At 45.6% G+C, this 144,179-nt stretch overlaps 2 protein-coding genes and 1 long non-coding RNA gene across 5 annotated transcripts in view; 2 read left to right on the plus strand and 1 right to left on the minus strand.

Annotated features, from left to right (window-relative positions):
- The window catches only part of GADD45A (growth arrest and DNA damage inducible alpha), a 4,375-nt gene extending 1,646 nt beyond the window's left edge, over nt 1-2,729 (plus strand). The window contains exons 3-4 of the mRNA XM_069981413.1: nt 380-593; nt 2,041-2,729. Of these exons, the coding sequence (XP_069837514.1) occupies nt 380-593; nt 2,041-2,154 (328 nt within the window). The 3' untranslated portion in view covers nt 2,155-2,729. The remainder of the gene's footprint in view (nt 1-379; nt 594-2,040) is intronic.
- An 11,344-nt stretch (nt 2,730-14,073) lies between these two features.
- Nucleotides 14,074-67,082, minus strand: GNG12 (G protein subunit gamma 12). The gene is made up of 4 exons (XM_069981414.1): nt 66,903-67,082; nt 39,026-39,080; nt 14,558-14,662; nt 14,074-14,340 (listed from the first exon to the last, which is right to left on the minus strand). The coding sequence occupies exons 3-4, from the start codon at nt 14,648-14,650 to the stop codon at nt 14,215-14,217; spliced, it is 219 nt and encodes a 72-aa protein (XP_069837515.1). The 5' UTR covers nt 14,651-14,662; nt 39,026-39,080; nt 66,903-67,082; the 3' UTR covers nt 14,074-14,214.
- On the plus strand, nt 66,910-89,967 carry LOC138799791 (uncharacterized). Of its 3 annotated transcripts, XR_011364312.1 has the most exons (5): nt 66,910-67,074; nt 74,623-74,781; nt 77,785-77,923; nt 78,079-78,216; nt 89,233-89,967. It is a non-coding gene; the product is annotated as an uncharacterized lncRNA (long non-coding RNA). The 3 variants fall into 3 exon arrangements; XR_011364310.1 differs by having other exon boundaries at nt 77,785-78,216; XR_011364311.1 differs by lacking the exon at nt 66,910-67,074 and adding an exon at nt 67,085-67,153 and having other exon boundaries at nt 77,785-78,216.
- The last annotated feature ends 54,212 nt before the right edge of the window (nt 89,968-144,179 follow it).

Raw genomic sequence — 144,179 nt, forward strand, 5'->3', positions numbered from 1 at the left:
CTGAGAGTTGTAGTTGTGCTACAGCTTGGGTGTCTGTGATGCAGGGTGTGCAGTTATCCAGCTGATTATCAATGTAAGCGCTATATATATATATATATATATATATATATATATATATATATATATATATATATATATATATATATATATATATATATAATTAGTTACTTTGCTCATAGTTTGCCTCAGTTGTTGCTCCCTTTGAGCATTGTAATAGTAACTAGTTGCAGCTTTTCAGCACTTTTTCCTTCCTTCCTCTTTTTGCATAGATAAGTGGGTCTCAGTGGTTTTTCTATGAAACAAATCTTGTGGTTTTGCGCTGTCTGCAGCCCCTCAGTCTTGTGCATGTTCTGATCAGATCTTGTTATGTATGTTACAGGGACCCGGACAATGTGGTGCTTTGTCTCCTGGCCACGGATGAGACGGAAGATCAGGATGTTGCTTTACAGATTCACTTTACTCTGATCCAGGCGTTCTGCTGCGAGAATGACATCAACATCCTGAGAGTGAGCAACATGAGCCGGCTGGCGGAGATCCTGGGCGGCTCTGACAAGGCCGGGGAACCTGCTGATCTGCATTGTATTCTAATCAACGTAAGTGACATTCTCTCCGGGAGGATGAAAGGGCGGGAGCGGGGGTGGTTTCTGCCAGGCACATTCCAGGCTTTCCACCTGAGAAGGGGATTGTTGTGGGTTACGGCGTTCGTACAACGCTGGGAGGGGACAACATTGCCTTTGATGATGGCAACAGTCTGCCCCATACCTGTCTTGTAGGTGTCGTCAGTCTATGCCACCTGTTTCTGCAAAAGCTGATTATCAACTATTATGGACTTCTATGTCACTTTGACACTAGTTTAATAGGTTTGCATTTTTGCACACTTATTACAATAGAGTACCATCTGCACTGAGGCAAACTGAATGCATGATTGGTAAAAAGGCTGTGATACCAGCTGTTGCAAAACTTCAACTCCTTGCATGCTGGGAGTTGTAGTTTTGCCACAGCTCGGGGAACACTGGTGCTAAGTGGTTGTCGTCCATGTTGGTTGTCTAGCTTTCCTGGAAACGGCCATAACTACAAAATGGAATTTTTATGAACCTGATGAACAACTCAAGAATTTTATTGGATATTAGTAGACTATTTATAGAGGCTAATGCTAAAGTGCAGGTATGTGTATTGGTGGTGATTTTTGCACTTAGGGCCCATATTCCCCCTCAATCTTTGCAGAATCCTGTTTTCCCATAGGTATAGGGTCACGCATAGTGAAAATGCTGCAGATCATTCACAGTAGCAATGAATAACATTAAGTGTAAGAATCTCATATACACACGGTGGGAAATTCTGCACAAAATCCATGCAGAAATTGATTTCATATTTCATTGACTTCAGTGCGATAAATCCAGTGTATAAAAGTTGTATGGGAACCTTCACAATAGGCACCTGTGCTATCACCCTACACCTACGATTTTTACCACACCCTGGTGGCAGCGCTTCCTGCTTCTGTATACCCCCCCAGCACAGAACAATTGATGCTCAGAGGGTATTGTGAGCTTGTCCTGCCCAGCCCTTCACTTTCTACTGCCAGCTCCCTGCTCGGTTCCCAAGCTCCCGTAACACTGACTCACTGCCACATTCCTAAGCTCCCTGCGTCGGCCCCCACCCCAGCAAGGAGTTTCGGTAATGCAAGATCATAGTGACTTTGCTCTCTCTGTGCTACAGTTGGACTCTGGACAACTGCATGTGATCTCACCACTGGGGCATTCCTGTCCCTTTACTTGTTCCGACATGTCCCTCTGCTAGCGGAAGTAGCAGGTAGAGTAGCCTTTACTGTAACAGGTGCTTCTACACTTGCTGGATTCACTGTAAAGGGGATAGATGAAATTTATTTTTGTTTCTAAGAACAGTGCCACTCTTATCCATAGCCACTTAAAGGTGCAGTACCAGACAAAGCCATGGGAGACGCTGTTTAGGGAAAGGCAAGCTAATAAGATCTAACTATATCTTAAATAGTTGACTGAATTGTCTATTTCTTTTTCTTTCTAGAATCCACATGCCTCACAGCTGAAGGATTCCGCCATCAATAAGGTGATCGGCTTTTGCAAAGAGTCTCGCTTTTTGGATCAGTGGGTGCCTGTGATCAACCTCCCCGAGCGATGAGCTTCCTTGGATCTGTATCGGACACTTTCTGTTTAAAAAAAATAATATATAAAAAAAAAAGTTCTTTGCGGCCGCGGCGCCGATTCTCTCCAGAGGACGTTTCCACGTGTAAAGAGGGGCTTCATACCTTCTGTCTGATAAGTGGACTTGACTGGGCGGCTGCTGCCTCCTATGTTTCTTGGGAAGAGAGGAGAATATTGTGATTTTTTTTAAATATGGAAAAGGAGACTAACAGCGTCCATTGAGACAACACCTCGCGCTTGGAGGCGACTGGATTTTAAAGTTTTCTTTTGGAAGAGGAGGAGTCAGGAAATTCCAGATGTAAATGGACTGTAACGTCCGACGTGTTATATATAAGATACTATTTAATGGAGAAGAATGGTTGATCCTTAAAATTCTCAGTATGAAAAGTTAATTTATTTCTCAGTTATTTATGCAACTTTTACTTGTTATATGAATTCACTAAGCTGGTACTATCTGCTTCATATACCTATTGGTTAAGAAAACCAAATTTTACTTTTTTTTTGTTTGTTTGTTTTTAATTCATATTAAATAAAGTTTTTAGAAAAGACAAACCTGAGTCTTCTCATTCGTTCATCTTCTCCATAATTGTGGGGTTAAAGTTTTTACATTATGTTAGGACACTGTATGAACACTGGCCGTTATTTGACCCAGCCGGGTCAAACAACGGATGATGTCTGCGAATCTCACCCGGCCGATACTACAGTACAGCCAGGAGCCGTACTTTACATTGTGTGCACAGTCTATCTTGTATGGCCATTGTTCACTGAATAACGGCCGCACAAAATAGACCTGGCGACGGCCATAGTGTGTACAGCGTGTATACACTACAGCAGTTCTTATACAATCTAATGTAATGCCACACTGTCAATAAACAGTGGGCGTTGTTGCAATCTGCAACAACGACCATTGTTTATTGGAAATATACGTAGTGTGAACGTGGACAGGATTCATAGCACTCGCATATGTTCAAACCTCTTTCACTCCATATAAGTGGACACAGACAACATGCAACAATCGTTTTGCACATGATCATAGCCTAATGCTTTGATGTGCGAACCGATCGTCTCTATCTGTGACCGCTTATATGGAATAAAAACTTTGAACATGCTTGAGTGCTGTGAATACTATCCGAAAGCTCCGGTTTTGAAGATTCAGTTGGTAAGTGCTGATTTAATATTGGTTGCGGTGCAGACATGTGACCTGTGGTGTTGCCGCAGCTTTATTTCTTAAATTGGGCTATGCTATGAAGCATTCCACTCCTGCTCCACATCAGATAACCTCACACCTGCCCAGCAGCCGCCTCCGGTCACCATCCTCCTATCAATGGCCCCGATCCCTTTTATCCATATCACTATCTCCAGGAATCCCAGTAACTTAATCCACATTCCCAGTCACCCACTATTTCCTGTCTTCCCACACTCCATAAAAGCTGTGGCCAAAAGAACTTTTTAAATATTTATTCTATTGGGAAGCGCACACTCGGCCGGTGACTCTGCCCGCACGTTCTGTACTGCAGGCTCTGAATCTATTATAACTTCCTGTTCCTTATAAAGTGCCAACATAATCCCCAGGACAGCGGCCTGCAGAAAGAGAAAGGTGCACCACAAAACCGCTGTATAAAACCCACCGCTCTAATAATCCTACTTATTTGTCCATACTGCTTGCTAAAAATAAACTGAACATGCAAGACCCATCCGGAAGGGCTGGGGGCATGTATTATAATCAGGGTATTATGTGCTAGAGGGTTAAGGGTATGGTCACATCTCATTTTTCTTTGTGTTTGGTCAGACAGAGTACGTGGCTCGTTCTCACAATGGGAGTCTATATGTGATACCTGCAAACTTTTGGAATTTGTCGTGTCAGTCACATTACTATGATCACTTAGTGATGTCAGCAGTGTGTAGCTTATGAAGTCTTGTGCTGATCTGACTTGGTGGTGCGTCTGCACACACGTCCCTCATTGCCGTCATGGGTAAAGAAGGCAATTGACCAGAATTCCAGAAGGGATGAAGGGGGGGGGGGGGGGTATTTCTATTTTAACCCTGTTATGTTCTATGGTGAAAGAGTATGGTGAGAAGGCAAATGGCGCCATTTTGAATAGGTAGTGTGAACACTGCAGAGTACCATGTGTCATCGATGGATGAGTGTCTGCTATGGAGGTGCACAAGCATGATCCCACACTACAGTGGAGCAGCCCTCCGCCATGATGACACAGGGGCCGCTAAACGTGTCCGACACAACAGATCAGTGATCCCTATTGTGTATGGGGCTCCGAAGCAGACGAATGGTACCTGCACGTCTCATGACCAAGCCACATCAAAAGAAAAGGCTTTAATTTTCCCGACAGTATCGGAATCGGACCCGACTGACTGGTAGACGTTTGTCTTCTCTAATGAGTCACTTTTTCTGCTTAAATTAATGGATGAACATTGGCGTGTCAGGGCGAAAAAACATCAGAAAACATTGGTCCGACATTGGTTGGAGAAGCTGAGACAAGACTTCCAAGTACCCTGTCCACTAATTCCTCAGACTTGATAATTTGTGGGACCACCTCAATGGTCATGTTGGTTCTATGGACCCTGGAGCAGCTGTAGGATGCAGTCAGCAGATACCTGTGTCACCTACCAGGACCTTATACAGTCATCCCTGGCCCATGTAGCTGCTGTCTGTGCTGCACTCGCTGGTTACTCTGGATATTAGCTGCTGATCATAACAATGGGAGTATAATGATCCGTTATGTAATGAATGTTCAGTCTTTGGAATGTTCGTGCCCTACTGACATGGTTCTAATCCATTGTAGCCGCACCCAGCACTTATATACATACATATACATGCATTATTTATATCGCTGCCCTGCTCTACGGCTTGTTACTATACTTTTCTACATTTCTGCAAGAATGTCTGCTATGAAGGTGCACCAATATACTACAGTGGAGTAGTCCACCAGTATAATGGACCAGGGGGCTACTGGGCATGTCCAACACAAGAGAACAGTGATCCCTACTGTGTATGTGACTCTGGAGCAGACGCTTGGTCACTGCACCTTCGTTAACCAAGCTACATCAGTAACAAAGCCTTCAGTATTCCCAGCAGTATCGGGATTGGACCTCCAATGAGCCTTATTGTCATTGCTGGAAGGATACAAGCTGGTGGGGGCAGTGTTATGGTCAGTGAGATGTTCTCTGGCTATGAATCCATCCCTGTAGATCACGTACACCAATACATGCTGATTGTCTTCCCTGGGGCGGATGGGATCTTCCAGCAACACAATGCGTCACGTGACATGAATAGAAATGTCCAACATTGGTTGGAAGAGCATGACCAAGGTTTCCAACAAGTACCATCATACTCTCTAAGGGCGGGTTCACACTACGGAATTCTCGCGGACAATGTCCGCGGTATTCCGTCAGCTGTCCGCCCGCACGGGCACGTGCTTTTCCGCCGGCTCCATAGACACCATTCTATGGGCCGGCGCATTCCGCGATCCGCTGAAAGAAGTGACATGACACTTCTTTCAGCGTACAGCGGAATACGCCGGCCCATAGAATGGTGTCTATGGGGCCGGCGGAAAGGCTCCCAGATGTGCGAGAATTCCGTAGTGTGAACCCGCCCTAACTCTCCAGACTTGAACCCATCCTATCATCTGTGGACCACCTCAATGGTCATGGCTCTATGGACCCTCCAGCAGCTGTGCAATCAGCATGGCTCCAGATACCTGCCACCTACCACGGCCTTATTGACTCACTCCCAGCCTGTGGATATCATCACAATGTGACTACTGTGTATAATGACCCATTATGTAATGAACCTTTAGCCTTTGGTATATCTGTACCCTACTGACATGCTTCTAATCCATGTGGCCGCACCCAACACTTATAAAAAAAAAAATTAAAAAATTATATTTATATATATATATATATATATATATATATATATATATATTAGCATCAGTGCCACACTTCAGTCCACAGCCCGGCTCTATGGCTTATTACTATATTTACTTTTCCACTTTGTACTTTTTTCAGTATGGTATTTACATGTAATGATGTCACTGGCTCATACAGGCCTAATGCCAGAGGCTCCTGTTTCCCCACACATTGCAAAAACTGTCAGCAATATAAACTTTAACTTCAATGGGCTAGTACAATTTAGCAATAGAATTTGTGTAGCCTGTACAGTTATCATTATCTTGTCTCCAGTTCAGGTGCATTATGCAATTAAGATCCATTCACTTCAATGGAACAGTGTTGCAAAACTCCATCCAAACTAGAGGCAAAAGTGGTGCTGTCTTTGGAAGAAAGTGGCCATGTTTTTCTAAGGCTGGATAATCCCTTTAAGGGTGCGTTCACACCTACAGGACCGCAGCAGATTTGATGCTGTGTTCAGTTATTTAAATGAAATCTTTATTTCCGCAGCAGAAAATACGCGGCGGATCTGGTAAGTGTGAACGTACCCTAAGGGTAGCTTCACACACACCGTATCGCAGTGGATTTTCTGCTGCAGATACGCAGCTGATTTGATCTAAATAACTGAACACAGCATCAAATCTGCTGCAGATCTGGTGTGTGTGAAGGTACCCTTAAAAGGGGTAGTGCGGCGCTAAGAAATTATTCACAAAATAACACATTAAAAAGTTATACAACTTTGCAATGTATGTTATGTATGTGAATGGCCCCCTTCCCCGTGTTCTCCGACCCCCGCCCGTGTACCCGGAAGTGTAGTGCAGTATACATACCTGATCTGTGTCGACCAACCCCGTTTGTAATCTTGTCAAAGACGTCATCTTCGGGGGGCCGGCTGACCCACTCCTGCCGTCTCTCATGCCAGCCACCCTCTGCCGCATCATAACTGTGCTCAGCCGCGATTGGCTGAGCACAGTTATGCTCAGCCAATCGCGGCTGAGCAGCTGATGACTGCTGAGCAACTGCCAGAGCACAGGACAGGGAGTTTTGTTATGGGGACATGGAAGCAGTGGAGTTATAGACTTGGTCTGGGATGTCAATCAATAAGAACTCCAACTACAATAGGGTTCCTTTAAGTCAGGGATGGGAAACCTTTGGCCCTCCAGCTGATGCAAAACTACAATACCCATCATGCTAAAGCTTTGGCTGTCCAGGTATGATGGGAATTGTAGCTTTGCAGCGGCCGGGGGCCAAAGGTTTCCCATCCCTGCTTTAAAGCAACTTGTACCATCGGATAGCTGCTTTTAATCCAAGATCTCTGTCCTGCGGTCCGTTCGGCAGGTGATGCAGTCATTGTCCTAAAAAACAACTTGGAAGTGGAAGCCCCGTGCCCAATGGGCGTGGCCTAGATTGTGTATACATTAGGCTTGCACAACCTCTCTGTCCCTCCTCATCATTAGGAATGCTCCAGGCAGATTGCCTCCTATTCATCAGCTGTGTTAGCCCGGCACATGGGCTGGATCGTTAAGCAGCTGTGCAATGTTCAGACAGCAGAAAATGTTTCAGTGGCATTCCTTATGATGAAGAGAGTGGGGAGGAGGGACGGAGGGTTGGTGCAAAGTTAGGGCACAGATACTCCCGGTTGGCATGGGCTACAAGTTTAAAAGTAGTTTTTTAGGACAATAACTGCATTACCTGCTGAACGGACCCCAGGACAGATCTTGGATTAAAAGCAGCTATCCGAAGGTACAGGGGGTTTGGGGGGGACAGATTGTGGGTAGAGTCGCTTTAAGTAATGTTATATAACCAGTGATCTGTGACCAGTTGCAAAACTACAACTCCCAGCATGCCCTGACGCAGCATTTTGTAGTTGTAGTGCAGAAGCCACAGGTTATGGATCATTGCTTTATACCAGGGAACGGGAGCCTGCGTCCCATCTGTTTCATAACTACAATTCCCATCAAAGCTTCGGCTGTCCAGGCATGATTGGACTAGTAGATTTGCAACAGCTGGAGGGCCGCAGGTTCCCCTTCCCTGCAGTACGCAATGGCCAACCACCAAGAAAAAGGAAGACCCCCCAACCCCCTCCCAATAAGGAGACACACACTGTAAATGGCTACAACATTGATGTATTTGCATGGTAAAGTTTTTACAGAGTCACAATCGAGAGCGATCTGCTGCGTCTCACAATGCGAGAACCATTCTGGTAGAATGAAAAACAAAAACAAACAAAAAAAAAAAAAAACGTACACTGACAAATCATATGAAAACATTTCACCCACAGTCGGGGATACGTCCCGTGGATTGTGGATTCCATCCGGACACCTTACAGCTCATAGAAACAAATTTTTTTTTTACATTTTTGTTGTTATTAATGGTATAATTGGTCAAAGCAAACCGGGCCACGATAGACGATGAATCGGAGGGCAGCCATTTCCTGGACGGAGGCAAGATTTACAGTGATTCAGCCTTCTGGAAAACTGCCTGCTTTCTTTTAAGACCAGCACTATACTTTTCACCTCAATGGGGCCAAGCTGTAATACCAGACCTAGACACTGGACAGGTGTGGCGCTAACTTTGGATAAAAGTGGCCATATTTCTTTTTAAACTGAACAAGTAGGCAAAATGATCCAAATGTGGAAGCAGGGGTGTAATAACATAACTGGAGGGACCAAATAACCACTCTGCCTCGGCTGGGGTATTTACCTGCAGAACTAGGGCAAATCCATCTTTACCCCGAGTGAAGCAAAGCCATGAAGCCATGATGGGGTTGTGCCCAGCCAATCAGATCCCATGTCTTGGTTAGAAAATGAAAGCAGTGACCTGATTGGTTGCTATGAGCAACAGCTTCCCCATCTCTTTTTTATATAAGAAATGAAGGCTGTGATCTGATTGGTTGCCATGGGCAACACATTCCCTTACAGAGGAGATTAGAAAATGAAAGCAGTGGCTTGATTGGTTGCTATGGGTAACGCATTTACTAATACCACCTCAACCAACAAAATGGCTGCCGCTCCTGTGCCCGGGTGCCAGGTTCACTTGCCACTAACCGTTTAAACAAGAAAACACAAGGGGGAATTTATAAATGTTTTTGGCTTTTTTGTATAGGACTTGTTTAAAATTGTTGCAAAGTTTTGAGCAATCGCTTATTTGCTCAGAATTTAGTGACTTTCTAGTGCACTGCGCAAAAGTTTTCTGGCGAAACCACTAATAAATTCCCCCCCAAGATGTTCTGCATTCTCAGTACAAATAGCAATTACCCCTCGTCTGCCAGTGTGGCGCCCCGGCCACGCTTCTGCCAAACCCCCTCCCCCCCACTGGCATCCGATAGGCTGATATAAAACAAAAAACAAAACAAAAAATAAAATAAAACATAAAATACAAATCCTGTTGAAAACTTCTAAATTTACTGTGAAACTGTCAGTTTAGAAAAATAGAGATTACAAAAATAGCTGAAGAATAAAAAGAAAGGAAGTTTCCTCTAGAAGATCAGCAGATTTATTTTAGTTTTTCTTTTTTTTTTCCTGATGAAAAATACTCGCTAAACACAATGAGGATGAAACACCATGTACGCCACCCCCCCTCCCAGGAATCGATCACCCGTTACCCACAATGCCATGCAGCACCACAGGTTCAAGTCAGAATAATACGAACAATAAAGACAGAAATCCACCAATCGCCTCACAGGGTAAAGTCGGACTGAACACTATGAATTTAGAAAAATCACATTCAACTTTTTTTTTTTTTATAAGCTTAAAATGTGACGCAAAAATATATAGAATTTTTTTTCCAACATGACAAGTAGTGTTTAAGACATAATACATAGATTGCCGCTGGTGGCTACAGGAGGAATGTGTCATAGGAAAGGTCTTTGTCAAGATGGCGGCGGTCTGTACTGGTAGAACGTGGAGACAATCAGTGGCCGGTTGCTGGAGTCCATCCTTGGCATTGGCTGTGTGGTCAGGGATCATTATCATATGTGGCTTGGTGACTGATCAGCGAGGTATTTATGAATTCTCAGACCACCATGATGGTGCGATACAGTCCTGGTTAGTGGCACTCACATAACAGTTGTCTGGTTTAGAGGGATTGAAAGAGTGTCTCTCTCTCTGGAGGACCTGTCCTGTCCTGCATTACATAGACAACCTACTGAAGTGAACAGGAAATGTGTAATACTTTATCTGACCTTGTGGTGGTGCTGCAGAGAAATTCAACACTTACTGCTAGGGTATGGCCGATCACTTAGTGATCGGTTTATAGTGAATGGTCCCTTCTAACAAGGTAAATAACCTCTTTAAAATGTGTCAAATACAAATGATGGCACTAACAGGAAGAGTTACTAGAGCAGTGGTCCCCAACTCACAGCATGCTGGAATCTGTGATTGGTGTGTGATTTGTTAGATTTTTTAATAATATATTGTGTCTCATTACAACACATTGCTGACAATGCCAACCAGCCTATAGGTCCCAATTCACAGTGACCCTACGACATCATGTACTGGAATGACTGGAATGTTCCCCACTGTGACATTCCTAGTAAGATAAAGATATGTGCCTCCACCTGAAATCCCACCGCCCCCGTCCTGGAGGCCGGTTCCTGGTCCCTGTCACTACAATCAGCCATTAGCACAATGCCGGCTATCAGGGATGTTTACACGAGATATGTGGCCGCACTGATTACACCACAAATATAGAAGCGGCCCCTCCATCCAGCACTTTCTCACACACCGTCCTCCTCCAATATCTCCTCTAATTCCTTATTAGGATTCATGTCACAAAACACACAATCCTTATCAGTACAGCACGGCTGAGAAATGATACAGCGATTAACCCGGAGCTGTGCGCCGCAGCCATTACTACAGCTGTACAGCAGGTTTCAGGCTGGGGGAGGTATGGCTTACGTCCTATGGAGTTAAAATCATTGCGTGTCTTGTGTACCGGCCTTGTTTCCTATAGAGAACAATCAAATTTAGATCAAAAGTGGCTAAACTTATTTGGGGGGAAACATAATCCAGTCAATGGCTATAGGAAACAAGGCCACAACGTAAGTGCCCCTGAACCCCTGAAATACTACTACATATTCCAGATATTTCTATGTAGTGGTTCCATGCCCAGTGTAAAACTAACTGGAGTAGACCAAGCCACACGTCACTGAGCAAACACCAGGGTTTCAACCTACTAACTGAGCCCCAAGTTAATGACATTGACCAGGACCCAAGTTTCCAACCACATACCCAACTGGACTACAAGCTATGAACAGAGCCTCGAGCCAGCAACTCGAGCCAGCTATTGCATAAGGTGTTTCCAGCTGAGCCACAAGCCTTCTACCAAGCCCCTGACAGCCCCAAACCACTAGTTGAGGCCTGATTACCAGAGTCCCAACCAAGCTTAGAGACTGTGACTGAGCAACATCTGAGCCAGTGACCAAGCCCTGAGCCTTTAACCAAACTATTAGCCACTAACAGAGATGAGCATGAATCCAGCAATGCTATGGCTGTATCCATGTTTTTCCAGACTCCCCAGGGCTGCATCCAATGATAATCAAATGTCGAATGATCGGGCTCCAGTTGCGTTCATCTTTAGCCTCTACGCTCCAGATCACACCCCTTGCAACCCACCAAGCTCCTTACAACCACTCCAAATTTTCATTATGTCAAAGCAGATAAAAGAACCTGATTGGATTTGGACAACTGCTCCCCATGAGGATATGATAGTGGTCATCTCTCCCCTACTCCATTATAATGGATATAAAATTTTTATTATTATTATTTTTATAAAGTTCCATGGATCCATCAGACTACACAAAGTATCCCACTCCTACTAATGTACCTTCTCCTCACACACCACTGGCAGCCATTCCGTGCACTGAAGTAGCAGACAGAAGGGGTGTGGTTTGACAAAAGGGACGTGTCATAAATGGGTTTCGTGATCGGCCTTGATGAATACGGAAACCCCCCATAAAATAATGGGTTCCCCCCCTGCCTTGTTAGAAGTGAGTCCTTGGCTAATACAGAACAACCCGTGGTGTGCAAAACACCTTGGCAGCCATTGTAAAATACAGCCTATATTACATGAAACACCAGTTTATCCACAGAGTGCGAGTAATAACAGTGATTCCTCCCTAACCGGGAAGCTTTGCAGGTGCTTGACTACAGCACCCATCATCATGCCCGATAGTGCCCAAGAACTTTACGTAGAGTACGTTACCCCTTTTTGCTTTGAGGAGCCATGACTATATACACAACACCCATCACTATGGCACATTAGGAGTGTACTAGTAATTCTCACATTGATAGAAATAACCCCCCGCCCTACCCCATACACCCTCCCCCCCCCAAGAAATTAAATTGTAGTGTCCCGTACAAAAAATCCCACACTTTGCATTTTGCTACGTAATAAAATACTTCACCTTGGTCACGAATTAAAAATACACACAAAGGAGACGTTCTATTAAAAATATACCGAGTATATGTCGCCACGTAGGGAGTCTCTACAGTTTATGGCGTTATGTCGAAGCACCAGCTGTAACAGTATCGGGAGATTGGTGGAGAGAATATATATATATATATATATATATATATATATATATATATATATATATATGTTGCCGAAATGCAACTTTCGGCACAATTTTCTTGGCTGATTTCCAGAATTTTTTAGGTTATCAGAGGAAGGGGGAAGGGGTTCTGTAAAAACAGGTGACCAGAAACACAATCTGCAGGGGAATAGAGTGCAAAACAGTCCTTTGGCTTAATGGTTTTAATACTTGGCTTTAAAACACTGAAGATGAAACAGGATGAGTAGGATGGAGACGTCTTGGGTGATGCTGACCCCCATGGCGGGACCAAGACTTAAGACTGACTATTTAGACACAAGATGTGCGGCCCGGGCTCTGGGTGACTCTGGTGGAGCCGTTGCACAATTTTCCAGCCCATTTATTCACATGGACTGTCCGGCTCCACAGCAGCCTACCGGCATTGATACACAGCCTGGGCCTTAGGGATCCGTAACTGATGCTGCAATAATCTTACATTGTGCCCATTTCTGAGCAGTGTGATAGGTCCGTAATGCAAATCTGCACGTCAAGGCTTCCAGGCGTAAGATCCTCCCCAACGGTGAGCACTCCCGTAAGTGTGCAAACATATTAACAGTGATGCAAATTCAGCAATTTCTTTGGTGAAAAAAAAAAAAAAAAATCACAAAAATACAGACAAAATAAAACCGTCCCTCACTCTACATGACTCTTATTACATAAAAGTGTTTGGGGACGCCAATGGGTCAGGGCCTGTATGGACTTTTCAAAGAGGTCTTTGTCCCCCTACCTCTCCGCAGTGGCGCTAGCACCATCTAATAAGACTGGGCCAAAGTGGCAACTGTAGCTGAGGGACCCTGAAAATGACTCTAAACATGGTGCCCTCCACCCTATACATGGGTCATGTGACTTTTTAGTCTGAAAGATTAGGCGACACCATAGTTAAGAGTTGTGGGTGCCTTTAAGTACCTCCACTACCCGCACAAAGCAAAGGCAACCTATGAACCAAGTGCCACCGATTCACTGGTTCTGCACAATGGCCACCTAGTCTAGCTGGCAATTGGAATTTCGTGTTTTTTTTTTTTTTTTTTTTACGGATTCAGGATATGTAATTCAACATAGGTAAAGGCCTTGGAATAGCAGAATTTGGTCTACGTCAATGGCCCCCTAGTTGCACCTTTCGTCTCCTGCAATGCTAATCTGTGCAGAAAATGGAGGCAACTTTGGTCTTGATAAGGTTTTTCCTAACAATACTAAGACTAGATGAGTAGACGCTGCACATTATTAGAACAAAAAAGAAAATCATGAAATACAGCTCAACAGAAATGCTGAAAAAAAAAAACACTACCCCCCCCCCCCCCCCCCACCCCCAATCCTGCAAATAAGTTTGGTTTTAGAACTTTTTTTTCCCCATGAATATGAAATCTACAAAAAAAAAAAATAAGGAAAAAACAAATAAAATAGAAAAAAAATCATTGGTATAGATTAAAGATTTTTTTTTTCTTCCTTTTTCATATGGAAAACAGAAACCCTTCGTATCATCTGCGTAAGGATCTGCTTGGTGTAAGTGAGGAGAGAGGGCGGAGATGTTCGCTATGGATACTACAAGATGATGCATGGCTTTTTATCCTTGAAGGGGTTTTCTGAAGCGGGAATGCCATTGAGTAAAGGGTCGTTCTTGGCGTGTTCATCGCAGTAGCGCATGAGATCGGCCGATGCTTTGGAAACCTGAAATGGGAGGGGAGGAAAAAAAAAAAAAAAGAGAAAAGAAGATGAGTAATAGGACTGTATTTTCCAGGTGTTTGGGTTTGTCAAGCAGATTTTTACAATGACATGTCAGGTAGAGATGAACCCGCCCCTGAGGAGCAGACAAGTGTCTATGATATAGGAAACCACCAAATCATTAGCCAATATTAGTTAATATTTAGTTATTATCGGACATTACCTTTATTCTTTCTATGGACGCCTCCACTTTCAGTTGCTGGACGGTTCTCCGTGCTTGTGCTATGTTATTTGTGCTGGTGGTTTTGGTAGACATCTTTGGTGAAGTCTATAGATACAGAAGAAAGAAAAGACCCATCAGAAATGAATCATTGTAATCATATCAGCTACTTGTCGCAATAAGACCTCCCCCTGACTTCCGATCCTGCTTCCTTCCCTGGTTGTAGGTCTGGATCAGATCATGGAGATTTTTGTCATGTGAATGCATCTTGTATAACGCTTACTGCATGTGTTACCTACTTCCTACACAGCTGGAGGGGCATCACTATAGGGGGCTGGAGTGACGGCAAGTGCAGTGATAGAGTTTACACAGCTATTACAGGGATCATGAGAAGTTGGCAGATGTACTTGTGTGTAATCATAAGATATAAAAAAACAAAAACTATTTTCCAAATAATCTTAAATATTGTTTTGTGTCTACAGTATCTTGTGTCTCCTCTGCAGATCTATGTCTCCATGGTAACAGACTACAAACTCTGTGTAGTCAGATGCTGTTGGATTTAGTGGGACAGGCCAAAAAACATGTGTGTTTAGGATTGTCTTCCTGTCTTGAAAAAGAAAGATCGGGCAAGATGAACATGAACACAAGACCCTTTTGTTAGGTGGGGAGATGCTGCAAGAGTTGCTCGACAGCAGCTATTACCTCTGTTACTATTGAGAGCACGTGCACACTCAGTCGAGCTACGCATGCATACTTATTGAGTGTTGTTCAGATTTATCTACAGACAAACCTCAGTTACAGTAGGACTCTACTCGGCTAAACTCGGCTGTCCAGGCATGCTGGGACTTGTTGTTCTGCAGCAGATGGAGAGCCACAGGTTTGGGATCACAAAGCTGCTCATAAAACAATGTGTCCATACAGAACATACCAGAGGTGTCACACTCACGGCCATAGCTTTGGCTATCCAGACATGATGGGATTTATAGTTTTCAAGAGCTGGAGGGCGGTGAGTTTGTCACCCCTGGTATCTACAATAAGAGCTGCTGCTCTGTCCGGGCCTAATACAACTGGTCATATAGAAATTAGGACAACGGCACACGACAAGGACACAGGAACCTTTACCACTTATAGTCTCATAACATAGTAACAGTGCAAGACGGGGACTGGATACTAAACATCATTATGCAGCTGACACAGGCAACATGGGAGTGCTGCCAAATAGCTATAGATGGCACATAAAATATATAGAGATCTCCGAGCGGTGCCAAAGAGGCTGGAGCCTCCTCTATGTCCTCTTCTCTGACTATCAATGTCATCTGTGTGTATCTAGGAGGGATCAGGAGATCTGCCATGTCTCTGGGTGTCACCGGCAGGGCTGCACAACGTGCACTATGCACTAAGCCCGGCTTTTCAAAGCACAAGTGTCAGCATTGACCAGAAATCACACAAATCCCTGGGCGGTGGAGTCAGGCCAATCTCTCAACACTGCAGAGCAAATGGCAGGAAGAGGCCAGTGACAGCAGAGAGACAGGAGCTGTGGCTAAAGATGGCGGCTGTGTCGTATGTTGCGTCTTGTCACTTTCCTGCCACTTGTGACGTGAATACAGTGGTGTCCTATGGGAGAGAAGGCTGTGGATGCCCTGCGTGTCAGTATTACATTCAGCCAGCGACGCTGCTGACCTTTTGGCGGCGGCTTCGTCACTACTTGACTGAATGGGAGCATAAAAAAAACAAAGTGGTTCCACCTGTTTGAGCAGCGAGACGTCACAACGCGGCTTGAAACACACAAGGTCTGAGCCGCGGCTTTGTCAACAGCTTTGGTTTAACTCTATATGTGGGAGAACGGAGGAGGAGATGCTCTGCACACGTGATGACATCTACCAAGCAATCAGATGCCTGAAACGCGTCGGTAGGCACAGTTCCACAGACTAATGCGGCATCTGAACCCAACTGTAAACAAATGTAACCCAACAACTATACGGGATGGCTAAGCGAGGGGACAACTGTATCTAACCATGTATCACCGTCCTGATCTAGACTAATGGACATAACTAGGAAACACTTCACTCGTCACCCGTCCTTGGCATCGCATCTACGTCTCGCGCACAAGGCTGTACTATGGCCGTAACCCTGAATGACCTCATGATTTACGTGTCTCCCCACTGCGTACGTCTGAGGCGGATGGCTGGAGGACACCAGTCAAGGTCGAGACCCCCCACCCATTCTAGGGAAACCCTTAGGAGTTATATCACCTTTCTGACGGGCATAGACAACTCAATGACAATGTGTAGATAGACGACCGTGACGGTGTCATACAGCAGCTTGTGACTCATCCTCCAGGCATAAAAACAAACAAGGAGGGCTCAGCCCTTAACCTGCTGAATGTGCGCAGCATGGAGGCGCAGGGTATATCGAGGAATCCGGTATTGTGACGTGATCCAGAGAAAGTCCAGATTGTTCGCATGACTGACGGATTAAAAAGAGAGGAAACACGACAACTCGACGCGATGTAACGGCACACCTACTAGGCGGCTTTTATGCACTGTCATGGAGGACGCTGCAACCTTTATGCATGATCGACGCAGTGCGGCCCTGGATGAGCTACCTCCGATAGCTGCAATACTGTGATGGGGGCCGGTGACCCCCAGCTAGTACACAGGAGTCTAGTCATTGCTGTAGCATTACTCATAGTGGTGTCTCACTAACAATATACAGTGGTGCCTTGGATTACGAGCCTAATTCGTTCCAGGACTGCGCTTGTAATCCAAATCCACTCTTAGGCTATGTTCACACTACGTATCTTTCTGGCCGTAGTGCGAACCGCGAATATACCCCCGTAGTTTTGAGGTTGATGCGTTCGCTTGAAAGTATACGATATACGGCCACACAATTCACACTACGTATGAGCTTACGACCATTGTTTGAGGATGGAAATGTTCCAACTCACGGCCGTGGATTTCCATGCGGTCCCGTACGAAGTACTTATTTCAGCCAAATTGAACTTGATTTTTAGATCCAAAAGGTTCTGTGTGGTTTACGGGGCTGGGCGAAGATTTCCAAGTAAATGACCTGCCTCAGATCGCTTCGAAACAAGCTAGGGAAGCATAACTGTATGTTCGAGGTTCGCCCGCATGTTCGAAATCCGGCCGCATGTCTATTTTTCCCACGGCCGTACTTTCAGCCGCACATGTACGGCTGCATACGAACTACGTCCGGAATCATACGTAGTGTGAACATAGCCTCAAACCAAAGCAAATTTTCCCATAAGAAATCACTGATATGAAGGAATGAGCAGGGCAGATGTGGGCACATACATGCAGCACTCTGTCCGGGGAGAGAGGGGTTACAGCTATGATTACCTCCACAGTCCTGTCCCCTGATGTGAGCCCCAGCCTAAAGTGGATCTGCTATGATTTGGAAGGTGAGGGAGACTTCCTGGGTCAGAGTACCGTGCTGTAGACAATGCCCCTCCTTTACTCGCGCTCCCACCCAGTACAGGGAGCTCTTAAACCAAAGCAATGTTCTCAAACCAAGTCACAATTTAAAAAAACTGTGAGCTCTTAAACCAAAGCGCTCTTAAACCAAGTTACTCTTAAACCAAGGTACCACTGTACATTACTTTTAGGCTATTTTTGCACCTATGAGTGGGCGACGCACCCCAAAACTTCTAAAAACAAATAATATGCTGCAAAAAATCCAAGTCCCAAAATAAACAGTGATATTATTAATCATTCTGATGCCACTTTCACCACTTCCCTATAACTTGCAGCTGGCGCGGTGCCCACTGTGCCACAGCCGCCCATTGACTTGTCGGGGCCAAACATGCCCTGGGGCGAAGCTGCGGCAGAACAGTCAGGGCTTCACACGTCTTACGGTGCAGATCCCTCTAGCGTTTCCTGTTGTGCAATTACTCTAATGCCCTGCAGACCAGGGATCCGGGGGAAAGAGTCAGCCGAGTTTACAGGTCTCAGGAAGTTGTGCAGGCGGCCGGCCAAGTCATTCACAATCTCCAAGAGAGGTCGGTCTGGGCAACTTAGAGAGAAGTGTAGAGACGGGCACCGGAGGACAGGGGGAAACAAGGGCAATTCTTGGAGGAATTGGGAGAAATTCATAGGAAATGGAAAATAAAGAGTCTAAAAGAGGCGACTGTGATGGACGACATGTAACGCCAATCTGCAACTTATAACATGATGCTTAGGTGCAAAATTGTTATATCTCTAAAGTATCTTCATGGGAGTGTTTACAGGGTATACAGCCCCAAATCTGTTTGGTTCAGGGCAACTAAGCATCAATGACCAGTCAGGAGTAAGGAGACTGTGCCGGATAGCGGGACACTAGGCGACTGTAGTCCGGAGTACTCATGGGTGATCGGGGTCACTCCCATAAACAGAAATAGACCCCGACCCCCCCCCCCCCTCTTCCTCCCACCGCTGACAGGGAACGCTCTCAGACACAACACATAGTAATGCCTGTCAGTCTAGGAGGAGGAGCAGCAGCAAGTTGGGATCTTTCTTGCAGTTTCATCAGCTCACGTGCCTCCTCTTCCCCATCACCTGCCCCGTGCTGACACCACACACAGGTCCTTTACCCTACATTCACCCGCCCCGTGCTGAGGCTGACCGAAGGCCAACAAACCAGACTGAGAAACACAGAACTCAGCTTCTCCCTGCTCCAGGTGGCTGATAACAGGGAACAATACACTGTACTCATCACACAGCAAAGGCTGTAGTGTCAGGCTCCTCTTAAGATCAACTGAAGAGCTTGTATTGCTACACATGAGGTAATAGTAGGGGAGGAGGAGGAAGGGGGGGGGGGCATCACTATTTGGCAGCTACTAAGGCAGCACAATTATGAGAAAATCCATCTCAATAGACTCGTATATTATATCTGTCAGCGAGTGTAATATCTGTGTAACATGAACAAAAGATTCAGTGAGAAAAGGAGGAAGCGGAGAAACTACCCAGCGGCTTCCTCTCCCGTGTCCGATCCCACAGAGGACACAAAGGTGTCTGATCCCTCGCAGCTGTACAGCTGATCATGTGACCCCGACCACCACCGAGAGGGTCTACAGTGGTCACAGAGCGTCAGAGCTGGACTATGGAGCAATGGAAGAAGGCGACTGGTGTGATGGATCACGTTCTCCATTATGTGGACGGCCCAGTGGGGAAGAGATGGCACCAGGATGCACTATGGGAAGAGGACAAGATGGCGGGCAGTGTGATGGGCAATGATCTGCTGTCCTGGAGACCAACCCCATGTTGGCCATTACCCGGCTGTCCCACATACAGACAGAACAAGCAGATGGACAACCTGACAGAAGATTAGATATATACACATATATACATACAAACACACACACACACACACACACACACACACACACATTATATACATGTGGGCAGCCAGTTATGTTACGGCCTCTGACGTCGGCTCCTCCAGCACAATATACCTCTCAGTCTGGATGACAACACGACCTGTAATCAGGTTATACAACGGCGACCTATAAAACCCGTGACCTACTCCGCCTGGAACTTCACAAATCCACCTATAGCTATCGCCTGCGTAATACATTAACCTCTTCACAGCCCCACAGGAGCCCCGGATAAGCTGAAGCGGCTATATAAGAGCAGGATTATCTAAAGTAGCAGAGGCCTGGAGTGTCACAAGCTGGGAAACACTGCAATATAGGCCTCTGGGACTGTCAGGGCATGCTGGGAGTTGTAGTGTTGCAACAGATTGGACACCACTGCATCCCAGAAGCCCCCTTTAACCCTTTCATCCCGCTGTCTACATCTCAGTGTGACCCCACCATTCAGATTATGAGGCAGCATTGTGCACCATGCAAGGTGACCTGCCCAGGACTGGCGAGGACCAGACCCTTAAGTGCCTCAGTATTCTTGGAAATTCAGGACTTCAATCCAGGTCCCAACCCCCCCGAAAGGTCATATACACTGTAGACATAGAAGAGACTGACTGGAGCAACCCGATGCCTGACACAACCGGAAAAATCAGACAGTGTCAACGGGGGGTGGCGATCCATCCTGCAGGCCCCGAGCTGCTCTGTTTATTGTGTGTGTTTAGTCCCTGGGCCCCTGCCAGTCACACAACCACCATGATTACAGTCAATACTGGCTCCACACACACCCCAACCGCGACCAGACCGCCCACACTTAAAGGAGTAGTTCAGCAAATCTTTCAAATCAACTGGTGCCAGAAAGTGATTTGTAATTTACTTCTATTTAAAAATTTCCAATCTTACAATACTTATTAGCTGCTTTATGTCCTGCAGGAAGTGGTGTATTCTTTCTAGTTTGACACAGTGCTCTCTGCTTCCACCTCTGTCCATGTCAGGAACTGTCCAGAGCAGGAGAAAATCGCCATAGAAAACCTCTCCTGCTCTCCGGACTGGAAAGAATACACCACTTCCTGCACAACATACAGTAGTTGATAAGTACTGGAACACTGTAGTTTTTTTTTTAAATAGAAGTTACAAATCTCTGGCACCAGTTAGTTTGAAGGAATTTTTTTTGCTGAACTACCCCTTTAATCTTCGGCCCTCCAGCGGTTGAAAAACTACAATTCTCATCATGCCTGGACAGGCAGAATGGGAATTGTAATCTTACAACCAATGGGGGGAATAAAGCCTACCCATCCCTGGCTTAAAAGGGTACTCAGGCGAAAATATTTTCTGACACCAACTGATGTGAAGACAAAATAAGTTTCGCCGGAGTGCCCCTTTTGCTCTTCAGGAGCCTGGGAAAGCTGAATGACCAGTGTAATAGAGCCAGGCTTTTCTAGACACAAGGCTGGATGTACTTTCTTACAAGCCAAGCCGCTGCTGGTCCCCAACTCTGCTACTTTACATAAGGCTCTTACACCTCTGCCGCTACATCAAACACCTCAGAGCTGGTGCAGTGTCTGGGTGTTTGCGATGTGTTACACAACCGCTATTCATTAACCCCGTCAGAGAACAATTGCTTCCTCCTGAAAACGTGGGAACAGGACGCAGAACATCTGCATGGTCAATGATATGGGGGATCTATAGCAGAACTACAACTCCCATCATGCTTGGACAGCCAAAGCAAAGCCTTGGCTGTCCAGGCATGATGGGAGTTGCAGTTTTGAAACAGCTGGAGATACTCATGTTGGGAAGTCTGGAATCTAGCCACCAAAGGCTGTTGGTGCATGATGGGAATTGTAGTTCTGCAACAGGTCGGAGAACACTGACCTACACAAACCCCATAACACGGATGACGGATGTGTAAAAGTTCATCACAAAACTGCATTGAGATAGTAGTGTGAACTCATCCCAGCACACAGGGCACTTATTGTGTCCCCATCACTATCTGTGGCGGCAGCAGCGGGCGCTCAGTCGGGGGCTTTCTCACCAGACGACCACCTGCTGGGATAATAAGGAGACCCCCCCCTTCCTCCCAAGGACTCAGAGACCTGCAAACAGTCAGATAAGACTCAATTAGCACATGGATGCCGAAATGCAGACTGCGGACCCCCATAAGTGTTATATAATACAGGGGTGGGGGTGGGGGGGTTGTGTGTTATCAGCACAGAAGTGCCAGCACTGATAGCAACTACTCAAAGGAAAGCCCATCCATCTAAATCTCCATCCATGACCTGTCCTGTGCAATGGTCATAGGGTCCTATTCCACGGGACGATTATCGTTCACATAATCGTTAACGATAAACGATTTCAAACGACCGCTATTGCGTTCGCCTATTTACATGGAACGATGATCGTTACTTATTATCGTTCTTGCGGTTGTCTTGTCGTCGCTATTGTGTTTGTCGCTACTGTGAATGACGTCTTATTGCATGCGAACGAGCAATGATAAAAATAGGTCCAGGTCTTAAAGGAGAAGTCCGGCGAAAATTTTTATTAAAGTATTGTATTGCCCCCCAAAAAGTTATATAAATCCCCAATATACACTTATTACGGGAAATGCTTATAAAAGGCTTTTTTCCCTGAACTTACTACTGCATCAAGGCTTCACTTCCTGGATAACATGGTGATGTCACTTCCTGGATAACATGGTGATGTCACTTTCTGGATAACATGGTGACATCACTTCCTGGATAAAATGGTAATGACCCGACTCCCAGAGCTGTGCGGGCTGTGGCTGCTGGAGAGGATGATGGCAGAGGGACACTGAGGGACACAGGGCACTGGAGGGACACTGAGCATCCCTCTGCCATCATCCTCTCCAGCAGCCACAGCCTGCACAGCTCTGGGAGTCGGGTCGTGACATCACCATTTTATCCAGAAAGTGACATCACCATGTTATCCAGGAAGTGAAGCCTTGATGCAGTAGGAAGTGCAGGGAAAAAAGCACTTTATAAGCATTTCCCCTAATAAGTGTATATTGGTGATTTGTATAACTTTTGGGGGGTAATAAAATACCTTAATAAAAATTTTTGACAGACTTCTCCTTTAAGCGATCAACAATTTCTCGTTTGTCGTTTAATTGTTAACTGCTATTTAACCGAACGATTATCACTTCGTTCCAAACTATTTAATAATTGTCCGAACGATAATAGTCCGTGGAATAGGGCTCATAGTCTCTGGGTGGGGAGCAATGTAGGGATTTGTTTAGCTGTACGAAGGAAGTTGTAGTTTCTTAGCTATTCTATAAGTTTTTGGTGATGTTACAGGGCGGGGGAGGCGGGACGAGTCCCGGCTACCAGCCACACACAGGCCATGTCTGCGGGGTATGATAAGAGCCTGTACAATCTGTCCTGATAGATATGGGGGTCCTGACCTACAGCTTGCAGGTCGCTGTGCTCACGCCTAGTCGGAGTGTACGGGTTTAGTAACCAATGTGTGTAACACAGACTAACATTGCACCATTACTTACCAGAAGAGGCAGGAAGCAGTTCCTGCAATGCCACCTCCAAATGGACTGCAGCTCAACTACAACTCCCATCATGTCCTGAGAGCGGAATGGTTCTCCAGCTGTTAAAATAAAACTACAACTCCCACTATGCACTTGCGGCCAATTAGCTGTTCAGCTGTTGCAAAACTACAATTCCCATCATGGCTGGCCAGACAATGACTGGAGAGTGTTTTGGCTGGCAGGGCATGATGGGAGTTGTAGTTTTGCAGGCAACCATAATGGGGGTTGTATTTGTGCAACAGCTGGCAAGCTATTCGGCTGTCAGAGCATGTTGGAGATTGTAGTTTCTCAACAGCCTAAAAGCAAAAGGTTGGGCAACACACCGTGACGTCACATAGCAGCGCATACAGGGGATTGTCAGCCACCTCTCACAGATCCTAGGAGCGCTGCTATATGACGTGGACTGTGTAGCCCAACCTCTCTCTTTCAGGCTGTTGAGAAACTACAATCCCCAATATGCCCTGACAACCTGCAGCGGAGATTGCTTTACAAAAGCTGCAGAGTTGCTAACTGTCAGGACATGGTGGGGGTTGTAGTTGTACAACAACAGGGGACGCTGCAGGTTATCAGGGTATATCGGGAGTTGTGGTTCCACAGCAACTGGGTAGAGACAGGCTGTGAATGCATGCTGGGAGTTGTAGTTTCACCGCAGCTGATAGAGACCAGTTGTAAATGCATGCTCGGAGTTGTAGTTTCACAGCAGCTGGGTGGTGTTAGGTTGTGAATGCATACTGGGAGTTGTAGTTCCACATCAACTGGGTAGTGATTGGTTGTGAATGCATGCTGGGAGTTGTAGTTCCACATCAGCTGGGTAGAGAAAGGCTGTGAATGCATGCTGGGAATTGTAGTTTCACAGCAGCTGGGTGGTGTTAGATTGTGAATGCATACTGGGAGTTGTAGTTCCACAGCAGCTGGGTAGACACAGGATGTAGATGAGATGCCCATAACATTGTGCTCATGCCTCTTCTATACAGGTCATGTCTCCTTTAAGACAGGTAGTGCCCTCAGCTCCCTTGTACGTCTCTCTACGTCAGGCTGTGTGTGTGTTGGGCCGCTCCCAGCTGGGTTCAGCTCTTCCACGTGTGCACTCCAGGTGCCCGCTACCTGCGCCCATCCACCCACTGGGCACCTCTCATGTAATGTTCAGCCCCCCGGAGTCTATAACCACCAGCCTGCAGCCGTTAGGTCCTGCTGGGAGTTGTAGTACCACACAGATTTCCATTACAGGCACTGAGAAGTGTCAGGAGACTGGAACAGCAGGAAGTTAAGCAACGTGTGAGATAAGAAAATCCACTGTGTTAAAGTTTCACCTCCCTGTAATCCTGCAGGCGATAGAACAAGGATGTGAGTGTATGCAAATAGGAAAGGGATAGCGTTCCAGGTAAAGAGGACGGATCCGCTTCCTGATAACCTACAAAGACTGGATGAATCCTGAAGACTTCTCCGAATACACACACACCTGGCCGGGAGAGGGGGCTACTGATGAGATGAGACTATAGGGCACTGTTCACACACTGCAGATCTGCTGCAATTTACAGTTTCTGCACTAAATAAAACAGCTGTATCACAAAGCAACGTCCCCAGAGAGCAGGGGTGGGCAACCTTCGCCCCTCCAGCTATTCCAAAACTACAATTCCCATCATGCCTGGACAGCCGAAGGCTGTCCAGGCATGATGGGAATTGTAGTTTTGCAACAGTTAAAGGGGCGAAGGTTGCGCATCTTTGCCATAGAGTAAAGTGCATTTGTCACATGATTGATAGATGCAGTGGTGGTCTAGTCAGAAGACCCCTCCCCCTGCTCTGTATCACCCGGCCTCAGGGTGGCAGCGCCAGCACCGTGCCCTTCACTAACAGGTTTGGCCAAAGTCGACTGTTATCCAAGGATTCGTGGCAGATAACCCTGAGCCAAAAACTATTGGACGTCATTCAGATTCTAGGAAGGAGAGAAGCTTAAGGAGAATTGGCGTGTGTGAACCTTCTCCGTTATCAGAGCAAAATCTGTAAAAAAAAAACAAAACAAAAAAAACAACACACTTACCAGAGAAGCAGCCAGCTGAACAGCGCCCCCTGATGTACAGACTATACTGAAAAAGAAGAGCTCACAAATGCAAAACGCTGCCCCCTAATGACCAAACCCATACATAGCTTCATAGTGACCAGGAATATCTACATGCTTTGTATTTACACCATAGAAGCCAAGGTACCGGCGTGGCACTGACTACCAGGGAGCTGATGCCCGAGGGCTGTGCTGCCTCCTCTGCCCGCTCTGGGGTTGGCACGTGCCGATGCAGAAGACTTTATGCTAATAAGAAATTCTTTATAATCAGCATTCCAGGTCAGGAGAGTCACCGCCACAGTCTAGGACAGGGATACGGCAGACTCGGCTTTATGAGCCGTGTTAACCCCTTAATGGCCTGGTAATAAGCCATCAATAAAGGAGAGAGTCAGGAGCAGCAGTAAGTCGGGTTCTCATTGAGATGAAGGCTTTCCTATGGAATGCGTCCCATCAAATGCCTCAATTATCCCGCGGCTAAGTATAGTCTTTACTGTTTGCAGTTGTTTTCCGTATAGAAAAGAGTATCATAAAACAAGGAGCGGCCGGCCGGCAACAATCAGCCGGGAGGCCGCTGGGTTTACTCTGTGGGAAGGTTTCACTCCAATTCCCAGGGTCAGTCTTATGTAATTCAGCTGTGGGAAGAGGCCGGGACTGCAGAGCTGTATGCACAATGCTCCAGACTGATGCTGCGTTTACACAGAACGATTATCGTTTCGCAATAACGATCGCATTAGAGCGATAATCGTTCCGTGTAAAAACAGCAAACGATCGCGCGACCAGCGAGAAATCGTTCATTTTGATCTTTCAGCATGTTCTCAAATCGTCGTTTGCTAAAAATTCGCGGATCGCTTCGTCTAAACAGTCTTTCCAAGATTCACCCTATGTGAAAGACGGGCTTAAGCGATCTTAAAAACGATTGCAGTAACCATTTCTCTTACAAATTTTCTAACGATTTATTCGTCTAAACGCTGATCGTTATAAAAACCAAATCGTTGCCTCAAAATCGTTGAACGATCGATTCGGCGAATTATCGCTCCGTGTAAACGTCGCATTAGGGGGCAAGACACATTTTCTGCAGCCCTGACTACCTACTACAACTCCCAGCGTGCAGTCTCTGTAATGTCACAGTAACGACACTGTCCTGCACTATAGAGCCCCCCATAAGGTGAGGCTATATGATCCTTGCTCGGTATATGGCACCCCTATAACAGGGTGCAGGAGGTCTGTGGGGACAATGCTCCCGGCAATGAAGAGGTTAACCGGACAGCAGAGGTCAGCAGGGCGCAGCACCCCAGAGAGCTGAGACCTGTGGGCAGACATTCAGATGGCGCAGCTATACAAACAGATGTGAGGTTATAACCTTGTCTGGAGCAGCAGAGCCGAAAAAAGGTGTCAGCTCCTCGGCCCTCCTGCCGGACAGCAAACACGGCTCAGAATGTGACACCTCCGGGGGCCCAGGACACACACCGCTCCAGGACCCCCTACTCCAACACTGATGGGCTTGTCCTGTATTCTAGGGGCTTACAGCTAAAATGGTCAATCCATACACTTACCAGGCCTAAAGTACAGTATAGTGTCGGGGGGGGGGGGGGGGGGGGACCTTGGCTCTCCAGCTGTTGCAAAACGACAACTCTCATCATGCCAGGATAGCCGAAGCCAGACATGATGGGAGTTGTAGTTTTGCAACAGCTGGAGAGCCAAGGTTCCCCATCCCTGGTATAGTGGTAAGTGTATTTTCCACAGCGCTGCCCTGCAGGCTGTCTATAGTTAGGACCAAGAGGTGACCTGTAACTTTACAATAAGTGACTTGGAATGGTGGACGCTCAGTGCACATACATACATAGTGGTCACCACATGCGGAGTACCGGCCGTCTCTGTGGCTCATGTGACCTCAGTGATCCGGTATCCCAGGGACAGAGGCCGCTGCATTACATGCGATGACTCAGAGGGATGTTCTGCAGAAAGCGTTATGTCTACCTGTGAGGGCACCTCCAGGTCTGTGTGAGAGCGTGCGTCACCGGGGGATGGGCTGCGCAGCGTGTAACGCACATACGTGTAGGAGATGCCGCGTCCTCTGTGCGCTCCTGGGTTCCCGCAGTTCCCTGGCAGCATTTCTTTCCCACAGTTCCTGAGCCGGGGCCATGTGAAAAGCCAAAACACACTATTTCCTCGTAGTTCCCGGATCCTGAGACGTCAGGGCAGACGCTGTGTTTACCAGAGATTATATACACACACACACACACATATATACATATATATATATATATATATATATATATATATATATATATATATATATATATATATATATATATATATATATATACACACACACACACACAGAGCAAATACCAGAGGGGGACCCAGCACTGCGTCTATTTCACTAGATAACAGAATACAGATGTGAATGGAGACGACACAACACGAGACTGTACAGCAGGGATGGGGAACATGCAGCCCTTCAGCTGCAGCAAAACTACAACTCCCATCATGCCTGAACAGCCTTTGGCTTTCCAGACAGGATGGTAATTGTAATTTTGCAACAGCTGGAGGGCCAAAGTTTCCCCATCCCTGCTGTATGGGGAATTAAAAAATAAGGGTCTGTTTTACTTTCCTCAAACAGCGCCCCTCTTGTCCACAGGCTGAGGCTGGTATTGCAGCTGCAGGTAAAAAATGGAGAAAACCTTAAAGTTCTCTAAACACATGGGACATAAGGCATCTCTCTAATCTAACACCAGCCATACATACACATTAAAGCTGGTCAAACCAGATTAATTTAGCGGGATCAGCTGATCATCTAATGTGTACAGTGGTCTCCAGACTCTTCCCTGAGGACAGATGCTGGGGGGAGAGCAGGATCAGCTGATATTAATGGATTCTGGTAGCGGCTTTCTCCCCGCTCTGAATACATGCACGCTCAGCTTAGTGCAGTGAGAATAGGGGGGTATGGAAGGAAATTAAGAATCCATGGCCAGCTTAAAGGGGTTATCCCAAGAGTAAGATGTACCCCCTTATCATCCACCTGCTTAGGAGTCACTGATCACCAGAACAGAGGTCAGGTGACCTCCCCGGTGAATGGAGTTGGAAATACACATGCTCAGCCCGCACACTGCAGAGCATTATGGTGCATTTACACAGACAGATTTATCTGACAGATTTTGGAAGCCAAAGCCAGGAATGGATTTAAAAAGAAGTGAAATCTCAATCTTTCCTTTATGACCTGATCCCTGTTTATAGTCTGTTTCTGGCTTTGGCTTCAAAGATCTGACAGATAAATCTTTCTGTGTAAACGCACCATAAGCTTGTTGGGGGATAACTGACCTCTGTACCAGTGATGGTAAGACCCCGCTGATCAGCTGGATCCTATGCATAGAGGAGAATCCACTGGTTTAAGAAAGTTATACAGATCAGTAATTTAATTCTATTTAAAAATCTGAAGTCTACCAGTACTTATCAGCTGCTGTATGTCCTGCAGGAAGTGATGTATTTTCTCCAGTCTGACACAGTGCTCTCTGCTGCCACCTCTGTCCATGACAGGAACTGTCCAGAGCAGCAGCAAATCCCCATAGAAAACCTCTCCTGCTCTGGACAGTTCCTGACATGGACAGAGGGGGCAGTAGAGAGCACTGTTTTAGACTGGAAAGAATACACCACTTCCTGCAGGACATACAGCAGCTGATAAGTACTGGTAGACTTCAGATTTTTAAATAGAAGTAAATTAAAAATCTGTATAAACTTACTGAAACCAGTTGATTTGAAAGGAGAAGTGGCTCTTTTGCTAGAGTGCCCCTATAAGACTTCATGCACAGTGATGAAATGTGCATCTGTAATTTGTCCCCCACACTGTCACTATAGGGTCACACTGTGTCTAGCTTCACCCTATTACACTGTATTATGGAGGTAAGTGCATATTATAGAGGTAAGTGCATATAGTGAGTCCATGTGAGGACCGGCTGTGACTTGCTCTAGCACATGGATTTCTGATTATTGCAGCAGAACTGGGATGTGACTGAGCACAAAGGACTCCTGGTACTTTCCCCGGACGCCTGGACTCTGGTCTTATGACAGTGAGTGACTGCATGCCTGACATACCTCCGCACGATGAGCTCTGCACAATCTACATGAACAGTGCCGCACTCAATCACATGCAGTTATCATCAATAGGTCAGCACCAGGGATGGAGGTTACCATCTATAGCACCGACCTCCTTTGCAGCGATGTACACAGATAGCTGCAATCCAGCTGCAATGAGCGAGAGACCTGAAAGTAGTTTGATAACCTTTTACTATAGAGGGGACAGTGCCTCTGCAGGCGGAAGAAGGAAGTGCAGGCTGTCAGGTGGCAGGTAAGGTTACAGGACAGAACACTATGTCTGTTTGTGGCATTGGATAGGCAGCAGTGTTTACCCTACACCCGGCGCTGGCTGGCACGCCCTGCCAACTGCACGCAATATTAACACATCCTGGAAATCACTTGGCAGAACCGCAAACAGATCGTTCACCTGGAATCAGAGGAGATTTAAGGATTCGGAGAATTCACAATGAAGACGTCCAGGGGGGCCGACATAGTAAAAACTATCACCACGGCGTCCCTACTAACAATGACTCACCTGTAGTGAACCCAACAGAGTCTATCAGAGAACAAATCCTCATACTGGAATCACTCAGGGAACCTGCCAATCCCCTCCAGCTGTTGCAAAACTACAATTCCCATCATGCCTGGACAGCCGAAGGCTGATAACTATCCACCAGATATCTTACTGAGGGTTAGGGGGATTCAAGTGGAGAATATGGATAGGGGTTGTCACCATAAACTCCACCGATTCTTTTTTCTTTTAGAAAAGTTATATAGATTTGTAATATATTTCTATTTAAAAATCTCCAGTCTTCCACTACTTATCAGCTGCTGTATGCCCTGCAGGAAGTGGTGTATTCTCTCCAGTCTAACACAGTGCTCTCTGCTGCCACCTCTGTCCATGTTGGTAACTGTCCAGAGCAGGAGCAAATCCCCATAGAAAAACCTCTCTCCTGCTCTGGACAGTTCCTGACATGGACAGAGGTGGCAGCAGAGAGCGCAGTGTCATACTGAAAAGAAAACACCACTTCCTGCAGGGCATACAGCAGAGGATAAGAACTGGAAGACTAGAGATTTTTTTTTTAAATAGGAGTACGTTACAAATCTATATAACTTTCTGAAACCAGTTAATTTAAAAAGAAAAAAGTTTTTGTTTAAGTTCCAGGATTTAAAAATAAATAAATAAATAAATAAATAAAAATGGCTGCTTTCTCCCCCCCCCCCCAAAAAAAAAAAAAACAACAACACTCCCTCAGTTTGAAAGTAGTATTGCAGCATAGTACAATTGGAGTGAATGTAGTCAAGTTGTAATACAACACACAACCTGATGACAGAGGTGACACTGTTTTATGGAGAAGGCAGCCATGTTTTTCTAAGCCCCTTTAAATGACCCCCCTATGTGCCAAGTCAACGGAGAAGTGTCTGACTATGTGCTCTGCGATCTCACAACCTGCACCAGGATATCAAGGAACAGAACAATTCCTTTCAGTATATAGAGAGAAGTATAGAAGAGCAAGAAGAAGCAGCAGCAACCTTAGAATACAGCCTGGCACCTTCTATTACTATGCTGCAGCCGCCCCCCCCCCCTGCTATGAGAAGTAACTGGGTAGAATGGCAGCAGGGACGTCGGAGGTGGCATGTGATGGTGCTGGAGGCCAAACAGCCGCACGTGTGATGACTGCCAACAAAAGAATCTGGAACATTTCATCTGCAAACCGAGCGGATGGCAATGAGGGCAAAGACTAGCATCACCCGCTGAGCTCCTGTATATAGAGGCTGCATCCCCCTGCTGAGCTCCTGTATATAGAGGCAGCATCCCCCTGCTGAGCTCCCGTATATAGAGGCATCATCCCCCTGCTGAGCTCCTGTACATAGAGGCTGCATCCCCCTGCTGAGCTCCTGTATATAGAGGCTGCAATCCCTCTGATGAGCTCCTGTATATAGAGGCTGCATCCCCCTGCTGAGCGCCTGTATATAGAGGCGGCATCACCCGCTGAGCTCCTGTATATAGAGGCGGCATCCCCCCTGCTGAGCTCCTGTATATAGAGGCTGCCGTCCCCCTGCTGTGCTCCTGTATATAGAGATGGAATCCCCCTGCTGAGCTCCTGTATATAGAGGCGGCATCCCCCTGCTGAGCTCCTGTATATAGAGGCGGCATCCCCCTGCTGAGCTCCTGTATATAGAGGCTGCATTCCCCTGCTGAGCTCCTGTATATAGAGGCTGCATTCCCCTGCTGAGCTCCTGTATATAGAGGCTGCATTCCCCTGCTGAGCTCCTGTATATAGAGGCTGCATTCCCCTGCTGAGCTCCTGTATATAGAGGCTGCAATCCCTCTGATGAGCTCCTGTATATAGAGGCTGCAATCCCCCTGCTGAGCTCCTGTATATAGAGGCTGCATTCCCCTGCTGAGCTCCTGTATATAGAGGCTGCCGTCCCCCTGCTGAGCTCCTGTATATAGAGGTGGCATCCCCCTGCTGAGCTCCTGTATATAGAGGCGGCATCACCCTGCTGAGCTCCTGTATATAGAGGCGGCATCACCCTGCTGAGCTCCTGTATATAGAGGCTGCCGTCCCCCTGCTGAGCTCCTGTATATAGAGGCTGCCGTCCCCCTGCTGAGCTCCTGTATATAGAGGCTGCATCCCCCTGCTGAGCTCCTGTATATAGAGGTGGCATCCCCCTGCTGAGCTCCTGTATAGAGGCGGCATCCCTCTGCTGAGCTCCTGTATATAGCGGCCACATCACTCTGCTGAGCTCCTGTATATAGAGGCGGCATCCCCCTGCTGAGCTCCTGTATATAGAGGCTGCCGTCCCCCTGCTGAGCTCCTGTATATAGAGGCTGCCGTCCCCCTGCTGAGCTCCTGTATATAGAGGCTACATCCCCCTGCTGAGCTCCTGTATATAGAGGCTGCCGTCCCCCTGCTGAGCTCCTGTATATAGAGGTGGAATCCCCCTGCTGAGCTCCTGTATATAGAGGTGGAATCCCCCTGCTGAGCTCCTGTATATAGAGGCTGCCGTCCCCCTGCTGAGCTCCTGTATAGAGGCGGCATCCCTCTGCTGAGCTCCTGTATATAGAGGCTGCCGTCCCCCTGCTGAGCTCCTGTATATAGAGGCTGCAATCCCTCTGCTGAGCTCCTGTATATAGAGGCTGCATCCCCCTGCTGAGCTCCTGTATATAGAGGCTGCCGTCCCCCTACTGAGCTCCTGTATATAGAGGCTGCCGTCCCCCTGCTGAGCTCCTGTATATAGAGGCTGCCGTCCCCCTGCTGAGCTCCTGTATATAGAGGCGGCATCCCCTAGCTGAGCTCCTGTATATAGAGGGAAGCATCCCCCTGCTGAGCTCCTGTATATAGAGGCGGAATCCCCCTACTGAGTTCCTGTATATAGAGGGGAGCATCCCCCTGCTGAGCTCCTGTATATAGAGGCGGCATCCCCCTGCTGAGCTCCTGAATATAGAGGCTGCCGTCCCCCTGCTGAGCTCCTGTATATAGAGGCTGCCGTCCCCCTGCTGAGCTCCTGTATATAGAGGCAGCATCCCTCTGCTGAGCTCCTGTATATAGAGGCCACATCACTCTGCTGAGCTCCTGTATATAGAGGTGGCATCCCCCTGCTGAGCTCCTGTATATAGAGGCGGCATCCCCCTGCTGAGCTCCTGTATATAGAGGCTGCTGAGCTCCTGTATAGAGGCGGCATCTCTCTGCTGAGCTCCTGTATATAGCGGCCACATCACTGATTTTCCCCAATTCCTTCTTGATATCAGTGGGGTTCTAGACACCCCTACCCTAACCACTCAAAACTTTTCACCTGCCCTAAAGACCTGTCAAAAGTTATATGAAAACTATATCCTTTAAAAGGGGTAGTTCACAAAAAAAAAAAAAATCTTTCAAATCCAGTGCCAGAGATTTGTTATTTACTTCTATTAAAATATTTCAAGCCTTCCAGTACTTTTTAGCTGCTGTATGTTCTGCAGGAAGTGGTGTATTATTTCCAGTCTGACACAGTGCTCTCTACAGCCACCTTAGTCCATGAAAGGAACTGTCCAGAGCAGCAGCAAATCCCCATAGAAAACCTCTCCTGCCCTCCAGACTGGAAAGAATACACCACTTCCTGCAGGACACACAGTAGCTGATAAGTAGTGGAAGACTGGAGATTTTTTTAAATTACATTACAATTAAATGACAAATCTCTGGCACTTTCTGGCACCAGCTGATTTGAAAGAAAAACATTATTGTGATCTACGCCTTTAAAGATTCAAACAATTTGTATCACACGGGGGTATAAGGACATCACAGAGGTGTCTGGGACTCAACAAGACATTTAAGGTGCAAGGACACCGCAATGGATCAAGAGTGGCATGGCAAAAGTTTGTTAAAGTGACAGTAACATATTTCATTGTAGAATCAGCATAGTCTCATGTGAATATTCCAAAGTAGAAGCTTTGTTCATAACAAGTTATGTCAGAAACTCTGCAGAAAAAGCACAGAGTGTACATGGGCTTAAAGGGTTAATTTAAAGGGGCACAGCTTTAAACTTTCCCGTGTACTTTAAGGTGATGGAAACGTACAGTATATACTAAAAAGTGCTAAAAACCATAGTTCTGCTCCTGGACAGCTGTCTATGTATGGGGCTGTGCCTCGTGCCGCACAATTACTGTCAATTTCCAGCACGTGTCCTGTGGAATAGCTGACATCTGAATCAGCAAGGGCTTGGCCGGCCGCACTGTACGCCGCCATCAGGCCAGGGCTCCCACATCCACTTTCTTATGCAAGGACATCACATGCACAGAGCAAAGTCTGACAAATCTAGTGCAAGGCCTGCCGGCTGAGGACAGATGTGTGATGTGACCTACATTGCATCATGCTGAGACTCACATTACCGGAGCAGCCGCCTGACACATCGCCCTGGGGGGCTGGCAGAAATGGGATCAGAAATGCAAAGTATACCATGTATATATTATACAAGGAGATATAAGAGCCTGGAGATGTTATTGGGTACCCTAACAGTGATCCCCCCCCCCCCCGCGCCCCAGACAGCAGAGCCCACCATGTCCCAGAGCTCATAGGTTTCCACCATTCACGTAAAACATCTAAGTTTGTGGAGGGAGGGAAAGCAGACACAGATCTTGTAGAATGTCACACCTCCGGGAAGGCAAACACCAGGCCAGGTGGTAAGTGCATTAAATAGCCGGCATGGTGGCACTGTGGTCAGCACTGCTACATTGCCCTGGGGTCATAGGGTCACTTTACAAGCTCTGCAACAATCCAGAAGAGAGATTCTGGTAATAAGTAATCTGTGATAGGCCAGTGGTGAAGAACCTGGGGCCCTCCAACTTTTGCAAAGCCACAATTCCCATCATGCCTGGATAGTCTTTGACGCTCCAGGCATGATGGGAGTTGTAGTTTTGGAACAGCTGGAGGGCTGCATATTCCCCACAATATAATATAATATAATATAATATAAATATATATATATATATATATATATATATATATATATATATATATATATAAACCATTGCTATAATGGATTTTTATGCACGTAAGTTGTGTGTGAATGTGCATTATAAATGGATTACAAGTATAGATGTATAACTGATTACTGACCACCCAATCTGCATAGAAATCATACAACTGCAAGGAAGGAGCGATGCAAGACCATCGAGGAGGCGGCGGAGGGGGGCGATGGTAGTGTCTACCTTCCTAATGTATATCTGGTGATCAGGCAGCACAAACGGATTGCCTGATCGATCATGTGGTGTTGGGTGGTAGCAAATCTTACAGCGGATCTGGGTCCCTCAGACATGCGACCATATAGATGGTTACAGCATACATACATTCATACACGTGTAGGAAACAGGAATTATGACAAATGCAAAATAAACAAAATAGTAAATAAAAAGTAATAAACAAGGAAACCGAACCCCACAACTTTTAAACCAGCAAATTCTTGAAAAGGTAAAACGGTGTCCTCAAACTTGAGCTGCGTTCACACAGCAAAGTTTTTACCTTGGAGAAATACATGGGAGATATTATACAACCTCAGATGACTTTGTGTGTGTGGAATAAAGAGCCATAACTTGCTCTGAAAAACAGCATGAGCATAGCCTAACAAGGGAATGGAGCAGTCATAGAAGAGATCCGAACAACAAACACCCAAATAAAACCGGACGCGGAGTAAATATCACATTCCGGATAAGAAAAACACCACAACTCCCCATCAGCGCCGGCTGAGCAGTTACGTGAATTTCAAAGTTCAAATAATGCCACAAACAAGTTATTGCCAAACTCAGAGACCGCGACGGCGCCTCATAACAAGTAGCAGCAGCAGGGCGATGTCTCCATCTAGTGGTCAGTACACAGAATGCAGCACACAACACAGAGATGACGCTCACATTTAGGGCCCTATTACACCAACAGATTATCTGACAGATTTTTTTTGAGCCAAAGCCAGGAACGGACTATAAACAGAGGACAGGTCATAAAGGAAAGATTGAGGTTTCTCCTCTTTTCAAATCTATTCCTGGCTTTGGCTTAAAAAAAAATAAATAAAAATCTGTCAGATAATCTGTTGGTGTAATAGGGTCCTTACTCATACAGACGCCCTATAGACTTTCAACATCTGAACTCATCTATGGTCTAATCCAAGGAGATATTCTTCAGAATGGATGAAAGATCTGTATGTATGAGCGGCTACAGCTTCTCACTACACTGTCTCTTGTTGTGGAGATTACTAGCTGGTATAGGAATAAAGTATGTACTATATAGTATCTCTGGTCCTGAAGGAAGGAAATGGTCTCTAGCGCCATCTTTAGGTTGTTACCCTGCAGTCACTAGAGGAGCTGATGGGCAGATACTTCTAGGATCTTTATTAGTGATAAGCGAATAGTGAAATATTCGAATATTCGATATTCGTACAAACATCTCCCGAATATTCAATCCCATTAAAGTCTATGGGAAAAAGTATTTGATTATTGAAAAACATCTATTCGACCACTTGGAGGTAAAAACGGAAGCTGGGGGATTTGAACGCTTATCGAATATTCGGCGAACTATTCGATAGATCAAATATATAAGAACAACACCTGACATATCCACTAGGTGGCAGCATTTTCAACGCTATATAACAGGGAGAACAGACTTGCTTTGCACTTCGTATAAGAATGTCTTGTAGTATAAAGGAAGGAGTCAACACTCTTATAAACCATGTCAAGGGTTAAAGGGGTTGTCCAGCGAAAATCTTTTTCTTTCAAATCAACTGATGTCAGAAAGTTATATAGATTTGTAATTAACTTTTATTAAAAAATCTCAGGTATCCCCATACTTATTACCTGCTGTATGTCCTGCAGGAAATGGTTAATTTTCAGTCTGACAGAGAGCAGGAGAGTTTTTTCTATGGGGATTCATAGAAAACCGAGACAGAATTCCTGTCTCAGCCAGAGTTGTCAGCAGAGAGCACTGTGTCAGACTGAAAATAAAACATTTCCTGCATGACATACAGCAGCTGATAAGAATGGGAAGGCTTTAGATTTTTTAATAGAAGTAAATTACAAATCTATATAACTTTCTGACACCATTTGATTCGAATGAAAAAGATTTTCGCTGGACAATCCCTTTAACACTCCTTTAATGCTGCTTCACAATCCTAAATGGCAAATCTTTCTGTATAAGTAGTGATGCATGCAGATTCATCCCCATCTGCAACTCTCCAGCTGTTGCAAAACTACAGCCTTTGGCTGTCAGGGCATGCTGGGAGTTGTAGTTTTGCAACAGCTGGCGAGCCACAGGTTGGGGAGCTCTGCCTGTAACATCCCAACAGAACTGCAATACTACAATATATGGCTCGTTCTAATTCTTCTGTGCCTATAGGGTGCGAAATAGTGCTGACTCCTGGAGGAAGAAAGGCTGAGGACATGCAGGAAGAGTCTGGGCTCCACATTCAATGGATAACAAGTACAAGTGTTTACTCTCTGGTCACCATATTACATAACACCTGAGAGGTGACTAAGACTGGTATCACACGTCAAGTCACATTACAACATGTATAAAGTCTTATTTCAAGGGGTTATCTAGGATTACAAGAAGCATTGCGACTTTCTTGCAGAAACTGCGCCACCCCTTGTTCTCAGGTTGTGTGTGGTATTACAATTCAGCTCTGTTCACTTCAATGGAACTGAGCTACGAAACAACCTAAATGGAGTACACGAGAAGTGCGGTTTTCTAAGCCCGGATAACCCCTTTAACAAGGGGCACTGAGTCCCAAGCATTGTACACTCTCACACTTTGAAGAGGTCTCACAGAGAGTTGCTTTGATGGTTTTCAGGATTCTAGTGTTGATCAACAGGATCTTTCCTCCATTCTTTTCTGCATCCTGGCATGGGCACCCCCCTGGTGTTTCATACATGCGGTGCCCCCTGGTGTTTCATACATGCGGTGCCCCCTGGTGTTTCATACATGCGGTGCCCCCTGGTGTTTCATACATGCGGTGCCCCCTGGTGTTTCATACATGCGGTGCCCCCTGGTGTTCCATACATGCGGTGCCCCCCTGGTGTTCCATACATGCGGTGCCCCCTGGTGTTCCATACATGTGGTGCCCCCCTGGTGTTCCATACATGTGGTGCCCCCCTGGTGTTCCATACATGTGGTGCCCCCCTGGTGTTCCATACATGTGGTGCCCCCCTGGTGTTCCATACATGTGGTGCCCCCTGGTGTTCCATACATGTGGTGCCCCCTGGTGTTCCATACATGTGGTGCCCCCTGGTGTTCCATACATGTGGTGCCCCCTGGTGTTCCATACATGTGGTGCCCCCTGGTGTCTTTTTGATTCCCTCTCAGTGTCTAGTATTGGTGGTCACACATGCTCAGTAGGTAGGTTCAAGCCGGACCCTCTTGTACACAGGTGGCACAGTGATCTGTATAATGTGCAGGCAGCCGATGTGACTAAGCACTAGAAGTGTGGATGGTTCTCGCCAACACTGAATGGAGAGGGAGTCAAAGGAACATTGAAGGCCAGTGCAATAACAACAGTTATGTATCATTAAGGTGGCACAATGACAGCCATGTACGACCAGGAGGGGGGCACGGCAGCTACATACGTCCAGGAGGGGGAGGGGGGAGACGGCAGCTACGTATGTCCAGGAGGGGGGGGAGACGGCAGCTACGTATGTCCAGGAGGGGGGGGGGGGGGGGGGAAGACGGCAGCTACGTATGAGGGGAGCACCGCATCTTTGTATGACCAGGAGGGAGTGTCGCAGCTATGTATGTATGTATTATCTAAACATGGAACAATAATTTCCTAAGGATTCCAATTGAAAACTTAAATCTAATTAATAACTGATCACAGGACTATCCCTTTAACCAGCGCCAGCCTGGCTCGCTATAATGTACTCACAATGGTAGCACCCAACATACATAACAGATGACGATGATCAGGACTCACCGAGAAGGGGGACAGCTGCTCAAACCAGTGTAGCTTTTGTAGTCTTCCTGGAAATCTGCAGGAGAATAAAACACAGGTGTGAATAGAGCCTCAGAGATGTGTAAGCATAGTGTCTGCATGGCCGGCAGATTTCTATAGGGCAGGGGTAGGGAACCTTGGCTCTCTAGCTGTTGCAAAACTACACCTGCCATCATGTCTGGACAGCCAAAGCTAAAGCTTTGGCTGTCCAGGCATGATGGGAGTTGTAGTTTTTCAGCAGCTGGAGAGCCTATGTTCCCTACCCCTGTGACAGGGGGATATACTTTCTAATAGCATTCCCCACAACTATATCCATAGTCGGCCCCTCTGGCCATCTAATCCCCCCTGTACCTGTGCAAAGCTTCAACTCAGGTTCATGAGATTCATCTCCAGCTGTATACAGATCGCCTCCTAGTGGTGACAATCAGAAGCTGTCTACCAGGGATCAGTGCCCAGCAGTGCTGTCAGGACCTCTAAGCTGCTAGTTACTTATAGAGGACGTGTTCACTTTAAGAGAATGATCCTCCGCCTGTTACGGTATAGGAGACTCTTGTTTTCCCATGTTTGCTCACATCTCACTTTCTGAGCTCGGATTTCCATAGAGCTTTGTATATTTACAAACTTACTGTATAGTATTATCCTGGATTTGCATACGCCACGGCGAAGGTGAGCGACTAAGAGGAAGAATTGTCTGCGCTTATAACAATACAGCTACGGTTTCAAGAAAGTGTTATATGGCCGGTATGTATAATGGCCACAAGTTGTCATACACAATAGATCCCAAAGTGTAAACTTTACCACAGACCTCAACAGAAGGCAGATTCTCATGTAGAATCTTGCATTTAAACTGGTACTCCGGCAAAACTTTTTTTCTTTCAAATCAGAAAGTTATATAGATTTGTAATTTACTTCTATTAAAAAATCTCAAGTCTTCCAGTACTTATCCACTGCTGTATGTCCTGCAGGAAGAGGTGTATTCTCTCCAGTCTGACACGATGCTCTCTGCCACCACCTCTGTCCATGTCAGGAACTGTCCAGAGCAGGAGAGGTTTTCTGTAGGGATCTGCTACTGCTCTGGACAGAGGTGGCAGCAGAAAGCACTGTCTCAGACTGGAAAGAATACACCACTCCCTGCAGAACATACAGCAGCTGATAAGTACTGGAAGACTTGACTTATAGGAGTAAATTATACACGTATGTAACTTTCTGACAGCAGTTTGAAAACAAAAAAAAAAAGTTTCGCCCAGTGCCCCTTTAACAACCCATAGATTGAATGATGACATCCCATAACCCTGGAAGATGGAAAAAAAGACTAAATCTCCATCTATTATTCTATATCATCCGGACCCTCTCAATGCTTCCTCCGCCTTCTACACTTATTCACACACTAAAAATGGCAGCGCAGGAACAAATATAGAATATGGATTCAGTATTTTCCACAAATAGACGCCATTATGGCTGATGTGGAATCAGAGGAGATATTTCTGTATGGGCGCACAATTTCCTTTTGATTAATCACTGGGAAAATGGAGATGGACGGCGGCGGCCGAGTACAGGATGGACATAGAGGTCACTAGGAAGATTAGGGAACTGTGTATATAATGATCCCCAATCTGTATATCCACAGATAGTGCATAACTACAACTCCCATCAAGCCCTGACAGCCAAAGTCATAATGGGAGTTGTAGTTTTGCAACAGCTGGAGAGCGGCAGGCTGGGGATCATTGTCCAGAGAGCGGCTGTGGTGATGAGATGGGACCGGCCGCTCCTATTATGTGTGCACAATAGTCAATGGGACCTTATTTACTGTACATGCAAAACAGGCTGGAGCTTATGATACTGTTATCTGGTAGATATTATACCACTCCATAGAGATGGACGTAACACATTGGGGAGATGTATCAAACATGGTGTAAAGTGAAACTGGCTCAGTTGCCCCTAGCAACCAATCAGATTCCACCTTTCATTCCTCACAGACTCTTTGGAAAATGAAAGGTGGAATCTGATTGGTTGCTAGGGGCAACTGAGCCAGTTTCACTTTTCACCATGTTTGATAAATCTCTCCCATTATTTCTAGGAACTGTCGCAGTTCTCCCCCTGGCCACTGGGTGTCGCTATAGGTTGATACCTTCAGAGATCACTTCTCAGTGGTCTCCTCCTCATGGTCACAGGCATGATTATAGTGTATAGATACCACAGGATTCACCATAGGTGATGGTCACTTCTCCTTTACTTGCCATCCCTGAACAGGTCACAGAGCATGCCCAGATGATCACAGCTCCACTCCCTGCATACATCACACAGCATGTCCACAACACTCTCCCAGAGAAGTCAATAGGTGAAGCTCACAACTCCCTTAACATCACTCTCTGCACACATCACAGAGCATGCCCACAATACTGCCCTATAGAGGTCAAGAGCTGATGATCACACCACATACGCACCATATCACACAGTATGTCTACAACATTGTCCTAGAGAAGCCAAAATGTAAAGGCCCGCACTCCCTTATCACCCTCTTCACAGATCACACCCACAATACTTTTCCATAGAAGCTAATAGGTGATGGTCACAGCTCCCCTAGTCCCCATCCATGCACAAGTCACAGAGCATGCCCAAAATACTCTCCTATAGACGTCAATAGCTGATTGTCACAGCTCCTCTCCTTCCCCTTTCTGCAAAAACCACACAGCATGCCCACAAAACTGTTCCCGAAAAGCCAATAGGAGATTGTCAAGGCTTCCTTCACATCACACTCTGGTCAAAGCTCTCTCCTTTCTTTCACAGGTCACAAAGCATGCTCCCAAAACTTTTCCAACAGAAGTCAACAAGCCCAGACTATATCTTCCTAATGTTCATGCTACTATAATGCATATTTTTGATCTGCCGTAGCCAAAACAAGATGGCCACCCTCCCCCCAAAAATAAATCTCAGCTATATATTTCCATCAAGCTGAATTAATGCGCAATATTTTATACCAAAGATGCACTTTTCCCATAATCAGCACAGAAAACCAGCGGTGCATCAGCCATAAACTGGAGGAAACCAGAGATACCAGTATGGGGTGGGGGTGGGGGGATAATGCGGGACCCTCCTCTGCAGGAATACATCCATCACATCTATTGGAGCAGAAAAGGCTGGAGGTCACCGAAGAAAAAACTATAAAAAGTTGCTTCTGGGTACAGAGACTTGTCCAGTACAATGACTCCATTGTTCACATCTCGCCCATGAAAAGACAATGATGAGAGTTGTAATGAAGTCAAGCTTCTCGTATATAAATAAGAATATTAGCTTTGTGTATTAACATAATTCACGGACGGCTCGGGGGACGGAAAAGCTGCAGATTTGGGCAAGTAAGCCCTAAACCTTATAGCAGACAAGGCCAGAGGAGCGACTACAGATCCCATTCACATCAATGGGAGCGGAGCTGCAGTTACCTGGTGTATGGAGCGGAGGCTTCTGGTTCTGTACATTTCTTGCGCTGCGTTTACACGGAACGATTTTCGTTAGAAATTTCTCAATAGTGATCACATTTGAGCGATAATCGTTCCGTGTAACCACAGCAAGCGATCAAGCAACGAGCGAGAAAACGTTCATTTGGATCTTTCAACGTGTTCTCAAATTGTCGTTTGAAAATTCACAGATCGCTTCGTGTAAACTGTCTTTCAAAGATTCACCCTGTGTGAAATATGGGCTTAAGGGATCTTAAAAACGATCGCAATAACGATTTTTTCTTACGAATTTTCTAACTATTTTTCTAACGATTTATTCGTCTAAATGCTGATCGATATAAAAACCAAATCGTTGCTTCAAAATCGTAAAACGATCAATTGGGCGAATTATCGCATCATGTAAATGCAGGATCCTATTACACAGAGCGATTTTAAACAATTAAGAACTAATGCTGCGTTTACACTAAGCGATAATTCGCCCAATTGATCGTTTAATGATTTTGAAACAACGATTTGGTTTTTGTAACGATCAGCGTTTAGACAAATAAATTGTTAGAAAAATCGTTATTGCGATAGTTTTTAAGATCGCTTTAGCCCATCTTTCACATAGGGGGAATCTTTGAAACACTGTTTACACGAAGCGATCTGCAAATTTTTGGCGAACGATTTGAGAACATGTTGAAAGATCAAAACGACAATTTCTCACTCGTCGTTCGATCGTTCGCTGTGTTTACATGGAACGACCATCACTCGAATGCGTTATTGCGAAAATTTGAACGATAATCGTTCCGTGTAAACGCAGCATTATTCCTTCTGATCCCAGCAAAACAAAGGACAATGTGCAATTACACGGAACGATTAGTGAACAAATGCGGAACTACAGCGAACGAATGTGGAATTACAGCGAATGGTTAACGATAATTTTTGGTTTGGATCTAAAACAACAATCAAAGACCCACGAACGATTTTTCGATAGTTGTCTGCAACTACACAGAACGATTATCGTTTAAATTCGAACGATATAACGATTTTTCGCTCGATAGTCCTCCCGTGTAATAGGACCCTTAGACTTTGGTATTGTGGCTGCCAAATGCCTGCAGTTCGCCAATCATCCGCTATCAATCGCCTATCCTAGCCATATTACCCCAAGAAACCCCATACACTATGGACAAAAAAATAGCCCAACGTTACGATTTCAGACAGCTACCTTATGTGTATGGGAGGTCTCAAGATGGGGCAAAGGAGGATCGGGCAAAGAAGGATCGGGCATGCTGAATTGTTGTGCATGTATATGTTTTTTTTTTTTTTTTAAACTAGACAAGCGCTCGGCTGCTACTCAAGTAGTAAGGCTATGCTGGGAGTAGTAGTTTTGGCTGCATAGAGCGGCCCTCCCCATCAGTGGTCACCTCTGCTATGGTCAGGAGTACATACACACCGCCAGTCTGGTGGTCCTTTAAGAAAACAAGAGAGTAAGCAAGACAGTGATACGTCCGAGTGAGTCGGGTATCACGGCTGAGATGACAGAATCAATGGTGTATTGTATACAGTCATCATATGTCAGCTCAGCGCGGAGCAGAACAATGATAAATGGCCGTGTTGACTCTGTCCATCGATCGGAAGTGTGCTTCCCTATTGACTATTGTTTGTACAGAGAAGCCGCGTCCTGGTTATAGTAGCCACACACCGAAATGGGTAACTGGCATCAAACCTGTGCCCTGTAAGCAATATGGTGGAAGAATAGAATATGGAATATGCAGAATATGGTGGACGAAGAATAGAAAGTATCACTACACCAGCTATGGGGAACCCGCAGCCCTCCTGCTGTTGCAAAACTACAATTCCCAGCATGCCCGGACAGCCAACGACTGCAGGTTCCCCATAGCTGGTGTAGCGATACTTTCTAGTCAGTTTCCCATGAAGCATTGCTCCATACACCGGCTGGATCTCCTCAATAAAAAAAAAACAGTGCAACAATAAATACACTTGTTAAATAAACTAAAAGGCAAAAAAAAAAAAAAAAAAAAAAAAGTAGCACAATAGGTGTAGCTTCACTTCCTATCCACTAAAGAGGAAGATGAACCCACCTAGCAGGGTAATCTACGATTCAAGATAAGCGGAGCGACTTATGTTCCATACAGTTAAAATATTTATCTGATGGAGCTAAAAGTCAAGAGAGAAACTTAAAAACTCCACCACGCCTGCTGGGCAGAGCGCACACTGACCGCGCTTCACACGTCCGCACCACCAGAAAAAGCAATTGTCACCTCTGTGACAAGTATGTGTGCGCTGTGGCCTGAAAACCTCATGGCCTTGCTGACTTGACGCGTTTTAGTGTATAACAAAAAAAAAGGGTGGAGGAAATACGTCGAGGAATTTTCGAACGTGCGAGCCGTGCGGAGCCAAGACCAAAACATAACCTATGGACCGCGGCTGAGCAAGAATACTAGTTTTTCTACACGTGATATATAGAAGGAGGGCATGGACTAAGATCTTTGTGGTGGTGGGGGATATATATACACACACACATACAGTGGTAACTTGGTTTAAGAGCATTTTGGTTTAAGAGCTCACAGTTTTTCAAAATTGTGACTTGGTTTAAGAGCATTGCTTTGGTTTAAGAGCTCCCTGTACTGGGTGGGAGCATGAGTGGAGGAGGGGTATGGTCTGCATAGCAGGGTCTACAGCCCTGTACTCTGACCCAGGAAGTCTCCCTCACCTTCCAAATCATAACAGATCCACATCAGGCTGGGGCTCACATCAGGGGACAGGACTGTGGGGGTAATCTCTCCATAGCTGTAACCCCTCTCTCCCCGGACAGAGAGCGCTGCATGTATGTGCCCACATCTGTCCTGCTCCTTCCTTCATGCTCCCTGCAGTCTCTGTCCGCCCTTGTGTTTCCCATCCTTTCCATTACTGTACAGTTACTTATAATATTACATATTCTGCTGTTTCTGAATGTTTGTTTCATTAGTTTTAGTGTTCACTTAGTGTGGAACCAATTGTCTGCATTTCTATGATTTCTTATGGGAAAATTTGCTTTGGTGTGAGAGTGGATTTGGATTAGTAGCACGGTCTCGGAACGAATTATGCTCGTAATCCAAGGCACCACTGTGTGTCGGCGACTCTTCCCTCTTGGAAACAATATACATTGAGAAAGGTAGCTGCTGGATGAACGGGCGTTTGGCTTCCTTGATACATGAACCAGGAGGCTCAGTCTGAACATTTACATTTCTTGAGAATACGTGAAACACTGCTCTAATGTAAAGAACCGTGTAAAATGAAGCTTGTGGGGTGCAGCAACCCCAATACCAACATCACTGTTTCCACTCCCTTTCTGATCATCTCGGTGAAGCTGTAATAAAATACACACAGAGCCGATACGGTCATCCTGCCCCATATAATTATATCATTGAGATTTCACCGTCTAATCCGAAAATTGTGTGCGCTGTCATTTGGCGGGGACATTGGGTACAGTACAGGTAGATTACAGACATTACATCCCCTTCTGTTTGTACACAGCAGAAAGTGAAGACGTAATAAATAGGGCTCAGTGCTGAGCGGTCCCTGGCGGCTCCAGACGCCCAGACTACAAAGGCCGCTGCACGCGGGATCCCTCCTCCTACGCCCGAACGTCTCTCACCGCTGCCAAACGTGTCGCATTCTGCCAGAGCCTTGATATGTGTATGTGCAGGCATACATGGTGAATTAATGATATAAACTGTACTGAGAGCTGCCTGATAATACCACCTGCAACCTATATTGTCATATTTATTTCTTTGGATCAGCCAACAGCTAAAGTCAAAAGAGCAAAAGAGGAAGAGGAGTCAGGCATTAGAGATTTTAACTTCCAGATCATTTTGTTCTCGGGGAGATAAGCTCTCGCCAGAGGTGTACGACAGCTGTTTTCTCCTCTCCTCCCACATACACGTACGCACAACTGAGCCGAGTGTGCAAGTGTATACAGCAATATAAAGAAATAGAGAAAGTATATTGCCAGCTTTAGTTAAAGAGGTTGATTGTGCTTTATCCACAGGATAGAGTCCTCCATACCTTCATACTCCCTTGCTGATCTCCAGATCGGCCCCGGCTCCTTTGGTTTGAATACAGCCGTGGGTAAGGCACATGACCCACGGCTCTATTCATTCTCTATGGACCTGCCGGAGAGAGAAGAGTACAAGGCTCATCTTTTCCCGGCGGCTCCATAGGAATGAATCTGCTGAGTGTGTACGTGTTCTTCAAAGAAAATAGAAAGGAGGAAAAGACCAAATGGCCTGGGCATGTTGACGTCAAACACACCTGAATCTGACATTAATGTAATGTATATGGCTAACATAAAGGTAGAAGGCCTGCGTCTGTTCATCCTGATCTTCCTGGTTCATTACAGTACAGAGAAAAAAAGACAAATCAAGTATGAAAAGCTGCAATATACAGCAAAGCTTGGAGTCCCCTCTGCTAGGCGGCGCACACAGGAACGCCCTTGGGGAGCGTACCCAAAACCTGAACTTTCTGGATGGTTTTTATGAGAAACTGACAGGTCCTGTAGGTGGTCATTCAGGTCTTTCCTGTGACTCCAGATTCCCCAATACCTTTCATAGACAGACGGGACATTTATCTGTAGAACACATGTAAGATGCCAGACCTGTCACTCCTCATGCTGCAGACAGGACCGAACCAACCTCATTATGTTATGTGAGCGGTGAACCCCACTGACCCCCAAGATGAAGTCACCGGAAACCATCAGACACACTGGGCCCTATTCCACGATTATCGTTTAGATTATCGTTAAATCATTCAAATATAAACGATAATCGTTCGGTTGAAATGCAGTTAACGATCGAACGAGAAATCGTTGATTGCTTTATAAGACCTGGAGCTATTTTTATTGTTGCTCGTTCGCAAATCGTTCGCATTGAATAAGACGTCTTTCGGTCGTTCGCAATAGATACAAACGCAATAGCGAATAAATAGCGAAGGAAAAACTATCGCAATTACGATTATCGTTACATGGAAATGAGTGAACGTTTTCAGGTCTTTTGCAATAGCGGTCGTTTGAGATAGTTAATCGTTAACGATTATGCAAACGATAATCGTCCGGTGGAATAGGGCCCTTAGGGAAGGGATCTGAGAAGAGGAGAAATCTCAGTCTTTGCTTTATGACCTGTTCTCGGTTTATAGTCGGTTCCTGGCTTTGGCTTCAAAAATCTGTCAGACAAATCTGTCCGTGTAAAGGCAGCCTAGCTATGGTCAGACATGTGCTGCTGCTTCATTCACTCTCACGATCAGTGGGGGTGACGGCAGTCGAACCCCACTGATCAGTAAAGGGATAAACCTTTTAGGACCCATTACATTACGAAGAAAACGATCATGTGACTGCGTCTTTTGGTCCTGCCCATAAATAATCATATGCCTGGCACACAGCGCTACGTGTAATACTGATGTGTGGCCGACGGCTGATGACCATGTAAAAATAAATAAATAAAATAGAAAATAAACCTTATACATACCTCTCCATGCTGTCCTGGTGTCCTTCTCGCTTCTGCCCGCACCAGCCACTGAAGCTTCTACACTGGTCTTTGGCTGAGCTGCCTGTCACTTCAATCACTGACAGTGGTGCTGTTCCATCTTGGCCAGTGATTGGCTGAGCGGCCTGTCACTTCAGAGACTGGTGTAGAAGTTCCAGAGGCAGTGGCCAGAAGACCACCAGGGAGGGGGGACAGGTATGTATAATGTTTATTATTTTACACTTAAAGTGTCACTGTCATTTAAATTTTTTTTGCAGAAATCAATAGTACAGGTGATTTTAAGAAACTTTGGGAGGCATTTATTAAGTCCGGCGTTTTTTACGCCAGACTTAAAAATGCCCCCGCAGCTCCGGCGGTACGGGGATTTATGTAGAGGCGGACTGCCTGTACATAAATCCTGTGCGCGCCGGTGCGCACCGCCGAAAACCTACGCCAGCTGAGGACTGGAGTAGGTTTTCGGCGTACATTTGGGCGGAACGGATGATAAATCGCGCGGACTCTGAGTCCGCGCCCTCCGTTCCGCCCACTTCCCGCCTACTTTCCGCCCCCTGGCGTACTCGGCGGAAAGTGTCGATTTGCGATTATTTTATTCGCAAATCGGCCATTTGCGTATAAAATAATACGCAAATCGGCACTTTCCGCCAAAAATCATCCGTCCGCCGGATGATAAATGTGGCCCTTTGTGATTAAAGGGAACCAATCAGTCCGTTTGAGCGGATATGGTTCCCTTGAGCATTGTATAAAGCACCTGGAGCGGCCCCGGCACGTACCGACCACGGCCGCAGCAGGTGCTTTATAACGGAGAAAATGACTTTTATTCCCCGGCTCGTGACTAGATACGAGCGGGGAAGTAGTCATGGTGGGCGGCTCCCCGCTCGTATCTAGTCACTGCGCTCTGCCTGTCAGCGAGCTCAGAGGGGATGATTGACAGGCAGAGAGGTCTGTTACTGGCCTCTCTGCCTGTCAATCATCCCGCCGAGCGCGCTGACAGGCAGAGCGCAGTGACTAGATACGAGCAGGGAGCCGCCCACCATGACTACTTTCCCGCCCGTATCTAGTCACAAGCCGGGGAATAAAAGTCATTTTCTCCGTTATAAAGCACCTGCTGCGGCCGCGGCCGGTACGTGCCAGGGCCCCTCCAGGTGCTTTATACAATGCTCAAGGGAACCATATCCGCTCAAACGGCTGATTGGTTCCCTTTAAGTTTATTAGCCAAAAAATGCATTTTTATCATAAAAAAAGCAGTTTGAAGCTCTCCCCCCTGTCTTCATGGTTGGCTTATGGAGAGGGGAGGGGTTGAGGGAGATGAGGCACCAAAATAGGACAACAAAGAGTTAATTTACAGCTATATCTCCTCTGAAGTCAGCACTGACCCCTCTGACCTCTAAATACTGGCTTTCACACAGCTCCCAACTGTGTAATCCTTTGTTCTCTGCTGCCGACTAATCTACCTCCTCCCCTCTCCATAGGCTACACATGGCACGACTGATTTCCTGATAATGAGCAGTGAATGAGAGAGAGGAGGGGGGGGGGGTACCTGGGGAAAGTCTTTTTGAATGCAGATTATGGCATATTTGCCTAATAAACCCAATTACAAGGTTTCTTAAAATTGCCTTACTGCATGATTATCGAGCTGTGTAATAGGCTCTAGCAGATCAGTGCTCACTTATCTGGAATATCGGGCTGTACACTGCTAGCTGATCCTTGCACGAGCTGTGGATCCACACCAGGGCTGTATAAAATCACACGTGAGAGTGAACATCTGTCAGGGGACGCACCCGCTAGTCAGGTGAAGCACCCCCCCCCCCCTTATGTTTACATTTCCAGGAGCCAAATGATAGACTGAACTATTGCAGAGTCATATCACCGGATATTACCACCTCATAGAGAACACACAGCGCTCATCTAATACACCTACTCCAGCTAAGTACTCACCACGCCGAGGCCGCCATATGATTGTCCTAGAAACCAATCTTACAAATAGAGGACATGTACAATCTATAGCCAGACCAATACTCTATAGAGATCAGACGCAGAGCTGGATCAGTACAGAGCTGCAAAAATCACCTCTAAGAGGCGGAAGGAAACTTATCTATAGAGAACAGATTGTTACGACATGTAATATGGAAGGAGATATAACACTGCTACCCCATCTATTATCCTTACTGTATCCTTTATATTGCCGCCCGTCCATCAGTCCGTCAGTGTCCTCCTCTGGTGTCCCTACAGAGGGGCGGCTGGCATCAGCTCAAGGCTGTGCAGATTCCCATGCAAGCTATAGGGGGCGACTCTACGAAGGACACATTTGCCCCCCAGAGAAATCTGCAGGGGTATAAAATACAAGACAGATGGATGAGGTCATATCTCACCCACACACTGTGGAAGTTTTTTGTATGGAAATGACCTGCGGTGAGAATTGTGAAATCCACGACCTGTCAATTGCTGAAAGAGCAAAGATTTCTCCATAGATTACAACAGGGGAAGTCAGAACGCGCAACAAACTCTGCGAGCAACGTGTAAGGGTAGATAATCGGCAAATCTAAAACCTGACATATACCTATCTGACCCATGCCGATTTACACTACAGAACTGATCTCTAGCTAGTGCAAAACTACAGCTCCCATCAGGCCCTGACAGCCAAAAGCTGATGGGGTTGTAGCTTTACACAAACAAGCGCAGCTGCTGCAGAACTACAACTCCCATCATTCCTGGATAGCCTATGAAGGCCTATTCTACAGCGGTGCCCCTGGTCATGATGGGAGTTGTAGTTTTGCCATAGCTGGGGAGCACGGCTCTATATCATAGATAGGCGTAGGCGTATCTGTAGTCAATTTAGGGTTAAAGGAAATGTGTTGAATTTTCTTTCACTAATCAGAGTCAGATACTAAAACTTGTTCTTTTATTCTAATCTGTTTCTATTTTCTGACTAATTTTTTTTATTTCACATTTTGGACATGGTCATGGGGGCGGCCATCTTGCCTGAGACGTTTTAACAGCATTTAGTGACATGCTTTACAGCAGGACTCATGGACATAGACGACAATACACTGTCCCCTTGAGATGAATGTGAAACATTACTGTGCGCGCTCTGTGACCTGTGAAGAGGTCATTTCCCAGGGAGCTGCTATTGTCTCCTCTATCTACTGGTGTCACATGACGCTGCAATACTGTACAAATCACTTTACAGCAGCCTCCTCTTATCACCACAGATGGGACAGGAGGCCTCAGCTTAGTTTTAGCCCCCGTGGTGAGAATAAAAATGGCAAGATATCAGGATTATTTTATAATATGAACAGAAAAATTTAAAATGAGAAATAAAGAAGGTCACCAAAAATTCTTAAAAAATATGTTTGTTTTAAGTGTCACTGTCGTATTTTTTTTTTAATTATTAGTCCAGGCAATTTTAAAAAACATTGTAATTGGGTTTATTAGGCAAATATGCCATTATCTACATTCAAAAAAACTTTCCCTAGGTCCTCCCCCCCCTCCTCTCTCTCATTCACTGCTCATTATCACGAAATGTCGACTCTTTTACATCAGTCGGGCCCTGTGTAACCTATGGAGAGGGGAGGAGGGAGATTAGTCGGCAGCAGAGAACAAAGGATTACACAGCGGGAGCAGTGTGAAAGCCTCTATTCAGAGGTCAGAGAGGTCAGTGCTGACTTCAGAGGAGATAGCCCAGTGATGTAGCTGTAAATTAACTCTTTGTTGTCCTGTTTTGGTGCCTCATCTCTCTCCACCCCTCCCGTCTCATAAGGGAACAATGAAGGCAGGGGGAGAGCTTCAAGCTGCTTTCTCATAATAAAAATGCATTTTTCAGTTAATAAACTCAATTACAAGATTAGTTAAAATCGCCTGTACTATTGATTTCTGCAAAAAAATAAAAATTAAACGACAGGTACACTTTAACATAAAAACAATAAGTCATTTTCTGATGACACAATCCCTTTAAGGATCTTGGAGAAGTTGCACAGAGAGGTCACAGTAAGTAAAAGCAGGATTTTACCAGCTATCATATGGAAGAAATCCTGCAAAGCGTTGCAACAACTTGTGAGTGGATTTCTCGCCAACACCGCCGGCCTGCCAACATAAACACAGAAGAAGAGAACAATCCAAAGAGAATTACAAGCAGTAGGTAGTAAATCCAGTAAAGCCTGGCGATGGCGGATAGGCGTGGAGAATCACCTCGCTGTCCCAGTGACTCACTACTGGTAGAACGAGAAGAAGACTGGACAAATCCAGCAAGATTTTCTTCCTTTGAACCTAAATAAAACTCCTGTCAGGCACCCCCCCCCCCCCCCCCCCCCCCCCCCCGCCCATCCTCACCCGGGAACAAAGCCTGGTTATAACAGAGCTGGGAGCCCCGGGCAGCAGACAGTCACTGTTTATCATCATTTATACACTTCTCTATCATACGGACGGAAGTCTGCCGAGCAGCTCCGGTTCTATGCAAACATATTCAGGATAAATCTAAACATGGGGAGATGATCAGATGCAGATCCCGAAAACCGGAGCGGGGGAAGGGGGGGGGCATTGTCATTTTCACAGTATATCAGAATTACTGTGAGGCTAGGTTCACACTGCGTTTTCAGCATCCGTTTAACGCATCCGTTTTTTGCAAAAAACGCATGAAAAACGGATTGCAAAAAACGGATTCATTTGTGTGCATCCATTTTTCCATTGACTTCCATTATAAAAAAAAAACGGATCCGTTTTTTTTGACGGACCAAAACGGACAAAAAAACGTTGCTGACCCTATTTTTCTGGACGTTAAAAAAAACGGATCCGTTAAACGGATGCTGAAAACGCAGTGTGAACCTAGCCTGAAGTAAGCAACGCTTTAGCCAAGAGACAGACAAGAATCTATTGTGTGCCACCCTGGATGCGGGATGGTAAAGGTATGGGGGCACCCTACCACCCATATACCATTTAACCATTGGTTATGGCACAAACTCACGGCCCTCCCATTCCCATCATGTCTGGACAGCCAGAGCTAAAGCTTTGGCTTCCCAGGCATGATGGGAATTGTAGTTTTGCAACAGCTGGAGGGCAGTGTGTTTGACACGCCTGGGTTATGGTAACGGCAGTGGATCCTCGACCAGATCACCCAAGCGTCCACAAAGGAATAACTTATTACTAGAGATGAGCACAGCTCCAGCCTGCTCCACTCTGATAGTTTGGTATTAGAATACAGATGGCTGAAGAAGTTGGATGCAGCCCTAGGAACATGGCCATATGTTTGCTTGACACAAAAAGACATTTGGGCAACAACAGATTTTGCTGTAACCCAAAACAAAATAAAAGCTAAAAAATGTTTGAATCTAATGGTACTATTACATGGCCCGATAATACCTGTAAAAGAGCGCCGATCTGCTAGATCAGCGCACCTTTACTTGGCCTATTACACGGCCCGATAATCGTTTAACAAGGCTGCAGGGACATGCGGACCGCAAGGGGAGCCCTGGTCCACGGATGGGTAATGTATACACTTTGCAGGGCTCCTTTTGCGCTCTGTTTCTCACAGGGTCCTGCGCGATACAGCTCCAGAGCGCCCTGTCTCAGCTGACCGGCTGCTCACCCAATCACTGGCCGCAACGGTCCCGGCCTATGATTGGCTGAGCTAAAGCACATAGGACCCAGTGAGAAGCCCCGCAAGAGGAGCCCTGCAGCCTGGAGAGGTAATGTATACAGTTTGGAAATCGTCAGCTGCGAATCGCTATTACACGTAGCGATGCACGGTCGTCGCCCGACAATTATAGGTCCAAACCTATATCAACGATCAGCCGATGATCGTTATCATCGGCTGATCGCTGTGTTTATTACATGGAGCAATAATTAGCCGGATAGGGCCGATTCGGCCAATTATCGCTCCGTGTAATAGGACCCTAAAGCATATAAAAGATGTGTAATGGTGCATTTATACAGACAGATTTATATGACAGATTTTGGAAGCCAAAGCCAGGAATGGATTTGAGAAGAGAAGAAATCTCAGTCTTTCCTATATGACCTGTTTATAGTCTGTTCCTGGTTTTGGCCTCAAAAATCTGTCAGATAAATCTGTCTGTGTAAACGCACCATTAGAGTTTGGGGGTCTATCATACTGAAGTTAAAGAAAATGGATAAATTGGTCCTATTATCTATACTGTCCACAAGAAACCAAATAACCCTGGAGGCTTACGGCATGATAGAGGGGTCCCTGTTTATTTCCCCAGCAATGTGGAGTCACAAGTAATGGACAAGCAGAGACTCCTTCCTTTAAGGCCCTATTACATGAAACGATTATTAATTGTCCAGGCTGAGAACTGTTTCATGTAATAGGACATACTGAAAGATCCCGACCAGGTCAGCAATGGTCTGCTGCTCTGTATAATAGGAGCGGTGGCAGCAAACCGCCACTGAATTCAATGGGCAGCCTGTATAATCTAAGGATTGTCTGTCCGGGCAGCCCCTCCCGCCTCTCCACGTGTGTAATAGAACAGGCAGCGAGCAGTGAACGAGGGAGGAGACCACCTATACAAATTGCCAGTTTCTCTTTCCTATAGTGACCATCTTGGAATAGCTGGGACCCCTGCTTTGGTCGGCATTGAGGCTTCTCGTCTTAGGTCCTATGAGACATATTAAACCCTCTCTGGATCTGTGCCCACAGGTTGCACAACTGGTTTAGTAGAAAACATATCACTTCCTTACAGCTACTCTCTCTTCCTGTTACCATCTACTTGTATACTATGTACCGAACTAAGTTTCTTAGCTGAGACTATCTGGGACAGGTCCCCTTTAGCACAAGCGTCAGTGGGGGCAGGGACACATTGGCAGTAAGCAGTATATATTATATACACCTACTTGCAACCGCAGTGACGGAACCCACTTCAATAAGGGAGAAAAAAACAAAAAAAAAACCAACTTATTGCCCACAACGCATTTCGGCGCCCTATTAAGCACCTTCCTCAGGCATCCATGTACCATACTAAGATTATATAGGACTGGAGCACTAACTGCATCAGAACAGCAGCAAGAATCAGAGACAGGATACAACTTCTATATCCTTGGACGGCCCAGAGGATGAAAATAAGCGAAGCGATGGCTTAGCGGTGTTATTCTGGAGAGCAGCGTCTGTTTAGTTCAGGCGGTCCTCTGTATACACAATGAGGCCGGAGAGTTCTTCTCCAGCAGAAGCTTCTCACCTGTTTACAGAGGCAATGGCAGATAATGGATGAGGCGAGGAGCATAGTGACGGCTACAGGATCAAAGGCTCGGGCCACCCGGGAGGATCCCAGCCCTGGACTGGACCATATGTATCCTGTAGGTTCTCTACCCTCATAGGAGGAGAAATAGTCACCCAATGCCGACACACTATATCAATTCATGGAAAGTCACAGCATCAAGAATCTAAAGTAACTACACCTGTTAAAGGGGATTTCTGGGATTAGAAAAATATGGTTGTATTATTGAATTATTCGTAGTACTTTACCATTTCATTGTAGTTCTACCCACACAGCACACTGTATTCTCTACCTGTAACACCACGCAGCACACTGTATTCTCTACCTATAACACCACGCAGCACACTGTATTCTCTACCTGTAACACCACGCAGCACACTGTATTCTCTACCTGTAACACCACACAGCACGCTGTATTCTCTACCTGTAACACCACACAGCACGCTGTATTCTCTACCTGTAACACCACACATCACACTGTATTCTCTACCTGTAACACCACACATCACACTGTATTCTCTACCTGTAACACCACACAGCACTGTATTCTCTACCTGTAACACCACGCTGTATTCTCTACCTGTAACACCACACATCACACTGTATTCTCTACCTGTAACACCACACAGCACGCTGTATTCTCTACCTATAACACCACACAGCACTCTGTATTCTCTACCTGTAACACCACACAGCGCGCTGTATTCTCTACCTGTAACACCACACAGCGCGCTGTATTCTCTACCTGTAACACCACACAGCACGCTGTATTCTCTACCTGTAACACCACACATCACACTGTATTCTCTACCTGTAACACCACACAGCACACTGTATTCTCTACCTGTAACACCACACAGCACACTGTATTCTCTACCTGTAACACCACACAGCACACTGTATTCTCTACCTGTAACACCACACAGCACACTGTATTCTCTACCTGTAACACCACACAGCACACTGTATTCTCTACCTGTAACACCACACAGCACGCTGTATTCTCTACCTGTAACACCACACAGCATGCTGTATTCTCTACCTGTAACACCACACAGCACTGTATTCTCTACCTGTAACACCACACAGCACACTGTATTCTCTACCTGTAACACCACACAGCACGATGTATTCTCTACCTGTAACACCACACAGCACACTGTATTCTCTACCTGTAACACCACACAGCACGCTGTATTCTCTACCTGTAACACCATACAGCACACTGTATTCTCTACCGGTAACACCACACAGCACGCTGTATTCTCTACCTGTAACACCACACAGCACGCTGTATTCTCTACCGGTAACAGCACGCTGTATTCTCTACTTGTAATGCTGATATTGGAATAAAGTAAAAAACTTTTTGAATTTAATTTACATTTTTTTCTTTTCATCTCCACGCACATATTATGATCGGGCACCTTGTATCTTTGAAGTTGAGCCCCACAGTAAGAACCGATATTATCTTACATGGGATCTACTGTTTATGCCTCGTTTTTTTTCCAGGTGGGATTGGCAGTGTTGGCTCTTATGTTCTGTGCCGTTTAGCATTATTTAATTGTGTTACTGCATCATTTTTGTGAAAACGCTGCAGTACAGCAATGAAACTCAAACATGTGTGAACATAGCCCAAATTTCACTGCAGAATTTTGCACAATCAGCGACGTTGCAACAGGTGCTTCTGACCGGTCAGAGATGGTTAATCACTCAGGGGATTGGGGGATCCAGCCACGCCTCCTGTGACATCACGCCCTGCCCCCTGTCTGCATCAGCCTGTGCTCAGCAAACACACACAATGTGAGACAGAGGCATGGAAGATTTGTCTCCTAAGGTGGGAGAGCAGAAGGAGCAGGAGACAATGTGAATTGGCGCAGGGGCCATTTTTCTTCACCTCCTGGATGTTTATCAGCTACCAGTGTGGCAGAACCGCACAGGTATGGTAATATATTATATAGACACATCTATATAACTTTTAATGTAATTTTAATAGAAAACAAGTTTTCCTTATCTAAAGTTCCCCTTTAAGTGTTTTTACACACTATCCCACCCAGTCTGACAAAGGGGCGTGGCTTTAGTAAACAAGGCATGGCCTAAATGACCAAAAATTTTTTGGTGCACCATTGTGAAGTAAGCCAAATAATAGCTGGTGTCAACTTGGACTAAACAGTACTCAGATTCATCAATCTGCCTTTGTAGTCTACCTTTAGTCTTCCTTACTGTCTCTAAGTACGTACAGCAAAGATTGTTTCCTTTTTTTTTTAACCTGTATCTGTTTCCATAGGCTTCTATTTCCCATCATGCCCCAGTTCTCTCTTTCAGTCCAGCTCAGCACTCCAGCTTCCTCTCCATCCCATTGTACAGTATGATTCTTGGTGTGCTGTAAATAGGGGCAGTTACTTTATTTCACGCAGCAATTACTACATACCTGGCTATGCGCCTCTTCCCTACGGCTTCTCTTGTGACATGGAAAAAGCTGATTAATACTTTGCTCACCACTCACTTTACTTAAAGGGGTTGTCCAGTAATATTCAATTTTAAAACTGTGCAAGCTTGGATGAAAAAGAGAGGGGGAAAGAAAAAAAGAAATCTGTACACTGCTTCCAATGCAAGCAAGTGCCTGTTCAACCAATCATTGCCTGCAATGATGGTGGCCAGTGTCAGCGATTGGCTAAGCAGGCACTTCCTGTTGACAGCAAAGCAGGAAGTGATGAGCAGCAGGGACCAGGAACCTCTAGACAACCTCTCCAAGATGCAAGTTAAAGGGGCTGCGTATGTTTCTTCCAGAAAGAGCGCCACCCATGTCCGTATTCTGGGTGTGGTATTACAGCTCAGTTCCACTGCAGTGAATGAAGCTGAATTGTAATACCACACACACAATCTGAGGACAGGGGAGGTGCTGTTTTTGCAAGAATCAGTTTTCTTCCAAGCCTGTATACCCCCTTTAAGCAGACAGCTATTCCTCCCCCATACACATGCTTGTCCAGCCAAGCGTGCATGTGTTTTCAATGGGAAGAGATGAATAAGCCAACATGCCCCATTTCTCATAAAAGCTACATGACTAATTTATTTCTGGATGACCAACATGATGAAACAAGAAAAGATGTAAAAAAATATGGAGAACAATTATCTGTATGGACAATCACTCCCATCATTGTCAGTGTCTTGTAATAAAGCCTCCAGGAATGCCGGCTGGATCCCATTAAGAAGTATTAGATGATTGAGTGACACACGAGATGTAATTTCACTCATGTTTATTCCCCTGCGGGTGTGAAGTCGTACAGTGCAAGTCATCGTGTAGTTTCCTATGCCCAATAAAGTGCCTTTTACACCAAGGTTTCCTCTCTGGCGGCAGGGAGCACAGGATCTCTGTATACAACCACAGACTGAACAGTACGCCAGGGAAAACTAAAAGCCCAGATCCCACTTCCTGCCCCCTCCTTACTGCGCCCGAACATTGTTCTTATTTATATAATTGCATCCGCCATGCCGAGCTCATGTTGTAGCAAGTTCATGCACGGCGGCTCCGCACACTGTAACCCATGACAGAGTATCTGCTTCACCAGGAACAAATCCAATGGGAAGAGGCAGGATTCTGATATTGTCACCAAAAATACAGAACGTAAAATACTAAAAAGGTGTATTCTTAGGTTCCTATTACACGGAACGATAATCGGCCTTATCTAGCCGATTATCGTTCCATTTAATAAACACAACGATCAGCTGATGACAACGACCTACAATTGTGCAATAGCAATGCAAGGCCGGCGGCTGACGATTTGAAAAGTGTATACATTACCAATCCATGGTCCAGGGCTCTGTTTGCAGTCCGCTTCTCCCCGGGCCGCTGACAGGCCGCTCAGCCAACCACTGGCCAGGACCGGCACAGCCAGTGATTGGCTGAGCGGCCTGTCAGACGAGACAGGACGCTCTGAAGATGCAGCACGTGGGACCAGGGAGAATCGGACCACAAGGGCAGCCCTGGACCATGAACAGATAATGTATGCAGTTTAAGCAAGGGCTGCAAGGACATAGGTAATGATGTCCATGCAGCCCCTGTTGAACGATTATCGGGCCGTGTAATAGGTCCAGTAAACGAGCGCCGATCTAGCAGATCGGTGCTCATTTACATTTTTTATTGCGTTGTGTAATAGTACCCTTACTGTAACTAAAAAGAGTCCTACAAAACCAGTAACGTGCCAAACAGAACAAGATCACCACATGTGATAGGGGCAAAGATAAGCTGATCACTCAATTAAGACCAACTTAAAAATGATCAGCTGTCAGTTACACATCTCCTTGTGTAACAGGGGGGATGTGTGGGTGACAGCCGATTAAATCGAAGGGCTGTGTGAGGCTATATATACACAGTGTTTCATTAGCGTTAAATGCTGTGTGTGAACATAACCCAATAGACTCAGAAAACGAGCGCCGATCAACAAGATCAGAGCGCATTTACAAAGCAGCTTGGATCACGTAATAAAGGCTCCATTCATGCGACTGTCAAAGCTTCTGCTTGTAGTTCTATCATATGTGAAGACAAGAAGAAGCACAGCATTCTTCCTGGAAAAACAACGGACGAAACCTGACGGATCCCATTATAGGTGATAGGGGTCAGCTACCTCCTGCAGTCCCCCAAAACAATGAACTAGTCCACTGCTTTTTTCTGACAGGAGACTCTGAACCCTGTTTCATAAATTGTGTGCCCCCCACAATCATACGCTTCCACACCGTCCTGTGGTTGGAAAATCCCTTTAAAAGGGGATGTATAATGGGGTCCTGCAGATCTTCCCATTCTGGACCCTGTGTAAACACTACTATAAACGTGCTTAGAGCGTTCCCACTATTACATGATATAATGATCCCAGACCAAACATGGCGATTACCTTTAAGTGTGTTATTACAGGATCTGTCATAAAGAGACACATATACACATTGTATATAAACAGCAGGGTGTGTGCCGGGAACCTTGGGAGAGAACTGTGCCGCTCATGTCTGAAAGGGGATAATGATTCCTCCAAGTAATCCGATAATACCTGGATGAGCGCAGACTCTACATGACAACCTGAAGGGCAAGGTAGAAATCTGTCAAACTACAAGAAGACGACGGCCAAGAAACCGGCCAGACGGCAGAAGTGAGGAGCACTAACCCAGAGAGACAACAACACCCCTGAGCCAAACCACACCACAAGCAGCCTACATAGTGTATACACCTACTGTTTACAGATATAGATAGAGATATATATATATATATATATATATATATCTACATACAAGCTGAGGAACGTGTACACATACATTACTTATCCTTAACTGATCCCAAGTTATACCCTGTATTATACTCCAGAGCTGCACTCACTATTCTGCTGGTGGGGTCACTGTGTACATACATTATTTATCCTCTAGTTACATCCTGTATTATAATCGGTCACATGAAGGGAGCCATCATATAGCGGCATACAGTGCAGTAGTAGGACATCATAGCTCCTGTGGCTATAAAACAGTAAAGTAATACACTTCACTGATCTGCTCACATGCCCCCCGGGGCAGTCACATGACTCGTGCCTTCGTGGAAGCTTTTAACCATGGAAAGCAAGGAGCTCGGTTGTCAGAGACAACCTGGTAGCGTGACCAGTTTTGCACAAAGTGAGAGGTTCCCTTTAAAGGACATCATGTTCACTTACGAGGTGTTCTAAAAAGTGAAAGTCATCAATAAAAGAAAAAAATCTTAACCGTTTATTTACATAGAGGAGATCACCGCAGATCCTGACACTTCCAGAAGCTATGAACCCACAAATGGGGGTCGGAAATGCTTCAGCGAGCGATCACAGCGACTCAGCTGCCAAAGTACACAAGAGCGAGAACTTCCAGGGTGTTGTTCTAAGATCGAGGAAGTGTCAGCGCTGGAAAAAGCAGGAAAAGGCTCCTTATCTGCCACCGAGGAGAGTTAATCATTGAGTAGTCACTGCCCATACGTGAAACAGACTATTATCTACAGGATAGCGCGGGACGAGAGCCGCCGACTGTCAGGATCACAACACCACCAGGTAAATCCAACCTGCTAAACAGGTGGTATATTCTCATCTCTTATAACTACACTATCTGATTTCAAGGGTGAGAGGATTCCCACCCTATCATCTCATAGGTATCCGCAGATCTTAGGGTGAGGTCAGATGTGGTGCACACTTTTAATAACAAATATCTGCAACAATTTTCAAGACTTTACCCATCCAACCTGCTCATGTATCGACAAGGGCCCGAGAGGGCGACCGCTTGCCGACAAGGGCCCGAGAGGGCGACCGCCTGCCGACAAGGGACCGAGAGGCCGACCGCCTGCCGACAAGGGACCGAGAGGCCGACCGCTTGCCGACAAGGGCCCGAGAGGCCGACCGCCTGCCGACAAGGGCCTGGGAGGGATACAGTCTGCATGAGAAGCTACAGGCCTGTAAGACCTAGATGCTCTACTGATAGGGGGTCATATTTCTCCCCTCATCTAGCAATGATGTGTTTACCATCCTGGCTTCCATAAAGTGTAACTAAACATTAAAAAAATAAAAATTCTGACACGTCAGAGGTTTAGTATTGATGTCGGTCTTAGCACCCAGACCCCTACCAATGGCGGCTTGGTACGCAGTGCATGGTGTCTGTACTTCTTGTGGTTGCGGTGTCTACTATTTCCCCACTCTTTCACAGATGCAGAACAAATCCAGATCTTTTGCCGCTTTCCCTGGATCCATGTACTGTATATAATGTGACACTGGAGACGGCACATGGCAGCTGTGCAGCAGGGTGTGTGCGCTCAGCATCAAATTCACTAGTAAAAAAAAAAAATCAAAAAACCAAGAAAAAGGGACAAAGAAACCAAAGGGAGGCGGCTCCGTCGAGCTGTAAAATCTAATAACATAATAGGCTGCTAGTGACGTCTTGTTTCTCCTGTAACAGGACATTACCCGGGAGGCCCTGACATTGTGCTCCACCATTGCTGCCTTTACCGTCAGAAGCAGAATCTAGATGGTGCAGTAGCCCTCCGAGTGCTACGGCCGTCACTGTAATACTGCAGGGCCCCAACAGAAGGGGCATGGGATTGGTAAGGTGAATATAAGTGTATATGAGTCTAACCAGAAGATACACAAAGTCCTGCACCACTTTATACACACTACACGGCAAAAAACTTTCATTACTTGAAAAGGGGAGTATTCAATAGAGACAAACGGCGCTGCTCCGCAAAATTCTAGCGGCACTCACCCTGTCTTCTCTTCTATCTTTATTGAAGTGCAAACAACATGTAGTTCGTACCAGTCGGCACACAGGTGAGGGAGGACAAACACAGTGCTAAACAGCGACGGACTGTTTCGTGCGCATGCGAACTTTGTCTACAACTTACCACCTAAGCCATAGATGAAGTGCGCGTGCGCACGAAACGGTCCATCGCTATGTAGCACTGTGTTTGTCCTCCCCTCACCTGTGTGCCAACTGGCACGAACTACATGTTGTTTGCAATTCAATAAAGATAGAAGAGAAGACGGGGTGAGTGCCGCTACTCTATTTGTTCTTCTGTTATAAACAATTATATATGATTGTCCGTGATGATGAGATAGCCATGGTGATGTCTGTATAGCACCATCCCACAGTGAACCTGGGCGCTCACACTGGTCCCATTATCCTTCCATTGCCCACACTCTGCCCTTGAAGAACGCGGCGCAGACGGTGGGATAAGCTGGAGGGTGGGCAGCGATGGAGGAAGCAGCATGGAATTAAGATGGCCTAGAATCTCAGTGAGCACGCTAATACTTTTCACTTTTCATTTCCCTTTCTGACAGCCTGTGGCAAGCTTTTAATCGCAGCGTCCACGTCAACGCCAGGGGAAGAAGGTTACAGCTATATTTCTATTGTAAAGACACAGCGCACAACGTGTTAGATGAAAAGTCCAGTTATTTATTACGGGATTGGGGGTCTCATCTGGTAAGTATAGGGACTGTAGGAACCAAGACCGACCCCCACAATCACTAAGTGCTCGATTGAGTACTGTGCCCATTCGTGTCCGTTGTACGGATTCACAGACAGTCCATTCTTTGGGAGTCCTTTTTCTTGTTCTGCACTGTACCTGCTATTACAGAGTGATCAGCAGTACCAAGCACAGCCACTACTAGATGTACGGCGCTGTTCCAGGTAAACGAAGGCCGAAAAGCCTGATTTCAAACAATTCGGTGCAGCATTTTAGACCCATACTAAAATATGGTTCATAGAGGACTGAAATGACGCAGTTTTGTTGTGAACTTTCACAATGACCCTAAGGGCTCGTTCCCACTGAGGAAAGGTAGCGGAATTCCGCGACGGAATTGTCCGCCGCGGAATGCCGTTAGCCTCCCGCTCATAATGGGAGTCTATGGGAGGCGCGCGCTCCTGCCCTGTCCGCGCTGAAGAATGAACATGTTCATTCTTCAGCGCGGACAGGACAGGAGCGCGCGCCTCCCATAGAGTCCCATTATGAGCGGGAGGCTAACGGCATTCCGCGGCGGACAATTCCGTCGCGGAATTCCGCTACCTTTGCTCAGTGGGAACGGAGCCTTAATAGGGAAGTCAAAACCTGCACTGTAGTCCTCTGCGAAAGCATCCTTAACCCCTTCCTGCCTCTCAAGGTCCTTGTCTTCTTCCTCAGAAAGGTGTTTTATTCCCGCTTTAACGGCGTCAACGAGACCTGGAATGAGAGCCGCGATGCACCAGTAAATCTGTTTTGACGGCTGTTTGATTAAAGCGATCTGTAATTGGTTTAATATGTGCGACGTGGATTTCAGAAGTCACGTCAACTGCATGCTAATCCCGCTGTAAATAAATCCCGGAGAATTCACATCAACGACTCGGAAAACTGGATTAATTATAAAGGGGGGGGGGGGGTTTGCGGCAGATGCGTCGCTGGGACCAGATGTCAGTGTGAGGATTAATGGACAGCTACGGGTTGGTTACTGCATAGGCTTCCAGTGGTGCCCGAACTGCCGCCCTCCAGCTGTAACAAAACTACAACTCCCAACATGCATCGCCCCGTTCTATGCCCCAGAACCATGTCCTTCAACGTGCGGCTCTCTAGCTCTTGCAAAACTACAACTCCCAGCATGCATCACCCCATTCTATCCCCCAGAACCATGCCCTCCAACCTACGGCTCTCCAGCTATTGCAAAACTACAACTCCCAGCATGCATCACCCCATTCTATCCCCCAGAACCATGCCCTCCAACCTACGGCTCTCCAGCTATTGCAAAACTACAACTCCCAGCATGCATCACCCCATTCTATCCCCCAGAACCATGCCCTCCAACCTACAGCTCTCCAGCTATTGCAAAACTACAACCCCCAGCATGCAGCATGCTGGGGGTTGTGGTTTTGCAACCCTCTTTTTAACCTGTCATCACTTGTGAAACTTCAGGACTTTGCGGACATGCGCTCTCCCCTGACGTCTCGGTAATCACAACACTCAAGGTTAGAGCCTCACCAAGGAAGCGGCAACCTTCACTACAAGACAGGGTGAAGGAAAGCGAGATAATGACGCAAACACATGGCGGCAGCGCCCATAGCCTCTTCCAATATCAACTTGGCACAGGGAAGAGAAAGAAAAAAAAAGATAATCATAAATCTCTGCAGGATCAATAGGACACCAATAACGTGCACTGGATAGGGATCTGTTCACACTGAAGCGTCATTTACATCTTCTCATTCTTCATAGGAAGTAAAGGGACGCAGCGCCAGGTCCATTGATCCAATGATCAGAGATGATTAGTAATCCATAGATTATCTAAACACTGGCAAAAAGGGTGCCCCCAGATAGAACTGGATCTACATTACGACTATAAGGCTCCAAAGTGACCTACTGGATTTAAAGCAGCACTATAGCATACAAAGGGATTTACAGTAAAGTTTCTGTTACATGGGATCCACTGCATGACAAATACGAAAAGCCAGTTTTTAGGGATGAATTGTATGACAAGCGCAGGGATTACTATAACATAACGGGGTCTACAGGTTCAAGAATCCATGGGACATATAAGAGAATCTACAGATTTTTGTGTCCACAACATGACAAAGGGATCCATATAAGGGACCTACCATACAAGGAGACCTACTGTATTGTGGGATCCTCTACATAACATACAAGGAGATCTACTGTATTGTGGGATCCTCTACATAACATACAAGGAGACCTACCACATCATAGGATCCTCTACATAACATACATCACAACCTACACTATCATGGGATCCACTAGATAACACACACACACACAAGTCAACCTACACTATCATGGGATCCACTAGATAACATACAGCACAACCTACACTATCATGGGATACACTTGATAAAATCCAAGTAGACCTTCACTATCAGACGATCCACTAGATAAGATCCAACTAGACCTTCAGTACCATGGGATCCACTAGATAACATACGAACAGACCTACAGTACAATGGGATCCACTAGATAACTTACACTATCATGGGATCCACTAGATAACATCCAAGGAGACCTACAGTACCATGGGATCCACTAGATAATCTCCAAGTAGACCTTCAGTACCATGGGATCCACTAGATAACATACAAACAGACCTACAGTACCATGGGATCCACTAGATAACATACGAACAGACCTACAGTACAATGGGATCCACTAGATAACTTACAAAGAGACTTACACTATCATGGGATCCACTAGATAACATCCAAGGAGACCTACAGTACCATGGGATCCACTAGATAATCTCCAAGTAGACCTTCAGTACCATGGGATCCACTAGATAACATACAAACAGACCTACAGTACCATGGGATCCACTAGATAACATACGAACAGACCTACAGTACAATGGGATCCACTAGATAACTTACAAAGAGACTTACACTATCATGGGATCCACTAGATAACATCCAAGGAGACCTACAGTACCATGGGATCCACTAGATAACATACAAACAGACCTAGAGTACCATGGGATCCACTAGATAACATACAAGGAGACCTAGAGTACCATGGGATCCACTAGATAACATCCAAGGAGACCTAGAGTACCATGGGATCCACTAGATAACATACAAACAGACCTACAGTACCACGGGATCCACTAGATAACATACAAGGAGACCTTCAGTACCATGGGATCCACTAGATAACATACAAACAGACCTTCAGTACCATGGGATCCACTAGATAACATACAAGGAGAGCTGATCAGATCAGGCTTACAGTGTAGTGGAAAGGAGTGTACAGTGTCCTGACAAGTGACAACTATGGACCGAGACATAGCAGGGGATCTACAGTGTACAAGGTAATCCAGTAAATCTACTGCAGAAGGAAAGTGGATCTCCTGAGTGATCTGCTGTGTGATGGGAGGCAGCGCATGGGGTAATCCATCTGATCCAAAGACCCACTCCTCCCCAGTGACTCCGCTGTGATTTATAGGATCAGGAGGGATCCGCTCACACAGGTGATCCCGCCAGTAACAGGTAATCCCGCTGGATCCGGTAACAGAGCGGAGAGCCGGCGTGCGAGCACTGACAGCGTCTGACTCCCTGACACCTGAGCGGAATCCTCCAACTCCGAGCCGGGATCCAGCGAGTGACAGAGCGGCGCACAAGTGTCCCGGGGCCGGGACCGACTGCTCCCCACTGCCCTTACCTCAGCCTGAGCTCCTCCCGGTGACTCCGAGCCGCCGCCCGCTGCCTGGCTCGGTGTCTCTCCGCTGACCTCTCACCCGGCCGCGCCTCGGTCTCACTCCGCGGTTGCTAAGGCAGTGAATGCTCGGGAATGCTGGGAAGGATCGTGACGTCAGGAGGAGCCTCCCGTTAGGGTACGCCTACTGCGCCTCCGCCCCGCCCACATGAGGGCGTGGCCTCCCCAAAGAGGCGGAGGGGAAAAGAGGGGAGGAGGTGAGGGGACCAGGAGGGACGGGAGCACGGAGACCGCAGGGGGGACGGAAGTCACAGGACACAACGGCAGCAGTGATTTATTCCGTACTCAGGAAAGCTGCGCTGTGACTGGTTGCTATGGACAATACAGTTAATGCAGTGTAGCTGGTTGCTATGGGCAGCTTTCACCCTGGTTACTATGAGCAGTAAAGACAGTTGATGCATTGTGGTTGCTATGGGCAAGGAAGAGAATTGCACTGTGGTTGCTATGGGCATTAAAGAGTCACACTATGGTTGCTACGGGCAACAGAATAGTTGACTACTTGCTATTGGAAACAAATACAACTTTACTTTTAGGACCTATGTACAGGGTGACAAAAATTACTGTGGTTTTAAACACAAAATAACCGCACACATAGGGGGAGATTTATTAAACATGGTGTAAAGTGAAACTAAGTTGCCCCTAGCAACCAATCAGATTCCACCTTTCATTTTCCAAAGAGTCTGTGAGGAATGAAAGGTGGAATCTGATTGGTTGCTAGGGGCAACTGAGCCAGTTTCCCTTTACACCATGTATGATAAATCTCCTCCAATGTTCCTACTCCACATCCCGGCAACCAGAAGCCGTTTCCTCATGGATTGATTCAAAAATGTTTGAAGAAAATTTGCATTTTATTGCAATTTTTTTAACTTTCTCATTGAAGTCAATGGATAAAATCCCTGATACCCCCGCATTGTTACTGCAGAGGTGATTGATGTACTGCGGATCTGAGATGTGCGCAGTAGAGATGAGCGAAACCTCAAGCACGCTCAGCTTCGTACAAACCTGAATTTGATTACCGGTAGCGGAAGAAGTTGGATACAGCCCTAAGACTGCCGGGAAAATATGGATATGGCCTATGGCTGTATCCATGACTTCCAGGACTCCCTGGGGCTGTATCCAACTTCTTCAACCACCGGATAATCAAATACAGATCGGATTATCGGATTCTGATAATTTTTTTGATCATTTATAAAAATTTGCTGTGACATGTGACATTCTGTTCTGGCTCCTTCCATTTTTCTTAATCATATTTGAGATGTTTCTGCGTCCTGACCTGAGTCACCTGTGGTAAATTCAGCTGATTGGACGGGATCTGGAGAGACTCCGCCCCTGTCTATATAAGGGCCCATAGCTGGCAATTCATATCATGAGGAGGAAAGAATTGCCTGTAGAGCTCAGAGACAGAATCACTGGAATCTGGAAACATTTATGATTGAACATTCTAAATGTATGTAAGAACAATCATATGGCATCTGTAGGATAAATGGAGCCCTATAGATACATTTTACTTATACGTCCCAGCATATATACCAGGTGTAGAGCTCAGGTAGAGTGTGCCGGAAGCCATGCGTCTACACACAGGGGCCACACCTGATCGAAATAATAGGATAAAAATGTGAAAATCTCAATTGTGCCGATTGACCCTAAAGCTTTTGACATTGAAATTTCACACATCAAAAAGAGCATTGTACCCGGGGCCGTGTCAAGGTGATCAAGAATCCAGACAAGAGTTAAACAACTGGTTCACTGTCCAGTTTGGCCACAAACAAGGGAATCCTGGATTGGATGAAACACAAGTATTTGCCCCTGGAGCGGCACTGGATTACTTCCAGCGTCACGCGGTCGCGCAGTATGAACTCCAGGTGCGGACCGATTGCCTTTTCACATCATTTCTCCTGTTGATTCTATCAGGATTGTTTATCGAGCCTCAAAGGTTGTCTGAGCCAACGAGTGAAGGAAATGGCAGATATAATGACATCTTAAGTATCCAGCGAGGAAGGTCATGGTGCGTTTACACGGAACGATTATTGTTCGAATTTTCACAACAACGATCGCATTTGATCGATAATCGTACGTGTAAATGCAGCGAACGATCAAGTGACGAGCAAGAAATCATTCATTGTGATCTTTCAACATGTTCTCAAGTCGTCGTTGGTCGTTCGCTAAAAATTCGCAGATCGCTTTGTGTAAACAGTCTTTCACTGATTCACCCTATGTGTGAGATGGGCTTAAGCGATCGCAAAAACGATCGCAAAAACGATTTTTCTAACTGTTTTCTAACGATTTATTCGTCTAAACCCTGATCGTTATACAAAACAAATCGTTGCTTCAAAATCGTTAAACGATCGATTGGGTGAATTATCGCTCCGTGTAAACGTAGCATCAGGGTAGTTGTTGATGATCATTGATGATTGGCTTTGATCATTGTCATGTTATCAATGGGGTATATTGGCACACGTTGGAGTTTCATTGCGTTTATGCAGTTAGACGCGGCTGGAAGGAAATTAAATGATAGATTACTGCAATGAAATAATCAGTTACTGGAATGATGCATTCACATACTGCAAGTGTGAACACAGCCTAAGGGCCATATTACACAGCCCGATGCCTAGTGCAAAAGTGAGGGCCGATCTGCTACTGATATATACCGTGTTTCCCCGAAAACAAGACATACTCCTAAAATAAGACACCCCAACTAGTGTACCTACTAGCCTAAAGTAAGGCATCCCCCGAAAATGAGGCACCCCCACCCTAAACTAAGCCACTTTCCAAAAGTAAGGCCCTCTGCTGCCCCCTAGGACTCACCCAATCCCCTTGCGGACTGGGGACGTTGGAAGGAGGGGGCAGAGAAATAACATCCCCCAAAAATAAGACATAGTAACTCTTTGGACGAAAAAAAATGATCTAAGGCCGTGTGTTATTTTTGGGAATACACTATGGGGGAGACTTATCAAACATGGTGTAAAGTGAGACTGGCTCAGTCGCCCCTAGCAACCAATCAGATTCCACTTTTCAAACCTCACAGATTCTTTGGAAAATGAGAGGTGGAATCTGATTGGTTGCTAGGGGCAACTGAGCCAGTTCCACTTTACACCATGTTTGATAAATCTCCCCCTAAGTATATATAACTGTAAAATAATAAACTTTATTCTTACCTTTCCACGCTCCCTGTGTCCTCTAGATTCTCCCCACTTCCCGCAGTCGCCGCTCGCACTTCTGAGCCGGTCTCTGCAGTGACTGCAGTCTCTGCTGCTCAGTCAATCATTGGCTGAGGTAGGACAGTTCCCTGGCCAGTGATTGGCTGAGCGGCCTGTCACTGCATAGACCGACTCAGAAGTGCGAGTGGCTGCTGTGGGTAGCGCACAGAAGCTTTAAGGACACCGGGGGAGCCTGTACAGCTATGTATAAAGTTTATTATTTTATATATCTCTCAGCCATTGGCTGGGAATCGCTATAACGCATAGCGATTTTTAAACTAGCTTAAACTACACAATCAGCTGTTGCTCGTTGTCATTAACTGATTGTTGTCTTTATTACACTGAGCCATAATCAGCCAAATCGTAGAATAGGAGCTCTGTGTAGAGGTGGTGCTTGTTGTGGGAGTTGATCCAAGTAAATAGTAAAAAAGTATGCTGGCACTCACCAAAAAACATTATTGCTTGTTTATTAGTGTCACATCAAGCAGGTACAGGTAAACAGGACGTGTTTCGGCCTATGGTCTTCATCAGTTGATGAAGGCCATAGGCCAAACACTTCCTCTTTACCTGTACTTGCTTGATGTGACACTAATAAACAAGCATTAACGTACTTCGGTGAGTGCCGACATATTTCTTTACTATAATCTGACAAATTTTCCTGATTCAGCAGATTATTGCCCCGGGTAATAGCGCCCTAAGGTATATAGGGGGTAATTCATGAAATTTTACCATAAGATGCAATAAACATAGCAGTTTTATACTGATCCATTAATCCAGCATGATATAGATAATATTCATTACATTCATTAAGCAGTTCATTATTTGCGAATGCTATGAACAATACTAGAGGTGGGCATGCACGGCTTTTACTTTATATGTGTGCATGCTCAGCTCGGCTTCCCCCGGTTATTACTTTATATGTGTGCATGCTCAGCTCGGCTTCTCCCGGCTATTACTTTATATGTGTGCATGCTCAGCTCGGCTTCCCCCGGCTATTACTTTATATGTGTGCATGCTCAGCTCAGTTTCCCCCGGCTATTACTTTATATGTGTGCATGCTCAGTTCGCTTCTCCCGGCTATTACTTTATATGTGTGCATGCTTAGCTCCGGCTTCTCCTGGCTATTACTTTATATGTGTGCATGCTCAGCTCGGCTTCCCCTGGCTATTACTTTATATGTGTGCATGCTCAGCTCGGCTTCTCCCAGCTTTTACTTTATATGTGTGCATGCTCAGCTCGGCTTCCCCCGGCTATTACTTTACAGTATATATGTGCATGCCCAGTTCGGCTTCCCCCAGCTATTACTTTATATGTGTGCATGCTCAGCTTGGCTTCCCCTGGCTATTACTTTATATGTGTGCATGCTCAGCTCGGCTTCTCCTGGCTATTACTTTATATATGTGCATGCTCAGCTTGGCTTCCCCCAGCTATTACTTTATATGTGTGCATGCTCAGCTCGGCTTCTCCTGGCTATTACTTTATATATGTGCATGCTCAGCTTGGCTTCCCCCAGCTATTACTTTATATGTGTGCATGCTCAGCTCAGCCTTCCCCCGCTATTACTTTATATGTGTGCATGCTCAGCTTGGCTTCCCCCAGCTATTACTTTATATGTGTGCATGCTCAGCTCAGCTTCCCCCCGCTATTACTTTATATGTGTACATGCTCAGCTTGGCTTCCCCCAGCTATTACTTTATATGTGTGCATGCTCAGCTCAGCTTCCCCCCACTATTACTTTATATGTGTGAATGCTCAGCTCGGCTTCTCCTGGCTATTACTTTATATATGTGCATGCTCAGCTCGGCTTCCCCTGGCTATTACTTTATATGTGTGAATGCTCAGCTCGGCTTCTCCTGGCTATTACTTTATATATGTGCATGCTCAGCTCGGCTTCTCCTGGCTATTACTTTATATGTGTGCATGCTCAGCTCGGCTTCTCCTGGCTATCACTTTATATGTGTGCATGCTCAGCTCCCGCTTCTCCTGGCTATTACTTTATATGTGTGCATGCTCAGCTCGGCTTCTCCTGGCTATTACTTTATATGTGTGCATGCTCAGCTCGGCTTCTCCTGGCTATCACTTTATATGTGTGCATGCTCAGCTCGGCTGCTTCCCCCAGCTATTACTTTATATATGTGCATGCTCAGCTCGGCTTCTCCTGGCTATTTCTTTATATGTGTGCATGCTCAGCTCGGCTTCTCCCAGCTATTACTTTATATGTGTGCATGCTCAGCTCGGCTTCTCCCGGTTATTACTTTATATGTGTGCATGCTCAGCTCAGTTTCCCCCGGCTATTACTTTATATGTGTGCATGCTCAGCTCAGTTTCCCCCGGCTATTACTTTATATGTGTGCATGCTCAGCTCGGCTTCCCCCGGCTATTACTTTATATGTGTGCATGCTCAGCTCGGCTTCCCCCGGCTATTACTTTATATGTGTGCATGCTCAGCTCGGCTTCCTCCAATACACTTAGGGTATGTTCACACACTACAGGGAGTTGCTGTACAACAAATCCGCAGTGTGTGAACAGAATGATAAAGTGGCTCTATACTTTGCACAGACCTTACTTTTTATAAGGAACCCATGACAACCACAGACCGTCCTCCATCATTTATCAGAAATCTATAGGTAAACCTTGTAGTAAGCGTCCAGTTTATCTGCAGCGCCTCCACAGGAGAAGTGAAGCATTGCACAGTGCCTGGGTGATATTGGGTGTGGAGACCAAAATGGTCCCAGAAATTGTCACTGAAACAGTCGTTTCCAGATACGTCTTCACTTTATAGAAGGACTATACATTTTTTTACTTTAGCATTTACATATTACTCCACATTTGCTTCTTCTTTCCAGGCGGCTGAATATCTAAGGTTACCGCTTCATCATCCAGGGGACTAGTTACACATCTGAGACACAAGCTTTTCATTTGACCAGACTGACATTAATAGCATAGATTTTACTTCAGCTCAGTCCTATTGAAGTAGAATTTCTTTGATGCTATAAATATAAAGTCCTCAGAACTAGTAGACTGATATACAGCCGCACCATCCAATAGGTAGTGTAACCTCTGTGATACCATAGGTTATCATAGTCTTCACTATCCTCATCACTCCTGTTCTCGGAAAACACCAGCATCTAAAGGACAAAGTCTATCTATGTATCTATGTATCTGTCTATCTATCTATCTATCTATCTATCTATCTATCTATCTATGTATCTGTCTATCTATCTATCTATCTCCTATCTATCTATCTATCTATCTATCTATCTATCTATCTATCTATCTATCTCCTATCTATCTATCGATCGATCGATCGATCTATCTATCTATCTATCTATCTATCTGACTATCATCTATCTATCTATCTATCTCCTATTTATCTGTCTAGTAAAGGAAAGTGAACGGCATTCCAGGGGTTAACAGTAAAGAAAATTTAAATTCATCATGCAACACTCCATAGATGCAACGTTTCAGTAGCTTCACGCCACCATTTTTAAGCGTATGCTTGAAAATGGTGGCGTATGCTTAAAAATGGTAGCGTAAAGCCACCGAAACGTCACATCTATGGAGTGTTGCATGATAAATTTTGAATAAATCACCGTTTTCTACTCTATTAACCCCTGGAGTGATGTTGACTTTTTTTTATTACTATATTACTATGGTCTGAAGTCAGGACCTAGGCCCGCAGGCACCAGCGCTAACCCACTGAGCAGTGCTGCTTTTTTCCATGTATCTATCATCTATCTATTGATCTATTAATCATCTATCTATCTATCTATCTATCTATCTATCTATCTATCTATCAATCAATCAATCATCTATCTATCAAGCCATCCTGTCTCCCTGAAAATAAGACCCAGTAGAGGTTGTGCTGAATTGCTAAAAGTAAGACCCAGCAAAGTTTTCGTTTGGAAGCATGCCCGCCGAACAGACCAGGGCATACAGTTGTGACTCTTTTTAGCCCTCCGCCATTGTCCCCTACTTACATTGTCTGTTGCAGAGCAGCCGCATGCAGAACATGAAGAACGTCACTTGCCGCCAAAACACCAATGTTTTCTTTGGCGATTGTCACTTGAAAATGTATAGGCAAGGCATCAAGGCCTGTCGCCTGACGCCATCCTTTTTGTCCCCCACCTCCAGATGTAGAGCTGCACACAATCTACTGTTATACCGTCACCTGCCATCATATTGTACGCTGTCCCTGCTGTGCTGTACAAGTGTGCTGTGGTGAGCTCCCCCTGGTGGCTTGAAGCTGACATTTTGTGCATGTGACTTATGAATTATTTTTCATGGAAATATAAGACATCCCCTGAAAATAAGATTAAGTGCATCTTTGGGAGCAAAAATTAATATAAGACACTGTCTTATTTTTGGGGAAACACGGTATCTATCTATTTATCTCGTGGCTTGACTTTCACTTACTGTACTGTAAGCTTTGTGTATACGGGATCCTAACACAACATGTTATTATCTAGATGACTTATGAGGTTATGTCAGATCCAGGAGAGACCTGCCCTCTACCCAGACAGGCAGAACCAGACTTATGTGATCAGCAGCCAAAACAGCACTGTGTTGTTTATAGGTGAGAACAGGTTTCTGCAGCCAGCATTTTCCATATATCGAACGTCTTAAAGGTAAAGTTGTGATAGCAGATTGAAAAAATCTTCTTTATTATGCAAAGACAAATATTCTCATTCCAGGTGCTTTTAACATCAATGTATAGGTTAAATAGCCATACAGGGGGTAGATTTATCAAACATGGTGTACAGTGAAACTGGCTCAGTTGCCCCTAGCAACCAATCAGATTCCACCTTTCATTTTCCAAAGAGTCTGTGTGGAATGAAAGGTGGAATCTGATTGGTTGCTAGGGGCAACTGAGACAGTTTCACTTTACACCATGTTTGATAAATCTCCCCACAGTGTTCAGAAAATATGTTACTTTACTGTTTTGGATCAATTTTTAGTTATTTAGTTTCTCTTAGTTTCCGGCAACCACTACTAAAGGGGTAATGCAGTGAGAGAGAAACAATTCTTTCAAATAAACTGGTGCCAGAGATATACTCATTTACTTCTATTTAAAAATCTCCAATCTTTCAGTACTTATCAGCTGCTGTATGTCCTGCAGGAAGTGGTGTATTCTTTCAAGTCTGACACAGTGCTCTCCGCTGCCACCTTTGTCCGTGACAGGAACTGTCCAGCGCTGGAGAGGATTTTCTATGGGGATTTGCTACTGCCCTGGATAGTTCCTGTTTCGGACAGAGGTGGCAGTAAAGAGCACTGGAAATAATACACTACTTCCTGCAGGGCATACAGCAGCTGATAAGTCCCGGAAGACTGGAGATTTTTAAATAGAAGTAAATTACAAATTTTATGTCACCAGTTGATTTGAAAGAATACATTTTTCGCTGGAGCAACCCTTTAAAACCCAATGGGGGACATGTATGAAAAGGCGTAAATGCCTTTTTTAGGTGCAGATGGGGCAAATCGGCGTAAAAATATTTGCAAACTGTATTTTTGCGAATACTTTTTTCGCATCTGCCCCATCTGCACCACCTTCGCCAGTGGGGCGGAGAGGGGGCGTTACTGGGGGTGCGTGCGCCGCATTTATAATTTTTTCATTGAAAAATTGATAATGAAATCTACGCCAGCTCTAATAAGATGGATTATTCTGTATCTGATCTTACTGAATCTTGTATAGTTTGGCGTGCAGTACTTTTGTAGTGCAATATAACTAATATAACAGCGGCCTCAGATCTGTCACATGACTGACACCGACGGACTCCATTGACTTTTATGGTGTCTGTCATGGTGTTCGGTATCTTACCAGACAAAGAATTGCTGCGCTACGTTGTCCTGTATCTCTGAAACTGCTAATGGAACAAAGCCTCAGACATCTGGACGCTTCCCTATTCTTTCCCTATAGATAGATGTAATTTGATCGGCTTTTACCTAGAGGATTGTAGGAATAGTTATTGTTGTGTGAATTGTATATTTCTTCAGCGTCAGGGAATATTTCATCACGTTGTGCCTGTGCGCTCCACACTAACCATGAAATACTTTTATATCACCATGTTTGGTGAAACGATGCAGAGAAATACAGCAGGAATGACATTTCCTTTCTCTGATTCATGAGCGGGAGATGCATTACCGATCAGACTTACCGTACCAGACACCAGTAACGTATTATTTTGTCTGGCTCCTGGGAATACATTGTTTGTAGAGGACTGGTATAATTATGCCTTAGAAATCATACAACCACCCCCGGCGACTAGTTATAAGCATCATATAAAGCTAATATACAAAGAACAGGTACCACAGAGGTGCAATGTGAAAGGAACTGCGGCTCCGTCCTGTTGGGAGTCCTTGATCTTTTTACTATTGTTGAACTGTTCGGATTCGGCAACGTTCTCCGAATCTGAACACTCGCCATTTGACCCCCGGCGGCTGGAGAAGTTGGATGCCGCCCTAGGGCGGCATCCAACTTCTCCAGCCGCCGGGAGTTAAATGCTGAGTGTTCAGGTTTGGAGAATGTTCCCGAACTCAAACTGCTCAACACTACTTCTTACCTGACATCATGACACAACCCCCGATTTTTTGCAGCTTAGTCTACTCATAATTAGAGATGACCAAACCATCGTACGAACTCGAGCCATCGGTATTTGACTCCCGCAGTCTTCCTGTTCCGTGGGAAAGATGGAGACAGCCCGAGTTCCGCCTGGAAAATAGCAATACAACCTATGGCCCAGGCTGTATCCCTGTTTTCCAGGCGGGACTCGGGCTGTCTCTACCATCCCCACGGAACAGGAAGACTGCGGGAGTCAAATACCGATGGTTCGAGTTCGTACGAACCTGAATATTGGCGCTGTTCGATCATCTCTACTCATAATCATAAGTCACAGGCTACACCTCTTTAGGACAGGGCTACACTGTGATTTTTTTGTAGCGCTACATGATTTTTACCAAGCTGCAGGGCAATGCAGTACATTGAGTCAAATGCTGTCTCTCAAAAGTTAAAGGGTTTGTCCTGGCTTCGAAAAATATGCCTGCTTTCTCCCTGACCCCTCCTGACCACGGTGGTCTGAGGTTGGCAGAAACCATATTGTAAGCGTGAACATTTTGGATTTACTGGTTTAATGTACAGTAAATAAAGATTAAATGGGTACTCCAGCAATTTTTTTCCTTTTAAATTTATACAGATTTGTAATTTACTTCGATTTAAAAATCTCAACTCTTTCATTACTAGGCAGCATACAGCAGGAAGTAGTGTATTCTTTCCAGTCTGACACAGTGCTGCCACCTCTGTCCATGGCTGGAACCATCCAGAGCAGGAGAGGTTTTCTATGATTTTATTTGCTACTGCTCTGGACAGTTCCTGACATGGACAGAGGTGGCAGCAGAGAGCACTGTGTCAGAATGGAAAGAATGTCCTTTCTGCAGGACATACAGCAGATGATAAGTACTGGACGGCTTGTGATTCTCAAATAGAAGTAAGTTACAAATCTGTATAACTTTCTGACACTAGTTGATTTGAATGAAAAAGATTTTCACTAGAGTACCCCTTTGAGCATAAGCATGTACCATATACTGAAAAGTTTTGCAACTAATCTACTTTGTTTCTCCTTCTCATCATTATAAAGATTTCTGCTTGGTGTCAGGGAGTGAGAACTCTCAGCTGTACATCCAGAACCCGGGGACCTGTACAGATCTTATAATTTCTTACAATCTATGAAGCTGAATCACACAGGAAGCCACAGAATATCATTATTCTGAATATTTGTATCTTTTTGCTAAGGAAATACTGATGAGGACGGTTCCGGTGTTCTCTGATTTGTTTGAATATGTTATCAACTGTTTAGTTAAAGAACAGCCCAGTCTCTTCTTTTCAGGAACAATGTTTTCTTAATTCTCTCATAACTGGGGATTTGCAAAAGGAAAATGAAGAATTGCAGAGATAGACCTTAGTGGGAACCTTGTTTTGCGTACAACTTTATCCTAACAGCCTGGACTGGAACAGAACAGTGCCTTTCTTTTAGCAGCTTGACTTAGACTGGGTTCAGAGGCACCAGGAGGTAAAATGTTCTCCTTTCTTGGCTTGAACCTCTCCTAGCAGGATAATTGTAGACTAGGAGTTGGTACTTGTTACTAACTACTGCAGCGATGAACTAATCAAGTGAACAGAACAACATTTGTACCATTGTTAGTAATAGTAGAAATAAATATTGTAGATACTGAAGCACTTGTATGATCGACTAACAGTACAGAACTGCTTGGTACAGCAATATTGCCCTGTTCACTTGAATGGGACAATGCTGCAATACCTCACATCACCACTATCAATAGTATGGCAGCGCAACATTGAAGAGGCTGCAGCAGCTTTTTGCCTCTTCCATCAGTTGATCAGTGAAGTGCCAGGAGTCAGACCATGGCAATACTGTATTAAAGGGGTAGTGCGGTGCTCGACATTTATTCACTAAATAACACACATTACAAAGTTATACAACTAATGGCTCCCTTCCCTGTGTTCCCCCCCACCCCGGAAGTGTGGTGCATTATACTCACCGCATTACTGTTGACCCCGTCCGCCATCTTGGGACAATGATGTAATCTTCAGGAGGCCGGCCAGACCGCTCCGGCACTCCCTCATGCAGGCCCCCCTCTGGCGCGTCATCAGCTGCGATTGGCTGAGCATAGTTATGCTCAGCCAATTGCGGCTGGGCCGCTGATGACGCGCCAGAGGGGGGCCGGCATGAGGGACGTCTGGAGCGGTCTGGCCGGCCTCCTGAAGATTACGTCATTGTGCCAGACTGGGGTCAACAGTAATGCAGTGAGTATAATGCACCACACTTCCGGGGGTGAGGGGGCCATTCACTTGTATAACTTTGTAATGTGTGTTATTTAGTGAATAAATGTCGAGCACCGCTCTACCCCTTTATTGACCTATTCTGAGGATAGGTCATCAATTTATTAAGGCTGAAAGCCCCTTTAACGGACGATGGGCTGATCTCCATTACCCCTGAAGACCGTAACAGTTTTGCAGCTGCTGTGCTACTGTGAATGCGGCATCCTTTATATCTTTACATGGGCACAGTGGTTCATCTGTTCGGATTATTGTGCCCGGTGCTGCAGTATATCTCATGTAGTTGGTTGGGATTAAACTGGATATAAGCACCACAGCCCCTTCTTGGTGCTGATCCAATTGGAGTCTTCAGACGTCCACCAGTGTAGTATTGAAGGCCTCTCCTATGGACAGGTCATCAGCTCTATACAGTATGAGAACCCCTTTAATGTCCACAACTTGGCTTCTTGTCACCACCACAGAGCCATTGTAGTTAGACACCACAATTTTTACGATCTTGTTATTGAACCGGTCACCCAGAAACATTTGCACATTATGGTTCCTGGAAAAGGCCGTCGTAATATTGCAGCTTGTAAAGTCAACCTTGGCGATCGGCATTTGGCTGGTCACACTGTATGAGCCGCAGTAGAGGAGAAGGAAAATTTGAGACGTTGCAATAAGACAAATTGGATCCTTGAAGCGGCACCCACTTAAGAACACAAGCTTAGGCCATGTTCACACATGGTATAACACTGGCCGTTCTGTGGCCTGCCCGGGCCATAGAACGTCCGGTGTTACTGAAGATCATCTGTAGTACCGGCCGTGTGAACTGACATGTCTGTGTGGCTGCTATTTAATGAATAGGGGCTGCAGAAAACTGACATATCAGTTTTTTGGCCGGCCGGATGGAGTCCCAGCTGGAGCATATACTATGGGGGAGATTTATCAAACTGGTGTAAAGTAAAACAGGCTCAGTTGCCCCTAGCAACCAATCAGATTCCACCTTTCATTTTCCATAGAGCCTGTGAGGAATGAGAGGTGGAATCTGATTGGTTGCTAGGGGCAACTGGGCCAGTTTCACTTTACACCATGTTTAAGAAATCTCCCCCTAAGTGTATATGCTCCGTCCGGAATTCCATTCATTCAAATACAACATATGTTTAGCATAAATTACGGCTGTTGTTGCAACAACGGCTGTGATTTATGCTAAACATACGTTGTGTGAACATGGCCTTATAATGGAGGCCTCAGCCTTATGGACCAACAAGCCAATGTGTATGGGGGCCATCCTACTTAAAGGGGTTATCCAGCGCTACAAAAACATGGCCACTTTCCCCCTACTGTTGTCTCCAGTTTGGAGGTTTTGCAGGTTTTGAAACTTAGTTTCATTGAAGTAAATGGAGCTTAATTGCAAACTGCACCTGAACTGGAGACAACAGTAGGGGGAAAAGTGGCCATGTTTTTGTAGTGCTGGATAAACCCTTTAACAGAATATGTCAGGGGAGAGATGGATGGGGCGTATTAGATTTCAATGTGGCATGGATGATACATGAGCGGCATATAAACAACATGATCCCGTAGCAGGCTATTGAATTATACGTCATGCACATTGCTGTCACATTGCGACGTGCCAGTTAAAACAATGTCGTCCCGTAAACCCATCTGGGTTGGATTTCTGGTAGCAGTCATGATAAGTAGCATGACGCAATGCAACATTGGCAATGACTTTTATGAACTGCAATGCGATCTTTGGCCATGTGACCTGTGTTACGACCAAAAAGCGGGTGCTACGCTGACACTGGGACGTTTTATAGCGCTGCAGCTTTTAACTATCGAGCTCCAGCTGCCATCCCATTGGGTTGTATACAATGGATATACAGCGGATACTTTATAGTTAAAAACGGTAAGAAGTCATGGTTAAGCCTCGGCCTAAAGAAACCGTACTTACCTATCATTGTAACTGAACGGCAAAGACTGTTCTCAGAGGCCGTGTATAATGAGAGGAATTATGCAAACAAAGTGGACAGGGAACGCTTTACAAGGATCGATCGATGCTCTTAGAGTAAATGAAATCCAGTCGGGTTATTAGCCTGTTTATCATGAAGCCATATCCAGACCTCAATGAATATCATTCCATTAGTTACATTTGCTGCGTCTCTAAGGACCGGGCTGAAGATCACTTACATAGAGAGGTACAGAGAGCAGGGGATGACGTCTGTCACATGAATCCCCAAACCGACCAAATGAATTCATTGACAGCCATTCTATAAAAAGGAACTATGACAGGATCACATTAATGGGTTTCCGCACGTCTATTGTTTGAGTGGCCCACTGACTTATTAAAAGGGGGGGCTGGAAAGTAATTCATATTACAATAAAGGAAATCTAATTGTACTTTAGAAGTAAAAAAAAAAAATCTGGCACATAATGTACCAACATTAAGAATATACAGGTCTTGTTATGCTTTAGTGCGGTGTCCATCCATCAGCATTGGAAGGTACTTTCATACCAATCTGATATAGATTGATTGTAGAGTTCCTCATTTCCACAACAAAAACTCCTCTCCACTTGTTCCCTATGTGTTGCAATCTTTAAGGGGTACTCCATTTGAAAATATTTTTCTTTCAAATTAACTGGTGTCAGAAAGCTGTACAGATTTGTAAATTACTTCTATTAAAAAATTCAGTACTTATCAGCTGCTGTATGTCCTGCAGAAAGTGGTGTATTCTTTCAAGTCTGACACAGCGCTCTCTGCTGTCACCTCTGTCTATGTCAGGGACTGCTTGCTAAGCTTAGAGCAGGAGAGGTTTTCTATGGGGATTTGCTGCTGCTCCTGACACAGACAGAAGTGGCAGCAGAGAGCACTGTGTAAGAATACCCCACTTTCTGCAGCTGATAAGTACTGGAAGACTTTAGATCTGACACTAATTGATTTGAAATATTTTTTTTCTTGTCCATTTACACAGAAAGATTATCTGACAGATTATCTGCCAAAGATTTAAAGCCAAAGCCAGGAATGGATTTGAAAAGAGGAGAAATCTCAGGCTTTCCTTTATGACCTGATCTCTTTTTATAGTCTGTTTCTGGCTTTGGCTTCAAATCTTTGGCAGATAATCTGTCAGATAATCTTTCTGTGTAATGAACCCTTAAGGCCCTATTCCACGAAACGATTATCGGCCACATTCGGCCATTGCGGACGATAATTGTCCCGTGGAATACGAGGCAACGATCAGCCGACATCGTTCGTGTCAGCTGATTGTTGAAGTCTTTGTCTTTCAACATGTTGAAAGACAAACGACTTATATAGCAGCGATCTGCTGCCGCCGCCCCGTGGAAGAGGAGCGGCGGCAGCAGACCGCCGCTATATCCTATGGGCTGCCCGGACGATCAGCGATCACCCAGGCAGCCCCCCCGCAGCTTGCCCCGGCCCTCCCTGGACTCACCTGCTCGCTGCTGCCACGTGGAATAGCGCCAGCAGCGAGTGGGGAACGAGGAGCAAACGAGCGCTGACAGCGCTTGTTTGCTCCTCAGAGTCGGGCCGTGGAATATTAGGTGTTTAGGCCTTTAGGTGCTGCGGTTGTTAACGATGTTCTGCAGCAGCTGAGACAAGTCCATTACACAGTATATTGTACCCTCTTGTCTTTCGCTCCCTGACAATATCTAGATTCAGACGGATCTCTGAGGCTTCCTATCTGGGCCTGGGAGATGTATTTGCCCCCAGACAGACATTTAATGTGTAATAAATAGCTAACATATATGCTGGTAATGGAGGTGCCCGGGGCCATGTAAGTAGCCTCTTTTAGGCTTGTGGCTATGAGGAACTCTCTTCTCATTGGCTGTGACACAGAGAGAAAACATACTGGGCGCCTCATTGTTTTATTCAATAAAGCAATGGCCATGGGGGTCCTGGTTACGACATCATAAATGCCGCGCTCGATGCTAAAAGTGTTTTATTTTTACCGTCTGCCATGGCTGAGGTCAATTGAAAAGTAAATCAAATTGCATGTATACCTCAAGGGCAAAGTCAGTGTCATTGTAACATTAGTAATCCGGAGGACGGCTCTTCCGTGGAAGCGGTTCACGTCAAAGCGAATAAAAGGAGAACACGAAATATTCTCAAGGCTGCGTGTTAAAAGAATAACATACAAACTGCAGAGAAGTCGTGGTGAGGTTAAAAGGGTCGAAGGCAAAAGGCTGATATTCCAGAAATAACGTCCCTATGACATGTAATCCATTGTGTCGTCTCTATGTGGATACACTGATAGAACTGAATTCAGCCAATTCTTAGTAATAGCTATTCATGGGAAGGTATTATGGTCACTATTTATAGCCTGGTTATGTGAACCTGACATGTCATGGATGGGTCAAGGTATCTCAGCGCATGATCAAGTGCATAGAAAATTATTTGCACGGCTCTGCTGCAGATATACCGTAGGTTGTCATATAGTCACTTCTATCAGCATTAGAGATGAGCGTGACTCGAATGCTCGAATAGGATCGCTCAGCTTTGAATACCGATGACTGATGAAGTTAGATGCAGCCCTAGGGGCGTCCTGGAAAATATGGATGTGGCCTATGGCCCAGACTCCCCAGGGCTGCATCCAACTTCTTCAGCCACCGGTATTCATATGCTGAGTGATCTGGTTTGTGCATGCCTGAGTCACGCGTATCTCTAGTCAGCATAGACTATAGCTTTGACCATGAGACTACCATTTCACACACAATCATGGTGGCTATCTCATACATATGTTTGACTTGTAACTTTTTAGCATATGCTTAGTAAGGGTAGCTTCACACGTATCAAATCCGCAGTGGATTTTACGCTGCGAGTTTGCAGCAAAATCCGCTTCGGATTGTGGTAGTGTAAAGTTCAATGGGGTTACATACCCGCAGCAGAATTTTCATTTTGCTGTAAGTATGTAACCCGACCCGTTTAACCCCCCCCCCCCCCCGCCGCCAGCCGCCCGGAGCATGCATTACCTGCTCGGTGCCGCGGCAGGCTTCCATCAGTCCCCATCAGCCAATCCGTGCTGCCTGTGCACTGATTGGCTGATGGGGACCGGCGGCAGCCACGGCGCTGAGCAGGTAATGTATGCTCCGGACCGCGCGGGGGGGGGGGGATGGGGTGGTTAAAAGGGCCGGGTTACATACTTACAGCGAAATGAAAACAGGGTTTTTGTTACATTACAAATAAAAAAAATTTATAAAAAATGATCAAAACATATCAATGGTATTAAAAAATTATGGCGCAAAAAATTATATCCCATACACCCCCGTAGGTGAAAAAAATAAAACCCTTATCACAAGTCACAGTCACAATAGGACCATTTTAATAATAATTATTTACCTAAAAAGTAGAAAATCTGTGATAGATAGATAGATAGATAGATAGATAGATAGATAGATAGATAGATAGATAGATAGATAGATATGAGATAGATAGATAGATAGATAGGAGATAGATAGGAGATAGATAGGAGATAGATAGGAGATAGATAGATAGATAGATAGATAGATGTGCATTGTCTGAAGCTGTTGCCTACCAATCCTGTGATAAATCGCTACAGACAATATGCAGATCATGTAAGCAGTTAAAAACCACATAGAAAAAAAAATTCAGACAATGCATGTGGCCGAAACCATGTGTCCATTTCTTCCCCAGTAGCCGGGAGGGGGCCCATTGGAAAGTTTGCTATGGGGCCCAGCCATTTCTAGTTACGCCCCTGGCTAGAGCTCTAAGAAGGCGAGGAAGAAAAAACTAAAAAAATTTAAATTGGTGCAGTCCTTAGGCTGGGTCATAAGGGGTTAAATACTGTATAGTGTTGAAACTTTTTCAATAGAAAGTTCTACCCAAAGTCATAGAGATTTTTAATAGCAAATAATGAAATAATCCGTTTCTCCATATAATATTTGTCACGGCATTTGCTTCATTGTTTCCGGATAACTATTATCCATTAACCCGACTCATGGACAGACTAGGATTTGCTTTGACTTATTAATAGCGTAACACTTAAATGACCTTTAATTAGTATGCTGCATATATGCAAATGTGAACACGTCCCACATCCTGCAATCAGCAAATCACTGTCATTACCGACCTCCCAGCCCTTCTATTAGGGGCAGCGGATATATCCAGCTAAGTCTTTCCAGAATGATTCATGCCACAGAAAACAGAGGACATGTCCGCAGTAGGACGATAATAATCCTTCATTAAATACGCAGCTTTATTGATTTCTTTAGAAAGTGAAGCAGCAGTCCCCATTGAATCACACTGTTTAAAATTTCTTATTGTTCAACATGTTAAAAAAAAAAACAACCTTTTATACATACAGTAGGGAATATAATTTAGATTAAATCCCTGATGGACACAAAACCATTTGGTTCCTGATATTAGATCAGAAATTCATTTATCACTGTTTGGGAGAGATTTATCTGACAGATTTTTGAAGCCAAAGCCAGGAATGGATTTGAAAAGAGGATAGATCCCAGTCTTTGCTTGATAACCTGTTCTCTCTTTCTAGTCTGCTCCTGGCTTTGGCATCAAAGATCTGTCAGATAAATCTCTCTGTATAAACGCACCATTGGGCTTTGTTCACACAACATATATTTTCGTAAAAGTACGGCCGTTGCTTATATACATTGCTTAGTCTTCTATGGAATCCTGGCTGGAGCGTATACATATAGTATAAGCTCCGTCCAGGATCTCTCGCAGCACCGTAGAAAACTGACATGTCAGTTTTCTGTGGCCACTATTCAGAAAACCCTGTCAGTGCACACTACGGAGCGAGCATAGTGTGCTGTGGGGAGTTCAGATGCAGGCGTGCATGGATGCGCCCGCATCAGAACTCTGCGGCTGCAAAGATCATCCTGCAGTACCGGCCGGGATTATCTTTTCAGAGACCGGCTGTTCCGTGACCCGACCGGGTCAGGGAACGGACGGTTTCATACGTAGTCTGCACATGGCCTTAGGGCCCTATTCCACGGGACGATTATCATTCAGATTATCGTTAAGTCGTTCGAATCTAAGCGATAATCGTTCGGTTGAATAGCAGTTAACGATTACCGACCAAATGAGAAATCATTGATCGCTTAATAAGACCTGAACCTATTTTTATCGTTGCTCGTTCGCAAATTGTTTGCATTGAATAAGATGTCGTTCGCAATAGTGATGAATGCAATAGCGACGACAAGACGACCGCAAGAACAATCATAAGTTACGATTATCGTTCCATGTAAATGGGTGAACGATTTCAGGTCTTTCGCAATAACGGTCGTTTAAGATCGTTTATCGTTAACGATTATGCGAACGATAATCTTCCCGTGGAATAGGGCCCTTAGGGTCCATTTATACAGAAAGATTATCTGACAGATTATCTGCTGAATTAGAAAAGAGGAGAAACCTCAGGCTTTCCTTTATGACCTCTTCCCTGTTTATAGTCTGTTTCTGGCTTTGGCTTCAAATCTTTGGCAGATAATCTGTCAGATAATCTTTCTGTGTAAATGGACCCTTATTGATAAATGTGCTGAGAGGGTAGAAGGGAGAGGACTCTCTCAGTGACCTCTCTGTGACCAGGTGTCTACCCAGGAGAACTCAAAGAGAGAACATAATTGCCAGGGGGAACTTGAATAGAAGAAGGGAAGGTGACGGCCAAAGATTGCGGAGAAAGAGAAGTGAGGAGGACTCTCTCAGTGCCCATGTGGCTGCCAGGGAAAGCTGAGAGAAAAAGAGAATGAAGACCCAGTGTCTTCTAGGGAGTTCTCAGGGATTGGAAGAGAGAGGACTCTCTCAGCGCCAATGACCACCAACAAGTGCTCAAACAATGGGACCCTCTTAGGGCTCTATTACACGGAACGATTTTAGTGTGAAAAATCAATATATCATTAGAATTTAAAGGGAACCAATCAGCTCAATTGGGCTGACATGGTTCCCTGGAGCACTGAGCAGCCCACGGCACTTACCTACCGCAGCAGCAGCAGAAGCTGTATACCGGAGAAAGAGAGGTCCTTGTCTATTCACCACTCTCTGACTGTCAATTAATTTAAAGGGAAGAGCTGATTGGTTCCCTTTAAACAAAAATAGTTCTGTGTGTATGCGGGCAACGATGGAAAAATGGTTTGCGTGTCGTTGATGGCATCTTATAAGCGGACTTAAAATAATTGTTAAGCGTTTGGTAATGATTCGCTAAATATTCGTCAATCTTTTGTGTATGTACACATCGTTTCTTTTCCTTGGCTGGGATCAGAAGGAATAAACAATCTTGGAAACGATTGTAACTAACGACTAGAGTTCTGTGGGTTAGGGCCCTATTCCAACGGACGATTACCATTCGCATAATCGTTAACGATTAACGATCTTAAACGACCGCTATTGCGAAAGACCTAAAACCGTTCACTCATTTCCATGGAACGATAATCGTTACCTATGATCGTATTTGCGATTGTTTTTTTCTTCGCTATTTCTTTGCTATTGCGTTCGTATCTACTGCGAACGACCAAACAACGTCTTATTCAATGCGAACATTTTGCGAACGAGCAACGATTACTGTCTTATAAAGCGATCAACGATTACTCGTTCGGTCGTTAATCGTTAACTGCATTTCAACCGAACCATTATCGTTTAGATTCCAGCGATTTAACGATAATCTGAACGATAATCGTCCGATGGAATGGGGCCCTTATGGTGAACAGTTTCAGGTTGTTCCCCAAAATGCTTGTTTGCGGTATTTTGGTAATCGTCGAAAACCAAAATCTCTTTGTCTAATAGGACCCTTAGTTAGCAGGTGTCTGTCAGGGAGAGATGAGGGACAGACCTGTGACTAAACAGGTGAGTGCCCAAGAGAGCTGAGAGAGAGGAAGGAGGAGTACTCTCCAAGGGACCAGGTAACTGTCAGGGAGAGCTAAGGATGAGGGACGACACCAGGGATTGCTGTAAGACCCTCTTAGTGACCAAGTGGCCGCCAGGAAGATGAAGAACTACCAGGTAAAATTGACGGAGGGGACGGACCCTCTCAGTGATGAGGTAAATGTCAGGTAGCGCTAAGGGTACGGGAGGCTGCCAGGGAGAGCTGAGGGAGGGGTCCAACCTTCTCTGTGACCAGGTAACTGCCAGGGAGAGTTGAGGGCGAAGGACCCTTCTGTAGACTATATGGCTTTTGAGGAGAATTGAGAGAGGGAGGAGAGAGAGGACCTTTTTAGTAACCAGGTGTCTGTGAGGGAGTTAAGAGAGCACCCTCTTAAAGGGGTTGTCCAGTGAAAATCTTTTTCTGTCAAATCAACTGGTGTCAGAAAGTTATATAGATTTGTCATTTACTTCTATTAAAAAATCTCAAGTCTTCCCTTACTTATCAGCTGCTATATGTCATGCAGGAAATGTTGTTTTATTTTCAGTGTGACACAGTGCTCTCTGCTGACATCTCTGGCCGAGACAGGAACTGTCCAGAGCAGGAGAAAACCGAGACCGAGTTCCTGTCTCACCCAGAGATGTCAGCAGAGAGCACTGTGTCAGACTGAAAATAAAACAACATTTCCTGCAGGACATACAGCAGCTAATAAGTATGGGAAGACTTGAGATTTGTGTTGTATAAATTGTTGCAATTTACATTTACGTTGTATGTGAATGAATGGAATCTCGGCCAGAGCGTATACACATAGTAGAAGACATGTCAGTTCACAGAATGAAGGGTGCAGCTCCGGCCGGGTGCGCCCGCATCCGAATTAACCAGAAGTGAAGATCATCCGGCCACTACTGCAGTACCAGCAGTACTGGCTGTTCTGTGACCTGGCCGGGTCACAGAACGGCACGATGTGTGAACATGGCCTTAAAGTGTTATGGGAGGGATTGGGTATAATGTACAATCCACTTGCAATGAGCAGTCAGGTATAAAATCCATATTATTAGGTCATTTTACTGACTGTTGATCCATACAATGATTGTGTGTGGTGTGACAGAGGACGCTTCCTTTACTTAGTCCCAAGGCCAGCACAGAGGTTGTGTTGATTCCCTGACCTATGACCTATGGCCGGACTCTGCATCACTCCAGCTGTGACATACTGAATCCAGAAATAATGAGACTATAGCTTAGGACAAGGAGGCTGCGCACCACATGGGTCTCGGAGACTTTACTTTAAGTGCTTCTATTTGACACATCCTCAAATTAACAGAGTGTTTGTCCCCCGGGCCTCACACAAGACTAACAACGTGGACATCTCATGCTTAATAGATTTTATTTTGTTTCTTATGTATTTTTAGATCTTGGAGGGAGCGATCTGGAGCGTTTGTGCATTTGAGATGCCACATCTGTAGTCAGATCATTGAGTGGCTGAAAAAAAAAACTAATTCCAGCACAAAACAGGCAATTACCGCCATAATTGAAAGTAAATCAGCGGCCGCACAAATGGATTACGGCATTGAGGACTGCGCTTCAAATATGAGCAAATTATATTCTGTCCGTCCAGCTCTCAGCGAACACGGGGTCTAGAGCGAGAAGAAGACTGCTACACCTGAGTCCTCCAGCTGGGTCACCCATGTTCCATCTCCAGAACGCAGAAGGCATTCTATTATGAAGCTGCAAGCTATGCAGAGACATTTTGTTTTTCAAATGCTTAAAGGGAGCGTTTAAAGGGGTCAACAACTCTATAACTAGGTCCCATATTCAGGACTCTCATCTACTGAGTGGAGAGCAACTCTGGAGGACCCAGCACATCTGTGCATCATATAGAACGGTGTAATGCTTCATGTCACCTGTGGTGGTGCTGTAGGCAAATCAAGCACTTGCTGCCTGATCCCTGCAGAGTTGAGCCAATCACTGGGGTTTCTCAGGCTCAGGACCATTTATATGGTGAAGTCACTTTGTTCAAGAGGGAGAGCAGGTTACATGATTAAAACTGCCCCTTTTGCCCCTGGATGTGGAAATATACCTGTATACTCTGTATACCACAATCTTTTTGAAGGCTGGGCGAGTACCGAGCAATTTGAGAATTAACTTGTTTCCATTATCCACCATTAAACTACTGTACCTGGATGTGTTAGTGAATAATTCCACAATCACTACAGTACTACATATGTAATACAAAATAGTGCAAAAAGGAACCGCCACTCTTTATAGTGCAGGCTTGTCACCAGGAGGAGCTGGTCAGTACAGACAATACACTAGAGGGCGAGGACTGGAGAAAGCTTGGGCTGGTAGTATACAAAGTACCACAAAGCAGTGCAGCTACATAGTGACCCCTGACAGCACCTGCACCATGTCCATGTCACTGTGTGGGATTTGTAGTGTGTTGCAGCATGGCTTTATATGAGGCTGCAAGACTTGGTGCTGAATAAGAGGTTCAGAACTTATCAATTGGTTGAGAACTGATCAATTGGTTGACTACCAATACAAAATTTCCTTGAGAACCAAATTGTTTGACTTCGGAGCAGTTTGAGTACTGTGGTTCCACTGTACTATGGCAGATGGGGGGGCGTACATTTTCTGTATGTAGACATTATAGGGCTCCTAAATATGGCTTTATTATTGTGTAGGGATAGTACTGAGGTACTATCACTGTGTAGAGGTAGTAAGAGGGCACTATTATTGTGTAGGGATAGTACTGAGGTACTATCACTGTGTAGGGGTAGTAAGAGGGCACTATTATTGTGTAGGGATAGTACTGAGGTACTATCACTGTGTAGAGGTAGTAAGAAGGCACTATTATTGTGTAGGGGTAGTAAGGGGGCACTTTTATTGTGTAGGGATAGTACTGAGGTACTATCACTGTGTAGGGGTATTAGGAGGGCACTATTATTGTCTAGTGGTAGTAAGGGGGCCCTTTTATTGTGTAGGGATAGTACTGAGGTACTATCACTGTGTAGGGGTAGTAAGAGGGCACTATTATTGTGTAGGGGTAGTAAGGGGGCACTTTTACTGTGTAGGGATAGTACTGAGGTACTATCACTATGTAGGGGTAGTAAGAAGGCACTATTATTGTGTAGGGGTAGTAAGGGGCCACTTTTATTGTGTAGGGATAGTACTGAGGTACTATCACTGTGTAGGGGTATTAGGAGGGCACTATTATTGTGTAGTGGTAGTAAGGGGGCCCTTTTATTGTGTAGGGATAGTACTGAGGTACTATCACTGTGTAGGGGTAGTAAGAGGGCACTATTATTGTGTAGGGGTAGTAAGGGGGCACTTTTATTGTGTAGGGATAGTACTGAGGTACTATCACTGTGTAGGGGTAGTAGGAGGGCACTATTATTGTGTAGGGGTAGTAAGGGGGCACTTTTATTGTGTAGGGATAGTACTGAGGTACTATCACTGTGTAGGGGTAGTAGGAGGGCACTATTATTGTGTAGGGGTAGTAAGGGGGCACTTTTATTGTGTAGGGATAGTACTGAGGTACTATCACTATGTAGGGGTAGTAAGAAGGCACTATTATTGTGTAGGGGTAGTAAGAGGGCACTATTATTGTGTAGGGGTAGTAAGGGGGGCACTATTATTGTGTAGGGGTAGTAAGGGGCACTTTTATTGTGTAGGGATAGTACTGAAGTACTATTACTGTGTTGGGGTAGTAAGAGGGCACTATTATTGTTTATGGGCAGTAAGAGGGGAATATTATTTAGTAGTGGTAGTAAGGGGAAACTATTACTATGTAGGGGTAGCAAGGGTGTACTATGGTTGTGTAGATGTAGTAAGGAGACACTAATATTGTATTGGGGTTGTAAGGGGGCCCTATTACTGTGTAGAGGTACACTACTCTGCGTGGATAGGGAACTATTACTATGTATGGGTAGTAAGAGGGTAGGTGCACTATTACTGTGTAGAGGTAGTAAGAGGGTATTATTATTGTATAGAGGTATTAGGAGGACACTGTTATTGTATAAGGGTTGTAAGGGGGCACTATTACTGTTATATTAGGTAGACACATATAAGGAGGATGTTACTATGAGGAGGCAGTAAGGTACATTATTACTCTGTAGGGGCAGTAATTATTTGCACTAATGTGTGGGGGCAGTAAGGGGACGCTGCTACATACTTGTACATACACACTAACTTTTACAAAACATATATGGGGTCATTTGGATAAGCATATGAGAAAAGAAAAATCAGCCAAAGAGTAATCAGAGATTAGCTGCTATTAACTAAACTGTACACAATAACTTCTCATTATCCTGCAGGTAAAAGAGTCCTAAAAAAGAGAGGTGCAGTACCCATTTTTTGACAGCAGATGGCAGTAAAGTGAATCATTTCTCATTACTTGTATAATCATGCTGACTCTTACTATTGTGATATATGTATCACTTTATCATCATATTTACAGCTTATGTAGCCCATAGTATCCATGAACTGACTGTAAACATTTACCCTCAGATGTATCTTATAAATCCAAGTTATTTCCATCTGGATCAAATGGTTTCTGGTTGCCTTAACAGATACACATGGCAGCTTAGGGTAGTAGTCCCTTAGGCAAGTTCTATTAGGATGTCACATATGGCTAACTCTGCAGATCCTTCAGTAGACCCATGCAAACATTTATCAATGGGGGTCTTCACATATACTGTAGTAAGGTGACTGTGGGTACACCTGTGTGTATAATATATAGTCCAGATACATATATCTATACATATACATATATATATATATCTTACAAACAGGGGTGAATTATAGAGAGTCTCTATGTATAAATCTAAACAACCGGGTAGCAGAGTTACAGTACTTTGGATAGATGGTTGGAACATGTCACAGCTTTCTTATTAGTTACTTTCTAAGCATTTGTACTGAATGCTCTGTTTATGCTTTTAGCACATTAGTGTTGCTTATCCGTCCCAATCCGGTTACATCCTACAGTAGTAGAGTAGATACTGGGAAAGTCTTTACTCGTGGTTAGTGGCGGCACAATTCTCTATCGCAGAACGTACAGTGAAGACGGCCATGATGTGTAAGCCACATAGCACTAAGGGTCCAATTCCACGGGCCGATGGGAGCCCGATCAATAATGTAAACGATCTGCTAGATGGGCGCTAGTTTACTGGGCCTATTACACGGCCCGATAATTGCTTAACAAGGGTTGCAGGGACATCGTCACCAATGTCCGTGCAGCCCTTGTTTAAACACCATACTTTACCTACACGTTGCAGGTCTTCTCCTGCGCTCTTTCTTCCTCCCGGTCCAGCGCGCAGCAGCAGCTTCGGTGCGGCCTGTTTGAGCTGACAGTCGGCTCAGCCAATCACTGGCCACGGCGGTCCTGGCTAGTGATTGGCTGAGTGGTCTGTCAGCTACGACAGGCCGCACCAAAGCTGCTGCTGCGCGTGTGACCGGGAGGAATAGGGAGCGCAGGAGAAGACATGCAACATGCTTAGGTAATGTATGGTGCTTGTGAAATCGTCGGTCGCCCCCTCGCATCGCTATTTCACACAGCGATGCGCGGTCGATGCCCGATGATTTTAGGTTTGAACCTAAATAAACAATCAGCCGATAACATGATCATCGGCTGATCGTTGTCTCTATTCCACGGAGCGATAACCGGCCGGATCGGGCTGATTCAGCCCATTATCGCTCCGTGGAATAGGACCCTAACTGCAGCTGGCACAACATGTTGGCAGAAGAGTCCTTGCACAGCTAGATTCTCTCTTTTGGCTACACAATTCTCCCATGAACAAAATTTTTGAGTTGAGCAGAGTTGAGTTGGTGTAACTCCTGAAACTTTGCATGGTGTGATGATACCATAAACTGACTCAGGTGAAGCTTTAGCAACTGGAACAAGGTTTGACTTCTGATATAGATGAATCCTGGATATCTTGACTTTTGCTGGGAACTGTTTACTAACTAGGCCGAAACCTAGTTTGGAGTAGAAGTCCACACTTCCCTGGTCTAGCTAGGACTAAAGTCTACTCAGCTACGAAACTGGCAGACACTTTATCTAACTACTCTGGTCAGACCTAGACTCTCTCTAACTGGAATGAACCAGCCCTCCGGGGAGAGGATTGCAGTGATTGGTTAAAAAACAAAGAAAAAGTGTTGAACCTGGGAGTCTCCTCCCTTAGACCACACTTCTAGCAAAAACGGTTTGAGAAAGGTCATGTGACCAAGGTTCCTTCCATCCTTAACACTTGTAGTGATGATAGAGAGAATGTTAACCCTTGGAAATTCATAATACCCCAATGTGACAAAATGACAGTGTATACAGGTTAAACCTATAATATGTAGATACAGATTTAGACAGTCGCACAACAACTTTATAATGTAGTAGATAGGATAAGGGTACTGGGACACTGCAAAAGCTCCATCCTACAGAAACCTCCATAGAATAACATTACTGCCAAGTGTTGGCTCCATGCAACACTGACTACTGGAGTTCATTCTCTCCTCTTCTAATGGAAGTCTGCCAATAATTGTGGCGGGCAGTGTGATCATGATATGACCATACACAAGGCCATTATATATGGATTCTGCCATCATAGCCGATAATGGCAGCAGCATGCACAACGTCAGCCTATAGACAATCCTATAATAGCTAAGCTAATGCAATAAGCTATGAATAAATGTATTTATTTCAATAACATTAATGTACGGCTTGTCATTATTATTCCATAGCTAATGCTGACGCTGTCCAGAGTCTGACAATTAGACACATAGAACGTGACGCTGCTTCCTTCTGCTTTTACTCATCTAGAAGAGATTCCGCTTATATACGCCAATTTATACTCGGCTAAACTATGGATGCCGTCTGGTGCTTGACGTTCCACTACAGTTTGATAGAGAACCTAAAAATATGGACGTGAAGGGGCTTATTATGTACAATTTATGGTACGGAAAATTCTGTTTCTCTGCCTCACTTACGTAAATTTGCAACTTAATTAAAACCATGTGCAAAAGTGATTGCTGGGCTTTTAATGGGATGTGATGTGAGGAGGAACAGCAATCCTAGCACTGGGGATTTTTTTTAAGGTTGTGGTGTTCACCATAAAGAATAAATAATCTGACACCAATTATGGTGTTATTTTATATATATATATATATATATATATATATATATATATATATATATATATAATTTAAAAAAAATTAAATGTTACCTTTTTTTTTTTATACATTTTTCTTAATTTTTTAAAAGTCTTTAGTCTTACCAAAATTATTAGACCAAGACCAATAATCTCAACAGTACAAGTTCACAAAGAACAAATAATACTGCTATACCGTGACCACTTATCACCACTATATAATGACTAATTGAAAACACACCTACTAGATTAAATCCACTATACAAGACCAATATCCCCCCATGTAATGACTGTATAGAGGTACATGGCTGTACAAGGCTCTGCAGATCATATAACAGAGTATAGTGCAGTTACATCCAGTGACTCACAGGGTGCAGATGATGAGAGTTGTCAACTTTTTCTTCTCTAACCAGCCTGTGCAATCATGAAGTCTTCTCCACCTTTCTATCCCTGCCTGAATCAGTAACCTTTCGTGAACAAGGTCTGAATCTGTGGTCTACTGAATTTGGTCAAACTGTTTGACCAAATTCAGTAGACTACAGATTCATACCTTGTTCACGAAAGGTTACTGATTCAGGCAGGGATAGAAAGGCCTAAACAGGTGTCCAAAACAGTGGGGTCGTCTGAGTGCTCAGACCCGTATCAAGAAGGCAGGTTGCAGCGTGTCCACTCTCCACTCGTTCTCCTGATCAGTACAGGTATGAACATTCGGACCGATCAAAACTTTTGACATGTCTCTAATGACAGTGACCAGTGGCGTAGCTACCATGAAGGCAGGGAAGGCAACTGCTATGGGGCCCTTGCAGAAAAAGGGGCCCCAGAAAGCCTGCTCTGCCTTCATGGTACATATGCCACATACAGCCGCCTACCGCATCTGCCAGGGGCCCGGAGAGGAAGAGGGATCCAGCATTGTACTCTTCAGCCCGCTCACTGTAGTTCAGGGTGAGTGGGCTACACATCAGGAGAGGAAAAGAGGAGCAGGACCTGCCAGGTCCTGGACCGCACAGAAGGAGAGGACGAAGGACCTTATCACATGACCCAAAGGTCCTCAATACTTCTGTGTGAAGATCAGCCGACTACAGGAGGAGGAGGGGGAAGCCTGGGAGCTGTAAGAGCTGAGTCTGTGTATGTATGTGTATCAGTGAGTGTGTGTATGCACGTATCTGTGGCTAAATATGTATAAGTTAGTGAGTGTATCTTCTGTAGCTATGTATATTTGTGTGTGTATAAGTCAGTAGTGTCTGTGACTGGTGTATATGTCAGTAGTGCCTGTGAAAGTGGTGTATATGTCAGTAGTGTCTGTGACAGGGGTGTATACACTGGCGGAACTACCGCCGTAGCAGCCATAGCGGCTGCTATGGGGCCCATCCGCATCAGGGGGCCCGTGACGCGGGTCCCGTGCTCCTCCTGACCCGGCGACTCCTTTCCCCAACCATAGGGAAAAGGAGTCACTGGGCCAGGAGGAGCACGGGACCGACCGACAGCGCTCCTGTCAGTCCCCCGTCTGATGCGCGGCTGCCGGGGGTGTCGCGTCCTATCCCCGGCAGCGCGCGTATCATAGAGCTCTCGGTGTGCCGGAAGTCGCAGCCGCAGCACAAGCCCACAGAGAGCTCTATGATAGGACGCGACACCCCCGGCTGCCGCGCATCAGACGGGGGACTGACAGGAAAAAGGCTCGACGGGGGAGCGCGTTGTAAGGTGAGTTTGTTTGTTTTTTTTAAACCTGCTTTCCGGGGGGGGGGGGGGGGGAGGAGAGAGAAGGGGGCATCTATAAGGGGGATGGGGAGAAGAGGGCATCTATAAGGAAGGGGGGGAGAGGGGGACATCTATAAGGGGGATGGGGAGAAGAGGGCATCTATAAGGGGGGAGAGGGGGACATCTATAAGGAAGGGGGGGGAGAGGGGGACATCTATAAGGAAGGGGGGGAGAGGAGGGCATCTATAAGGGGGATGGGGAGAAGAGGGCATCTATAAGGAAGGGGGGGAGAGGGGGACATCTATAAGGAATGGGGGGAGAGGGAGACATCTATAAGGAAGGGGGGGAGAGGAGGGCATCTATAAGGGGTATGGGGAGAAGAGGGCATCTATAAGGAAGGGGGGGAGAGGGGGACATCTATAAGGAATGGGGGGAGAGGGAGACATCTATAAGGGGGGAGAGGGGGACATCTATAAGGAAGGGGGGGAGAGGGGGACATCTATAAGGAAGGGGGGGAGAGGGGGACATCTATAAGGAAGGGGGGAGAGGGGGACATCTATAAGGAAGGGGGGAGAAGAGGGCATCTAAAAGGAAGGGGGGGAGAGGAGGGCATCTATAAGGAAGGGGGGGAGAAGAGGGCATCTATAAGGAAGGGGGGAGAGGAGGGCATCTATAAGGAAGGGGGGAGAGGGAGACATCTATAAGGAAGGAGGGAGAGGGAGACATCGATAAGGAAGGGGGGAGAGGGAGACATCTATAAGGAAGGGGGGAGAGGGGGACCATCTATAAGGAAGGGGGGAGAGGGAGACATCTATAAGGAAGGGGGGAGAGGGGGACATCTATAAGGGAGGGAGAAGGGGGCATCTATAAGGGTGGGGGGAGAGAGGGAGACATTTATAAGGAAGGGGGGAGAGGGAGACATCTATAAGGAAGGGGGGAAAGGGGGGCATCTATAAGGAAGGGGGGGGAGAGGGGGACATCTATAAGGAAGGGGGGAGAGGGGGACATCTATAAGGGAGGGGGGAGAGGGGGACATCTATAAGGAAGGGGGGGGGGCCATCTATAAGGAAGGGGGGGAGAGGGGGACATCTATAAGGGAGGGAGAAGGGGACATCTATAAGGAAGGGGGGGAGAGGGGGACATCTATAAGGAAGGGGGGGAGAGGGGGACATCTATAAGGAAGGGGGGGGAGAGGGCCATCTATAAGGGGGGGCAACATAGGGGGAGAGGGGGCCATCTATAAGGGGAAAACATAGGGGAGAGGAGCACAACATAGGGGAGAGGGATATTATAAAGGGAAAACATTGGGGGAGAGGGGAACATCTATAAAGGGACAATATAGGGGGAGAGGGGGCCATCTATAAGAGGACAACATAGGACCTCCATGACCTCCATCATACTGATTATAAGATGCTGGGAAAGCTGGGTGACCTCCATGATACTAAGTATAAGATGCTGTGAAAGCTGGGTGACCTCCATTATACTGAGTATAGGATAGTGGGAAAGCTGGGTGACCCCCGTCATACTGAGTATAAGATGGTGGGAAAGCTGGGTAACCTCCATCATACTGACTACAAGATACTGGGAAAGCTGTGTGACCTCCATCATATTTAGTATAAGATGCTGGGAAAGCTGGGTGACCTCCATCCTACTGAGTATAAGATGGTGGAAAAGCTGGTGACCCCCATAATACTGTGTACAAGATGCTGGAAAGCTGGGTGACCTCCATCATACTAAGTATAAGATGGTGGAAAAGCTGGTGACCCCCATAAAACTGTGTACAAGATGCTGGAAGGCTGGGTGACCTCCATCATACTGAGTATAAGATGGTGGGAAAGCTGGGTGACCTCCATCATACTGAGTATAAGATGGTGGGAAAGCTGGGTGACCTCCATTATACTGAGGATAAGATGGTGGGAAAGCTGGGGGACCTCCATTATACTGACTACAAATACAAGATGCTGGGAAAGCTGCCTGACCCTCATTATACTGACTACTACGCAAGATGCTGGGAAAGCTGGGGTTACTGTATTTTTACAATAGTTTATATCACTCGATGTACTTCTGTATATATGTCTCCTCTATGTACTCCTGTGTAGGTCTCCTCTTGTATATATGTATCATCTATATACTTCTGTATATACGTCTCCTCTATGTACTGCTGTATATATGTATCCTCTATGTCCTCCTGTATATATGCCTCCTCTATGTACTCCTGTATATATATGTATACTCTATGTACTGCTGTATATATGCCTCCCCCTGTATATATGTATCCTCTATGTACTGCTGTATACATGTATCCTCTATTTACTGCTGTATATATGTATCCACTATGTACTCCTGTATATATGTATCCTCTATGCCCTCCTGTATATATGTATCCTCTATGTAGCAGGGACACATGCAGGCGAGGGCATTTCCGGGATAAGCGAGGGGGGGGGGGGGGGTAGCGGGACACATGGTGCCTCCATCTAGGTAGAGTGTAGTAGTGGAGGTATAGTGGATAATGGGTGTAGTAGTACAGGTAAAGATGAGGGGTGAGGTAGTACAGGTATAGATATGGGGGGTATTAGTAATACTGATGAGGGGGATTAGTAGTACAGGTATAGATGTGGGCTGTAGTAGTACAGGTAAAGATGAGGGGTGTAGTAGGAATAAAGGTATAGATGAGAGGTGATAGGGGCATACTGGGGGAAACTGGGGCAGCTGGGGATGACTGGGAGAGCTGGGGGTGTACGGGGCAAACTGGGGAGTGAGTGGGGCAGCTGGGGGTGACTGAGGGGGACTGGGGCAAACTGGGGTTGACTTAAGCGGGACTGGGGCAGTTGGAGTTGACTGAATGAGGACTAGGGCAGACTGGGGGTGACTGAAGGGGGACTGGGGCAGACTTGGGCGACTGAGGGGGGACTGGGCAGACTGTGGATGACTGAGAGGGACTGGGGCAGACTGGGGTGACTGAGGGGGACTGGGCAGACTGTGGATGACTGAGGGGGACTGGGGGTGACTCTAGGGGGACTGGGGCAGCTGGGGGTGACAGAGGGGGACTGAGGCAGACTGGGGGTGACTCTAGAGGGATTGGGCAGCTGGGGGTGATTGGGGCAGGAGTGCACATATCCCTCCTCCTCTCACCCCGGCACACAGGTTCCCCTACCGGCCACACGTGCAGGTCCCCGGTCTCTGAAGCAGGCCACAGGGACTGTAGAGGTGATAGCGTCACTGCCATTACTGGAGCTGTACAGCGGGATCGGGGGATGCAGATCCCGCTGTTCAGCTCCAGGACCCGAAGCAACGTTATCACCACTACAGTCCCTGCAGCCTCCTCCAGAGACCGGGGACCTGCACGTGTGGCCGGGAGGGGAGCAGGACGTGATATGTATAGCTGGGGTAGGTCAGTCGCGGCTCTGTTAGGCGGACTGCCGACCGCCCTGCACCTCACCTCCGGCCCGACACTCCACGCACCGCCGCCCGCCATGCACCTCACCTCCGCGCCGACTGCTTGAACTGCACCTCTTGCCCGGCCGCCAACCCGTCACTCTACGCTGCTCCACCTGCAATGATTTTTTGTGAAAATTGAATTTACGGTTTTAATCGAAATTGATTCTAACCTTCTGGGCAAATTAATTTGATTAATCGCCCAGCCCTAACTCCTCTGTATGTATGTATCCTCTATGTACCCCTGTATATATGTCTCCTCCTGTATATATGTATCCTTTGTATGTCTCCTCCTGTATATATGTCTCCTCCTGTATGTATGTATCCTCTATGTACCCCTGTATATGTCTCCTCCTGTATATATGTATCCTCTGTATGTCTCCTCCTGTATGTATGTATCCTCTATGTACCCCTGTATATATGTCTCCTCCTGTATATATGTATCCTCTGTATGTCTCCTCCTGTATATATGTCTCCTCCTGTATATATGTATCCTCTGTATGTCTCCTCCTGTATGTATGTATCCTCTATGTACCCCTGTATATATGTCTCCTCCTGTATATATGTATCCTCTGTATGTCTCCTCCTGTATATAAGTCTCCTCCTGTATATATGTATCCTCTATGTACCCCTGTATATATGTCTCCTCCTGTATATATGTATCCTCTGTATGTCTCCTCCTGTATATATGTATCCTCTATGTACCCCTGTATATATGTCTCCTCCTGTATATATGTATCCTCTGTATGTCTCCTCCTGTATATATGTATCCTCTATGTACCCCTCTGTATGTCTCCTCCTGTATATATGTATCCTCTATGTACCCCTCTGTATGTCTCCTCCTGTATATACATATCCTATATGTACCCCTGTATATATGTCTCCTCCTGTATATATGTATCCTCTGTATGTCTCCTCCTGTATATATGTCTCCTCCTGTATATATGTATCCTCTATGTACCCCTGGTAAAGTCCAAGGTTGGAACAGCGGAACCTCCCAGGGATGCACAGTCTCCGTCAGGTGGGCCCACACCTGATACTCAATAGCGAAAAAGAAATGGTGTGGAGACAGCATCCATCCAGTGAAAAAATATTTTTACTTTATTTTAAGCCATTGCATATAAAAAGATTACCGACGTTTTGGCTCTAACACTCCTGAGCCTTTCTCAAGTGTTAGAGCCGAAACGTCGGTAATCTTTTTATATGCAATGGCTTAAAATAAAGTAAAAATATTTTTTCACTGGATGGATGCTGTCTCCACACCATTTCTTTTTCTCTATGTACCCCTGTATATGTCTCCTCCTGTATATATGTATCCTATATGTACCCCTGTATAGATGTATCCTCCTGTATATATGTATCCTCTATGTACCCCTGTATATATGTCTCCTCCTGTATATATGTATCCTCTATGTACCCCTCTGTATGTCTCCTCCTGTATATATGTATCCTCTATATACTCCTCAGTATGTCTCCTCTTGTATATATGTATCCTCTATGTACCCCTGTATATATGCCTCCTCCTGTATATATGTATCCTCTATGTACCCCAGTATATATGCTTCCTCCTGTATATATGTATCCTCTATATACTCCTCAGTATGTCTCCTCCTGTATATATGTATCCTCTATGTACCCCTGTATATATGCCTCCTCCTGTATATATGTATCCTCTATGTACCCCTCTGTATGTCTCCTCCTGTATATATGTATCCTCTATATACTCCTCAGTATGCCTCCTCCTGTATATATGTATCCTCTATGTACCCCTGTATATATGCTTCCTCCTGTATATATGTATGCTCTATGTACCCCTTTGTATGTCTCCTCCTGTATATATGTATCCTCCTGTGTAGGTCTCCTGTATATATGTATCCTCCTGTGTAGGTCTCCTGTATATATGTATCCTCCTGTGTAGGTCTCCTGTATATATGTATCCTCCTGTGTAGGTCTCCTGTATATATGTATCCTCTATGTCAGGGAGGGGGAACCTTGACTCTTCAGCTGTTGCAAAACTACAACTCCCATCATCCATGGACAGCCTATCACTCTCCAGCTATGATGGGAGTTGTAGTTTTGCAGCAGCTGGAGGGCCTTGGTTCCCTCCCCCTGCCCTATGGCCTGCTGTGTAGATCTCCTGCTGTGTAGGTACCTTGCTTGCTGCAGACACCATCTTCTCTGTCTTCAGGCTCTTCTAGCCCAGTTGCAGAAGAACCAGCTGGGAGGAGAGAGCGGCCTCTGGTGGCCGGAGGAAGATACTGCCTACAGCAGTTTGCTTTTTACCATAAGCCTCTTAGGCTTATAGAAAGCATAGTGGCCATACAGGGGGCGGGGCTTACCGGCATGGGGGCGGGGCTTCGGCGGCCGCTTCCATCACAGTCCGGATCCACAGCCACAGGTAAATATGACTGAAGAGGGCGGGTCTGTAAGCAGGGGAGGCACTGAGGACTCCAGCCAGCTGTCAGCAGCCATGCGGCCCTGACAGCTGGGGGAAGACCGGCCCCGGGGGGCATATGCCCCCCTGCCCCCCGGCCCAGCCCGCCCCTGTAGAGTCAGCCTTCCCACTAAATGAGGGTGTAAAGGGGCCAATGCAGATGTGCAGTATAGGGAGATGAGGATGGTGCCAGTGTGAGGAGACTAATATGTTTTTCTGGCAGATTCTGTGGATTTGTGGCTCGGAGAAGGAGATGGAGAAGAAAATGAAAAGGGAAGAACTCCGATCAGAGAAGACGTCTCCTGTAAGTCACCTGATATAACTGTACTGTAATTTATATGGTGTACAAGACCTGTGTAGAGCTGAGTGTGTTTTTTTTTTTAAATAATCTTTTTATTAGCATTTTGAGACAAAACAGGAATACAAATAACAATTACATAGAAAAACAGTGCCAGCGGTACAACAACGATCTATCACACGTATGCACCAAACATTTCAAGATTGCCAGTGTCAGAGTAGACCCTCTCGAGCTCAACAGGGGGCGAGTGATAGTACACTTTTCCACTTACTATTCTCCGTTTTCTATTCTATGTCCCCCAAAAGACAGGTATTGATATGGGCCTTTCAGTTATGGAAGTTTCAGCGGGCCTAGGGTGCCTGCTATATCCGCTTTACAATACCACTCAGTAAAACGGAACGGCTTCATTATATCTGCTATAGAGCGTTGGTCATAGTGTGTTGTAATAAAAACTCTCCATTTCTGGAAAAAACGTTTGGTTGATTTGTTTTTGTGCCGTTCCGTGTCGACCCTATCCACATTCAGAAAAATTTTTAGTTGGTCTATAACCATGGGGATGTCAGGGGGAGAAGGGGACAGCCAACTGAACAGTAAACAGCGTAGAGCTACTACCAGCACCACATGTACTAACTGGGGGGTATAACTAACGGCGTCAGTGTCATCTGGGGGGCGGGGTTGGTGGAACAGGAGGGCCTGCGGGGTCAGTGGGAGTCGTATTTTCCAGTGAGCGTGGATATAGTCTGTCACCTGTTGCCAGAACTGGGAAGTGAATGGGCAGCTCCACACCCCATGCCACAAGTTAGTCAATGGTAGCTGACACTTGGGACATGCGGTGATCCTGTCTGGGAAAGAGGGAGATGGCAGGATGTTGAATCCATAAAGGGCCCCATGAGCCAGTTTGAAGTAGGACTCCCGCCACCTCTCATTTATAATGCATTTTCTGACCCTGGCCCACCCCTCTAAAATAGTGTCCGCTATGTCAGGGTCTTGTGTCCAGGTCGCCCAGGTCTTGAATAGGGAGGTTTTGTCAGGTCGTTTAGCATGTACTTCATTTCGGATAGCAGTATACAGTAAGGATATAGAGGGTTTGTGAGGTGAGGACCCTATAATGCCATCAAGAGCATGTGTAGCTGCTTCTTTGGAGAGATCCGACAACCTGGCATTACAGAAGGAATGAGCCTGCCTCAAATACAATAAGCACGACGGTGGGAGTTGGAATTTGGCCCGAAGATCAGCCGGAGTAAGCCATTTGCGAGTATCATAGTTTATGAGATCCCCCACTAATGTTGGGCCTCGCTGTGGTCCATGTCTTATCCATGGGAACGATTGTCCCTGTGGGAATTCCGGGTGGTGTGTCAGTGGCATGTGTTTTGATACAAGGAAAGGGAGACCAAAGGCCCTCCTTATTTCCTTCCACGTGACAATAGTATCACGGAGAAGGACTGACCATTTTACAGAGGAAGGTAGTTTGGCATAGGAGGTATGGAGAAGGCCTCGGACATCCCATGGATGGGCGAAGGCCTTCTCCAGTTGTATATTGGAGAAGAAGGAGGAACCGTGCACCCAGTCGAGTACGTTCCTGAATAGGCAGGCAAGGTTGTACCCGCGCACATTAGGGAGATTCATGCCTCCATCCGCTTTGTTAAGCATAAGCTTTGTCAGCGATATTCGTGGACGCTTTCCCCCCCATATGAATCTAGTGAAAGACCTGTTGAGTGTGACCACATCTTTATGTTTGAGTAGGAGGGGCAGAGTCTGGAGTGGGTAGAGCAGGCGAGCAAAACTAATCATTTTTATTAAATGACATCGACCAGCCAGGCTCAAAGGCAGGCTCTCCCAGTTTTTTAGTTCTGTGATTATTTTCTTAATGAGGGGATCATAATTGAGAGTATATAAGGTGTCTGCAGTCTTTCCAATTTTCAGGCCTAAGTATGTCACCGAGGAGGAGGCAACCCTGATATTTAGATGGTTTAGGTGTTTAACCCATTCTGGTCTGTTTAGGCCAAGAGGCAAAAGTTCACTTTTGTTCACATTAATTTTGTAACCCGAGAAGCTTTCAAAATGGGCCAAGAAATCTAGTACTTTCGGGAGGTGTTGGTCTGGGCTGCTAAAGAAGAGGAGAAGATCGTCGGCAAACATTGTTAATTTAATCACTTGCGTGCCTATTTTGATCCCCTCAAAAAGGGTCGAGTGCAGTAGATGCCTCGCAAGTGGTTCAATAGCAAGGTCGAAAAGGAGAGGAGACAAAGGGCATCCTTGCCTCGTCCCCTTTTCCAACGCAATGGGGGCGGATAGAAGACCCTGGGTGTGCACACATGCCGTTAGATCCGTGTACAGACCCCCCAGGAAGGTGCGGAACGCTCCCGTGACACCAAACTTGTCCAACACCGACCCCAGCCAGTCCCAACGCACGTTATCAAATGCTTTCTCTGCATCCAACGTGAGGATAGCTGGGTGTTCGTCCGGCTGGGGGCGGTGACGGACCCGATCCAGTACCATAATAACCTTGCGGATATTTGTCACTGCTGATCTGGTCCTCACGAAGCCCACCTGGTGGTCCCCCACTAAGTCCGGCAGCATGCTAGCCAGCCTGTCAGCCAGGATTTTAGATATGAGCTTGACATCCTGGTTTATAAGGGATATGGGTCGGTAGGACCCTGGGTCTAAGGGATCTTTCCCGGGTTTCGGGAGAACCTTGATGTGCGCCAGTCTAGCAGAGGCGGGGATATCACCTGTGTGAAGTATGTCAGAGAAATAATCTGCTAATACTGGAGAAATTTGCGTTGTGAGAATTTTATAGAACTCACCCGGGTAGCCATCCGGGCCCGGGGATTTCCCGTTGTGCAACATTTTTATAGCGGTCGTCACCTCCTCCTCCGTGACATCAGCATTTAGCATGTCCCTCTGTTCCTGTGACAAGGAAGGGAGGGTCAGGCTGTTCAAGAAGTCTACCCCTACCGATTCCTCAACCCGGGTAGATTTATAGAGGTTAGCATAGTAATTCCTCAACAGGGAGTTGATTACTAGGGGTTTCTTTTGCACTTGACCTGTCGGATCTTTTAGTGCTACAATATGGGAGGGGGGAAATCTGCCCTTGGCCAGCCTAGCTAGCATCCTCCCAGTTTTATTGCCTTGTCTAAATAAGTCTGTATCAAAATGTGTGCGATACATGCGTTCTCTCCTATCAATCCAGAGCTCAAACCCTGAGCGAGCGTTTTGCCACTGAAGTTTAGTACATGTTGTGGGGGATCTCACAAACTGGGAATACGTCTCACGGAGCTGTGCACTAGCTTTAGTGTATTCCTGATGAATTTTCCTCTTCATGGAAGAATGGTACGCCAGTAGCCTGCCCCGGAGAACGGCCTTCGCCGTCTCCCAATAAAGGGTTACGTCACTTCTGTGTGCGGCATTGTCCGAGGCATACTCTAGCCACCATCCCTGAAGAAGTTCCTGGAATGTTTCATCATTGTATAGGTAAGTGGGGAACTGCCATTTGAAGTAATTGGCTTTCGGGGCGGAGATGTGGAAGGTGATAACAACTGGCGCATGGTCAGAGATAACTAGGTCTTTGACCTCTGCCGACATCAACCTGTCGCAAATCGGTGTGCTCGATAACATGTAGTCAATGCGAGACCAGGTTGAGTGAGCATGTGAAAAGTGTGTGTAATCGCGGCCGTCTGGGTGCAACAGCCGCCAGCAATCTCGCAGATCCGTGGAGGAAATGACTCGTGGCAGAACTTTGTCTCTCTGACGCGGTGCCGTGGTTAAATTGTTTGCGTTACATCTATCTACTGTCCAGTCCAACGTCGTGTTCATGTCACCCCCTACAATTTTCCATGGCACCGCATCAGACTGAATAGTGGCAATCAGCCCATCAAAGAAACTTTTGTTTTCTCCATTAGGGGCGTAAACATTATACACACTATGGGGGACATGTATCAAGCAGTGTACCTTGTGCTCCTTAGTATTTTTTGGCGTAAGTGTGATGTGCACAGCCCTTCGTCAGATTTACTAAACAGTGTAGCTCGGTGTATGTGTGAATATGACAGCTTACTCCAGTTTTTTGCCTTCTTGACATTTGTGGGCGTGGTTATCCGTAAGAATATTCTCAGCCGGGATTTATCATGTGAGAATTTTGAAATTTTCGCATTTTCGTTCGCATCTGTACTCCAGTCCCAGGGTAGCGGAACTTTTTTAACCAGGGTCAATTCATGAATACCTGCAGTAAAATGCACAGCGCCAGGGAAGCTATAGCAGGTGATTTATGAACCAACATGTGAATGTTCATAAATACCTTACTAGGCTGCAAACATATAAGCCAGTGCACAGTGCTAAAAATATTCGCAAAAAAAGGTGCAAATGATAAATGTCCCCCTATATGTTTCCCCATTGTGTTCTAACACCAGGTGAGATAACCTCCCTTCCTGATCGCAGGAGTGGGATAGAAGTGAAAAAGAAAACGATCTGTTAATAAGTGTGACAACCCCGGCTTTGCCCTCAACTGCTGAGGATCCAAAAATGTGTCCAACCCATAGCTTCCGCAGCCTGAAATAGTCATCAGTAGTCAGATGAGTCTCTTGAAGTAATACAATATCGGGTTTCAGGCGCTTTAAATGTCGGAGTACCTTAACCCTCTTTTGTGGAGAACGGAGACCTTTGATATTCCAGGTCACAATGGTAATAGAGTCAGCCATTATCTGTAGATTGTAATGGACCTATATGCGTGTAGTGGGCATAGCTCAAGAACAACGGGTTGGACACATCACCCTGGATCTCAACATGTTCCCTAGAATCAGTCATGAGAGGTGCAATCATCGCCATTTGGGTTACAGAAAAATTTCTGGCTACAGAAATCAGAACGAGCAACATACAATTCAACAATAGCATCAAAAATTGTAAAAGAAGAGGGGTTGGGACAAACAGGGAATCCCGGTAAAGTGTCAAAGATAGTGAACATATAACACTTTACAACGTGGTAGGGGCCTTCCTTTTTTCAGGCATGTGGCATAGGAGAACCGACCCGCCTACCCCATTGTATGCAAACATTAGGCAGTCATATGTGAATAGGGCTAATACAGATATAACATCATACATATCCACCTAACAGGGCATGAAACATCAGACTTGTGTGGTTCCAGCGTGTTAGCTCCCTGGATGCGGAATGTCGCCACTCAATGTTCAGTCTTAACAACACCCAAAAAGTATATGCCATGTTCGCTGCATAAGGCGCATGACCACTCCAACCCTCAACAGTGAAGGTGGGAGTGACAGCTAAATCATTAATAAAATGAACAATACGTTACACTTCAGGCCGCCAGCTGCTCAGTCCGGTGATGGTGATCGCTCAGTATCGGAGCGACGTGCCAAGGATCTCCTACGTTTCTTACGATCCAAACGGGATTGAGGATGGCTTTGGCTGGCTCTGGAAGATGAGGATGCCCGTGCTTCCATGGGGGAGGAGGAGCGGTGGCGATCCTGTCGCTGGGAAGATCGCGGCGGGGAAACATCTATGTTCAGAGCTGAGCTTGCTTCCTCTGGTGACACATAAGTTGAAGTAGATCCATCGTTGTGGAAGACCCGTAGTGTAGCTGGGTATTGCAATTGGAACCTTTTGTTGGATTTGTAAAGGTGTGAGCAAATGGCGCTGAACGCCCTCCGGCGCTTGGTAACTTCCACGGAAAAATCCTCGAACAATAGAATCCGCATCCTATGAAACGTGAGTGGCTCTCGTCGTTTACGGAAGGCACGTAGCAGGTCAGTTTTGTCGTTGAAATCTAGTAGCTTGAAGATCACCTGCCTCGGTCTTTGTGAAGCTATGTCAGCCGGTCTCTGTACATTCGGCCGCTGGTCAGAAGGGGGTCCCAGCCTGTGTGCCCGCTCTACCCTGCAGGGATGTTGGAGGCCTAGTGCTTTTGGCAAGTCGCGCTCACAAAAGCGCTGGAGTTCCGCTGGCGTCACCTTCTCACTGACCCCAACCAGTCTCAAATTGTTCCGGCGGGACCGGTTCTCTAAGTCCTCCATTTTATCTGTGGTCTTAGCCAGTTCTTTTTCCAGGGTGAGTAAGCGGTCAGTCACCTCTTTATTATCTCCCTCCAGCACCATGACCCTTTTTTCCAGCTCAGTTATGTGAGCAGCATGGTCAGTCAGTTCAGTTTGTATGTGCTGCAGAGTGGCTGTAATGGCAGTCTCCACAGTCCTCTGTATTTCAGGGGCTAGCAACCGTGCCACCTCTAGAGCCAGCTGTCTGTGGTCTAAGGTCCCTGCCTGGGACATAGAGGTCAGGTCCTGTGCTGGCTGAGATAGTGCCCCAATTTGGGAGAGAGGGGGGCTACTATCGCTGCTGCAGGGTAATGATTGCTGTGTGGCATGCTGCTCCTGTGAGGCTGACAGGCTAGGGGCCGGCTCGTCAGGCGCCATTTTAGCTGTGGCGCGCGGCGTTGTGGGCTGCCCTCCCGCCTCCGATTGCTGCCTCGGGGTACCTTTCAGGACAAATTTGTCCATTGACAGGGGTGCCGCTGCCGTCGGGAAGGTGCGGGACTGCTGGTCGGTTGTCCCGGGAGGCCGGTTATTGCGGTACGGGGCGGCGGGTACGGGAGCTCCTGTGCTCCGATGCTCACATGCCCGCGCCGGAACCGGAAGCCCGAGCTGAGTGTGTTGATGGCGTAGTGGTCGATCGAGAGGGGGCGGGCGGGGGGGGGGCCCAATCAAAAGTTTGCTATGGGGCCCAGCCATTTCTAGTTACGCCCCTGGGTGTATATGTCAGTAGTGCCTGTGGCAGGTGTGTATAAGTCAGTAGTACTGGTGTATCTGTGTGTACATGTATGTAATGTCTGTAACACTGGTGTATATGTGTGTGTTTGTGTATGTCAGTAGTGTCTCAAGTGATTGACAGGTTTGCTCCCAAAGATGTCCTGCAGCAGCTTCTATTAATGCTGGGCTCTAATAAAAGAACCCACCATTAAAAGAAAATACAGCAGATATTATTTCTAGTTCAGTATTTCTTATTACATTGAGATGATTTCCCTGTGTACAGTCTACTCATGGTGTATACATCAGCCCTAGTGTAATCACATTACAGCGTATATATGTGTGTATGTCAGTGGTGTATCTGTATATATGTTAATGGTGCCTCTGTGTGTGTATATGTGTGTCATTGTGTGTGTTTGGGAGTTGGCCATAAATGGTGGGCGTACAGGATTCATGGGGCCCCATACAGTTTTTTGCTATGGGGCCCCATGAATCCTAGCTACGCCCCTGACAGTGACACTTAAAGCTTTATGATATAAGTGACATCTTTCTCAGCCAATATTATATGTAAGGCTAAACTTGTTATACAGACATGTTTTAGGAGGACTTACTTTGTTGGAATAATTCGGTAGAACATGAGTAAAACCACAGTTTCTATGATAAGGCTGGGTTTATACTACGTGAGACACCGGCCATTCTGTGACCCGGCCATGTCACAGAACAGCAGGTGTCAGTGAAGTTCATCCCGGCCACTTCTGCCGTACTTAAAAAACAGTACTTAAAAAACTTAATTTGTGCTGAATTGGGATGCGGGCGCACCCGTCTCAAAATCACCAAAGCACACAATGGAGATAGCGACCACACAAAACTGACATGTCCGTTTTTCCTGCAGCCGCTAGGGATCCCATCCGGACTGTATACTATGTGTATACACTCCGGCCGGGATTCCCTCTGTCTGCCGTACAACATAACTTTTCTATTAATCATGCCCCCTATTGAAAATCGGCAACAATGGCCGTGATTAATAGAAAAGTTACGTTGTGTGAACATAGCCTAAAGATTAAAAAGTTCACCAGAAATATCCAGCTGCAGTACCACCGATGGCCAAAAGAGGGCAAAGAGTTGAAGAACAAATTGAATAAATAATTTCAAATATAAATTAGTAATGGCTTCATGTAAAGGAAAAATGTTAATTTAAAGGAATTCTCTTCATAAACACAAGGTTGGCCCAAAGTTTAACTTGTTTGCTTTAAAATTTTAAAAAGATTTATTAAAATCATAATGAAGGAGGCCAGCTGTCCGGACCCCTGGTCAGACCTCCTAACCACCCGGATCCGGTCCGTCCCGGGGTGGTTAGGAGGTCCCGCTCCACACCGCAATGCCTCCTGCCCCATAGGCGTACTGTCCTTAGATGTCAGTACGCCTGTGGGGCTGGGGGCAGGATCAGTCCGGCCCCTGGCTAATACGCGCTCTCTGGGGACGTCCCGGGGATTCCTCAGCAGAGCGCGCACCACAGACCTCAGTGTACGCCGCCGGCCTAAACTTCCCGGAAATACAGGCCAGCGGCATACACTGAGGTCACTGGTGCGCGATCTGCTGGGGAATCCCCGGGACATCCCTACAGAGCGCGTATCAGCCGGGGGCCGGACTGATGGGAAGAGAAGACAGGCGCAGCGGGGAGCGAGGTGCTAGGTGAGTTGTTTTTTATTTATTTTTTTGTCTGGGGGCCATCTATAAGGGGAGAGCGCACAGGTGGGCTATATACTGCTGGGGGGACCTCACAGGGGGCTATATACTACTGAGGGGGCTATATACTACTGGGGGGACCGCACAGGGGGCTATAGACTACAGGGGGGACCTCACAGGGGGCTATATACTACTGAGGGGGCTATATACTACTGGGGGGAGCGCACAGGGGGCTATATACTACAGGGGGGACCTCACAGGGGGCTATATACTACAGGGGGAGAGCGCATGGGGCTTTATACTACTGGGGGGAGCTCACAGGGGGGCTATATACTACTGGGGGGAGCTCACAGGGGTCTATATACTACAGGGGGAGAGCACAGGGGGGCTATATACTACTGGGGGGAGCTCAAAGGGTCTATATACTACAGGGGAAGAGCACAGGGGGCTATATACAACAGGGGGAGAGCACAGGGGGGCTATATACTACTGGGGGGAGCTCACAGGGGGCTATATACTACAGGGGGAGAGCACATGGGGGCTATATACTACTGGGGAGAGCGCACATGGGGGCTATATACTACAGGGGGAGAGCACACGGGGGGGGGGGCTATATACTATTAGGGGAGAGCGCACAGGGGGGGCTATATACTACAGGGGAGAACACAGGGGGGCTATATACTACTGGGGGAGCACACAGGGGGGCTATATACTACTGGGGGAGAGCGCACAGGGGGGCTATATACTACTGGGGGGAGCTCACAGGGGGCTATATACTACTGGGGGACAGCGCACAGGGGGCTATATACTACAGGGGGAGAGCGCACAGGGGGGCTATATACTACTGGGGGAGCAACAGGGGGCTATATACTACTGGGGGAGAGCGCACAGGGGGGCTATACAATACTGGGGGAGCAACAGGGGGGCTATATACTACCAGGGCAGTCACCCCCTTTGTACGTAATATAAAAGGCCTGGTGAGAGAGAAAAAATGCCAGTTTTCCCGCTAATAAGCAGCAATTCTGTATGTAAATAGTTGAACGTTTGTGACAAAGTAACAATGTAGTATAGAGGAGGTGTCCTGTGTGGTGTAGTATAGAGGAGGTGTCCTGTGTGTTGTAGTATAGAGGAGGTGTCCTGTGTGGTGTAGTATAGAGGAGGTATCCTGTGAGGTGTAGTATAGAGGACGTGTCCTGTGGGGTGTAGTATAGAGGAGGTGTCCTGTGTGGTGTAGTATAGAGGAGGTGTCCTGTGTGGTGTAGTATAGAGGAGGTGTCCTGTGTGGTGTAGTATAGAGGAGTTGTCCTGTGCGGTGTAGTATAGAGGATATGTCCTGTGTGGTGTAGTATAGAGAAGGTGTCCTGTGTGGTGTAGTATAGAGAAGGTGTCCTGTGTGGTGTAGTATAGAGAAGGTGTCCTGTGTGGTGTAGTATAGAGGAGGTGTCCTGTGTGGTGTAGTATAGAGGAGGTGTCCTGTGTGGTGTACTATAGCGGAGGTGTCCTGTGCGGTGTAGTATAGAGGAGGTGTCCTGTGCGGTGTAGTATAGAGATGTACTGTGTGGTGTAGTATAGAGGATACGTCCTGTGTGGTGTAGTATAGAGGAGGTGTCCTGTGTGATGTAGTATAGAGGAGGTGTCCTGTGTGGTGTAGTATAGAGGATACGTCCTGTGTGGTGTAGTATAGAGGAGGTGTCCTGTGCGGTGTAGTATAGAGGAGATGTACTGTGCGGTGTAGTATAGAGGATTCCCTCTGTCTGCCGTACAACATAACTTTTCTATTAATCATGCCCCCTGTTGAAAATCGGCAACAATGGCCGTGATTAATAGAAAAGTTACGTTGTGTGAACATAGCCTAAAGATTAAAAAGTTCACCAGAAATATCCAGCTGCAGTACCACCGATGGCCAAAAGAGGGCAAAGAGTTGAAGAACAAATTGAATAAATAATTTCAAATATAAATTAGTAATGGCTTCATGTAAAGGAAAAATGTTAATTTAAAGGAATTCTCTTCATAAACACAAGGTTGGCCCAAAGTTTAACTTGTTTGCTTTAAAATTTTAAAAAGATTTATTAAAATCATAATGAAGGAGGCCAGCTGTCCGGACCCCTGGTCAGACCTCCTAACCACCCGGATCCGGTCCGTCCCGCTCCACACCGCAATGCCTCCTGCCCCATAGGCGTACTGTCCTTAGATGTCAGTACGCCTGTGGGGCTGGGGGCAGGGTCAGTCCGGCCCCTGGCTAATACGCGCTCTCTGGGGACGTCCCGGGGATTCCTCAGCAGAGCGCGCACCACAGACCTCAGTGTACGCCGCCGGCCTAAACTTCCCGGAAATACAGGCCAGCGGCATACACTGAGGTCACTGGTGCGCGATCTGCTGGGGAATCCCCGGGACGTCCCTAGAGAGCGCATATCAGCCGGGGGCCGGACTGATGGGAAGAGAAGACAGGCGCAGCGGGGAGCGAGGTGCTAGGTGAGTTGTTTTTTATTTATTTTTTTGTCTGGGGGCCATCTATAAGGGGAGAGCGCACAGGTGGGCTATATACTGCAGGGGGGACCTCACAGGGGGCTATATACTACTGAGGGGGCTATATACTACTGGGGGGACCGCACAGGGGGCTATAGACTACAGGGGGGACCTCACAGGGGGCTATATACTACTGAGGGGGCTATATACTACTGGGGGGAGCGCACAGGGGGCTATATACTACAGGGGGGACCTCACAGGGGGCTATATACTACAGGGGGAGAGCACATGGGGCTTTATACTACTGGGGGGAGCTCACAGGGGGGCTATATACTACTGGGGGGAGCTCACAGGGGTCTATATACTACAGGGGGAGAGCACAGGGGGGCTATATACTACTGGGGGGAGCTCAAAGGGTCTATATACTACAGGGGAAGAGCACAGGGGGCTATATACAACAGGGGGAGAGCACAGGGGGGCTATATACTACTGAGGGGAGCTCACAGGGGGCTATATACTACAGGGGGAGAGCACATGGGGGCTATATACTACTGGGGAGAGCGCACAGGGGGGCTATATACTACAGGGGGAGAGCACACGGGGGGGGGGCTATATACTATTAGGGGAGAGCGCACAGGGGGGGCTATATACTACAGGGGAGAACACAGGGGGTGTCCTGTGTGGTGTACTATAGCGGAGGTGTCCTGTGCGGTGTAGTATAGAGGAGGTGTCCTGTGCGGTGTAGTATAGAGATGTACTGTGTGGTGTAGTATAGAGGATACGTCCTGTGTGGTGTAGTATAGAGGAGGTGTCCTGTGTGATGTAGTATAGAGGAGGTGTCCTGTGTGGTGTAGTATAGAGGATACGTCCTGTGTGGTGTAGTATAGAGGAGGTGTCCTGTGTGGGGTAGTATAGAGGAGATGTACTGTGCGGTGTAGTATAGAGGATGTGTCCTGTGCGGTGTAGTATAGAGGAGATGTACTGTGCGGTGTAGTATAGAGGAGGTGTCCTGTGTGGTGTAGTATAGAGGAGGTGTCCTGTGTGGTGTAGTATAGAGGATCTGTCCTGTGTGGTGTAGTATAGAGGATGTGTCCTGTGTGGTGTAGTATAGAGGAGGTGTCCTGTGTGGTGTAGTATAGAGGATGTGTCCTGTGTGGTGTAGTATAGAGGAGGTGTCCTGTGTGGTGTAGTATAGAGGAGGTGTCCTGTGTGGTGTAGTATAGAGGAGGTGTCCTGTGTGGTGTAGTATAGAGGATCTGTCCTGTGTGGTGTAGTATAGAGGAGGTGTCCTGTGTGGTGTAGTATAGAGGAGGTGTCCTGTGTGGTGTAGTATAGAGGAGGTGTCCTGTGTGGTGTAGTATAGAGGAGGTGTCCTGTGTGGTGTAGTATAGAGGAGGTGTCCTGTGTGGTGTAGTATAGAGGATCTGTCCTGTGTGGTGTACTATAGAGGAGGTGTCCTGTGCGGTGTAGTATAGAGGATCTGTCCTGTGTGGTGTAGTATAGAGGAGGTGTCCTGTGTGGTGTAGTATAGAGGATCTGTCCTGTGTGGTGTAGTATAGAGGATCTGTCCTGTGTGGTGTAGTATAGAGGAGGTGTCCTGTGTGGTGTAGTATAGAGGAGGTGTCCTGTGTGGTGTAGTATAGAGGAGGTGTCCTGTGTGGTGTAGTATAGAGGATCTGTCCTGTGTGGTGTAGTATAGAGGATGTGTCCTGTGTGGTGTAGTATAGAGGAGGTGTCCTGTGTGGTGTAGTATAGAGGATGTGTCCTGTGTGGTGTAGTATAGAGGAGGTGTCCTGTGTGGTGTAGTATAGAGGAGGTGTCCTGTGTGGTGTAGTATAGAGGAGGTGTCCTGTGTGGTGTAGTATAGAGGATCTGTCCTGTGTGGTGTAGTATAGAAGAGGTGTCCTGTGTGGTGTAGTATAGAGGAGGTGTCCTGTGTGGTGTAGTATAGAGGAGGTGTCCTGTGTGGTGTAGTATAGAGGAGGTGTCCTGTGTGGTGTAGTATAGAGGAGGTGTCCTGTGTGGTGTAGTATAGAGGATCTGTCCTGTGTGGTGTACTATAGAGGAGGTGTCCTGTGTGGTGTAGTATAGAGGATACGTCCTGTGTGGTGTAGTATAGAGGATCTGTCCTGTGTGGTGTAGTATAGAGGAGGTGTCCTGTGTGGTGTAGTATAGAGGATCTGTCCTGTGTGGTGTAGTATAGAGGATCTGTCCTGTGTGGTGTAGTATAGAGGATCCCATGGTGCTGACAGATTCTCTCTATATTAGTTGAAGCCCTCTGTGTGTTCAGGTTGTTTACAGGTTGCTCAGCAGATGGAGGGAGCGGATGCTTCAGTCGTCATTTTCCTGCCATAGATTTTAGTCTGTGTATTTTTAGAAAGTTTTCCAAGAAATATTGATCTTTTAAACGGCAAAGTAGCGGAGAAGAATGTAACGTGATGTGTGAGAGCGGATGTGATGCGTCCTACAAATGGGGCTAAAAAGGAAGAATATCAGAAGCAGTGACATCATATGTGGATGAATATTCATGAGCTGCAGATTAGTCATTGTCTACTAGTATCTGGTTCTCAATGGGCTAATAAGTATATATAGGATTCTCCCTACATATATAGGGTGGAGTCAGGGAAATTCTCTGGTCATATACAAATATGGAATAATTAGATAGGAGAAAGATAGATAGATAGATAGATAGATAGATAGATAGATAGATAGATAGATAGATAGATAGGAGATAGATAGATAGATGATAGATAGATAGATAGGAGATAGATAGATAGATAGATCGATAGGAGATAGATAGATAGATAGATAGATAGGAGATAGATAGATAGATAGATAGATAGGAGATAGATAGATAGATAGATAGATAGATAGATAGATAGATAGATAGATAGGAGATAGAAGATAGATAGATAGATAGGAGATAGAAGATAGATAGATACATAGATAGATGATAATAGATAGATAGATAGATAGATAGATAGATAGATAGATGATAGATAGATAGATAGATAGATGATAATAGATAGATAGATAGAACATAGATAGATAGATAGATAGGAGATAGATAGATAGGAGATAGATAGGAGATAGATAGATAGATAGATAGATAGATAGATAGATAGATAGATAGATAGATAGGAGATAGATAGATGATAGATAGGAGATAGATAGATAGATAGATGATAATAGATAGATAGATAGATAGAACATAGATAGATAGATAGATAGATAGATAGATAGATAGATAGATAGATAGGAGATAGAACATAGATAGATAGATAGATAGATAGATAGATAGATAGATAGATAGATAGGAGATAGATAGATAGATAGATAGATAGATAGATAGATAGATAGATAGATAGGAGATAGAAGATAGATAGATAGATAGGAGATAGAAGATAGATAGATAGATAGATGATAATAGATAGATAGATAGATAGATAGATAGATAGATAGATAGATAGATAGATAGATGATAGATAGATAGATAGATAGATAGATAGATGATAATAGATAGATAGATAGAACATAGATAGATAGATAGATAGATAGATAGATAGATAGGAGATAGATAGATAGGAGATAGATAGATAGATAGATAGATAGATAGATAGATAGATAGGAGATAGATAGATGATAGATAGGAGATAGATAGATAGATGATAATAGATAGATAGATAGATAGAACATAGATAGATAGATAGATAGATAGATAGATAGATAGGAGATAGATCATAGATAGAACATAGATAGATAGATAGATAGATCGATAGATAGGAGATAGATAGATAGATGATAGATAGATAGATAGATAGATAGATAGATAGATAGATGATAATAGATAGATAGATAGATAGATAGATAGAACATAGATAGATAGGAGATAGATAGATAGATAGATAGATAGGAGATAGATAGATAGGAGATAGATAGATAGATAGATAGATAGACAGGAGATAGATAGATGATAGATAGATAGATAGATAGATAGATAGATAGATAGATAGGAGATAGATAGATAGATACATAGATAGATAGATAGGAGATAGATAGATAGATAGATATACTATAAGAATAAAGAGCAGCACTCCAAAGGTAACCTGTGGTGCCAGCGGTAAATCCAGACCAAGGATTTCAGTAGCTAGTCCAAGAGTATAAATCCGGGTTCTTAAGGCTGAATATGATGAATGTGATGTTATCCGACCTAATATGACAACCGCTGATATACAGGCTGTTCAGTCCCTTGTCCATGACCACGACCTGGTTATCAAACCCGCCGATAAGGGGGGTGCGGTCGTGGTTATGGACAAGGCACTCTATCTAACAGAGGCTGAGAGACAACTAGGTGATGAGAGTGTTTACAGTTTATTGGTCAGTGACCCCAAGTTTAATATAGCACGTAAGATCCACGCAGTACTTGAGGAGGCTATGACACATAAAATTATTGATGACAAACTAGTTGATTTTATGACTATTAAGCACCCCAAGATGCCTATGCTCTATTTTCTGCCGAAGATACATAAATCATTGATCCAGCCCCCAGGTCGCCCGATTGTATCTGGCAGGGGGTCCATTTTGAGTAACATATCAATCTTTCTGGACAGAGTACTTAGGCCCCTTGCAGTTGGTGCTAAATCTTATCTACAGGATACAACGCAGTTCCTTAATCAAATACAGGAACTTAACATCCCAGATAATGCATTGCTAGTTACACTAGATATAGTTAGTTTATACACATCGATTGAGCAAAATATGGGGTTACGGGCTGTGCATGACTCATTACCGTTACTACAGTTGTCCGCCAAAGAGACTGACTTCATTATGAGATTACTTGAACTGGTATTGTCTAACAATTATTTTTCCTTCAATGGTAACATCTACTTGCAGAAGAGGGGCGTGGCAATGGGCGCGAATGTCGCGCCCACTTATGCCAATATTGTAATGACCTACTTGGAAGAAAGGCGCGTCTATGTATCTCCACTATTCAGACATGCGCTTGTCTGGTGGAGGTACATAGACGACGCCTTCATGATATGGACAGGGGGTGTGGAACAACTCAACAACTTTATTTCCTATTTGAACACTATAGATTCCACGATTAAGTTCACAGCCAATGTACAGCAGACTCACATCCATTACTTGGATGTGAATGTTGAATTACGGGACAATAAGCTAGTCACTAGTCTTTACAAAAAACCTACTGACTGCAATAATATGTTGCATTTCTCCAGCTGCCACCCATCTAAAATGGTCAAGGCATTGCCTACTAGCCAGATGATGAGGGCACGCAGGATTGTACAGTGCGATGAACACTTGGACAACACCTTAAATACTATGGTGGATGAATTCAGAGAGAGGGGTTACCCCACAGGGTTACTACAGGAGTGTCGTAATAAAACTAAACTAATGGAGAGGAAGAAACTCCTACAAAGGGTCAATAGAGACACAGGAGTAGAACGCATCCCCTTTATCTCCACCTTTACACATTTTTCCTCCAAGATCGGCAATATTATTAACAAACATTGGAATATAGTTAAAAACACACATCCCAATATTGCTGAATTCCAGGTTCCCCCATTGCTTTCCTACAGACGTGGATCTTATCTCAGGGATATACTAGTTAAAACTGATATCACTGGTCCTATTACTGTAGCTCAAAGATACCTGGCACCACCTAAGAAAGGCTCCTACCCATGTGTGAGATGCATTAATTGCAAATACATGAACAAGGGCACACATTTCATGCACCCATTGTCTAACAAAAAATATGAAATCAAACATTTTCTTACATGCGAGTCAGACTGGGTAATTTACATTCTGTGGTGCCCGTGCAATAAGCTTTACGTGGGTGAAACCACACATGACTTCAAGACACGGATTAACCACCATCGATATACAATTAGAAAAATGAGACTAGACCTTCCTGTATCCAAACATTTCACTGAAGCTGGACATACCGAGAGAGACCTAAAGTTTATGCTTGTAGATAGGATTCTGCCCCCAAAACGAGGGGGGGACAGACTTACACTATTGAAACGCAAGGAACTCCAATGGATTTATGAGTTAAAAACATTGGCCCCTGGTGGCCTAAATGTGGAATATAAGGTCAGTAAGGGTATGTACAGATGATGGTTTGCCCTATTGTCTGCTCTTGAGGACCCCCCCATGTCGGTGAATGAATTTGTGATCTTTAGTATTTATACCTAATGTACATATATGAATTCAATGTATATATATTAATTTATACTTACTTTTTTACTTTATTTCTGTAGATCGTAAGGACAACTGAACTCACCCCATCCATCAACACGGCAATTTGTTTTCTGCGAGTATGGACCATGACCAGGAGAATTTATACCATTTACCCTGTGTGAATACGGCCTGGAGGGGCCATCCGGCGCTGAAGGGGTTTCTGTACGGTACGTGCGCTGTGGTTCTCTTTTGAGCGCTATGGCTGTGCGATATACAGTAATAGTGAAGGCGAGGACCCAAAGTCGGTGATGCCTGAACTTCCCCTGAGCCGGTACAGCTAATCTGCCTATATGCTTATTATTCTCCTGCAGTCTGTACTTCAGCAGCTTTTTATAAATGAAACTTTTTCTCTACACGTGACCGACATCTAGATCACGTGCATGCTACGTATCCGTGCCTGGAGAGTGAGTTCGGGAGTCTTGATCTCAGCTAAACATGATTTAATGTATCTGAAGTTTTTTATATTTATGAAGAGGTCTCTGTTTGACATTTCAAGTATCTTTTTATGGACACTTCTTTTCACATGTGGGAATATCATTCGCAGGATTGCGATCGTACTGCACTAGGACTCTGTTCACTTGATTCAATCACCACACATGCTGAATAATTAGCCTGTTTTACCTTTGACCAATGATTTGCTGTTTGTAATTGCTACACCTGTATAAATACTTGCTCTGTTCACTGCTTTGTACGCTTGAAAATGATGATGGAGATCATCGAAACGTCGCATCACTTTTGCTGCATGTTTTCTACACTGATGGAATAAATTACACTTTTTTACACTTACTTTTTTGTGTGCTGCGGGATTTATACTCTTGGACTAGATAGATAGATAGATAGATAGATAGATAGGAGATAGATAGATAGATAGATAGATAGATAGATAGATAGATAGATAGATAGATAGATAGGAGATATATCATAGATACAACATAGATAGATAGATAGATAGATAGATAGATAGATAGATGGATAGATAGATAGATAGAACATAAATAGATAGATAGATAGATAGATAGATAGATAGATAGATAGGAGATAGATAGATAGATAGATAGATAGATAGATAGATAGATAGGAGGTAGATAGATAGATAGATAGATAGATAGATAGATAGATAGGAGATAGATAGATAGGAGATAGCTGCAATGTGTTATTATACTCCAGTACAACCAGTTCCCATCTAATACAATCTCCTCCTAAACAAAGTTCTACACAGTTGTTCCTACTTTTATGGTGCTACCAGCAGTGGAAAACAACCTGCACTGCCACCCATTGTCCATAGATGGTACTGCAGCTTTTCTTCAAGAGTTTTGATGATTTCTATTATTGTTACCTCTTATAAGATTGTTTCCATTTTCTGCTCATACATTATATCACAGAACTGTCCTGTAATCAATTATATTGTTGCTGTATAATCCCAGATCACGCTTTCCATAGAGTCCGCTCTTGTTGCTTCTATAGGAGAAGAGAGGGCTCATTTTGGGTGGGCTTTGTACCCTGCAAGGTGGGATAAAAGGTCTAAGCATTAGATCAGGATAGGTGCCCCTCATATTTAAAGTTGTTGTTTTTTTCTTTAATATAAAAATGATATATTCCGTACTGAATATCAATGTAAGAATCTATCCCTTTAAGTTTTACTTTCTTCCTAAATGTTACCCAGGATCCTGAGTTCTGCAGGGTGGCCCCTGTGTATAGCTATGTACACTGATAGAGCTTTGGCTGCTTCTCTCTCTCTCTGTATATTTGCTCTCTCTGCTGTAATAGTCAGTAATTGGGATACATTCCCATAAGATCTTTCCTTTGGAATTATCATTTCTGACATTTGCCTTTGATCTGGGTTCTTTGCTGAGTGCAACAGGGATTTAACGTGGGCGGAGAGTCTAGAAAAAAAAAACTATTGCTAAATAGGCCGGCTGCAACTCCATCAACGTTATCCGACTCCCACTCATCGGGAACATGAGAAGAAAGGCTGAGCCGGAGCCTTATGGGGGTACAGGGTAGAGTCTACAAAGGCTCTGACACTGAGTTGTGAGAAGGAAGAAGAACTCGCAAAATATTCCCTTTAAGTTTTTTAGTTTAAGAGTTTTTTTTTAATTTTTTATTAGAACGTTATGTAATATCAGGATGAGGCAAATGGATCACAGCCGTAATTATTCTTCATGCGCAGAACTGGATCTAAAGAGCAACTGTCTGGTGTTCTGCTCCACCATAGAAGAAGTACAACAAAAATGATGGAGGCAGAGGTGTAATTAGGGGTTTAAACTAAGTAAATATTAAAGGGGTTATCCACGATTACCAAAAACATGGCTGCTCTCCTTTAGAAACAGCACCACCCCTGTCCTCAGATTATGTGTGGTATTTAAGTGCATGGAGCCAAGTTTTAATACTGCACACAACCAGTGTGGTGTTGTGTTTGGAAGCAAGTAGCTATGTTTTGCTAATCCTGGACAAGCCCTTTAAGTGATTACAGTGCATTTACATTCAGTGACTCACAGAGGGGCATTTTTATTCGGATTTGCTCACTTTGCTTCTTTTTATCTAGCTCGGCCATCATGAAAATGTCTCTTGGTGATGCCTTATCTTCCCAGAGTCTGACAGATATTTTCGAATCTTGGTTCCAGCACGGCCCTCAGTAGTTAAAGCGACTCTGTACCCAATCTGCCCCCCCCCCCCCAAACCACTTGTACCTTCGGATAGCTGCTTTTAATCCCAGATCTGTCCTGGGGTCCGTTTGGCAGGGGATGCAGTTATTGTGCTAAAAATTTACTTTTAATCCTACATCGCTGTGTCTAACGGCCGGGGCTTACATTTGTATATGCATTAGGCTGGCACAACCTCTCTGTCCCTCCTCTCCACCCTCCTCATCATTAGGAATGCTCCAGGCAGATTGCTTCCTATTCCCCACCTGTGTGCATAATGAACATGGGCTGGATGGTTAAGACACCTGTGCAAAGCTCAAACAGCAGTAAATGTTCCTAGATCATTCCTAATGATGAGGAGGGTGGGGAGGAAGGACGGAAAGGTTGTGCCAGCCTAATGCATATACAAATGTAAGCCCCGGCCGTTAGACTGTCCCCAGTTGCACTTAAAGCCAAAGTACCCTGCTGATACTGCTTGATCGCCTTGGCTAATCATGAGGGATTATCTCCACCCCTTTGTACAAGCCCGGGGCCCATATTCCTGGTTCTGACACTCTATGAGATTCACCTTGCAACCCCCGTGTTACCACTGTTGGACCCCTCTGTGTTCCCTATATAGGAATTAGGTCTCTTCTCACATATAGTATTCCATCTGCTCTGTGCCTCCATGTCAATTCTTTGAGGAGCAGGCGTGAGGCCTCCCATTAAAAGATATAGAAAGTGGAATTTGAAGTCTGTGGGCAGGGGTTCCGAGTGGAATCTCTGTGCATATTCCGTAGTATGAGCGGGCCCTAATATATTAGTTAGGTTTCTCCTTTGCCCTCATATAATAGTTAGGCTCCCTCTGTGGCTCAATTAATGTCCCTATGTCTCCATATAGTAGTTAGGCCCCTCTGTGTCCCCATATAGAGGTTAGCACCTGTGCATCTGTATAGTATTTAGGCCTCTCTGTGCAGGTAGCTGTCTCCAGTAGGTAGCTACTCCCCCTTTCAACTTTGACCTTGAACTCCTACATCTTCAGTATCCACCACCCAATCAGGAAGTTGCGACCAATCGGTGGGTCAGTATTGTAAAACTTCTCTGAAATCCCAGTCCTTACCATAATACCATCTAAAGCTGTGGTTTCTGAAATGGCTTTTTATTCTTTTTCACATCCCATTAAAAAAAAATCTCGCAATGCTTTTGACTTTTTAATGGTGAGCATCACTTTCGGAGCCAAGGCCGGCGGACATCTGGCCAATTACAGGCGGATAAAACAAAGATCTCCGCTTTCAGACTTTATGCACGGAAATAAAACTGCAACATATTGTCCCGGAGACAGAGATAGCGGCAGCTTGTACTGTCGTCATGATGATAGACGGGATCCGTGTACGGAAATATCTCAAGGACTTCTAATAGATTATACTTATGAATAGCAGATGATCCACCAAGGCTTGAAAGCAATATGTTCACTTCATATGCTGGGAATATTTTTATCTTCTTCTTGTCAATAGGAGAAAGAAGCCGATATATAAAGAATTATTTTCACATCAGGGTCGTATGACGCCACATTACAATAGGCTCCAATATAATAACTGTTGAGATAGGAAATTTTTTTTTTACCTGTTGAGCTCCATATCCTTACCCCAAGGTGATAGTGTTATGCAGCACACAGCTGCCATGGTATATGGTTTCCGCTTTTACAGACCCAGAATATGTTTTCAGGTCTTGTCCCCTGCTCTTCGTGCATCACGTATGCCCGGTGACACATAGCCAACCCAGATAGGAATGCTGGATGCAACAAGCTCCATCTGTTGCACCCAGGATCCGGTCGGGTGCAAAGGGGATGCACTGGACCTATGGGCCCTATTCCACCGGACGATTATCGTTCAGATTATCGTTAAATCGTTCGAATCTAAACGATAATCGTTCGGTTGAAATGCAGTTAACGATTAACGACCGAACGAGAAATCGTTGATCGCTTTATAAGACCTGGACCTATTTTTATCGTTGCTCGTTGGCAAAACATTTGCAAATCGTTCGCATTGAATAAGACGTCGTTCGGTCGCAATAGATACGAACGCAATAGCGAATAAATAGCGAAGAAAAACGATCGCAATTACGATCATAAGTAACGATTATCGTTCCATGGAAATTAGTGAACGTTTTCAGGTCTTTCGCAATAGCAGTCGTTTGAGATCGTTAATCGTTAACGATTATGCAAAAGATAATCTTTTTTTTTGTTGTCTGATTCTGTGGGCTGGTAGAGATGCTTCTTTCATTTTTGCCCATCTCTGTTTTCCTCTCTTTGCACACTCTCTCTTCCCACCCCCCAGGCACTCTTACACACCCTGTAGGAAGTAGTCACATGGGGTGAGGAAGTGTAGCGTCAGTCACTTAGTTTTCCCCTGATTCTCTGAGGAGTAGGACACACATAGACCAGGCATCCCTGCTGTACTTGGCCAGGGCCTGGCTCTGCCAGGTTCCCTGTCCGGGACAGACCAGCTGTGGTAGTGGACAAATACACGTGTATGGAGAACCCAGAGACTTTTTTTCTACAAGCTATACCTACAGCCACTATGCAGTGTTAAGTCACTAAAGGAGGACAAGTCAGAGATCACCCCAGCCCACTCCGAGAACCTCTCTTAACAGTGCAGGGCGGTATCCTAGGACAGAGGAACTGACCCGAATAGAGCAAAGCAACCATACAAAGGTCTAAGTACTCTATCTCGCAGCGCAGGTGAAACCTAGACAACCTCGGACACTTAGCTTCACCCAGGTAACATAGTCTGGGGCTTGTGTCACCTTCTTAGGACAGGTACCTCGACACTGCAGGGCAGAAGGTGGGTTAACAAACGCGGGCACAAGTATTCTCTTCTTCCCTTCAGTACTCTTCTCTCAAGTTCTTGCACAGCACACTACTGCCTTGGGTTGGGGCTCTCCCAACAAACTCCTCTACTCTCCTCAATGCTAAGCTACACCAACACTGCTACTCTACCTCAGCACTTCAAGTACCTCCCAGCACAGATTCAGTGAGCTCAAGTCTGTATCACAGAAGTTATCCATTGCCAAGTTATCCTGTATTATCAGAGACTATTAGTAAAACCACTTTATTTATTCTACTGGGACTCATCATTGCACCAGCACCTACACATACCGGCTACACTTTCCTTGGGTCATTTCCCTTTTCTGTGGATGGCGGTACCAACAGTCCAAGTGGGTCATCATCCCACTCTGGACTACCATGATAGGAACACGAGGGACCCATCACAACCCGGCAGGTTACAGATCATTGGAGTTCTAGCAAAAAGTGAATTAAAACCTGATTAGATAATTGAGTATGGAGAGCAAAGAGTACAGAAGAGTAACAGTAAGAGCAAGAGTCACAAGAGTATCAGTAGTTAGGCCTACCCAGGGATTCATAGGGCCAATCTGCTGCACTGTGGGATGCACTCTCGTTGTCTTGGGGGAGAAGGGTGGTCCGATTTATGGCGCCCATACTGTTTTTTGCTATAGGGGGCCCCATGAATCCTAGTTACGTCCCCGGTTGAAATCCAGCATATCAGATTCTGATCCTGCAGAAATCAGCAGGTTCGGTGAACTTTAATCCAATGTGTATTACGCAACTATTGTCTGTGTGATATTTGTTGTAAATTTTATTTGTGTAGAATGCAAACTTATTCCGTAGCCCATACATATACACCCGTTCCGTTGTTATCTGTTCACCGTCAGCAGCCACTGAGGATGGAGACGGCCGCGGTCGGTTCTGTCCGCGAGGCCATGCAGGAGTTAATTGCTAATTCAGATGCTGATTCTCTTTGCAGATCCTCGCTCAGCTATAGATTATCCCATTAGATGCATTTTTGCAGCGTGCGTGCCATTCGACGTATGACTCTGGGGATGTCATTAATTGCATTGTGTAAGAGGAATAAAAAAAATCTCCAGGCAACGGGTGATACTTCAGGTTCACATGAGTAGAGAAACAAGCGAGACAGAAAACAAGGCCGGAGGTTTGAGGTTGCTTCATCCGCTCCGGCTCCAGAGGCTTCATAGACAGTAAACTTACAGAGGGGCATGCTGAGCATGCAACAGGCCAATGTAGTTACATATACTTTGTTATATTGAGATTTAAAGGGGTCACTCTGGAGAGTAAAGTTTAGCGAAGAAAAAAAAATTGTATATATTGCTTTACTAAAGTTATGACTTAAAGGGAACCAATCAGCTCATTTTTCTCATTAGGCTCCTAGAACGGCTGCACAGACCTCGCAGCAAGCTCCTCCACTGATACTAACAAGGAAAGCAGGGACTAGGTCTTGAAACATTGGTGGCAGCAGTTCTATGCCACCCCTTACTTTCACCACTCAACATATAATAGTATAACAAAAATTTTGAGCCGCCTCCGGTCTTTCTAGCTGCTGCCATTTTTGAGTTACAAGTTTTTCTAAAAGCCGATGTATAACCAAGATGGCGCTGGCCAGGAAACTACATTTCCCATCATGCATTTCCCTGATTGGTCAGTTTGTGTACTCGCCCCCTTAGCTTTCTTTCCTGCCCAGTATGTACTCCATACTAGCTGATGATGCAGCAGAGCTGACGTGCGCATGGTGTAGCTATCGCTGCATAACGGCATCTGTTTACCAGAGGTGGGAGGTGTAGAGTAGGTTTAGATCTCTGCTTGCTGACTGTATATGAAAACATTGGGGCATACAGCGGCCGTACGCCAGGGAGAAGGGGCTAATCTGCACCTTCTTTCTGGCATACGCCTCAGGCGGACCTTTCATAAATGTCCCCCATTGTGTGTGTGCAGTTCTGTCTTGCCACTGACCTTTGCTACTGCACAATGTGCAGAGGGAGACAGGCAGCCCATGTGCAGAGGGAGACAGGCAGCCCATGTGCAGAGGGAGACAGGCAGCCCATGTGCAGAGGGAGACAGGCAGCCCATGTGCAGAGGGAGACAGGCAGCCCATGTGCAGAGGGAGACAGGCAGCCCATGTGCAGAGGGAGACAGGCAGCCCATGTGCAGAGGGAGACAGGCAGCCCATGTGCAGAGGGAGACAGGAAGCCTATGGACTGGCAATCTATGCAGATTGTCAGTTCGGGACTGAGATGGATAATAGATAAACAAATTGATCAATAGATGATATTTATGAGAGATAGATAACAGAGAGATATGAGATAGATAATAGATAGATAGATAGATAGATAGATAGATTGATCGATAGATGATATATATGAGAGGTATGCTACGTTTACACGGAACAATAATTATCCCGATCGTACGATTAACGATTTCAAAGTAACAATTTTTTTTAATAACGATCAGCATTTAGACAGTACGATAAATTGTATGGAAATTAAGCCTATCTCGCACATAGGTAAAATCGGTGAACGACTGTTTACACGGAACGATCGGCAAATTTTTTGCGGACGACGATTTAAAAACATGTTCAAAGTTCGATCGTTCGCTCCGTTTACACGTACGATTATGGTTCGAATTCGATCGTTATCGTGCAAATTCGCCCGATAATCGTTCCTTGTAAAGGCAGCAGTAGATAGACGGATAGATATTTTGGGCCCTCAGGTAAATAGGAGTAAATAAACAGACATATGTCTCCATGTCCAGACTCAGTCTTCATTACCTCCAGTCTATAGTGGAATCCTCTCAGCTCACAGCAGATACACTGAGGTTCTGTTTGGCTCTGAGTGAATGTCGGAGCAATTAGCATCCCCCCCCGGGGAGCTCACTAAAACTGTGCACATCTTGGGTGGATTTGAAAGTAACACCTAGGGAAAACCGGTGCTAGGAAATCTAGATGTTTTCTTTCTGTCATTCTTATTATGTTGAAGAGTGTGTCATATTGTGTACATCTCCCAGACACATAATTATGGGAATGTTCTATCACCACCGCTACAGAACCGATCACAATTACTCCTTGTAGATCTCATTATAAGAGTTACTTGAAGGCAAATGTTCACCTTGAAACATCACTTTACTGCTTATACAGAGAATGAATACACAAGTTTACTAAATTAGCATATATGATGAATTACACTGATCCTGAGTTACATCCTGTATTATACTCCAGAGCTGCGCTCACTATTCTGATGGTGGGGTTACTGTGTACATACATTATATTACTTATACTGTACTGATCCTGAGTTACATCCTGTATTGGGCTATGTTCACACAGCGTAAAAGTACCGCTGTTGTTGCCTATTCTTCTATGGGATCCCGGCCAGAGCGTATACACATAGTATACGCTCCGGCCGATATCCCATGCGTGGCCACAAAGAACTGACATGTCAGTTTTCTGCGGCCGCAATTCAGTGAATTGCGGCTGCACAAAGACCTGTCATTTCACACAATAAAGCGAGCGGCTCCGGCCGCTTGCTTTATTGTGTGCTATGAGAGTTCTAATGCGGGTGCACGCTGATGCGCCTGCATTAGAACACTGCGGCCGGAAAGATCATCCGGCCAGTACTGCAGTACGGAGCGTATACTATGTGTATATGCTCCGGCCGGGATCCTATAGAAGAATAGGCAGTGTTCCACACCGTACAAAGTACGGGATGATCTTTTCAGAGACCGGGCGGGTCATGGAATGGACGGTCTCATACGCCGTGTGAACATAGCCTTATACTGCAGAGCTGCACTCACTATTCTGCTGGTGGGGTCACTGTGTACATACATTACATTACTTATCCTCTACTGATCCTGAGTTACATCCTGTATTATACTGCAGAGCTGCACTCACTATTCTGCTGGTGTGGTCACTGTGTACATACATTACATTACTTATCCTGCACTGATCCTGAGTTATATCCTGTATTATACCCCAGAGCTGCACTCACTATTCTGCTTGTGCGGTCACTGTGTACATACATTACATTACTTATCCTGCACTGATCCTGAGTTACATTCTGTATTATACTCCAGAGCTGCACTCACTATTCTGCTGGTGGGGTCACTGTGTACATACATTACATTACTTATCCTGCACTGATCCTGAGTTACCCTCTGATTATTGTCAGTAAGCATTCCTGCCTGCCAGGACCCAAAAAGTAGTGATTAACTATAGGATCTCATATAATTCTTCCTGGTTCAGTCTGCAGAATCATTTCTGCATTGCATTATGTCGGGGGGCGCTGTAGAGCTCCGCACATGGTGACGCTCTGGGATGATCTTTGTCAGGAGCCTCCACATGTGTGGGTGCCTGATAGTCGCATCTTTTCTGGGGAAGACATCTCATTTGTCCGGGGTGCCTCTCATTCTTTCCCTCCCTCCTTTATACGGCACAGGTGTCCGGAGGAGATTACATTCTCTATCTCACCGGCCGGGTCACAATTAGAAGCAATGTGTTTACTCCAGACATTCATGGGGCTAATAGAATTCAGAACGCTTCATAGTAACGGAAAGAAAGGTTGCCATGGTTACCTGTTCAAATATAACTGTTCTTCTGGATAGATTTGTGAATGAAAGACGGGAACTTGAGCTCAACTTTTCCTTAAAGGGGTTATCCAGCGCTACAAAAACATGGCCACTTTCTTCCAGAGACAGCACCACTCTTGTCTCCAACTTGGGCGGGGTTTTGTTGCTCAGTTCTATTGAAGTGAATGGAGCTTATTCGCAAACCGCACCTGAACTGGAGACAAGAGTCGTGCCTCTAAAATCTTCTAATTTTATTAAATTCCACGTTAAAAGTCGATCTGAACGTTAAAAACATGTTAAAAATCACGTTCCAGAAATATTTCTTCTTCAGGGATCAATGACGAAGGCATATTTGCGAAACCCGTTGTGTGTATAAATATAACTGATGAAGGAACATTTCCAAAATGTGTAATGTATTTAGAGTACTTGTCATTAAAAAATAACTTTTGATATGTCATCAGTAGAGATGAGTGAACCTGGAGCATGCTGGAGTCCATCCGAACCCGAACGTTCGGCATTTGATTAGCTGGGGCTGCTGAACTTGGATAAAGCTCTAAGGTTGTCTGGAAAACATGGATACAGCCAATGACTATATCCATGTTTTCCACATAGCCTTAGGGCTTTATCCAACTTCAGCAGCCCCCGCTAATCAAATGCCGAACGATCTGGTTCGGATTGACTCGAGCATGCTCCAGGTTCGCTCATCTCTAGCCATCAGGCATGTCCTATTGATCACAATGGGTCTCACTGCTGAGAGCCGCTGTGATCAGGAGATATGGCCGGGAAGAGAGACGTATCTCTGTAATTGCCAATTCTGTCAATGTAATTCTATGAGGACATATTGTCGGAATTAGTGAGGAGCAGAGGAGTGGATGACCTGCCTTCTGATCACAGGAGAAGTAGCCGGGTCAATAACTTTTGACATGCCTGATATGTGAATTTTTTTTTTCATGACGCTTTAAAGGGAAACTACAATGGAAAAAGAAAATCTTTAAAACAAGCTGGTGTCAGAAAGTTATATAGATTTGTAAATGACTTCTATTTAAAAATCTCAAGTCTTCCAGTACTTATCAGCTGCTGTATGTCCTGCAGGAACTGGTGTATTCTTTCCAGTCTGACACAGTGCTCTCTGCTGTCGCCTCTGTCCATGTTAGGAACTGTCCAATGGAGGAGAGGTTTTCTATGGGGATTTCCTACTGCTCTGGACAGTTCCTGACATGGACAGAGGTGGCAGCAGAGAGCACTGTGCCAGACTGGAAAAAATACACCACTTCATGCAGGACATACAGCAGCTGATAAGTACTGGAAGACCTGAGATTTTAAAATAGAAGTCATTTTAAAATCTATATAACTTTCTGAAACCAGTTGATTTGAAAGGAAAATATTTTCGCCAGAGTACCCCTTTAACAATACCTAAAGGAATAATTTTCCGTAATACGTAATTCTGTTTATTTAACTTAACCTGATAAAGGAATTGTACAATAGAGATGATTATATCCAGAGTGTTCTGTGCTCTCCGCCATCCGCCAGTGATTGCTGTGATGCAGGGAGGCGGCCGGCAGACCTCGCTTTCACTGGCAGCCATCAGACTGTCCTCTGCCTATTCTTACATTCTGCATAGGAATAAGCTTTTCTTTATTGAGCATGTATTAGCATTGTTCCTACTGTATATGTCACCAGGGAGGTAGCTATAGGGGCAGAAGCAGCAGTGGCCCCCCAGGTCCTGGTGCCTAAGCAGGCGAAAAAGCTCCTCTTCCAGCTAGGAGGTAGTATATATAGCAGATGACAGCTACTGATGCAGTAGAATTCTGACTGACTATGGGTTGTACAAACCATCCCTCGAAGTAGTATGCAGAGACTGTTCCATGTATTCTAACTGTTACTGTATTCCATGTTAATTGGAGATTGTAGATTGCAATGGCCAAGAGTTTGTGCCTCCTCGTAGTGGTGAAACTATCAAGCATTCTACTGTAAGCATGATCAGGCTGTCTGGGGGTTTTATCAAAATCAGATTTGCTGGCTCAGATAGACAACTATAACCCTTAGATCAATAAGTGATGCACTCTAAGGTGGTTGTTGTGTCAGCTTAGCCAATGGCGTTATAGTTGTGACGCCAGTGTTTGTCCAGCACACAGGTGTGATGTTGGTACCTGCTTGTTTGTGTGGCTGGCTATGTTCCTCAAATGGTCGGTAACCTTCCGGGTTGTCGTGGGTCCCTTGGGCTCTTGTCACTGCAGTCCTGAGTGGCAACTGACCCACCCGGACTATCGGTACGGCCACCCACAGAAAGGGGTAAAATTACCCAAGGTGTATGGTACTGTGTGTATGGGTGCTGGTGCTGATAGAAGATGACAGAGTCCCAGTAGTATAAAAATAGAACAGCTTTACTGTCAGGTTCTTCAAGATAACAATACACTTTTTGACTGAATAGACAAACATTTACAATGACCATTAGTGCTTGACTTTGTTGTGCTTGAGAGTAGCAGGAGAGAAGAGAGGTAGTTGTAGCGGTGCTTGAAGAGTAGAGTAGTAGAGGAGAGGAGTTGACCAGAGGAGCCCCAACCCACTGTAGCTGTGTACTCTATCGGAACCTGAAGAAATACTTTGTACTGAAGTGTTTACTTGTGTTTGTGTTAAGACATTGGTCTGACCACCTTCTGCCCTACAGTTGCAAGCTACCCGTCCTGTGAAGGTAATACAAGCCCCAGTCGTGGTTATCTGGGTGTAGCTAAGTGTCTGGAGGTGTCCCAGTTACCTGCACTATGCAATAGGATACGTAGGCCTTCAGTCCTGGCTGCTTTGTCCTATTGAAGCTAGTTCCTTTTGTGCTCAGGATATTGCCCTGCTCCTTTTAGACATGTTCTCGGCGTGGGGAGGGTGTTCCTTAGTGACCTCTCCTTTTAAAGTGCTTAGCACTACATAGTAGATATAGTAGTAGTTGTGAAAGAACTGGTTGTTTCTTGCTGCATCTATACACTGTGGTGTCTAGACTAGACTGGCTGCAAAGGGGTGCTCCGGTGAAAATATTTTTCTTTCACTTTAACAGGTTTCAGAAAGTTATATAGTTTTTTAATTTCTTTCTATTTAAAAATCTCAAGTCTTACCATACTTATCAGCTGCTGCATGTCCTGCAGGAAGTGGTGTATTCTTTTCAGTCTGACACAGTGCTCTTTGTTGTCACCTCTGTCCATGTCAGGAACTGTCCAGTGCAGCAGAGGTTTTCTATGGGGATTTGCTGCTGCTCTGGACAGTTCCTGACATAGACAGAGGTGACAGTAGAGAGCACTGTGTCAGACTTAAAAGAATACACCATTTCCTGCAGGACATACAGCAGCTGATATGTACTGGAAGACTGGAGATTTTTAAATAGAAGTAGTTTACAAATCTATATAATTTTCTGAAACCAGTTTGTTTGAGAGGAAAAACAACCCCTTAAATTGTTTAATTGTGCAAATATCTGTAAACTAACTAAAGTATATCAACATTTTAATCTAACATAATAGTTACAGTGCTATCACCTGATCAAGACCTTTGTCTATGAACCTGAGTGGAGAGTCATTGCTACAGTCCTGGAGGAAAGTATGTATTACACAATCGCCCATCCATTTGAATAGGTGCCCTGTAATACCACAACTGTCCAGCAGTGGCCACTGCAGGAAAATAGTACAGCTGCTTTCTCCTATGATCACAGATGATTGCCAAGGATTCAGCTCTCAGAATGATCGCCAGTGGGATGGGATCCCTTTAAGAGGAGCATCTCAATGAAAAATCATTTGATACGAGATTAGTATGAACATAAACGTCTAAAATATATACATTTTCTTGTAATCCTGAAGGTTATACTGAGTGACAGAGTCCAGTGACCCATAAGCATGACTAGCCCATTGCTTTGTATTATTATCTATGGGAAGTGCTGGTTATTTGCTCCTAATGATAATAATTAAGAGCTATAAAAGAAACGTCCGTCCGTGATTCAGGCCGTTGATGGTGTCAGAATGAGGATTGTCACCTCCACCTGCTCCTACCCTCTCCGTGCAGAGACAGCAGCTCCCATCCACTCTTATGTGAGGAGTATGACTTGGATGCGGACGTGGGTGGGAGCTGACAAGGACATATAGATTTTACACATAAAGCCTACAGTGGCTGAGTCATCCGAGTGGTGGAAAGGCCATGTATTGACAAGGATAATGGAGGTTCTTTGTAGATCCCATATGTCAGGCGAGTAATGGTGGTTTACTCACCGGGGTCTGGCGTGGTGGCTGAACAGAAAGAAGTTGTGATGGGAGAACAATCTTACATCCTTACTCATCCTAAAATGCAGAATGACTAAGGGTTCACACTATTCTATCTGTTCTCGGTGTTCCTTCCATAAATCTCTATGTATGTACATGGCTTTTGAATGGAAAATCACTTAGATCAGTCATGTTAACCTTATTGTTTGGATAGATACAGCGCTTGTTTAATAGGTTTTGCAATAAAAGAAAATACATTTCTTTGCAGCACCCCTGTAACTTCATGTATGGAGCTTTGAGGGCTTGTTTTTTGCAGGGTAAGCTGTCGTTTTCATTTATATAATTTTGGAATTCCTAAAACTTTTTGATCAGTTTTCACTCCTTATTTTATAGGAGGTGGTAAGGTTATCAATGAAGTGCAACTCCGGCCCGGGATCTTCTCCTCTGCTGCTGCTGCCGTGGCCCGGGGTGCTGTGAGGTGGTGGTACAGCTTGGTGGACTTGGGTACACTTGGTGGCATGGTGGCCAGGAATGGTACTAGAATCCACCCCCGGATGCTTGGGCACTGCGCTTGAAAAAGGGGTAGCCAAAGTGTAGGTGCAGGTGTGGCGACACAAAAATAGGACAGAGTCCAGCAGTTAACCAGAGTTGCCTTTACTTTAAAAGCTTCAGTGTAATACAAGGTAACAGTAACAAAGTCAGCAGGTGCAGGGGACAGGAGAGAAGAGTAGCCCGAAAGGCAGGTAGCCTAGTGCAGGTGTAGGGAGCGTCTAAGGGGCCGTGTTCAATTAGTAATGTACTCTGACTGGATTTGTAGCGTAGAAAAGTGTAGAAGAATACTCATACTCACGTTTAGACAGGTGACTATCTAACCAGCTTCTGCCCTACCAGATCACAGAGTGCCAGGTTAGAAATACGAGCCCCAGGCCTTTGCTACTGGGTGTAGCAGACTTCCCACGATAGCCATACTTCAGGATACTTCAGCTTGCTACTCTTTGTCTTACTGGGGACCAGTTTGTGGCTGTGGTAACTGTCCTGAGAATACTGGAGAAGAATCTTTGGTGTGGACAAGGTGTAGCCTAGAAGATGGTTACCCCTTCTGAGGGTTTAGCAGTACATTTTAGGATAGGTTTTTTTGCATAAAAAGAATCTCTCTGGAGTTTTGTCTTAGGCCCCTGACAAGGGCCCTGACCTAGGCCAGGTCTGGCTTCGCTGCAGCAGGAACTCTCTCTGTTAGCTGTGTCTCCTACCACCATCTACCAACTGGAACCTCCCACCTGGAACTAACCATTCTTTTATAGGGGTAGCTAAGACCATCTTCCACTGTTTGAAAATGTTGAGACTTAAAAATATGTTAGGAATCACCTGGGAAGTTGTTTAAAACGACAATAGCGCTATGCACGCCCTGGTTGTTTAAAAGTATTTTCTAAGAATTCTCTTTTTTTAAAGGTTATATTCCAATATTCCAACTTTCTAGCTGTTGTGGAACTAGAACCCTCAGCTTGTCTAAGCATGTGGGGAGTTGTAGTTTTGGAAAGCCACAGGTTAGTGATCACTGGCTTCTATACATTGGATAGGAGACAACTCTACGTTAACATTACCTGCTATACGCACCAAAAGTGCTCGGGGCAATTGTCACTTCCTGTTTCTCCTCTTGGCAGCTCATTCAAAATGCATTTGCCCCTTGAGAAATCCCCCCCCCCCCCCACCCCCCCCGGGTAAAGAGTGTATCACATTAATTCTGTCCTGAGGCATGATGGGAAGGATATTCAGATGTAGTAAGGCGCTGTGCACACTGCATTCTAATCTTCCATTCCAGACATAAATCTGAAAGCTTTCCCAGCATACACCTACTCTGATACAGGCATACAGTGGTCTACGTCACCCATTACATAAAAAGCATGTACCATCTGTTGTGCTTTGCTATACAGCTTAAAAAAAGGTACAGTTGAAAGTAAAAGTAAGTGCATACTAAAAAAATGTGGTCTGATCGTTCTGAAAGTCACACAATGTAACTAAACATCACATCTTTTACTGACTACAGTGGGTAAACATCCACAGTGTAAGGGGAAAGTAAGTATAAATGACCTGGATTTTTGCATTGATTACTAATAAAATGTCATCTGTTCTATATTATCTAAGTCACAATAATAGACATACACAATACCCTGGGTGGAGTGCTCCTGCAATAACCATATTTGTGATACCACTGGGGCTTCACTTTTCCTCATCGTTTACATGTCTCCCGTTCTCCCCATACATATGAAAGAGAGGCCGGACGAAGACGGAGTTGGAGGGAGGCCGGCATGACAGGGAAACTGTCAGGAAGGGGTTAAAAGTAAGGGGGCAGGAGGTAGAAGGAGGGAGGGGGAGTTGGGGCGGGAGAACAGGGGAGGGGGTATAAAACCCCTCCTCTGTTGAACACGTGCAGCCACAGGTGGAGCGGCAGCCGAAGAGTCCCACCCTCCCTCCCTAAGGTTGTTTGGGGTTTACAGTTGCATTCGGGGGTTGGGAAGGGTCGTTTGTCATAGCAGCTGGATTGGCGGGGTAGGGGGTCCTTGGGGTTGGTTACTATTATGGGGGGAGCACATAATAAGAAATGCACCCCCACTTGAACAGGTGGCTCACTGGATAATGGTGAGGGGTATGGGCTCCTGTCTGGGTGGTGTCCCGGGGAGTAGTTGGTGGAGTTGGTGAGGAATCGGCCAGTGGTGATTGAGGCACGGAGGGCCCTTGAGCCTGAGGTAACCGGCTGGGGGCGGAGAACATAAGAAGAGGAAGATGGCCGGTTCGTACACGTAGGATTCTTAGCCTCAAGGACCCCCTTCTTCCGGTTTTGGGATATTAGTTAGATAGCATATTTATGGCTATTTATCTTGATATGTTATGTTGGATTGATTGTTCATGTTTTTATGTTATTTATGTTAATAAACATTGGCTGCTGTGGCCATATATTTTCCAAAGAAACAGGTGTAAAGTGTTTTATTAAGGGAGGGGTTGTTTGGAGGGCGGGGGTTTTTTCATGCGTGAGTTAGTAGGGTAAGGGCTACAGCAGGGAGATCAGTTTTCCCCATGTCATGGTTGTCACAAATGTTCACTATGGTGAAAGAGGGGGTAAGCCGCAGCCAGACTGCTCTAAAGACAGCTTATTCCCCCTAGAACAAAAGGGTTGGGTGACAATAATCCAATATGCCCAACCCTTCTCTTTACCTCTACCAATAATAAAGAAAGTAATCTTACACAAACCTTGCTTGCTTGTTGCTTTCCCCAGGCTTCGTGGGTACGTTGCGACCTGGCTGAAACATCACCAAAGGGTGGGATTTAGCCTGCTCAGCCAGTCAGTGAGTGCAGTGGTGTCCCGTCCCAGTCACTGACTGGCTGAGTGGGGAGTCGCGGGGCTGCGCCGGCACCGGGTCAGGTGAATTTATGAATTTAACTTCTATATAATGTTCCCACCACCACCTGCCCAAAATGTTTTTGTTTTTTTTTTGCTGCACCAGACTTCTCCTTTTTTAGGGTGGGGGCGGGTGGGGGCGTTAGGAGCACTGGGGCACCCGTTAAGAGCACTGCCTGTCCCCATAGCGCCGATCCAGCCCGCTCCATTGATTATAATTAGAGAGGGGCAGGCCAACCAGGAGCGAGCAGTGCTCCTAAAGGTCTTACCAGACTGTGGAGCAAACTACTAATTGCACCAAAATGGAGCCGAGGATGAAGGTAAGAGATACCTTTCTCCTCTGCGTCTCCTTTGCCATAAGGACATATCAGCAGGTTAGATTCGTCTAACCTGCTGATAGTTCCCCTTTAAGAGAAATAATACATAGAGATCCTCCCATTTCTGAATGTTGGTGACTGGTGAAGCTTCTCTCGGCTGAGCTCCTAAAGCAATTGCCTAAGTTGCCTTATCCTGGAGACGGCCCTACAGGGAGAATGGTATTAATAGGTCTGTGTCTTGTCTGTTCGGCTATCTCTGAGGACATCAGGGTCCGCCATATGATCGCAGCGCAGGCACACCGCCTTTCATCTTGTTAAAGGCGAAGGTGGTGTCCCCTTTTATTTCACATTAATCTCTGGCAATGAATGGATATTTTATGCTTCAAAGAGATTATTGAGATCAGATATTTCTCAGTCACTTACTGTAGATCAATCGATGATGTAAAAAAAAAAATTGTACTCAGGAGACTGATAAAACCTGCAATGTTTCTCAAGTATTCCTTTTCATTTAGCCATCAGGTGGAATATGTCTTGTTATGAAGATGCGGCCTAAGGATGTACCATGTCCTGGATTATCTTAGATGTAAGGAAACAGTTTGTAATGTGGAAGCACAAGTTAAAAAAAATGCACTTTGAAGTACAAATTAAACTGAATTACAAAAACACCAACACATGAGCATGGAAACTCTTAAAGGGGTATTCCTGTATATAAATAAAAGTGTTTAAATAAAACAATCACCGCAAGATGAATAACTTACTATTATAGTGTTATTGCCGTAAGCCGGTGGCTGCTGGCATGGACAAGGTTTTCCTCAGAGGACGTTATTTCCTCCTAAGGTTTCTAACACTGCATAGTGACTGTAGTGTCCAACATAGAAAAGGCTAAATATCTTTTGGTCCTTGCCTAAGCCAGACCCTGGCTTTACTGCAGCAGGAACTGTGATGTCTGTGTCTCTCTACCTCCACTGACTCAACAAGAAGACAACCCTCCTACCAGGAATTAGCTCCTTTTTATAAGGGTACCTTAGCTAGTGTGTGATTGGTGGGGCTGTGTGTGGGGCAATCGCTCAGCCAGGTCATGACATTGCAGCTGGAAGATCCGGGTATGTGATGTACCCGGATTCCAGACGTAAATGACATCCAGTGGGACCCAGGAGTGTCGCTATGGAGGCACGAGGACTGGTAAGTTTAATTTGATTAAAATTTCTCTATTCTTAGGGTGCGTTTACACGGAAAGATTTATCTGACAGATTTTGGAAGCCAAAGACAGGAATGGATTTAAAAAGAGGATAGATCCCAGTCTTTCCTTTATGACCTGATCCCTGTTTATAGTCTGCTCCTGGTTTTGGCTTCAAAGATCTGTCAGATAAATCTGTCTGTGTAAACGCACTCTATAACCTTTTTTATCTTTCAGTCTATAGAGCTTTGAGAGGGCTAATTGTTTGCGCCATAAAATGTCGTTTTTATCGGTACCACACTTGTGTATATGCGACTTTGTGATCTCACTGATAGTGACTAAATATTATCACTATACTGCTGCTTAAACTCTAGTACACTAAAGCCAATACTATCATTAATAACACTATACAAGGGACATATGTAACATATACAAGTATATATCCTGACTACATATTACCACTGCCTAATGATTGAATAATTCCACCAGTACTGCTACGGAATAAAAATTCACTGTACACAGACTAACATTACTTCTATATAGTTACCACAGTATGGGGGTAATTACAGTGCAGTTACATCCAGTGACTCATAGATGACATCTTCTTTTGTCAGAGTATTTCTCTATACTTTTCTTCTTCATCCGGCGCAGACCATCATGAAACGCGACTCATCTCCACAGTATCTGTCGGATGAACAACTCCACTCTTTTCCAACGCTGTTCACACCGTTTCCCCACTCATAGTGTCACAGTAGGTACACAGCTGCCCCCACAGTTGATACTAACTCCCAGCAGGTAGATAGCTGCTACTCTAGTAAGTAGCGAGTTGTTTCCCACTAGGTAGTTCCCCCATTAGGTAAGACGGTTGCCCCTTGTAATTAGTTGCACCACAGACCTCCAGCTTGCCCATCGTTGTGTGGCACCGCTGTGCAGGGCCGATTCTAGCTTTTGTGCTGCCTGAGGCGAAAATTTAAATGGCGCCCCCCCCCCAATCCTAGAATCAATTGTTTATCAACTATTCCCATGTGAATACCGCAGCTATCAGTAAACTTATTATTTTTTCAATGTGTATTATGATGTTATGCTGGACCTCATAACACACCTCAGCTGCTGCAGAACCTCATAAGACTCTTACTTTATACCAGGCATAATATTTAAGCTGAAATTGTTGTACTACAAGTTCCAGCACAGAGAGGCTGAGGGCTGAATCCAGACAAGCTGTGCGCTTCACTACTAACTAGTCTGCACAGCATGGCAGCATGCCACTCCACACTATTTAACAGTATAGTGTGGTATAGGGCAGTGTAGTGTACAGAGTATATATTGCAGCACATGTGGATGCATATTGTAGTATATTAGTGGAGGGGGTGGTAAATAGTAACATGTGTGGATATATATGTACACTGGGGGCGATAGATAGATAGATAGATAGATAGATAGATAGATAGATAGGAGATAGATAGATAGATAGATAGATAGATAGATAGATAGATAGATAGGAGATAGATAGATAGATAGATAGATAGATAGATAGATAGATAGATAGATAGATAGATAGATAAGATAGATAGATAGATAGATAGATAGATAGATAGATAGATAGACAGGAGATAGATAGATAGATAGATAGATAGGAGATAGATAGATAGATAGATAGATAGATAGATAGATAGATAGATAGGAGATAGATAGATAGATAGATAGATAGATAGATAGATAGATAGATAGATAGGAGATAGATAGATAGATAGATAGATAGATAGATAGGAGATAGATAGATAGATAGATAGATAGATAGATAGATAGATAGATAGGAGACAGATAGATAGATAGATAGATAGATAGGAGATAGATAGGAGATAGATAGATAGATAGATAGATAGATAGATAGATAGATAGGAGATAGATAGATAGATAGATAGGAGATAGATAGGAGATAGATAGATAGATAGATAGATAGATAGATAGATAGATAGATAGATAGATAGATAGATAAAATAAAAGAGGTGATAGAGATATTAATACAGACAGTGAGCACAAGTTTTCTTACTCAAAAGCCAGGGGTAGACATGGAGGGAGACAGAAGGTCCTGGAGGCTACCCAGGGAGGTTGAAGAGGTAGGAGGAGGCACACAGGCCGTGCACAGGTCACAGGTCCTCCACCACAGGGAAGCACCTCTTGTGAAGATTAACCCTAAAGCTGCCTCACACATACAGACTTCCCAGCACAAAGTTTAGCAGCAGCAGGGTAACCTCATCTCCTTCTCCTCCACCTACACTGGGACACGGGCCTGACAGTGACAGGAGGAGAAAGCACCCCCCTCCCCCTACTCACACAACGGGACTCCTCTATCCACTGCTCTCTTCCCCTATACTGTAAGCCGGCACAGGGCTAAGGCCCCTCTCCCAGGCCAAGTGACAACAGAGCCATACAGCAGACAGGTAAAGACCAGACTGGGGTTTTTATCTTGGCTGGGGAGGGGTCTCGAGCCTGTGAGTGCCTGCTTACAGTACAGGGCAAGTCCGACACTGTATGGGGCCGGACAGGGACTGAGCAATGTTAGGGGGCCGGGGCTGCTGTCATTTCAGTGAAGTAAAACTTTACTAAAATGACAGTGGCAGAGAAGATTGTGCCGCCCTCTGCAGGATGACAGTAGCTGCCGCCTGAGGCAGAAGCCTCAGTCTGCCTCATGGCAGAAGCGGGCCTGCCGCTGTGGCCCGGCCACCTATCTGGAAGAAGACTGATTGATACTGTGTAAAAGTGCTACCTAATGAGTGGCATCATAAGAAACACTGGAAAAAAAAAAAGTACAAAAAGTGGAGAGGAGAAGATTGGAAACGGGCGATTTGGAGCGATGAAACAAAAGTCAATGGGCTACAGAGGACGCAAATTTACAGCGCTATCGAAGCCCTTCGCTAGGCTCAGTGTTTGGCTTGTCAGACGGCTGTCTCTGGACTCCATGGCGCTCCTCTCTGGGTGCCTGGAAAAGCTGCATCCAGTCCTGGGAAACTTCTCCCGAAGAGGAGCGCCATAGAATTCAAAGGCAGCTGTCTGACAATCCGACCAGCGAGCCTAGTGAGGTGCTTCACTAGTTCTGTAAATTCACTCATCCAGGGCAGTTTCTAGGTCATTTTGACAACAGGGCGAATATTGATAAAAGCGCCCCCCCCCCCCCCCCCCCCCTCGGTCAGCCCTGGGGAAGGAAGGGGAGATTACTCGGGCTACTAGGAAGAATATAGTAATAATGCTGCTTACTGCTGTACCCTCCATATAGTAATAATGTCTCCTGCTGTGTGTTTTCCATAGTAAAATACCTCCACTGCTGTGCCCTGTGCCTATATAGTAATAATGTGCCTGCTGTACCCACCATAGTAATAAAGTTCCCCCCTCTGCCTGCAATAACCCCCCCCCACACACACACACACACTACCCCCACCTAACCCCCCTATACACATTATCCCACCTGACCCCCCCCCTTCAAACATTATCCCACCTGACCCCCCCTACACACACTATCCCACCTGTCCTCCCTACACACACTATCCCACCTGTCCTCCCTACACACACTATCCCACCTGACCCCCCCCTACACACACTATCCCACCTGACCCCCCCTACACACACTATCCCACCTGACCCCCCCTACACACACTATCCCACCTGACCCCCCTACACACACTATCCCACCTGACCCCCCTACACACACTATCCCACCTGTCCTCCCTACACACACTATCCCACCTGACCCCCCCTACACACACTATCCCACCTGACCCCCCTACACACACTATCCCACCTGTCCTACCTACACACACTATCCCACCTGTCCTACCTACACACACTATCCCACCTGACCCCCCTGCACACACTATCCCACCTGACCCCCCCTACACACACTATCCCACCTGACCCCCCTACACACACTATCCAACCTGTCCTACCTACACACACACTATCAAACCTGACCCCCCTACACACACTATCCCACCTGACCCCCCTACACACACTATCCCACCTGACCCCCCTACACACACTATCCCACCTGTCCTCCCTACACACACTATCCCACCTGACCTCCCCACACACACACTATCCCACCTGTCCTCCCTACACACACTATCCCACCTGACCTCCCCACACACACTATCCCACCTGTCCTACCTACACACACTATCCCACCTGACCTCCCCACACACACTATCCCACCTGTCCTCCCTACACACACTATCCCACCTGACCCCCCTGCACACACTATCCCACCTGACCCCCCCTACACACACTATCCCACCTGACCCCCCTACACACACTATCCCACCTGACCCCCCCTACACACACTATCCCACCTGTCCTACCTACACACACACTATCCCACCTGACCCCCCTACACACACTATCCCACCTGACCCCCCTACACACACTATCCCACCTGTCCTACCTACACACACTATCCCACCTGTCCTACCTACACACACACTATCCCACCTGACCCCCCTACACACACTATCCCACCTGACCCCCCTACACACACTATCCCACCTGTCCTACCTACACACACTATCCCACCTGACCCCCCTACACACACTATCCCACCTGTCCTACCTACACACACTATCCCACCTGTCCTACCTACACACACTATCCCACCTGACCCCCCTACACACACTATCCCACCTGACCCCCCTACACACACTATCCCACCTGACCCCCTGCACACACTATCCCACCTGACCCCCCTGCACACACTATCCCACCTGACCCCCCCCCCCCCACACACACACCCCACTTGGCCACCATTCCAACAGATACACTACCCCAACAGCCCGGCTCTAGAAACGGCCCTGGGTCACGTCTGTGCACAAGCCGCTCCACAGTATCAGGAGATAGAGATATACAACAGGGTAGCAGATGTAGCAGAGCTCAACTCCCTGAGACCTGCAGTCCCATGGAACACCACAGATAACACAGTGATATCTCTGAGTACAGATAATGTAGTAGCTGTCACCTGCAGTCCTATGTAACACCACAGATAAC

The sequence above is a fragment of the Dendropsophus ebraccatus genome, chromosome 8 (genome assembly GCF_027789765.1).
Source record: "Dendropsophus ebraccatus isolate aDenEbr1 chromosome 8, aDenEbr1.pat, whole genome shotgun sequence".
Taxonomy (NCBI): domain Eukaryota; kingdom Metazoa; phylum Chordata; class Amphibia; order Anura; family Hylidae; genus Dendropsophus; species Dendropsophus ebraccatus.

Excerpts from the sequence above, each read along its gene's own strand:
- GNG12 (XM_069981414.1), bottom strand. The coding sequence starts at position 14,650 with ATGTCTACCAAAACCACCAGCACAAATAACATAGCACAAGCACGGAGA. Across the intron at positions 14,341-14,557 it reads CGTCCATAGAAAGAATAAAG|GTTTCCAAAGCATCGGCCGA; the intron begins GTAATGTCCGAT and ends CTCCCATTTCAG.